General features: G+C 41.5%; 1 protein-coding gene and 1 long non-coding RNA gene across 12 annotated transcripts; one reads left to right on the top strand and one right to left on the bottom strand.

Moving 5' to 3' along the window:
- Positions 1-74,331: 74,331 nt before the first annotated feature.
- LOC129350225 (uncharacterized) lies at positions 74,332-77,043 on the bottom strand. The gene is made up of 2 exons (XR_008603575.1): positions 76,519-77,043; positions 74,332-74,872 (listed from the first exon to the last, which is right to left on the bottom strand). It is a non-coding gene; the product is annotated as an uncharacterized LOC129350225 (long non-coding RNA).
- Positions 77,044-77,246: 203 nt separating this feature from the next.
- On the top strand, positions 77,247-138,529 carry LOC111586506 (ephrin type-B receptor 3-like). 11 transcript variants are annotated; one of them, XM_035942006.2, is made up of 16 exons: positions 77,247-77,987; positions 107,779-107,843; positions 112,176-112,848; positions 116,178-116,333; positions 117,341-117,676; positions 120,285-120,409; positions 120,989-121,151; positions 121,689-121,797; positions 123,366-123,418; positions 123,641-123,859; positions 125,931-126,178; positions 126,713-126,928; positions 127,956-128,141; positions 128,430-128,629; positions 131,703-131,858; positions 134,059-138,529. In XM_035942006.2, the coding sequence occupies exons 1-16, from the start codon at positions 77,924-77,926 to the stop codon at positions 134,165-134,167; spliced, it is 3,078 nt and encodes a 1,025-aa protein (XP_035797899.2). In that variant the 5' UTR covers positions 77,247-77,923; the 3' UTR covers positions 134,168-138,529. The 11 variants fall into 11 exon arrangements, with proteins under 11 accessions (XP_035797899.2, XP_035797902.2, XP_035797900.2 ...); XM_035942009.2 differs by having other exon boundaries at positions 120,285-120,421; positions 123,653-123,775; XM_035942007.2 differs by having other exon boundaries at positions 120,285-120,421; positions 123,653-123,859.
- Positions 138,530-144,179: the final 5,650 nt, after the last annotated feature.

Genomic DNA, 144,179 nt, shown 5'->3' with positions numbered 1-144,179 from the left:
AGATTGCTGTTCACACACAGATGCCTTACATGTGTTTGTTGATTCAGTCTCCCCTTAAATCAAGCCTGTGCCTTCCAGGCTTGGGATGAAAAATTTATTAAATTGAAGTATTTAAATTCATCTGTATATATTAAAGTGTGCAAATAAGTGGAATTTGGTTATTCAGCAGTGCATACTTAACAAAATAAAGAATGTACTGCAGCGTTTAAAAGACTTTCCATTATTGTTCTGGCTAATGCACCGCTAACCTCCCCTGGATGTTAACGGATTCTTGTACTTCATACACAGTAAGATCTGCCAAGAGAACACTCTCAGAGGTGGTGACTTGGCAGTTGCAAATAGCAACCTGTGACACCAATCCAACACTAATAAATCAAAGCAAACAACATTAGAGCAGAGAGGGAGAAAATGTAGAATGCGAGACAATATTATAATGCCTAATATTTAACGTAACAGTGGAGTTAATTGGATGTGATACAGTGGATATAAATTAAAGTGTATTTGGGATGATCAGGAGTTATGATTATGTTCTTTTTCGTTCGTTTGCTCTCATCACTTTATCAAACTTGACATGGCTTCTGTAGCTGAGAACTGTTTACAAACCGATTTTCTGTGGCATTATTTTCCACCGTTAGAACACAAATAAACCCCTCGGTGTTTACCAATGTGCTGAATCATTGCTAAATCTGCATCCCAAGTCTGACTCATAATTTATTTCGTTGGTTAAGCCTTTGTCTCAGCTTCCTGTCCCTCATCTCTCAGCTAATACCAAAATTGCGACTGGAAAAATTGAAAGTATTCCCTCATTCTCTGTCTGACTCTCTTTCTGTCAGGGTCTATTTTAAATCACTGCAGCTTAGGTCTTTGTGAACAACATTAATGGTATGTTTACTTGTCATAAATTTTCTGCTGTGGTTTTACCTCCATGCAAGTCCAGATATTTTGCCTTCGTCTGCCACGAGACGCTGTATTTGTGAGGGAGTCTGCGGTAAAGTCTTCCATCAATCACCTGCTGTACATTCTCAGAAGTATCTCAGGATCTTTGAAATTGTTCAAGCACCCTTTGTCCTTCTTTTTTATTTTATTTTCTTTTGATTTTTCTCTTCACAACAGCCCTCTGCTGGAATTCTAAAAGCTCGGTTACTTACAGTGACTTCACGGATGGCACGCTTAAACACTGAAACCATTTGCCCCTCTCTCCTCTCAGATGCTTGATTGAGACTGTGTTTACAAAACAGGCACCTAGTAACAAGTGCATCGGCTCTCTTCTTGCCTCAAAACACAAACATCCTACACCGGCTTTCGCACTCTCTAAATCACACAGATGCACAACTCCATGGTCACATGCCAGTGCAGAGAAGAATGAGGAATAACACAGACTTCTTCAGTGTGTGTTATCTCTGCCTCACAGTCCTGCAGTTTCTCCTCTAATAATCTGGCTTATTCTCTGCAGAGAACACCTTTTGTTGAAACAAGTTGTGCTGGCAAAAAAAGGCACTGCAGCGGAGTTTACAAAGCACGCTGACATTTTTCTGTCAGCCTTGACATGGCTTACAGCTGCTGACAGTGCTTCATATGTTGCAGTTAGAGGAAACTCAATGGCGGCTTCCCCGTTTTTGTCATGCAGGTAGATTTACAAGAAATTTTCGCAAATGGACGCGTGTGTGGTGTTAGTGACAGCGTGCACACTGAGGCTGATAGAACAGAATGACCACTCCAGTGCAGACAGAGAGAGCATGGACAGAACTATCACTGTGATTAACTGTAATGATTGGGGGTGGAAATGGGTGTTTAGAGAGTTGTGGAGAGGATGAGGGCCACATCGGCCCAATCTGGAGGGGCGACGTGCCGCATGCGGGCCTCCGCCGGCTTGGGTAATAGTCCCCATGTGTAGTGCACTGGGCCCCATCCCATGGGGTGCTGTGCACACAGGAGGCCACTTGAAAGCCTATCTGGATGTAGCAGCAATCAGAGTCAGAACAAGCACACAGGGGAGTAATCTGTTCCAGCTTTTGGAGCGTGCCGGGGTTGGGGGAAACAGAGATGAGACTCTGTATGTGTGTGATTGGAGAGGTTGGGGGGGGGCTTATGGCTTCATTTGGACAAGGTCATGGTTAGTCAGATGGCAACAACATGTCTCCCCCTATGCAAAGCCGTGCACGTACACACCTCCAATTCCAGTACACATTTTAGACACAACCCGTCAGATTTGTAAGCAGCGCTGGCAGCCTGTGGCATAGCCGCATCATTAAAATCCCTTCAGCGACTGAGTTATAGGTGGTTTGTTGACTTCCAAGGACATGTCATGGGCGGTAGGTAATGCTTAAGATCCAATAAGGTTTTTGCGTCAACCAACAAATATGCAGAGACAGCTCTAACCATCCGAAGCAGTAGCCGACATGGTGGAAACCAATTTTAATCTTTTCCCTCACAGTATTTCACGGCAGACTATGGTTTTACAACTGCAACTAAACATTTCTAGTTTACTGCAACACATACGGTGCTGCACGCCTGAAATCGCTGTAACCTCCCTTCCAAACTGCCAACACTCTATTAACAATAAAAGCAAAGTATATAGTGAGTGCTCAGCGGTATATTTATAGTATCTTAAAAGCACTATGGTACACCTCAACCTGTCAGACAAGATTGGTGTTCGGAACCAGCAGGATACATCACGTCAGTGTCGTGCCGTCCCATCTTCAAGTGGTGGATGAAGAAGACATAGAAAAAAAAAAAGAGAGAGGGTATAATCAGTAGGCAGTGACCCAGAGGAGGTCACGCTGAGCCTTGGGGAGTTGACTAATGAAAAGTCCAATCAGCACAGCAGAGGACGATTAGAAGGAGCCCCAGGCTGCGATGGAGAGATGGAGGGAAGTGAGAACGAGAGCAAGACAGAGGAAGGGTAAAATGAATGAGAAGAGGATGAGCAGAGAAGAAGACCCAGTGACACACACACACACACACACAAATGCACACTTCTTCCCATGATACTGATAGAGTGGAACTGCTTGTGGTCAAGCTAAAGTAGCAAAACAGGGAGGTTAAGTGGAGCAACATGTGTTAGTACTTTGTCATAGCATCGGTTAATGATGGGGGGCAACATGGTAATAATTGGTGTTTATTTGTATTCCTGAATTTATTGCTCTTCTGTAGCTGATCCTATAATGAAAGGCTTATAAATTTAGTAGGCTACAACACACTGCCATTATTCAGCTCCAGGCCATTGCATCAAATTTGTTTGGTCTCAGGCAAAAGTATAAAGGAGGTAGTAATAAATTTAAAATTTAACAGATGATATATTTTTATAGACATGCCCCGCTAAAACATTTGGGCTTTATTATAACCTTTGGAAAAAAAAACAAAACAAAAACACTATGACACAGTGTGGGAAGTGCATTCATGGTTCCAACCATATTTTTAAACCATTTTCTTCTCACTCTTAATAATCCAGTGAATGTCAACAGAGCACACTTGTTCTTCCCTTTTGTTCTTTTCCAGTGGCATCCTATTCCACATTTACACCTTAGAGCTGCCCGGAACAAGTCCAGCCTACTGTTTGGCCACTGAGAAAGAGGCAAAGCCAGACGGATGAAACTGTGACCACAACAAAGAGCCACATTTGGCTTCGATTGCTGCAGTGTGTGCAAGCTGGTCAGTCCCACTTAACCATTTTTACACATTTTCATTCACTAATCGGCACATCATCACCTGCAACTAATCAGAAGTGTCAACAATTAGATCAGGGCTTTAAAATTAACTTTTCGGTTCACAGGTCAAAATGGCTACTACGTGTTAAAGTAAAGGCCACTTTGAATTTCTTCTAGATTGGTTGGTTTTCCTTTAATAAACCATAAATCACCACATCAATTTAGGTGTATTTGTTTTTAGAATGTAGTATACAATAACTTATATGAAAGAAAAAAGCTTAACTGTTCAAAATCAGTATCATAATGATACATTACGACTATATGGAATTCTTTTTGGAAGTTAAATGACACTCAATGGCTGTAGTTATTTGCATCTTCCACGTGTTTAATTTGGTCTGCATATTTGTAGATTTATTTTCAGTTTCGTCTAAGTTAAGTGCAGTGATGCACAAGCTTAACAGACACTTAACAGACTTTGTTTGCAGTAAAAAATGTTGGAATTTGCTTTAAGTTCAGTATTCAACAGTATTTCTACTCATGAGCTCCTTTTTCTTTCCATGAGACCAGGAAGCGCACTGTGCCAAACGTTGCTTTGGTCGGACCAGTTTCTCAGCGCAAACATGTCAATTTCAGTTTTCCAAAGAGTATATTTAATATCTTTACTCATTCCTGCTCTCCACCCTTAGTTTTCCTCTCCCAGTCAGGGGATTGAAATCACCACTCTTCCGGTCACAAACCTGCTTCCAAAAGCTTGAGGGTACTGCTGCCCCATAAATCTGTCCCAGATCCCCACAGCAGCTAGGAAACGTGTTAGGTAATGTTAAAGAAGAATACTCCTCCCTCCCTCAACAATTATTGTTGACATGTCCTCAAGCAAGGCACTTACGTCCAATTGCATCTGTGACGTTACTCTGTGGCCAGCTGAAGACGAGGGTTTCACTCCCGTCTATGAGCGCAGGTGTTTCCACAAGTGTTTGCTCCAGATTTCAGAGGTGGTGAACACTTCCTGACCTATACTGAAAGATAAATAAAACTCCAAAATCAGCAAACTTGCCTATCAGTCTATTTCCACCAAGAACTGTACATGTGCAAAAATAGGCAAAGCTTCAAAGAATGATTTCTGGCCGGAGAATAAAGTTTTTCAACTTGGCTTTGAGATACACAGATGATGACAATAAAAGTCTGCAGATGAGGAATGAACATTATCCTTAAAATTACACATGGCTGGTTATGATTGCCGCTATTGTTTTATGATTTCATTATCCAGACACTGTCACCCTGAAAAGAAAAACCTGCATTCATTCTGTAAGTGACACTATTCTGCACAAAGCGGGGGGTTGAGACATCCTTCATTTCAGTTCTGCTCGTTCTCCTTGAGTTGCTTGTATTTTTGCCATCCTGTCGCCTTCACCAAGTCATTGGGTTTCTAACGCAGTTTATGCTCAAGGCGAAAGCAACTCAACTGATGCTTCCTCTCACTCCGACTCAGTCCCTTTCCCAGCCTATCGTTCCATATGCTTTTCAGTCAGGACCCCGGTTGGTATTGATTAAAGCAGTGTCTTTTTGTCTCCCGCCAGCATTTTCTGCAGCTTGTTGTGAGCTGAGAGGAAACAGCAAAAGAGAGCGAAGAGTGAAAAGGTGGTGACTAAATCCAGAGGACGGAGGGAATCAGCTCTGGGTTAGTCTGCCATTCAGCCAGTCAGGGAAACATTCAACTTCCCTCCCAAGGCCAGATGCCTGGAATAGAGTCATTATATGGCACAATATGGTGCCTGCTTCCCTTGCAATCTTTTTCCACTACGCCCAGCTTGCTACTTCGACTGCCGCTCCCTCCTCCCTGCTGTGGCGTTTGGTTTGAAGAGGTCCTGGGAGGCGAGGCCAGTCTGCTTGCTGGGTGTAAATCAGGGGGAGCAGCCAATAGAACCACATCTGTAACAATACTGTTGGGTTAATGTGGAGTCATCTTGGAAGAGCAGAATTTGCATCTGGGAACATCTGGGCGGACATTTGGAACCACTGGCAGTTGGTCACACAGTCGTTTCTCACTGTTATTGTCTCATTTTCTGACCATCGGCTGTCGTTTTCTTTTTCTTTTCGTACCTTTCACCACATTTCTTCTTCCACAGCTTTGAAGCTACCCTCCACTCTGATCTCTCTGTATTTAAATATTTGTTTTTTCCTCTTTTTTCTGTTTGTCATTTTTCCTCCTGACTTCTTTCTCACCATCTGTTTCTCTCCCGTGCTTTTCACTTTTTTCCCCCTCCATTACAGCACATCTCTTTTTCTCACCACCCCCACTTTGGCAAATCTTGTTCGATGAATTTCAAAGACTTTCTTGGGGATTGTAAACAAGTGTGTCCAACACTGTGCAGACTCTAGTTAGTGCTGATGTTACAGCTGTAAAAAAAAAGTGCAGCCCGCTACCTTGTAAAAAAAAAAAAGTAGTCAACCATCTGAAATATAACGTACTGCTTATCACCACATGGCTTCATGTGAGGCTCCCCCAAATCCAAACACAATTAAGCACTAAATGTGATTCATGTAATGTTTATGTTACATGGACCTAAATGGAAATTGCAGTCATAAGTACTGCACAATTTAACAGTGAAATTAAATGCAATTCTTCGTGCAAAACTACTAAAAAGTTTACAGCTGTAGAGTGAATGCAAATGGAAATTACAATCTGTAAAAGAGGAAAACTGCACTGTCAGACTCAGGTCATCTCTGCTATTCCATGGATTAATTGAACATTTATACCCCCTAATGAAAGCAGATTCATCATAGGGCAAACCTGGTCAATATGCTTAACGTTGATTCTATCAGCGTTTCTAACATATTCATTGTTAGTCCCAGGGCCTGAGGCACTGCTGGTTAGACTGGAGAGAAGCTCAGACATATGTGTCCATGCACAGGAGGCCAGATGCTGGCTGTTTTTAATGTCGGTGCCATTAGCCAGCTCCCATGGCATTCTTTGGATGCTGTGCTGCCTGTTGCCTTAGGGTGAAAGTCATTACATTTAATATGGTGGGATAAGGAGCAAATACATGATTGAGAGGAATGAAATGTGTTGCTTCCATACAAATAACAATGCTGACATTAATGACGTTAGATCAAAATACACCAATAGCGGCAGTGACTCTGTTATTACTGTGTATTTTTACATATACCGCACCGAAATTTAACATCCCCACGTAATCATCTCAGTATGTTTTGACCCATTTTAAGAACAGTGATTATTCACCAAGAGCCAGAATGACATATAGGGAGAATCCTCTCTATTAAAAAGTGGAAAAATGGGGAAAACATGATTGCTTTGCCACAAATCACAAGCAGGAAGTGCCATGCATATTTGCCTTGGTTGGATGGATGGATAAGTCGGGGAAAAGAAGCAAAAGATATTCTGTCTTCTTCAGTAGAGCATAACCGGGTCACTGTAAGTTAAAAAAATACATATATATGGAAAATGCCTTTAAAATTTAGTGCAAAATCAGTCAGCATAAATAGCAGGAAGAGGAGCCAAGGCACCAAAAATAGTCATGTTAATATTATGATGGAAAGATTGTGTCTGTGCATGGGTTAGGGTTATGGTTAGTGCTGAAAAACATGCTGGGTACCGCAGCAACCAGGTCTTCGATGACAGACTTTGAATACCCATGGTACATTTGGCTTTTGAAAAATTGCCCGGGGCAGTGTTTGGAGTTTTTCTGCCCATATTTTTAGTCTAAACCAGACATACAGAGTGGACAGTGTTTAACCCAGTCTGCAGAAGCTTAAAGCCCTTAGTGAAAAGTAGCATTGTGTCACTGAATAACAAGCTCAGGTGGAAGCCGTAACATGAAAGGTTAAAGAAGCCAATGCAAAAGCTGTGAATTTCTTCGGAAAATCCTGCAAGTATAAACTAGTGTGAGGGAATGTGAAGTCGATGTTAGAAAAGCATTAACATAAAAAAACAAGTTTAAGTGAAGGGAGAAGAAAAGTTTGCCTAAAAAGAGGGGAAATTGGATATTTTCAAAATGTGTCACAACAGGCATGAAGGCGCCATGCATAAACAACTATGTAGTTCTTTTTTTTTCACATGGATTAAGAAATCATTTATTTCACACTTTTACCAGCAACAACACCCAGTTTTGTGCAACAAAAGTAAGTGCTGGTGTATCAAGTAACATCATTTTTGCATTAAAGGCAGTTCTTTTCATTTCGACAATTTTAGTTGTTAACAAAACAAGCAGTCAAACACCCAACAAAGAATATAAGCATGAAAAAATGAGAAGTCATGGCCTTGAAGAATTCTTCATCGTCTTTTCAATAGCTTTTGGATCGATATCAATAGCATGCCTATCTTTCAATGATGTGTTGCGCCGTTCTCTAGTAATTTATTCCCAAGCTATGTCGCCATGATCTAACTATGTGAGCGATGGGAATTCACTCATGCTACTCTTTAGCGTGGGCGGCTCCACAGCTAGCCTGGGGCTTTGAAGGTTTGCTGTTTATTAATTAGTGAAGTAGAAACTTCTCTGTTTGTGTGTGCCCCTGGCCTCTCTGCAGTGCTGATCTGATCTTGTGTGTGATGGTGAGGGGGATCACGAGTTCTCAAGAAGTGCTCTGAAGTGAAGGACCCACAAGTAAATTAGCTGTAGCTGTTGCCACATGGTTTGGCCTGTGTCAGCTGAGCTAATGGGGGCCAAGCAGTGCATATTCACGTCACCGTAGTCTGACATCTTGAATGCGAATTGCTTCGGTTTGCAGGCTCAGCACAAATGGAAAGCAGTGTTTTGATCGTATAAATAAACACATTAACATCAGAGAATTGAGAGATTTGTTCCCATCTAGAGGACGTAGGTAAATGCCAAGGAGACCTTAACACTGTCAATTTGATTTAATTGAGCTATTTGAGGCTCACTCATTAGCAGACGAGATCTTATTCCACAAGACTCAACTTTAATTAGTCAATTCAATTAAAAGCACTCATGATACACATTTAGCAGCTGCAAATGACACTCCTTCTAATGACAGTTGATAACAGGGGATCAGATTAATTGACTGTTTTCATGTGTGAATTTGAATAAATATGATTCTGCTCTGCATTAGTGGCAAATATTTCTGAGGACCATTCTTGTTAATAACTAGTGGCTTTACTGTTTTTGGCAACAGCTGCATTAGTCCGTATTTGGCATTTTCATTCTCAGCTCAGCCAGTATCCACTTAGAACATAAACGCAGGAATAGCTTTCACCTGTTTTCACCTAAGATCAAAAGAGCTGTTTCTAAAGTAGGTCAAAGTAAGCAGACTTCACACAGTGCAGCATCTCTACCGTCAGTGCTGTGGTGTGCATGCAGGGGTCAAAGGCCAATGGCAGCCCACTGTGCTTGAAATGTAACGAAGTGCATATCGAGCAGTGAAAAACCGCCACGTTTCTGACAGGAGCTATTACTTTCCAGAAGTATTTCTGAACGCTAACCTGCTGAGAACCACATCCTAAGAAAAGTACCAGCATCCAATAAATCCTCGGTGACCAAGCCAAGGAGGAATTTCCGACTTCTGCCACTGGGGAGTGAGAAAAAGAGAGGAAAGAAAGGAAGACGGAAAGCGAGAACCGTTACTGACCTGACATAACGAGAGCCAAGCAAAATGACGACGCTTCCCAAACGCCGAAACTATGTCAGTGATCGGATTACAGCTCAAATCCACTGACACAAATTCCCGGTTATTTGTAATGAAAATAACATCTTATATTAACACTATTCATTTCCATTTACATCTCAATGCAAACACCACAAGGCATCCTATTTTCATGGCTTACTTCAAGACCATGTTGTGTCGAGACCTTCCTCATTCAAAAACACATCCGAACTCAGGGGCTGCCCCGTAAAGTGATCCCATTAACAACAACCATAATTAAACATGTAAGGATACAGGCTGAATGAAAACCAGCCGCCCGTGTGACCCCTCTGCAACCTCCTGCAAACCTCAACATGGCATCATGCTTCATTCGCCCCAGAGGCAAGTCAGATAAACTTGCTTCTCACTCCACAGGATAACAGGATTGCTTGGATAGGTGTTTGTAGCGATAAGATGTGATCCGAGACAAAGTTGTTTGACAAAATAGAGGAAACTGGGAGGAAGTGGAGTTAGATCAGTGGGGAGGATGTAATCGACGGTAAAAATACCTCGCCCCCTACTGTCCGATCAAGTGCGAGCACTCGATGGTATGGATCTACAGTGGAGAATTATTTCCATTCTTTGTAAACTACACGTGTTGGTGTGTGTGTGATTGACTGGAGTGTGTGTGTGTGTCTGTGTATGCTCAAGGAAGGGTACATTATATCTGTAAATGGCAGCACAGTGCACTCTCAGTGGTGGGCTGTGTGTGTGTTTGAGTGTGGATCTCTGCACCCAGGCTAGTCAGAAAGTTTTTTGGTAGAGTGTTGTTTTGGAGGCAAACGCTGACCCCTAAGGTCATGACGACTGAGGACAAACACTGCAGAAGTGGGTAATGAATTCAGTGTGTGGAGACGTAATGATAGTGAGGACTGAGCCGAGGCTACTGTGTGTGTCTTGAGCTGAAGTCAGTCTATGTACTCCAGTAAGATATTGTGCGACTGGGATGAAATTTATAATGAAAATGCTGTTTTGATTGGTCAAGAAAGGTTGTATTTTAAAGGCATAGTATGTAATTTCTGCAGCTAGATGTCTCTAAATCAAAACTATATAAAAGGATGTAGTCTGATGATGATGTTAAGTATTGTACGGTTATGGTAGTTATTGTCTTCAAGATGATTTCTAATGCAAATCTGTCTGGTGTGATTCAGGCAGGAATCATGTTCAGAGATCAGATTAAAGTTTGATTCATTTTATTTGTAATCACAAATGTTCACATTCCGTCATTTCATTCCAGTGAAATAGCTGCATGTAATGTTAGGTAATGTAATTTTAACTACTAACTTACCATTTAAATGAGTTGATTACTACAGTCCTGGAGCAGACCGTGGTTCAAATACTAAGAGAATTAAGATCTATCACAAGTGAGCGACACAAATAACAGAATGAAAAGGACAAGGGGAGTGGATAGCTAGCGAGTTTACCGACCTCTACTACTTTTCTTTCCTTCTGCACTCTTAGTTTTTCACAGTATTTCAGCACAGCAAGGAATCAGCACTAGGCATTCATTTTCACTCGTCGTTTACCTAAGCTTTTCACCGTCTTTGTGGTTTGGTTTAGGAAAATATTTAGGTTTAGTTGATAATTTCACAACAATAAGTACATGTTACATCAATTTAACAACAAATTACTTGGTTAGGTTTAGAAAAATATTATGATTTAGGGTAAATGCGAGCCTTTGACAGCACGTTTAAACCTGCCTCTCCATTTTCTGGGTTACCATGACGATAACCAAGTCTTTGCCACCAAGTTTTTGATACACTGATGTACAGAACAGTGCAAAGTTAAAGCACCTTTAATATTTATGCTCTGATCCAACATACAATACCAGCAGCAAAGAGTCTGATCAGTCCCAAATTAATTTTGAGACAACAACTTCAAACATAGAGCCAGAATTATGAAGGCACAAGGTGCAGAGAACAAGGCACCCAGCAGCAGATGGCGTCCATCCTCAGAGCCCTGATCTCATCCCCCCCACCCAAAAAAAAAAAAATAAAAATTTGTTGATCAGAAAGTTTATTTTCCATTTACTGCATTTCGGATGAAGTTAATTAATAATATGTTTATGAAAGAATTCCCACAAAATTATTTTCAACATGGACTATTTTTGGAGAAATCTCGAGATGCTAATGGGTTTGTGACATCGACAGGCTGTTAGCAGGTATTACCAGTTGTACTCCGGTTACAGTTAAGAACGTCTTTATTGATTTCACAGCACAGATGGCTGCTCCTACCCCCTACACACATGGCAGTCTGTTTTCATGGCAAATCAAATTATATTGTATCTCTCAGGGCAGAAGCCACCCCAGCCACTACAGAAAATAAAATCCTGATGTCTCAGTTTCCATATGATGCATTAAAAGTACAACTCATAGCTGTAGAACTCTTGCTTAGCTCGAGTTTTGCAGTGTTCAGTGTGTACTGCGGGCTTTTACTTTTCTTAATCGGTCACAAGGTCAAGTTGTGTGTGTTTGTTTATGTTTGCCATATCATTCCATTCCAGTCAAAGTCCCCGGGCCGGCCTGAGAATGGTTAATGGTTTGAGTCCAGCTTTTGGGTGCTGCAGGACTCAGCTATTTTAATAGGTGTTACCGCAGGGAAGACAGGCCACTGGCTTTGGGGTTAGGTTTCCCTTGTGCCAACAGAAGTGGTTTGATTGTGTATACCTGAGCTATAATCAATGCCAAAAAATGTCGAAAGTAACATCAGGAATGTTGGCCATCAGCCAGTGACCTTGATGAAATTGCTGGAAATATCCACAGAAAGAATCCATGCAGTGTGCCTGGTCGACTGCACAGTTGTTTTTTTTTACACTTGAATTAAGAAAAAGAGCAAGAAGTCAGATGTGAATTTGTCTTTCTAGCCAAGTAGAGGGATTATTTCACCTGAACTGCAATATGTGCTCCTACGTATGATGAAGCTTTTTTTTTTTTTTTTTTTTTTTTTTTTTTTTTTTTTTGGCCATGCTGATGCAAAAAGTTTTGGTTGGCAATGTTGGTCTATCCTTTAGTTGTTTAGTACAAGACTATAATTCCAACTTTAAAAAGTTTAACAACTGAATGAATGAATAGAATCTTGTACAGATATACTTGATGCCCAGGAGATAAATTCTACAGATATTCGTGATCCAAGACTTTTCTTGTGGCACCACAGTGAATGTCACAATAGTGGTTTTGAATGGAAAAAGTCATCAAACTGTTCCTCAGAATTGTAGTATCTTTGGTGATCTCTCACTTCTGCCATCATCAGGTCAGAGTTTTAACTATTCAAAATGCCTTGATTCATGACCCGCAGATCTGCAATAAATAATAATAATATTATTATTAAAAACAACTTTATTTATATAGCATATGTTAAGAGAGCATACAAAATGCTTTAAAACAGAAAAAAGGAGGACATTCAGGAGGATTATTCAACAACAGAAGGCCGGCTGGTGCAAAGAAAAAGAAAAAGGAGCAGAGGCAAAAGTCGAGATATAGAGTTAAACATAGTAAAAGATTTACAAAATATATCTGTACAACAATACCAAATAAAATGATTAAAAGTGCCATATCTAATTGAGAAAAAAAGAACAAGTAGAAAAAAGAAAATAGGGGACAAAACCATTAAAAACAAGTGTTAAACAACAACAATAATAATAATAATAATAATAAATGTGGCAAAATGGCAGCATTTGTTGCAGATATGCAAACGGCCTCAGCTGTGCTCTGTTTTTATTTCTTTTTCTGAAATGTTTGCATCCTAAAATGCAAACAAAGATGGACAACATGGTGAATATTATATTTGATAAATATTACTAGCTTGTTTTCCCTTTCAGTGTGAATATGTTGGCATGCTGAAAGCACTGCTGTTTCTACGTGCAGCCAAACAGACATGGTTGAAGTCAGTAGTCATGTCAATATAAGCATAAAAAAATGCAAAAACGGCCTCAAATTGTCCTTATTTGCCTTTTAACATGGGAAACTTTTAGCTCCAAAACCTTTGAATATCTACACAGCATGAGACGGCATAATAAATCAGAAGATGACATTCTCTCATTCTGTTGTTTAAAAGAACCCTCATGATTAAAAAACAGCGTCTCTTAACTATGAAATTACCTTAAATGGGCGAATATCAGTCATTTTTATCATCTTTTCCAATTCCCACAATCACATTTCCATATATAAATAATAATGTATACAAATGTATAATTCAAAGCTCTGTTCTCTCATCAAGCAAGTGACAAGTTTTTTAATTTTTATTTTTAGGAACAATACCTTTGGGCTTACGCTGATAATGACAAGCAGCTTCCAAGAAGCACAATTGGGTATGCATGCCACATATATATTTCATTAGACACTAAATGAATATGTATGAGTGAAAGATCTGCAGGGTACTCTGTGCAAACACACACATTCATCAACATCACTCTGAATGAGGTAAGAAGGTGTTTAAAGAACTTTGTCTCGCAAGAATTTATTATTCAGGATCACAGACTTGCTGTGGTAGATGAAGCCATATAAAAGCAGTGGGGGTGTGTCGTTTGTGTGTGTGTGTGTGTGTACGGTGAAGCTGGAGGTGGATACACTATTTATAGCTGTAAGAACTCTGCTTGCCAAGTAAGACTTACCTCCTCTTGCTTTCCTAAATCCCATTTTTTTTTTCCATTCAGCTGACTCTATTCTGAACCTTTGCATATCTCATCCTTCTTTCTTCAAAAAAAGAGGAGTAGTGGGAGGGGAGTAGAGAACGTGGATATTTGTCAGTATGGGCGTGAATAAGAAACTGCATTAGCGAGAGAGTTTGTGTGTATGACGGTGGGTGTGAGAGGTGAAGCAGCAGCCATAGAGATGGGTAATACTGTGAATGAAGCTAAGCATCCCCTCCCTTTTTTAGATGGATATCGCATCGTAGTAATCCATCCTCCCCTGAGCCAGTCTCTTTGAGATCATCCTCCCTGCAAATATGGACAGAGCTCTAAACAGACAAAACCACCGGAATGTATTGTTTGAACTTTATTTCTAGGCGATTCTCCATGTTAAAATGCTATCTATAGGAAATGGAATGAACAGAAATCATGCCATGTGCTGAACATAAATGTCATATAGTAGATGGGTGCTTATTAGCAGGTGGATCTGCGATGTTTTAAAATTTAATTTGAGTGTTTGCTGGGTTTTTGTGGAGCATTTGGTCACTTTTTGGATCTTTTTATATCATTAAAAAATTTAATTAGGTTAGATGGAGCGTGAAAAAGATTGTATATATTAAAACAACCTACCTACGGTACAGATTTCGGCCCAGTGTGCATAAACTGATGTTTTACGCCCTGCAAAATTAATTTCACGCTCATGTGTGCGAGTCGTAATCTCATCCATTACAGTAAGATAAGTGTATGGCGGTAAAATTGTACTCTTTCTTCTGATTTGTGTTGTCTCCTGCTCTGTCCAATTTAATTTGACCTGTATTGCTCCCATGAGGATTCAGCTTGATTCCCCCACTCCAGGGACATGCATACAGATAATGGCCCAGGCCTTTGCAATATGTATCATCATTTGTGTCCATTTGCACACAACTTTACCACCAAACTGGCTCAGAAAGTGTTTTTCTTTTTGTTTTCTGAAACCCCGGACTAAAAAAGCCATTAGAAGGAAATTTGAGATTACAAAGCGGTGATGAGCAAGCTAACCTCGTTGACTAAGCTCAGCGGTGACGTTCCCTCTCAGAGTTTCTCTGAACTGCCAGACTTCCCATTACAGAGCCTTGCCTGATTTACAACGTGAAATATTTTAGTTTTTTTTTTTAAAAGCATCGTCAAGTGGTAATACAAATAAGATGAACTGGCAAAGATCACAGATGCCGGAAATGTTTGAATCGAGTCTGTCTGAGAATGAAGGAGAGAAACTAGGATGGAAAGGAGATATTTAGTTTCATTTTGTCAAGTATGTCCTCCAAACGGTCGCTACGCTCCTTCAGAAGTCCCGCCCCATACGTCACCTCCATCTCTGTCCCTAACAGTGTCAACGTGTTATGAGAAAATGCAGTCTCTGGAAAGTGTCACATCTACATGGGCGAGACAGAGCGTCTGCAGATGGCGGGGGGTGTGGGGAGCGTGAAGATCTGTAATTTAATCTGAAGCTCTGGAGAGGACTGTTAGGGTTCACTCCGCGGGACAGGACAGGGCTGACGATGAATTCTGATCTAATTCGAGGCAAGGAAAAAAAAAAGAAAGATAAAACACAAGGAAAGTGATGGTGCTGTCACCCCTCATTTGATTTTATGCGATCAGAGGGACTGATGTTAAGGATTTAGAAAGAAGTAATAATGAAGGACAGAGTTGTCCAGGTGTCTCTGTCTATCTCTCTTGGATTTTGTAGGTCAGTGCATTTCCCAGAGGTTTCCAAAGCCTCATCCTATTGCAAGTTTATGCACCAATTCAGCTGGATCCAGCAATAAAGCACAGAGATGATCCATATCCACAAAGATTACTCACACATGACAAGTAAGTGTTACACTCCCGTACTGATGTCATTAATCAGATTCAAAATAATTTGAAAAGCCCGACTTTTTTGTAAATTTTTTTAGTGTGTATCCATTATGATGCAGTAGGTATTACAGTTAATGTTCCTATAAATACCTCAATAATTTTAGATTTCTATTTTTTGTAAACATTTTTAAAAGTTTCACATTCTTAGGACTATTACATTTTACAAATGATAGGCTGACTTTCAGGCAAGTGAAAACTGAAAATTAAAAAGGCTAAGTTCTTTTTCATAGTCTTTAGTACTTAATTACAAGTGAATCAACAAATCCAATGAAAAGCTATGGACCTCATTTAGAAAGCTTTAAACAGATGCGTTGAGAAAAACAGAGGAGAGAGCAATAAAGCAGAAAAACGAGGCAATATTGTATAATTAGAATATTTGAGCAGTGCTGTTTATTCATAATCTCATGAGCTATATGACATATAATACACTACATATTGTAGAACTATACTGTACTAAAATACTACTGAAGGAAATTACAATCATTAAATAAGCTAAGAACTTTGTAAAAACATCATTTTTTATAATATGTATCTGTTTTATATGTGTGTAATATAATATATACAGTATATGCATGTACATAACATATAATAGATGTTAAAAAAACATACAGGGAATATCAATTCATTCAAAAAATTTAGATATTGATTCTAAAAAAAAAAGGTTAACTAAATAAATTGCCATTTGTTTTTTAATATGTGCAATTTTTAAAATTCAAGGTTCAATAAATGTCTAGCTTAAAGTAAAATACATTTCCTGATTATTTTAGTATTTAAATATTTAACTTTAGGTTTTGGGTTCACATCTGTTATGTTCAACCTGCAAGAATCAATATTAAGGTTTTTAATGTACCAATATATTACTCTGCATTCACAAAGCTGATTTCAAACAAATCCATAAATGAATGGCACTGAGATGTTCTAGAATAAATGTATCTGACCCCCATTTGTCAATGACGTAACTGCGCACAACATTGGAGAAAAGTGTCATCACACAAAGCTGACACAAAATGCTAACGTGGACAATGTTGGCTATTACAATGAGAAAGAAATAGTTTGGTTTACTCTCAGATATTTGTGCTTCAAACCAGGGAAGCGAGACTTTTGGGCCTTGATCTCATTATTCCCCAAACGATCTCAGCCATATGCCTCCAAGATGCTCTTATAAGCTGCTCTGTCTCTGTGGTTGTCACCAGTCAGACTGTATCTTCTGGAGTCACGGTCTTATAGGAAACAGGCGTTGTGCCAAATGCTGTAACCTCTGCTCAGGTGAGGCCCTCGTATTTCCTCTTTGAAATTGTACTTTGTGCTAATGAACAGAAAGGTTTAAGACTGCCTCTCTAAACCTCGGCTCGACTCCACTAAGGAGCAGCACAGAGGGGGATGCATTTTGCTCTCTAGCTCACAAATTAACCCTGTTTTCCAAAACGACGTTCTTTCTTCAGCAATGCAAGTCTGCTGTCAAGGTTGTGACAGATTAAAAAACAAAACCACTTAAGTGAAACACTAAGGCCTGTGAACGTGTAGCAATTTGAGGTGTGTCATTTTTAATTTTTTTTTCACTTTTTTTATCAGAGGATCCAGGATTGAATAGATGCCCCCAGTCCACCTGGGTGCTTTGGTGGATAACATCCTCACATAATCGTAACCCAAGGCTGTCAGATCTTAATTTTTTTTAAAGGAAGAATGGTTATGGTAGCAGATCACATAGTAATGTCTTCTGGCTGTGTGTGCATGGCAATTAAACCTGGTTCCACTTCAATGTACATGTGCAAAACACATTTTCCTGAACAACAAGAGCAGAGGATGAAAGGAAAAGTGAGAAAATGCAATCAGCTTTGCAGCGCATTCAGACTAGGACAAGAAAATTGAGGAAGATTGAATACTTTTTTTTTTTTTTTTTTTTAAGCTTTTCTTATCTTGTCAGTCCCCTTCTATATATCAAATGTGCTTTAATAGAATAAATGTATTGGCTAAAATAATAATTATAAGAAAATATATGACTAATGAGAACATACACAAAACCAAATCTGCTTAATCCAATAAAGAATAAGTATTAATTAACATTCAAAGAAAAATAGTAATAAATGTATGTTTCTTTGGGCATTTCTTCCTGTGAGGACTGAATGTTTGGGGGCGGAATTCAGTAGAAAAGATACAAATCGGCAGAATAATTTTGAGCTTTTTCTCTTATTTATCATCATAAGACTTTGACCCTTGGCCAGTTTTTCTCAGACAGTGTACAAAGATTTTTAGTGAGAGACTGAAAATAAGGAAATTGTCAAGGTTTTCATTAACTATCACCAGTACAGTCCCTTTGTGTCCATTCCGATGAATGCAGCTGCAGTACTTCTGTTAGCCTCAAATTAATTCCGTTTTGTACATAGTTTTATTTTACACTCTGTGACTTTGAACTCTGATTTCCTTTTTCACACTGTGGATAGTTAAAGTTTAGCACTGATTCATGGTGGCGATACTAAAACTCTCACCACAAATGAGTGCAGTTGAGACCGCTGCTCGCCGAAGTCCATTTCTCAGAGAAAAACTTTTGCTCTTCACTATAGTTCCAACAGCTGTGAAACGGTTAAGTGACTGTTTGAAGCGGACTGTATATTTTTCATGGACATGGTGTTCAGCCTATTTGACTTTAATTAGCATTACTTTGAATGTTACTGCTGAGGTTTTAGAGCTGAAAACAGGATCAGTGAAAGAGGAGCATGTTCACACACTGAATGGGGGAAAAAATATGTAGCTTTTGTAGATTTCAGGCAAAACTGATGATGTTTATTCCAATTAAAAATCTAAGATAACTAGGAAAAGTAATGAAAGAACTCTAGTGAGCTATATGATAGATTACAAGACCCTTTAAAGAACCCTTTTCATAAACCAACGTTTTTGAGAATCCATAATTTCCTTCCGATGTGGTTGTCTTGCTCTGTCAGCACCACAGTCATGCAGAAAGTCGCTTAGGTACAAGACCACAGAGACAGATATAAAATCACTGTATTGCAATGATGTAGTGTGAATTTCCTTCCTGAATTAGGGACATAAATCAAAAAGAGAAAACGGAGTTTTGGGTTTTTTACCCCAAAGTACAAGTGCTTAGAAGCAGAAACTTGACCGTAAAGAATGTGAAAAGGCTACTGTACACAAAAGCGAGGCCTGTGTGGTGAGAAAGGGATTTGTTAAATATACACCAAGAGCAGTATCACAACAAATCAAGCCGGTAGCCTTAGGATAAAAGGATATGTCAAAGGAAGCCTATAAAATCTACACCAACACACCAAATCAAGTCTCTCCCTGTCTGTGTTTTTGTGAGAGTCGACCAGCTGCAGTGAGTCAAGGAGTTTTGTTTGGCCCTTTGTGTGTGATGAGTAAGACATTCTGGAAAATTATCAGAGAAAGATTGTGAGGGATTAGACAAAGAGGGCAGAACAGGAAAAGTAGAGGTCTTCTATCATTTAATTTTATATACAGTACAGTGGATTTCACAATGTGTCCAAGTGTTTACATCCAAGTGTGGGCTGTGTAATGTATAAATAACCACAGCTACTCAGCTTCCTCAGCTTCTCCCCTCCTTTATCATCCACCTCTTTCCTTATTCCCCACCCTCTCGTCTGCTGCTCCTCCGTTGCTGCGGGGCCTTGCTAATGTGCTGGAAAACTGAAGGCACCCCTTAAAAGAGGGCCTTTTTCTGCGCACATTGGTCTTGTTGGAAGTGATTAAAAAGGGATTTGTGCTGGGAGGGTTGGGATTGTTATCACTACATTTGATTTATCACCTTGAGCTCGTGAGGTGGGGGCACTGTTGCTGCCGTAAGAAAACCGTAAAATCCAGGTGCACGCGGCGCCCACAGATCCTCTGCCAGAGTGGAAACGCATCCAGCGCTGGCACTCGTAGCCATCCCAACACAGACAAACACAAACACACATGCCGAGTACAATTGCAGATTTCATCCCTACAAATTACACTGTATATGTGGTGCAAATGTCTTTTCCAGAATTTAAAAACACTTTTGTATTCCGTGACGCACTTCATTTTTATGCCATGTTTTTATCTTTATTTTTGCTGCTTTCCTTTGTGCTAAGCAGTTATTTAAGTTGTAGATTTACGCAACACCTCCCAGACATGAGTTGTCAATCAAACAGCGAGGGCGGTACTGTTTTCTTTTTAAAAAAAATCTATTTGTGAATTTCTTTTGTTTCTGTGGCACAGTTCCATTTAGCGATCTCGCCACTCATGCTGACTATTCTGTGTTCTAAATTAATTTTTTGCCATTTTTTCTGCAGTGACACTCAAATAAACCAGTGACAACGACACTCCCACACGCACGCATGCCCTGATACCAAGAAAACATTTGTATTTGATGCTTGTTTTGCTGTGGAGCAAGTTTTTCTCTTTTTTAAATCCAACATCCTGCTCCTTCTCTATTGACTGTTGATGATTCATTTTGAGAATTCTTCTATATTTCCCTCAGATGTGCTCCAAAACCTGTAATTTAGCATCATACACAGCACAAGCAATGGCTTCTGCATCCCCTTAAGCACACACACAGCACTGTTAGTGAACAACCACTCGCAGATCCCTTCCGACGTTGATGAGGTTATTCACCTTATTTTTGAAAAAAACCTTTTTTCTTTTAAATGAGGACAGGATACATTACACTCACATTCGTGCAAATCTCCTAAAATGTAAAATCATATTTGTTGCAATCAAAGACTTTGCACATCAGCATAAAAATATCTTCCTGGAGAATCCGTTTCTTGCTCGTTCATCTGTAGCTAATGGCTCAGAGTTACTTAAGGCCATCTCCTGTCTCTCACTGCTGCAGCTATGAGAGGAAATAATGAGCATGCAGTTTTTGTCAGGAATATCTGATTTTTTTCTGAAAAGGAGTCAAAGATATGCAGAGAGAGGGGTGATATATCATGCTTTGCCTGCATAAGCCTCTTTTGATTAGGCTCCAACCATAACACAGCCTGCGGATGACGCAGACTTTACATATGGGTGCCTCAGTTGACTAAGTCAATTAATGGCTTTGTACGCATCTGATGATATTACCAGACCAGCGCGTTGAAGGGTTGTGGTCAGGGAGGCAATCAAAGTCTAGACCAAGAACAACATCCTTGTCCTTGTTAAGGCCAAAATATCTTGATAAACTTCTTGCTTGGAATCCGGTCTTCTGAGTCGAGAAATGTGGTTTTGACCCATGACGACAATGAATAACATAGAGAATGATGTTACAAATGCTTGCATGTTTTTACAAGCGCCTCACACTTACAAGTCTGCACTGTTTTATCTGCTTCTTTATACCATGTTCCAGATAACTACAAGTTTGTTTATTCAGCTGGATGTATGAAATTTTGACATCATTTTTTGACACTTTGAGAATCCTGTCTCTGTTCAAATGGCAGCACATCTGCTAGTGACTTCAAGAGGGTCTATCTTTGAAGTTGCACTTTAAAAAGACGTGGGGCTGTGGTAAAGAAGAGAATTTTAACCTCCATAAATGAGAGCATTATGGAAGGAGACAGGGTCAGCTGGAGAGATATGGCTACATTAGTGAGGCTCATGCTCCCCGAGTGGTACTGGTGAGGGTCAACCCAGAATATTAACGTACATTAGTCAGAACAAAGAGCTGCACCAACAGTGGCAATGAGGCGGGGGGTAGAGAAGGTCAAATGCTCCTTGGGGCCAGCTGGAAGCCGTAACAGTGGGTGTTTTAGATAAAAAGTGATATTGTGATGGTTTACATCAAGCAGAGTAAATCAAAAATGTGCATTTCACAGTGTCCTTGAAGAGAGATCTTTCTATTTTCCAGTCACCTTGAATGATTTTAGTTGTGATCTCAATCTCTGATCAGCTATTGGGATAATAACTGTGTGAGGATGACAAGTAATATGACAAGAAAACGCCCTGGCCCTGTGCTGGCCCAGCTGTTTGATGGGAGTAAAGTCAATTATTAAAATGGAATTGACTGTAAATGCAGCAGCCAAGAGTTATGTGGTGATGCTGACGTTATTTATTGAGGTGTTTGGGGTCATTTGCTGGCGTCTATCTAATCCGAAGGAGAAAGACTCCGTCCATATGGTTGTTTAATTCCACACACAGCCTATTACACGTTCAGGAAATTAAAACAAAGCTTATGGAGCCAAAGGCCGTCAGCTAATTCTTTGCGGAAAACAGCTCATTTTTCATGTCTGCCCCTTTCATGTTGGTTTAAGGCTTTCTGTGAGTGTAGTGATCTGGAACAACGTGTCTGTACTGTGTGTTTTTTTTTTTTTCTCTATGAAACTGTGTGTGTGTGCATTTGTTGAGAATTTGTAGACAAGCATCTGGGCCGGTCTGCATTCTGCAACCACATGATGACAGCACCCGATGAAGTCACAGTAAACAGCGAACCAGCCCTCATTATCACTCGTATGTGCTTTTAGATTTATTCCGCTCAGTCGCGAAACCCCCTGCTGTTCTCCAGTGTGTCTTTTTTATTCCTTGTCTCAGTGTGGACATTCAGTTAGAGTCTGCCAATGTTCCCTTAAAGTCCAGAGCTTCTGTAGACAAACTGTTTCTGACGGCTTCAAAAACAGGCCCAGATCTGCCTCCTAATCGTTAAAGTGAAATGTTTGAAGTTTGTGGAACCGCTGGCTTGATATTGTTTCAACAGTAGTCATAAAGTGCATGCAGCTTTGCACAATGGTTTTCACCAAACACCAACTGATAGTGATTCCTGCAGTTCTGTGTTGAAATTGAGAAATATTTCATAGTACTGACTGTAACTTAACTTACAACACTGAAATGCTTTACATTTACTTCAGTTGATTTCAAACTATTGAATACTTACTATTTCTATTGAAAGTTGAAGATTGGGAGCAAAACCTTTAAGTATAATTGAATTAGAGCTTAACACTGAAAACTGTGTTAATCAGCTTGATTTCAGACTCTGCAGATGGGGCATGATCAAATGGAATTGACAGTGGCATCAAAATATATTAGCAGATAATATAACATCCCCTTTAGAGCCACATTTTTAGGAATTCTAATTCGTAGCTGCCACTGTCAAATAAGTAAAAAAATGCATCGATGAAAACACAAATATAGAAATCCCTAATGGGAAACACCCAAGACCCTTTTAACTTTTGCACAGAATAGCATTGCCCTTGCTAGATCCTCATCGCATACTTTTAAAACAAATCTTTTCTTATTGCAATAATTGTGATCTGCAGAATTTTTCAGCTTTGGTAGATTCATGCAACTGGACAAGGTGGGTCAGTTTGCAGGTTATTATAGATTTTGACCCCTGAAGCTGCTGCTTAAACTCATATTCCTATCAACGATAGTCAATACTGCCTGGCCATTTTCCATTTTTTGTTGAAAAGCCGATGTCAGGTTGTTGTTGTGGTCTAATCTTACCATACACACACACACACACACACACACACACACACACACACACACACACACACACACACACACACACAGGACTACCCTTTTCTTCTTTTCCCTCTTCTTTTACTGCATGTGTAACACAGCCACAAACTCTTTTTATCACCACCACCAATGACTTTAGCTTTAGTCTCCATCCTTCTCATTAGCCAGCGCTGGGAAATAAGGATTCAGTAAAAATACAGAGCATCATTAAACACTGTAAACTGTACACTGAGAATGGCAAAAGGACCCTGTAAAAGGGCTGGAAGAGTGCCAGGGAACCTATTTAATTCCTCCAGCTGCAGGTGTGCTCTCCTGCAACAAATCACCCAAGCTACAGGTCTAATTTGTAAAAGACAACAATGTAAAATATATACAGAGCGTAAAATGTTTGTGGAACAAAGGCAGATGCTCCATACTGAGATATACGAGACTTGTTGGAAGAGGTCCATGACAGAGTAGTAATTCATCTCTCTTTCATGTGATCAACCTTTGACACGAGGCGAGTGTAAAACACAGATAAAGACATTAAGTTAAAGTAAATCAACTAATGAATGAAATACTGATTAAATGGAAACTAAAGTATAAAAGCCAACAAACAAGCTAAGATCACGATAGAAGGTAAATACTTAGACAGTGAGTTAATGTTAGTTCTGCCTAACGCTGAGCCATGAATGTTAAGCAGATTTCACACAAAAACATGAATAAAAGAGGAGACTCTCAGCTTGTGATTATAGGGTTTTATAGCGCTCTTCTTTTCTTTACTTTCCAAAAGCGGGAATCAGTTCAAAACTTTTCAAACATGCGGATGTGTCTGTGCAATAAAGATGGCATTAACCTACTTGTCATTTTTCGCAATCTTACATTTTAGTGAACCAGGATCCATTGAGGTGAACGAATGGACACGACAAGGAGAGCATGCTATTTTAAGTGGACATGCGTAAATAGCCTCTTTGTGTGCACTTTGGAGCCCAGACAGATCTGCTCACTCAGGAAACTTAACCAGAGTATTTAACTTGGAAGGTTGAGGTGAGACTGCCGGAGCGCTCGGAGAGCCGCCTCACCTCACCCAGTCTACCATAAATTCTCACCCTCTTTAGATTCTCACATGCTGTGAAGCCTTATCCATTTTCCACATTTCAGTGGAGATGAGATTCTTAGTATAGAACTGTTGCTTAATTGGAAAGCTCTGTGAATGTGATGTCAAAGTGCACCATGACACACTGGAGAGCAGAGCAGGGAGGACTGAAAATAGGGCTGTGGACTGCCACTACCATATAGTCTGCTCCTGAGAGCGTATGTTCAAGCCTGCCATTTGTCTAATTCACATTATTTTTATTTTCATTTAAGTGAGGGCACCGTAAAACTTGAGTCGCCTCTTACCCTTCAGAACTCTTTATTTCAGGCATATTACCTAAATCACTGGAGGTATGTTGGAAAAACAGGACACCCCATAAAACCCTGAAAATGGCCTCCTGTTTTAACATACTCGGGGGGAACTGAATCAGACTCTTTGTGAAAAGAGCACTTGTGTCGGATTGAAGGACAATGAAATGGGACAAGCAAAGTTCAGGGGCATTTTATTGTCCTTTTATTTTCGACTTGCTCGGGACCATTTTTGACTCAGGGGGTAGATACACAACGAACTGTGTCCTGAGACGAAACACAAGCAAGCTGTAGTTACCTATTATTTCAGAACATGACGCAGTGTTTCGCTGCGATACGGCTGCAGTTCTGAGGTTAAGACCCTGAAGGGACTGAGAAAAACAAGGGCGAGGGGTTTATAGAAGCATGGAAAATCTGTAACCCAACCTTCAATTTTGCTGATTGACAGGTGGGCCAACCTGTGGCCTTTTTATCTTGTTAAGAGTGATTAGAAGTAGCAGGGAGGAGAGGGCAAGGGAGAGAAGACAAAGGAAAATAAAAGTACATTAGGACAGCCAATATGACATCATGTAGGTTGAAGGACATTTCATTGGTAACGCAATCTTGTAAAGTGCTTTGCAAGTTTACCGCATAACTTCATTATTGCAGATAGGGGTTTGGAACATTTGCACAATGCATGTGTGATGCTGACTTCCTATAGCGTGAACTGTAGGTGCAGAGATCAGAAACTGTAATGGTTTAACATCAGCATTGTACTATGAGGTGTTGACAGCAATGTCTTTGTTTTCTTGAATCCTTGGATTACACATCGGGTGGATATCCTGTGTTACAATGTTGAAACAAAGCAATTATTGGATGTTTGGTTTATCTACACTCTCTTCTGACTTCTCTATTACCTGACACCATCTCAAATGTCTCAATGTAATAAACATCGCTCATCTCTTACTTTAAACACTTAAGACCACTGTGGCTTGGAAGGTCGAACTATCAGCCAGCTCCCATGAAGTTACATAAGGTTACTGGAGGTATTTGATCCATGGAAAAAGGGGTTAGGACATTGCTAAAAGAACATCTTCTACTAAATGGGATCACTCAGGGTTTTACTTGTATATAATATGGCAACAAAACAGTTTTTGAATAAGTTCTGGTAGGTAAAACGTAGAACGTTTATTGCTAATGTGATGAACTACATCTGCAGGCACTGTTCTGTGGGAATCTGTGCGAACATAATGGTATATATTATATATCCACTATATCCACAAACAAAAAAACAACAAATAAAACTGAAGCACAATTTGGCAGTTCAAAGAAGGCTGCTCTATTTTTTTAGCAAAAACATTCTACTGTTGAGTATATCGACAAAAGGGTATATAATGTAGGACTTATGGCCAAGATCAGAAGGTACACAAACAAAAACAGAAAGAAAAGCATAAAACTGGAGCACATAATAGTGAATAAAACCAAGGAAAACTGTGAAGAAATGGGACTGCTTCAGAATCAGCAATAATTACCAGACACGACTAAGTTCACAGACTACAAATCCACAAATATGGGCACTTAAATCATCTCTAATCAAGTTAATCATATAGCATGTTTAAAACAACCTAATTTGGCCAAAGTGCTGCACCAAAATATGTGCCAAAAGCCAAACAGGAAGTAGAGAAGCACACAAAATAAAATTGCACAAAATATCAAGAATAAAGCAAAAAGCAACTGGAAACATGAGGTTGTCCTTAAAAATGTCTATAGAGTACGAGGAACATTTGAAACATAGGAAGCACAATACGGTAGAAAGCTTTCACTTTCATATGTTTTGACGAATAAAACAGCGAGGAATACATTTCCAAAAACCTTACACAGAAAGACTGCAGCTCTTGGAGACGTGTGTGATTTTCAGATACAACCAGTAAATGTATATAAATCTGTGAACATCAACACTTTTCTCTTTAGGGGCCTATATAAGGTACATGATATACTATTAGTAGAGTTTCAAGAGGAAGTACAAAAGTACAAAATGCTGAACCTCTGCACTAAACTCTTGTGATCTGTGTGGGATTTCATTTGGTTAATCCCGTGCAGACAATCTTCCTCATGCATACATTTTTAAACTGACATCCCAAACCAAACCATTCCTTTGGTCATGCCAGGACTTTGTTCAACTACAAGAAGCAGCATCAGATCCACCCTCTGAGTCCCAGTGCATCAGGCGAGTGGGGACTCTCTTGTTTCATGCGGTAACTATAAAACATGCCCCAAGTACTTGCAACAGTTCTGCTCTAAGCCACAGCCACAGTATTCCCCCCGAAACGCTTAACAAGGGACAATTACAAACTTGTTGCAAATTATGGCTGGGTGCATTTGGGAGTTGTCAAATGACTCAAGTGGTTTTAAACACTTTCAAAGCTGAAGGGGTTTTGAAATATTGCTATTTGTCTAGGCAGCAGCAGCGAGAAATGCTAACTCAGGACTGGGAAGATCACTGTCAAAGAGTGTTATATGATTCAACAATAGAAACTCTGCCTAGCATGAAAATATTAATAAATAAATGATCTGTACTGTCTGGGAGCTGTGTGCTCTTTTAAGCTGAGCTTTGATGCAAATCATCAAGTGCACAAAGTCACAGGGGATAATCAAATCAGGCAACCTTTCACTCACTTATTGTATTTTTTGGCAGGCGTTTCATGTGCAGATAATGGATTTCGGCATGGAAAGCATAAGATCGATATTTTTTTATTGCCTGTTGAGATTTTTCTAACCACGTTAAAGAAGCCCTCGTTGTGTCACAACTTAACCCCTCACAGGGATGATGTGATTTGTTCGCTGTGCATACAGTCTGCTGGTCGTCAGCTTGTTCATTTGTTTAATGCACGCTGGGTGAAGAATTCAACATCGATAAATTGCTATTAGATGAAGATGGATTTGATTTTCCTCATCTGACTCCTTCGTGTTAAATCCCCTCCAAGGAATCCAAAGAAGCCTGAAAAATGATCAGTATGCATCTTATCCTTTCTATCTGACGTGTACACCTTTACACACACCTCTACTATGATAACCTGCCACCACACACATCTGTTAGTCTCCAGTAAATTTGAAAGAGATGCCCAGGCTGTGGGAGAGTGCAGAGCCAGCAAGCTGCACAGAGAGAAAGTCAAGAGTGTTTTTTTTTCTTACTTTTCTGCCATGCCACTTTTCTTTATTTTTTTTCCAGCTTGGCCAGTCCTGTTGTGGCCCGTGATGCAGGGTCCCAGGGGCCCGGCGGTGAAATAGTAATATGGACCATCTGACACCTGTCAAAACAGCCCTGTTAGTTGAGCGTCAAGCCCTGTCAGCTTGCACAGGAAAGTGCTACGCAGCCTCTCAATTTTCCCCCTCCTTCCCCCTAAGTCGCTCCCCTCTTTGTCGCTCTCTCTCCCCAACCCCGGCTCAGCCTCACTCTGCATCTTCCCCACTTTCGCTCTCGAGCTTCTTGTTAATTCCCTCCTCTCCTTCTCCCTGTCTATCTATATTTCTCATTTTCTCACATCTTCCTCACACTCTGACACTCCTCTTCGCCCGTTCATCTTTGTCTTTTCTATTCTCTGTCAGCATTTGAATCGCAGATCTGCATGCTTAACTCCTGCTTGTATCATCATCATCACACCGGATCATATGGATTCGAGTCACATCCGATCCCATTATGAACCAACGGAGTCGCAATTGTTTCTTTAACTCTATTTCTTTCACACGTTATCATAAGTTTCTCCATTTTTTCCCAACGCTGGCTCTGTCCAGCTTCTCTGGCAGAAGTCTCAAGAGAATGATGTAACATTTACTTGTTATGGCAACGTTTCCAAATTCAGATTTGATGCAAGTGGCATGTGAGTAATGCGATGAATAAATACAGCATTTGTTGTTCACACTAATACCTACAAAAAAAAGTGTTACATGCAAAGAAAACATCTAAGTTGAATTATGTTTGACTGTGAATTGAACCTCAAAGTCTTTTTCTTCTCTGCCTCACCCTTCCCTATTCCCTATTGTTCAGCGTTTTCCTGCTGTGCTTATCCCCTGTCTCCCTTCACATCACACAGGCTCTGCTCCTCTGCTGGTCCTCTCCTGATATGCCAACAGATCCAGAGATGTAGCAGTGGAAGTGGAGAGGGAACATAAGGCTCAGCGCCACTACTGGGAAACACGTCCTGTCACGGTCTGTGTCAATTCAGCTCAATTGAATTACTATCAGCCCTATCTGTTTACACTGGATTGCAATTGCTTTCCCAGTGTGGAGCAGGAACCAGGCGGGGAGGGGGGGATTTTATTTTGTGTGGTCTGCTCTTCTCATGCTCTAGTTTCATTTTTTCTTCATAAAAAATGCAAAAAAAAACAACAAAATGAGCTTTGAGGAAATTCACAATGCATCCTTATTAGCTTTTTTAAGCAAACGCCAACAATACAACTTTTTGGACAAACTGTGAATATATCAAATGTCAAGATGTGGATTCTTTGGATGGTAAAATGGAGATTTGGTTCATTCCTTTGGTCAACAAAGCTGATTTGCTGATACACTGTTGAACCGGAATATTGCTTTGTATCAGATTGTTTACAAGATAGCTTTTCAAAGCAAGTTTTCATTTATTTATTTATTTTTATCCAGGCCATTAAACAGACAAATGTGATGCCTTTTGGAAGATGATTGGTCCTCTTCTTCTTTTTTTGTCCCACAAAAGCCAAAGAGAAAAAAAGAAGGAAGATCATCCGAAGTATTACAGCAGATTACACTTGCTGAAAGGAAATAGTCAAGAAAGAAAGAAGAATTGAACCAGTTCTGTCTCCATTTTTTCATGTCTTATTAAAAACATACCCCTGGATAACATCTAATATCCTGCCTATTAAAAAGCTGTGCTGGAACAGTCACCAGAGAACCACCAATTGTTTCCAGTGTAAAGTCATTAGAACTCATAATGAGTCACAGGCAGATAATTCCACTGCTCTTTCCTTTTCAAATCGTCCGTCCTGGTCAACAGAAGACTGAGGAGTAAAACCATAAAATCATTGCAGTGATTCTGCTCCAGAATAACTTGAAAAAACCCTGATCTACCCTCCTGGATACGACGTTCAATAATGAGAATTGAATATCTAAACCATATCACCCTGGAAAAATGACAATAATATCGACATCTTCTTTGACCTAGCTCGACTTTGAGCGAAATCCTGCACTTGATTGGATTTCTCCCTGCCATTGATCATGGCTCACATGAGGCATGCTATGGAGGTTCTCTGCTTCTAATTCAAGCACTGCCCAAAGCAGAAGCAGCTGATGCTGATGTATTTATTTTGTCATGCCTTTACTTCTTTTGTACAGGCTCCACAGACAATCAGTGCAACAATACAGTGGTACTTGCCGGATCATAATGGTTGAGCGGCCAACACGTGCAGCCAATTTGTCCATAAAGTGATCTAATAAAGTGTTTGTTACAGAAAGGACAGTTGTACTCAATGTGGATCATTTTATAACAACAATGCATGTCCTCTTGAAGTCTCCTTACTCTCTCACTCATAATAAAATGACCTGAGGGTTGCAAATGAGCCAGAATGAGTTAGAGGAGAACTGCTGCCTGTTCACAAGCACCAGCAAAGGGGAGACAATCCGCATTAGATTGAATGTAATTGCCTTGGTTAGACACACCAAGAACCATATGAGAGGCTTCATTTCCCCTGCTTCCCTCTCTGCCTTTCTTCACACCAGTAATGCCACTCTGCTGTTCTCTGGAAAAACATTATGTACCATTCTATAGCCCAGTTACTTTTAAGTACCTGCATTTCTGTGTCAGGATAATGGACCTTGGCACTGAGATGTATCTGATCCAGCGGCTGGGTCGGCACAGAGATGCCTGATGAAGCGTGGGATGGGAACGAGTCCCAGCTATCTTGGCTGACGAAATTATAGCAGAGATAAAAATAAACAGTCCCCTGCACAAGTGTTAGGGAATAATAAGCATAACCCCAATCAAAGTTAATGATGTTGTATTAAATGCCATTTATTGAGAGCGAGGGAAACAACAGCTGTGACATCTTGCATCCAGAGGATAGATGGTAAACAAGATGTGGCGGTTGGTGGCATTTATAGGCTTGCATGCAGATTGTGGTGACTGTGGGTGTGACATTGAAAGGTCAATAAGAATCCAAGGATTACTGAGGACTGACTTCCCAATTGTTGTGGTGCGTTTTAAGTTTTTTTTTGTTTGTTTCCAGCCACGAGGCTGCAGGTTGACGTATCTGTTTCCTGTTGAACATCAATAGTCAAGGGCAATTGAATTAAGAGCATCATTCATATTCAGTCTGAACAGTTATGCCTGGTGAAGAATGAGCGAACCGCCCACGTAGCACCTTTCCCAGGGAATCTGTGAGCGTGGATATTTATTTATTTTCCCCACATGCTCTAATATGTGACCGGTTTCATGGAGAATACGCAGGAAAACTACAAATGAATCTATTCCAGAGCAAAGAATTCAAACCAGAGAGCTTTGTTTGTGTTATTACATTTTTCAGACAGAGTATGACTAAATGCCTCTTAGTCAAATGGCGCTAGTGCGCTCTGAATGCACACCAGTTGTGTGTCCTGATCTCTGTTTCTCTGTGCCTGCACATCTCCACAGCAGCTGGGGTGGCCTCTTGGCTAGGCCACCCTGGTTTTTGTGTGAGTCGGAGAGGCCTAATGGGGACAAGTGGAAGGCCCGAGGATAAGGAGGAGCAGCGGAGTTGATTTTGGCCCGAGTCGTAGATTTTTGAGAGGAACTGGACCATTCTGTTTCTCAGCTACACCTGGTCCAGGACACAGGAGATGAGGCCCCAGGCCAGTGTTATTGGCCCACATGCTATAAAACAAACAGGTGGCATTGGGTATTTTCTCACTTGTTGGACTGTCACTTGCCATTGGCCAGAAGTAAGCATTTATTAAGGTGACTCAGTCGCTCATAAACAGCTATTAGTAAGGGATTTTCTGCGGCTCATATTTGGCTCTGGGCTTAGCGAGCCGGGGGACCAAATGATGATGTGGCAGGACAACAACTTTCCACCTCTTACATCACCGTAGAGGCACTCTGAGATGACCCCTCTAGCAGGATGGTCCGGAATAACAAGGTCAAAAATAATATGACTTAGCACAGAACTAAACTCATCTCAAACTTGTGTCTTTGCCTCTGAGCCAGTCCCCATGATTGGGTCTTGAGGTGCTCTCCAAGGACAGCCATAAAATGCCCGAATAGGGAACAGCCCAACAATTTAATGTCAGCAGTTCACATCTTTTTCTCTTACTCCTCAACCTCAAAGGAAGAGAAAAATACTGTGAATTTTGCTTCAGCTACAGTCTTGAGTTCTCCTCCAACATCAGGTTGAATTGTTTCCAATCCTGAAACACTGTACCTCTCTCGCCATATCCCATTACCTGTCAGTTTCTATTTCGCTTTTTTGGACAAGGAGGCATATTATTTTCCACTTTAATGGTATGATCTCTCAACAGTGACTGTCAGCAGCTCGGAACATGGCTTTCACTTCTACAGTTTTGTCCTTGCTTCAGTGGACAGAACACTAACAGGCTCCATTGAAAAGATGTCAATAAAATAAGTACGAGAACTGGTTTTACAGCTGTATTCTGCACAAACGAGGTAAAAAAGAGAAAGTGGAGAGTTGTTATTGTGTATCTAGTTTTGTCTTGGTATCTGACCTCCCATTCTTGTTGACTCATAAAAACCAAAAAACTATTGGACTGTTATGTATTATTCAATGTCTTCTTCACAGTTGTTTTTGATGTGTTGCGGTTTTCAAGAGCCTAGTAGTGATAGTTTTACTGCCGTTAGATGTGGTTGTTCTATTCAGTTTAAATTAGTTACTGTATTTTTGCAATTTGTATAGTTTATACCTCAGACATCTTGTTTTATTATTTTTATTTACATTCAAATTCAAATCCACAAATAAAAGTAAATTGGTAAAGCCAGTCATAGTAAATATACCAACATTGTTTAGTGACGACTATTGAGTCGCATTCTAAAATTGTAAAATATAATTACATTTGTTGGAAATTATTATCGTTCCAACAAACAATCATGGTCATATTTTTACATCTAACTAACCTCATAAAGTTTTTAACAGATGCAGAATCAGAGAATGTCATGATTTCACCATAATAAAAATAAATACTCCTGTTTGATAGACTGAACAAAGAAAGCGATTTTGTTTGTCGTGCAAAACCACACGCATTTTAATCACCAACTGTTGCTGCATCTGTCTTCTATTTGTAATTACTGTTATGTTGTGCCCTGCTCATTGTCTAACCTTTATTTATTCCTGTGTCAAAACTTTAGCTCATATTCAACAGCAAATATTCACAGTGCTGGTGCAGCCTTGTTTTACTCTCCAGTGAGCAAAATCACCGGAGCAACTGGGGTTGACTGCTTTGCTCAGGATGTGGCATGATTTTGAGGGAGAGGAGAGATCTGGGTTCACATAGAGCCAGTCAATGAATTCAGATGAGTTACCTGTATACAAACCTCCCATCCAGAAACTATCCTCATCCTCACAGCATCTGGATAGCAGGGACAAGATATAATAAATCCCTGATCACTGTTAATTATTTCTTGATAAAAACCGGATCTTTTCATTACTCACTGTAAACATGACCCCAATTTAATGCACAATTTCTACTTTGTTTGTTTGGTTCAAAAACAGATGTGTCCTAATTATACATGCATTGCTCATTTGCAAAGCAAGTCGAGGTAATGATTAGCAAGATACAGTTGCTGTACCTTTGTAAGCGTCGCCGCACATCATTTCTGGTTCAGATGCGCTAGTGTACAGATGAGTGTTTCAATGGCGTGCACGTGTTTGCAGTAAGAGACAGGGCTTTGTCTGGATGTGGAATAAAGTTTGTTATGGGATTACTGACTCCAGAAAGAGTGCGCCTTCATTATAGTAGTCCAAGCAGAACACACCAGGGAAGGAGCAAGAGGATTTTGGTTCTAGAGACTTGCTTCAACTTTCAGTTGCCCAATCAACATTACTAATTAAGTGCCTGAAACCAGCTTCAGTGCTAGTGCTGCTTCGCTCTACCATGAGGCCCTCAGGCTCAGTGGGCATCAGGGGGCCACTGACGATCTGTGTGGGGCAATGGAGCATATTGACTATGTCACATAGTGGGTCACTGTTTCGGCCCAGCTGAGCTTTGCCTCTTTATTGGCCCCCAACATCAGGGTCTGCTGGTCACACAAATTAAGGGGCAATTAAGGCACTGAAACGGCAGAGAGATCAAAGCAGACTACTGGAGGAAAAGCCACTCTGGAGAGTTAAGCAGTTTTATAAAGCTGCAAAAGTCTGGTTTAATAGGAGCTGGACCAAAGAAAATACATCATATTGTTCCCCCACTACTTCCAAGTGAAACAAAAAGAAGATTGTTTTGAAAGGGGGTTAGATACTGTTTAACCACTCGAGCAATGTGGGTGTTACTCTACAACCTATGCACATACACAATATTTTTCTGTATTTGTGCAACGTATAGTTCAATTCAGCTGGGGAACATCTCAATCTTTCAACTTGTCAAAGATGAGAGATTAAAAAGAGAAAAAGGTTGGATGGAATCCAGTCTGAAGAGAATTTTGCCGCTCAGAGCCATCATTGAGATTCCTGTATGTCTGCTAATTTCCATCAGCATGACAGAGACAAAAAGGGAAAACAAACAACAGCTTTCATCATCTCTCACTTTTCTTTCCCTGCCTTGTGCATGGCAGTAACTCATGCCAATCTCAGGGCAGTCAAACAATTTCTTCAATGAAATGGGTTTCATGGATTAAAATGTAATTTGCTACAGTTAATGAAAATGCGTTCCGTATAAACACCAGAGTGCTTATTGAGTTGGGGTTTAGAAGGTGGGGGCTGACTTTAAACAATGACAACCAACAGGTCCTTTGTAGAGAGCCTGTCTGATGTTTGCAGATGGGCTCTGCTGCTCTTGGGAGAAATGCGATAGCGTTGGCTAATTTAATTTCGATATGTGTGTAACAGTATCTGCCTGAGTGCAAGTGGCCTTGTTTACTGTCGGTGCAAAGATGCATTTTGAAGACCCAGGCGTGTGTATGTGTGTTCGCATTCATACCCGTGTGATTCCTCACACACATTTGCATAGTCATGTGCTTCAGACACTTGGTAATATTTCATGTCTCTCTTCTATTTCTAATTGAGCATCCACCTGCCTTGTCCTCGTCTCTTGAAACACAGACACAAACCAAACACAGTTGGTCAGGGGCTGATTATACACCGGGTTTAGACTTGACTTTGAATCTAAAATCTGTAATTCCACTCCACAGTGAAAAGCAAAACATCTGTGTGCGGCACACTGAGGAGCACAGTAGTTTTCTAGACAGCCCCGCCGGTCTTGTTAGTCTTGTACATAACCACATTTCTCACTGTGCTATGCTAGTTAGAAATATACCAAAATCATCCTGTGACTTCTGTCTGTGACACCCAGAGAGCATATGCTGATATTTGAATATCTCACTCAGCAGATCCACCCTAGGAGAAAGTGTATCCCTTCAGAATGTCTGCATATGTAGGAATGTGCTCTGAGTGGGTACATTTGTCTGTCCATGAGCACATTTGTCTAAGTGGGTGTATATCCTCTTGTTGGAGGAGATGCTTTGGGTGAATGCATGTGTATTCACATACATTTGCATGCTTTACAGTGCTTCTCACAGACCCCAGTAGCACATAAGTGTTAATTTCTACATGTTATACAGTGTGTGTGTGTGTGTGCACTCATTAGGTTTGCACGGCTATGTGGGAGCAATGCACCAGGGTAAAGGGTTAGGTTATATCCACTGAGAGGCTATGTGAGTGCGACTCTTCATGTGTTGGGGGTTTGCTGGGAATGCTGTTGGCTCTCTGTCTGCAAATCTATCTGTCTGAGAGCATTTGTCTGTCTGAATATCCCCTTGCATGTGTGCTAACATGCGTTTATGTGTGTGTGGAGAAGCAACTTCTTGGCATGTCTCGTCTTCCTGGGGAGAGTTTCGCCTCCCTGCTGGGTGCAATGCACTCTGAAGTCCTCAGTATAATTTGATTTATGGAAAAATTGGTAGACAATTTTTTTTAAATAGTTCTTCCCTACTAAATCATCCATTAATATCCATTGATGTGTTACAATAATGAATATTAGAAACAGACAACATAATATCTATTGCGGCTTTAATCTTAATGGTAAAAAGTTGATTAGAGTGTTGCACTTTTCTGTCATATTTCAAAAAAAATCCCCAAAAATCCCAAGGAACAATATACCAGATTAATTTCAAATGCAATGGTAATGATAGAATGATGCTTTGATGCCAAAACACTCTTAACTGGTTATGGATGAGGAAATTGATTCCTGGTCAATCCTCCAACCTCCCGGTGATACTTTATTGATTGTATTTTGACCGCGACTCTGTGCCTTGAACATAAATTAATACCCGCTGACGTGCAAACCCTGCCCTGCATTAGGAGGAACTTGGCACAACCTGCATAATGACAGGTCACAGGTCCTCAGCAGCCATCCTGAGAATCCCACCACCAGACACCAACGTATTAAATATTCAAGTGGAAGAAGAGGGGGATGAAAGGTTTCTAAGTGTTACCACTCTGGTCTTCATATTGACTTATTGCTTGCCTAATGCTGAAACCTGTGCTTGGCGTTTGACAATGTTAGTGTGAAGAGAAAATCTGATAAGCTCGGCCTCTGAGCGAGAAACACAATCTCTTGTCTGCATTTGGCCCCTATTAAAATTTGAGCAGAGGAATCAATAAGGAAAACAGATGTCTGAATGAAGTTATAAACAGCAGTCTTGACTGTACACAGTCATGCCATCGTAACACCCAGACTTCTTTTTGATCCGCATCCAAAGTCTGGCTGTTATGGGTGGGGAGGAGTTGTGGTGGGAAAAGAGTCACCGCTGGTGCGAACTGTTGTGCTTGTACAGGGATGCTGACACAAACAGCGCTGTCTGGCCGTGGGGCTTAAAATAAAGCAGTTAATAAAGATATCTGAGGTTAGAGATCGCAGAGGTTGAGTAAGAAAAAAGGAGGTAAGGGACTGTGCGGTCCCCAGGGACGGGGGTGGTACTTGCTTTTGCACGGCAGGCTACCAAAGAGGTGCTTGTTACAGGAAGGCAAGGGCATCACAGAGTGCAAGCGGATCCACCCTAACATTACATCGGCATCACAGGTCTATCCATCTCATTGACAGGTCGGTGGCGTCAAGTGCCAGGGGGTGTGACACTGCTGACACTGGAGTGTGCCCTACACACACACACATTACTGGAGCCTCAAGATGCCCCCCCTCCATCTCACATCTGGAGGCGGCGCAATTTGATCTGTGTCCGCAGCTTGGGGGGTCATAGCAGGAAGGACGAGCAGGGGCCCTTTCACTTAAGCTGATCCCTTCCATGCAACCCTGTGGCACTTACATGTGAGGTCAAGATCGTAAAACCTCAGAATGTACAGTTGCTGGGGGTTGCAGGGGATCTGTGGGGCCCCTGATTGCATGCGTGGGGGGCTGAGGCCAGACCTATTTGTATCCATTGGTGTGTTGACATGTTTGGGTGTTTGTGTGCATGCTTTTACTGCTTGTATCACAGGTTGTCCTGTAATTTAGGGACAGGGCGAATGAGGAGGCGGCTTAGATTTTCTGCATTGTAAATGCAAACTTTATAGTTTCTGTGTAAACACACACACACACACACACACACATATATATATATATATATATATATATATGTGCAAAAACATTGTTTCACTGTGAGAATTTATGAACATGTTTATGTGTGTGGGTGGTGGTGGAGACAGGAGGTCTTAGGGCAGCTGAGACTTTGCTCAGCCTCAGCTGACCATGTCTCCCCCATTCATCCTTGTCATGCGTGTGTCGTTGCATGCATGTGTGTGACTGTTTGACTTTGGTCCGTAATGAAAATTCCACATGTGGCACATCAGACATGGTTAATGCTGGCTGTCCTCACTGCTCACCGCTCATCCTGATCCGACAGGCCACTCCCATTGCACATTCACAAATACAAAGACATCTACACAAAGCCCCTGGAGAAAAAAAGCGACAAATGTTTCTTTCTTGGGGGAGATATAGTGACAGGCTGAACTGTTTGAGGCAGCACTTTCGAATCACTCTGGGACAATGGCAACTTTTCATGACATTTTCTCTCTTTCAACCTTTAAAAGCCACCCAAAAAGTTCCCCAAACATATTATTTCAAGCTTTTTGCATGCCTACATATTACTTTTATAGACACTTGTGTGTTTGCAAGAAGCATCGTCAAAACACCTTCTCAGAAATGATTTCACCGACATCAAAATGTGTTTGTCAATATTCTGTCATTAATGGCTAATCAATGGGGTGCCAACGGGATCACTTCGCTGCAAGACGCCTTCCATCGAGTCGCTAATCGACCACAGCAAATAACCAACAAGTGCAACGACAAAAAAAAGTCTCGTTGCTTTGTGTTTTGGTATTCATGCCCCCTTACCTCACCTCCTTTTCCTTCGTATTGTGTTGGCAGCGGATGGTGACGATGGGATGGGATGGATCTTTAATAGATTTGTCTCGGGCAGCACAATGGGAGGAGGGATCGTTGTTAACATTATAACATATCGATCGCTTCGACTCCATTTCCCAAAGCCCTGTCACACAGGAGCCATTACTCACAGCAGTCAACCCCACTGCCACGTATTCACACACATCCCCTTCTCATGGCTAGCTGTGACAGTGCATGTCTACACAGTTTTATTATGTTCATTTCTGGTGACCTCTTTAACCTCACTCGCATCCCACTTCTCTTCAATTAAGTCTTAATTTTCCTTTATCTGCTTAAACAGGCAGCCTGCACAAGGGCATTATTTGTGCTTGACAAGATGTAAACTAAGCTCTAAACATGTGTGTTTGTTTATTTTTTTTTTTGCACTGCTGATTTATACTGTTTGCTTATGCCAAGGGACCAGCATATCATTGGGTTAAAGCCGAAGAATTAATTGGCAAATCTCTGTCATTAAACTGTGATCCAGCAGCACAAAACAACCATTCCGCCTTTCACAATAACATTGCAGTGATTAGTTTCAGTATGTGCGCATTGTTTGTCTACATGAACATATAGGCTGATGAATGTACAGATTCATATGTGCATAAAAGAGAGTCCTGGTCATTAAAATGCATCTAATTGCATTGCCCCTGCTAACTGTGGTCCCGAAAGAGCTGAATTTTGCCAGTAGACACAGGTTTTCTGAATCCAGCCTACAGTCCCACAGTGCCTCTCATATATGCCTGATTACATAAGTTAACCAGTTCATTCCTTCAGTGGCAGCTGGTAGTAACCATCCATTTATTATCTACTATTTCAGACTCAGAGTGGCTGAAATATTTTTTTTGCTGGATGGACTTTCTGTTATGTTAATTATACTCATAGTGTTTGGCTGTGTGGCTGTTTTTAATTATGCAGATTTTTTGCTATTAGTTTGTTTTTCTATGAGGTATGCCTCCATAATTGTCAGAGAAGTTAAACAAAAGGGAATTCAGTTATATTAAAGCCAAGTAGTTTTATATAATGTTTAAAATACAGCTTTTTAAAAAATTACTTTATATGCACACAGTGGCCAATTTATTAGCAGCAATTGTGACATCTAATGTGACAACGGCTACATTATTCAGAACTGTATCAGCATCACGTAAGACTCAGACAGATGTTATACTGGTGTGCTTGTTTAGCTCAGAGTGCCAAAGAAAAACTGAGTTAACAAGTTATAAAGCAACAAACAGCTATAAGAAAAAGAATGCCTCCAAAAGATGCTCCAACAAGGGCTTTTGGAAGGGGGATAAAAGATGCTTGCCTGGGCTTGCTGGGTCACAGATCTTACAAAAATTGGCTTCAACTATGTCAACTAAACTATAACTGCTGGAGAATTGTGCCAAAAGGGGTTGCTACTAGCAACAGAATGTCCAACCAATTCTGGTGGCACAATGCTCAAAGTTGATGTACAAAATGGGACACAAGTCTTTGAGGCGGCATGTATTGTAACAAACGTGTCTGTGTGAGTTAAAAATATAGCAAAAAAATAAAATAAAATAAAAATCTGGCCTGTGGGCTTAATGAGTTTGCTTCAGAAACACAGAAAGAACAAAGGACAGAGTGAGAGCGGGGAAATTACAGAAAACACTTGAGTTCCTCGTGAATCCTGAGATCAGTCAGAGGTCGAGCTGAACAAAAACACACACACACAAGCGTATTCCCATACATATGTTCAATGTGACAGTTTCTAATGGGTTTACAGCTAACATCTGTGCAGTTGTTGCAGTGGTTTTTTCATGTGAATAACTGCAGTCCAACAGTTTGTCAGTCAAATTAATGCAAATGGTATGACAAAGGCAGAAATCTGCTTTATTTTCTGCTTGAATACGCTTTTACCAATATGTCCCAGTTTTAAAAGAGAGATTGTGCTTGCTTTAAACACTGTACTGTTAGGGCTCATTTCACACTCTGTGCTATGTAGCGCTAGACAGTCCCTTCTCTCTTGTATCATTAATAAAAAGATTAATTAACGCGCATACCTTATTGACCATTGTTGATAGGTTAGCAAACCACCAACTGGAAACACCTCCTGAATTAATGTCAGGTAAAAATGCAATGAGTTTCCAATCAAAAAATTAAAATGATCAAAATATTGCATCCAGTCAACCCAGCAAACCCATCATGACCTCATCGCTCTCTGCAAAAAAAAAGATTTTTATGTTTGAATTCACCTTAACTATGAACAAAATTATCAAATAAATTGTACAGCATATTAAATGTTCCACTTGTTTATTAAACTTTCATCCTACAACCTTTAAAAAAGTGTCTTTTAGCTCTTTGGAAGGGAAGTTGTTGCATGTTGGCATCTTTCCACTGACACTAAAAGCAGTCGTCACACTACTCCTGAAAGAGAAACATGGATGCTTCAATACCAGGCAGCTACAGGGTCATCTCAAATCCGTCCTTCAAAAAATTATTAAGAAAGTGGCTTTTACTCAGATCAGTAATTTCTTGCTGACAAATGACATCCTTGACAGCTTTCAGTCAGGCTCCTCTCATAAAGATCTTAAATGACATTTTAATAATGAGTCAGTGAGTTCCTGGTGAAAATTACATCTCAGTGCAGCATTTGATACTGTGGATCATGAATTACATCTAGATAGACGCAAAATTGGTTTGGGTTATTGGGAACAGTCCTGTGGTGGGTCACATCACACTTAGAAGCCATAGGATATATAGCCAGTATTGAGGATTGTGAATCTGAGAGAACTACCATGCCATATGGGGTTCCACAAGGGCTGTTTCTTTGGTACCTGTATATGCTCCCCACGTATGGAAATTCTACAACACTGTTAGGTTGCTAATCACAGCTGTGCAGACACGGATGGTCGTATAGACTTGCCACGCTAGGTCTGTGTCTTTAGAAAGGAAACAAGCGGATACAATAAAACTTTCTTCAACTAAATTAAGATAAGAATGAAATGAGTTCTTGGTTTTTTTTGGTCATGAAGAAGGATGCCTGGCACTCAATACTTACCTTAAGTCTATGGGACTAAAAATAAACCCACGTCAAGAATCTTGTTGTAATCATTGATGAGGATCTAAATTTCAGTGAACACATCAACGGTGTAATCAAATTTATATTCTGATATCTTTAAAGCACAGCTGAAATGAGAAATTTTATGTCATGGTTTTGAAACAATGTGCATATAGATTTACTGGGAAATTACCCTCCATTTCTCTCTCTGAGGCCTAATATCTGCATATTTACTTAATTATTTTCAAACTGCCCAGGAAGATACTCATCGACATGAATGATCTTTGCTCTATAATGAATTCTGGTGAAACATTAGTGGCTTGGTATTTCATGAGAGAAGTTGATGGTTTTTGGAGCCAGCCTATCAACTCTTAGTGCTATTTTACATTAAGGTATTTCTGCATTGGCTTCAATTTCAAGCACTGTTTGTTGCCACTTGGTTTCTATCAGTATTTGTTGATTGACGCTGGTGGCACTGAAGAAAAGCTAGAGCTTCTTTCTTACTAATGCTCGATCAATTAGATTGCAAGCAGTGTCATTACCACCATTGCTACTACTTTGCACCATCATGTGACTGTGAAAGAATATAAACACAGTTACTAAAAATGTAAAATCCCAAACCCTGCTACCTAGTTTTATGGTGCAACAGTCAATGGGTAAAACCTTCACATAGCTGCTACCGAATCCACCTATAACAGGTACATCAACTGCTTAACAGAAAGGTATCAGCCTTTGTTCTGAGCAGAGTCTCACAGTCAAGAGAAGCTATAAGAATAGTAGAAAATGACAGAACTGTCTTTCTGGACTGCAGATGTCTCTCAGCTGTACAGGCTGTATAGGATCGAACTGACAGGCTTGAAACGTCCAAAGACAGTCAGCTTCAGAGGGACTGTCCAAGCCAATATCCCGGGCAATGGATCTTCCTGGATGTTAATGAGTTGCGATGGTTACCCAGCTACAGTCCTGACCTTGTTTAAAGGCCACGTTGTGAGTGTGTGTACATGGTTGCTTGAGATTCTGTGTGTGTTATGTAATGTAAAACAGAAAGATACTTTTTCACTACAGACACAAGAAAATTTACCCCTGCTTTTTTAAGCAACTGAAAACATACATGTTTTCAAATCTCAGCCAGCTGTCCGTTCCATTGTTCCTATCGCCTTCCAAAAAATCTAACCCTCCCAGCCACCAGCTCTGGATCCATCACAGTTGGTGAATCCAATTGCCTTGGCCTCCTCTGTCCATGCCCATTTGATGACCTGCTGAAGATTGATGAACAGAGGACTTCAGGGTCAGGGAAGATCCCTTCTTTATCCCACCACCATGACTATGAAAGCTTGTCTTTGATCTTAAGGTTGAAATCTGTCTCTTTTTTTGTCCCGATTCCTCTTGTTGAATGATGGTATGGAAAATCGAGAGAGAGGCCTGATACTTAAATATCAATTTTCTGCACGGTCACGCATCACCTACAGGTTATCTGTCTGCTGTGTTATTCTCTCGTGGTTTGATTTACTCCATGGACTGGCATATCACAGCCCCGCTGAAATTTCAGTTTCGAATTTCTCTTTGGGTTACTAAGGTGCATCTCCTTGTTTATCTAAACAAAATATATCAGTATTTACCTCCTAAGTCATATTTTTTCTTATAACCCTACTAAGCACCCTTTTTCTCAGCTTCATAACGAAATGCTCCATTGTAAATGGGCTGCTTTATAGTGTACTTGGAGTTTTGTAGACCAAGGTGAACAAAAGATGTGCATGAGTGAGGCTGAATGAGTGACTACACAGCAGGGTTTTAATAGTGACGGCAGGCTGGCCCACTGAACAAATCACTGAATGCACATTGAAAAAGGTTGGTGGAGCCCCCCACAGAGCACACACTGAGCTGAAAACCAATAAAATCATCTTATGAAGGAGTCCAAGCCCAGAGAAACAGCTGATTCAAACAAGCGTGACATTGGTATCTGTGTGCGCGTCCTGGCTGCCTGGATAAAAATAATAAAAAAGCCAAAAATATATAGTTTAATGTATGTTCAGTTGCTGATCGGCCTTACCTCAAGACTGGGCGAGAAAACCACCAAGTGAAGAAAGACGAGGACAAAAGCTACGCTAACGGACACACAAGCAAAATAGGTCTTGGAAGAGGAAACCGAGTTAACCACGCAACTTCAAGCTCCAGAAGAAAAAGCAAACAACAGCTATACAGGAAGACAGGAACGCCAAATGTGAGGTTTGCCTGGAGAGCTGCAAAGAATGAGCCCATGAGGAGTGCACAGACGAAAGGAAAATCTACACATCACAACTGTTAACTCGACAAACCTACAGCAGGCAAATGGGTCCCTGGAAAAAATCCCAATCAAATGGAAATAGCACTCATTTTGATCTATTTCAGTCAGTGAGAGGTTGTAGTTTTCCTTTGCACAAAATATAATTGGTCAGCTCACAAGAGCAGTTTTATTTTGGCATGAATTGTCGTTTATGCACTTTGAAATGTATAAATGCAGACAAGGAGTTGAGTTTTTTTTTCATGCAATAGCCTGGTAGGAAAAGTTTTTTGTCCATAAAACTTGCAAATATAAATCCACTGTGTGGATTTAGTTTATAGTGACACTCCAAGAGTCAGTGCTTGTGCCATTCACTTCTATTTTAAATCAGATTAAAGTACTTCCATCCACCAGATTAACATCTTTTATGTACTTGCCAAGAAAGGACACAAATGCACCAACTGGTAAATCTGGTAAATTGTAATATTCTTATGTTTTATACATTATTTGACCACATTCTTGGTAATAAGTCAACGTAAAATCCATTGCTTACCTGAAATACTGTCAATTTGCCATAAAAAATAATGCTGTTGTTTAGCTGAGTTGCCACCTATAGTTCATATGCACTTCAGTTGTACCATTGGGCAGCATCCACTTACAGTTAAATTTCTCTCAACTTGCTTCATTTTTTGAAAAACTTTAAATGTTTTATGATAGTAGGCACATGTGGGTAATTCCTCTAAAAATATTATAAATGTAGCTTAAAAATTTGCTGAACAAGAGTGATAAGAAGGAGAAGATGTTTCTAAATATAGAAACTCTTCCCTCCATATACTGAACAGTACCAAAAACTACTCTAACACACACACAAACTCAAAGTAAGTGAGTAAGCTGGATAGTTTTTTTATTTATAAATTAACTAATGTCTTGTACAAATTGAATATTACATTTTTGACCTTAAAAACAGTAGATTTCCTTTTTTTCAAATTCATCCCATTTTACCCAATCATAATGCTATTAATGTTATTTTTGTCAAACCTTTTCAGAATTTCATTCAAGACATACTATTTTTTTTTTTTTTTTTGCACCACATTGCAGTGAAATGGAAGTAACTGACTGTTTAGGAGACAGAGGAGGGAAAAAAATCCAATTCTAAGTATCGTATGCTTTGGAAAATTGTCCCAAATCAAGCAATTTATGTGAAAGTCTCAAAAATGGGCTGACAATCTAATTAAAACCGAACCTTAAACTTCAATTCACTCCCATCCTGGAAGCTACAACACAATGTGAATGTCTGCTCTGTCTGTGGTTGAACAATTTACTTCCCGCCTGCATTGTAATTCAACAGAGCATCTAATTTTCACCTGTTCCAAGGTGATTCATCACACTTCCCCGCATTCACTCATTTGATTACGCCAACAATATGCCCTGTCTGCTTTTTAGGTTTCTGGCAAGCAGTCAGAGGCTCAGGCTCACCGAGCAATTACAACATTCGCACATTAACTAATCTTCTCTTTCCTTTCCCTTGCTCACTTTGTCTCTGAATTATTTCCTCAACTCCTCTTATGCTCTCCCTCTCTGTGTCTCATTAAGGTCATCTAGTCCTTTCTTATTTCATCTCCCTTTCTTATCTCCTTTTGCTGCCATTTTTCTGTACTGCCACCCTGTTTCTCCTCCCCTTGTGTCCCCTTGTCATCCCACTTTCTGTCCACTTTTTCAAATTTTACAATCACCATCCCTGGTCTTCCAGAGGAGGCCATTGCTGTCCTTGAACTGGAGGGGGGTCAAGAAACTAATTTGTTCTCTGATTTAGAAGCTACCCGGCCCAGTCGGTGGCCCCGACCCTGGGCGAGCCATGGTGAATTTTAATCACAGGTGAAGTTGGAGTTGGGTAGAAGTGCCAGGGTTGTCCATAGCTGAAGGACAATCTGTGACAGTCCTCACTGCCTGCACTGCCAGTCCTGACTGCATTGTGAGAAAGAAGATTTGCAAATGTGTGTGTGTGTGTGTATTTGGTGAATTAGAATTGGGCCAACGTTTTGGTGGCACCAGCATACAGAGATTCACTGCATGATGCACGCAGTATGGTGCAAACTGACTCTCCTGACTGAGCGTCCATGACACACTACATGTGTTTGGAAATAAGAGTGACAGAGAAAGAGATGAGCAGATTTACAGATTATTAGGTGTGAGTGTGCGATCGCCCCCAGACAGAGGGATGAGAAAACAGCCTTGTGTTTGCAGAAACACACAGCTTCGTGGATATTAGCCAAGCAGGAGTTTGTGAATCACTGTGAGCTTAATAAAGCAGATACGAATATACATTTTTAAAAAAAATACTGCACATTAAAATTCCTTTTTTTTTTTACTCCAAAGAAGGTCGTGGTGAGGTGAAGGACTTTAGGAAATAAAAATGAGCTGTGTGAGTGCACAGAACTGGCAAGTGAATGACAGACAACAGGGAAGAAAAAAAATCATGTTGGTTGAATTTGAAATTTATTTTTCACATTGTGCATAAAAGAGTACCCATTTAACATTGCACTCCTATAACATTGTTGAGATCATGATGAACAGTTTTTAACAAAAGTATCAAAATCAATGCAGCAGTGCTAGAAATGTGGACTTTTTTACTCCAAGCATTCTATGCTGTCACCATCTCCTATATAGTAACATAACTGATAAAGAGCTGCTTTATGTATTCAGACATTGCAGCCTAAAGCAGGACGCATCGGTTGCCTCAGTGACAACACTTAAAGCAGTTAAAAGCCCTTTACTTCAGTATGTTATCCTCCATAATATTGCAATATACCAGCCTTCACAATGCAGGAAATAGAAAGTATTCCTGCAAGAACAGTGGCATGCTTGCTTGAAGTATATACTGTATTTCTGCAGCATAACTCCACAGAATGCTTTTATGTTTGAAAAAAAGAGGATTTTCTAATTAATCTGTGCATTTGTACAAAGCTAGTAATGAAAGAAAGACAATTAATTTTGCTTTGTGTGAACACTGCAGCTGCTGGGTTTTGACCTAGCTATTTCTCACTGTGGAGCCCCAAAAGCAGTGCATCAACCCAGGAAGATATAGAAACAGATCCGTTTTTTTTTCAAAGCCAGCAGAGGAGAAGACATGTCAAATCCTGGATTTCATTTCAGGGTGGAAGTGTGCTTTTTTGGATATTTCCTTGAAGTGACTGTTATTAGGGAGATTTGGATAGATTCCTTTTGGCGTAACCATACAAGCTCAGACATTCTGTGAGAAGAAATAAAGTGAACAGCGGCGTTGTCTTGCCAACCAAAGAGCATAAAATTCTGATGCATACGTGTATTAAATCCGACCAAATTGTGACCTTTAAAATAGAACCATGTATTTCTTAATTTGCTTGCTGTTATCGTAGCTTATCTTTAGTTGTATTTGATTATGGTTAAGTTAGTTGTGATTAAGGGCTTCAGACATTCGAGATGAAGTATTTCAACATCATGCTCTCCAAAATAAGCAATAATTTCCACGCTTCCCTCTTTCCTGTGTGACAGATTGCCGTTGATCCACTAAGTGATCCCTTATATTCTGCTCCCGAGGTCTCACAAACCTCTCCACTCTCTCTCCCTTTCTATCCATCCGGTGCTCTCTCCTTCCCCCAAACATTCAGCCTAGGAGTTGTGCTTGAGCGAAGCATTATAATAGCTCAAGGAAATGGCCCTTCTTGAGAAACTTTCAGGGAGCTGTCAAAGGGAGAAGATTAATGCCTGGCCAGGCTCTCCAGGGGACTGGGACCCCCCCCCCCCCCACTTCTCTCTTCCTTACCCATTTCTTTCACTCCCCCCTCTTCCTCCCCTCCTCATCATCCTCACTCAGCCAACAATGGCATGTCCCATGCAAACAAAAGATTTTGTAATGGAATCACTCGAAACGCCGTACACACATTCATTTAGTTGAGTCTCCGCTTACCGAGACATTACTGGTATTTTGCTGTTTTTTTCTCCTCAAGAGACAGCAAAGTGCTTTGAGGACAATGCAGCATTGATGTGCTCATTATCCCTCGGTAGATGACTTTATATCTCTCAGGTTGACATAGTGAAGAACGTAAACATTCAGCCGGCTGTCATTTTCAAGACACAAATACTTCACAACACTTGTTTGGAGGACAGGAATCTGTCTTGGAGGTATCTATGCTGATAGTTTCTGAAGGAAAAATCAATCTACTGCTCACTGTCAGTGTTATAAAGCAAGAGCACACAATAAGGTATCAGGCAGTGACATCCATCTATGCACACATTTGCCCATCACTGTGCCCGTCATCAAAACTTCTTCTAGTTGGTGAAGAGGAGGCCAGTTCCTTCTCGGACTGTCTTCCTCTTTGTCTTTCTGTCTTTTGTCTCTTTCTCCATCCATTCTTTACTCTGGCTGTCTTTAAGAATTTCTCCACATCCTACAATTGATGAGCTTGACACAGGGGTCTGCTCTCTCTCTATCTGCCTCCAGTCCTCCTATCTGCCTCTCGTCATCTTTACGCCTTTTGAAATTGATGCACTTGACATGGGGGTCTGGGTTGCTTGCAATGTGGCCCTTTTGCTGTGACCTTGACAGTGATCATGGAAAAATGAAGTGGACTTTCTGCTATACCTGCCTCAATTTCCACTTTTTTTTTTACCTGCCCCATTTGCTGAAATTTTTTTGCACTTTTCTCGTTGACTTTACGTTATTTAGATTAGACCGCCATCCTATTTGTTGGTATGTGCGACATTTAAAGAGAGTGTACATCTGAGCTTTCAAATTGTGTGATGTGAGATCAGTCCGCATTCTTCCCAAGTATGTGTTTGACGTGATATGAGCAACACACACATACACTTGAAGATTATAAAGTCAGGCCGGTCCTGCCGCACAGCAGCTGAGAAGATGGAAGGATGATCAATTACTCAAACATTCCTTTCTCTCTCTCTGGTCCCCCCTTCCACCCTCATCTCCCCTAGATTTCAGAAAAGCAGGGGAAGTCTCTGCGGGGTGCCCTCACACTCTGTAGTAGAATCAGCCGTCCTCCTCGGGGACTGCTTGTTTGAACTTTTAGAATCTGAATTTGTAACGATACAGAGCAAAGCCAAGAAAGATGCAGCCATAGCAGAGCAGCGCACATCAGACCGAGTCGAGGAGGGGCCAGATCAAACACACCCCTTAGGGAGTAATGATGAACCTCAGAGCGAAACCTCCAATCTCATCCACAAAGCATGACGGCATGTAAGACGCCTTTTGTCTCACAAACTCTCCAAGTTTGTGACCTCAGTCTATCATTTGCATCCAAGCAGCGTAAACAAGTATGTTATTTGTGCGGCATTCCCCGGGCCACCCACCCATCTCTTCCACTGACAGCACAGAGAGAGAATTAAACCCTTGGGGCAATCCTCAGCTTTTTTTTTTTTTTTTTTTGCTGCATACACTTTGAACAAAGAAAGCAGGCTGAAAACCCCTCCTAGCAAAAAATTTTATGAGCCAAGATATTTCATTTTTTTCTCCCCAATTCTAATTTGCTGCTGTACATTTATGTTGGCTTGGCTGCAGTGGCTGTGCGATAGAGATGACAAGGCTAATTACATAGCTCAGAAAATGTACACAGAGAAACGAAAACAGTCGTGTTTTTCTGAACGTTGGACTGAAGCAGACAGCCAGTGGCACTGACCCCAATATCACACCGTATTTATTCTTCTGACAGAAACCAGCACCTTGGTGCTGATTTTGTGCCACTAGGGCTCGTCTGCGCTGCTCTGCTATTTTTAAGTTTTGCCAAGCCAATCTAATGAACTGAAACAAACACTTCTTTACTTTTTAAAGAATATGCTGTCTTTATGATCAGACACAGGTGAAAGTAGGTCAGCTCAGCTCTAAAGAGAAAAACATCCATATGAAGTATTCTAAAGTCTTGGCCTGAACATAGTCTGCATGTAAGTGAACTTACCCTGAGAGGAAACTTCTATGAACACCCTTTAACATCAGGTCTATTATGGATTATCGGGAATAAGAGAGGATTTTCTATAAGTGCTCTATGAAATCCTTTTTTGCTGTACCTAGTAACTTTGGCAACATGTAACCATTTGTACAGAGCAGCACGTTGTGGTTGAGCATATCGGTTTTAATGTGTGTGTGTGTGGTGGTGGTGGTGGAAGATGTCTGTGGAAACTGAATAGCCCTCTAACACCTTAAAGCTTTGTAAGAAGGCCAAGAGAAGGTTACAGAGGGTTGGCTCATATTTCACTATTTTTATTTCGCTTTGATTCAATAAATGTCAGGTTCACTTCTTGAGACACTTCATGCTTTAGGTTTGTTTGGGTTCAGTCCTCAACGCTGTTCAAAAATTGACAGACCTCGAAAGCAGCTATACATTTATGTGAGTCTGAGTATGTGTTTAAAGATTTTAAAAAATGCTCTGCGTGTGCATAGACATGCATGTGTTAATATGAACTGCATGTTAACTGTGTGGTCCTTTATTACAGCCAAAGGTCACTACAAAACTACAAAAAATAGAGGAACATATACAGAAAATGATGGTACAACTGGGATGTGCATGATAAGGTCATGAACTCAAGACAGAAATCAAACAAAGACCTTCTCATATGTCAAAAATATCACCAGGATCCTCCTAGTTTTTTCATCATTCTTGCTTTAAAGCAAGGTGGTTGCTTTGAAGTTTAGAAATCTCTTTGAAATCTCTGCAATTCAAAAAAGAAAACACAAATTAGTGAAAAGCCGCGGATTATATGAAGCAGAACAAAAGAGATTTCTGTAATATAAGAATAATGAATTCTTTGTCAAGTCCTCGTCAAAACCGTAGAGTCAGTCAACACCAAGACCACACATGTACTAGACTGAAATTGAGATATTATGCAACTGTATCAGTCAAATACTTTGAATGAAAGCTCACTGACTACTGCATACACTGTTCTATGTGTTTAGGGACTCAGATGTGACCACACAATTCATATTCAAATGTATGAAACGCAAAACTTGTAACTGCATTTTCAATAAACTTAGGAATCAAACCTTGAAAAAAGTTAAAATTGTGCAAATGATCAGTCTCCAGACTTCCACAGAGACTGGTTCTGGGGTCTGTGTGCATCAGGAGTGATTAAATAGCTCCACCCAGCAGCTCCAAGTGTTAAAGGTGTGTAAAGTGTTATTAGCAGTAGCTCTGCCTGACCTCCCCAACACAGCTGTCCCCTTTAACCAATGAGGTCACGACGGGTCACAGCTTAGCGAACCATGTGACCAGGAGAGGTCAGGAGGGAGAGGTGAAAAGATCAAGTCCACTTCCAAAGGGGGCAGAGTTTGGGGGCACCAGCATGGTGAAATCATTTCAAAGGAGATGCCAGTAATAGTCAAGCTTCTGCATCCACGGCCACGGCTTTATGCTATGCTGCATCCTTTTACAATTAAAAAATAAATAAAGTGCCTCCTTCTCTTTGCCCAAAAGACTGTAGTCATGGTTCATTATGAATATGTTTAGGCCCGTGGATGTGTGAGTCCTGCTGAATAAAGCATAGGCTCGGAAATACAAGTCTCTTTTCTTCTGACTTCAAAGACAATTACTGGCACACGTACGCATAAAATCACACAAGGACTCTTGAAAGTGTGTCAATATGCATACATGAGTTTTCCCTTCCCTTCTCGTCTTTGATCAACGTCTCAATCTCCTGTTTTTGTATATCAGCGCTTTCCTTCCCCCACTTCACACACACACGCTCACACACACCTGCGTACATGCACACACATACACACAATCCCACATTCACCATCTCTCTCACCTTCTCTCTTCACTCACACAACGCGCCACATGGTTGGATTTCCTGATGTCTCCTATTAAATTAATAATTTCTTTCCTGCTCCTTTATCGAGCCTTCAGAGACACTCTGCAAACATTTAAAAGTATGGAATGAGCTGCTGAATTTGAAGTTTGCAGGTCTGATTAATTTTCACAAGATTAAAATATTATAATCTAATGCCACCTGCGCAGGACCCATGCCAACCAAGATTCAGTTTTTTGCCATTAAAACTCATAGAGGATCATTGTGTTTTCATGCTACCACATTTTATTGTATCCCCTGCAACAAAATCTCACTCCAAATATTTGTATTTCACATTTGTTCATTTTTTGAGGTGAGCAGGACTCGGTTCTCTCTGACAGTGCTTGCTGTGTGCCTGCCCTCAAAACTAACTTCTGTGCCCTTTTTCAGACCTCTGTGATCCTGACAAAAAGCCAATATCTGCCAAAGCAGGACTGCATGTCACTTTAATAACACAGGAATGAAGTGTATCCTCAACCTGAACTACCTTCCTTGCTCTCTTTCACCGCAGTAACTTAAGACTCTGTCGTCAGTGCTGGGTTTGACTGGACGCCGTCCAAGATGTTTGGACAGCAGCTGACGGATAAAGCAATGATGAATGTTAAATAACAGTGATGAGTCAGCGGTCAGGAGGGACATTTTTTTTATCTCCTGGGGATTTTATACAAGTCAAGGTTTGGAGAGAATTTGTTATCTAATAAACTGACTTGTAAGCTGCTAATTAATTAAAGCCATGAATGCTTTTCCCTCAGACTTTATTTTCATTATTTAGTGGAGACCATTAATTTTCAGGGGCTTTAAAATACACTAATTTCTGTAGAAACAATATTCCATTGCTTGTTTGGCTCACAAATTGTTGACATTGTGCAGCCCTTGGCTAACATGAATGTATGACAAAATTTACATCCCATGGATCCTGACAAGCTTGTGGATGAGTCAACAATGAATTGAAATCACCAAAATGTTGCAAGGAGTTAATGAAAAAAATGTATACATGCTTCTTTCTTTAAGGCACATTAAGATTCATCCTTTCCATGGAGACACAGTGTAACATCATTGCAGTCAGATAAGATGAACGTAGCCACTTGTTTCGCCAGCGGTGCAGTGCTGCTACTATCGCACAGATATCTCACTATCATTGCATCTCACACTTTCCAGCTTTGCAGATGATGGATTGATAATAACGAGGTTAGTGTATGAAAAATGCATTAGAGCTAAGCATAATGGAATCAGACACGTGTTATAACCGCCACCTTTCATTAGACACACACATACACGGTCACACATATTCTTCTCCTCACCTCCTGACTTCCAGCAGTGTCTGATGCTTTGCTTTATTCCCCCTGTCCACCCACTCAACACCCACTAAAGTCTTTGCCTCACTGATGGCAATCACTCGGTGTGACTTCTGGCAGATAAAGTAGCCTTCAGATCATCTCCACCTCCCCTCGCCCTCCTTCCTCATCCCTTCCTGCTGATTTCATCATTTCCCTTCCGTCCAGCTACTGGACGTTTAAGAGTCTGCTCACAAAGGCGGACCTTGTGCTTCATCCGTGTCAGGATTAAACTGTTAACCAGGGTGTGACAAGTTGGGGAGGCCGTGCCTTTGAAATGCAAAGTGAACATAAATGGGAGGTAATAACCATGATGGTTTTTTCTCTTCTCCATGTGAATGTTGGTTGGAATTTTGTCAAGGATTAAATTCATTGCTCGCTGTGTATCAGCTCAATTCTGGAGACTGTTTGTTCTTAGTCTCGATAGCCCTGAGGTCTGGTGTGACTTTGAAGTGTTTTTGTTCCCCCCAAAAATTGCTGCATTTCTTTAAGCTCCAAGAAATAATAAAATGGCCATAGTTGGAGAATGAAATTACTGGGCTGTTGCATTCCCATTCATCATATTAAAGGAATGTAGTCATCCAGAAAAAAAAGAATGAATAAAAGAACACAGGGGGATCCAGTGGAATAATCCTCTACCCCACTTAAGCTTGAGCCAATTTTTCTCTTTAATTACATGTGAACCGGGTCACTTTTGACAGTGAGGTTAAAGGAAAGATGGCTTCTTATGACAAAAGGCCTCATTTCTGGTCACTTGTAAAGATTTTGACCATTAGCAAAATGTGTGTGGCTCGTCTGGTGTTAAAGGAGATGTGTAGACACAAATTGTCAGGGGTTAGTGGTTTTACAATACCATCAGCTTGGTGCTTTGAACCAGACTGTCATAATAGAGAGTGGGTCCTAAAACCTGAGGTGACAGATGGGGCAGGAAGTTTGAACCACTTGGCCACCAGGACGTCCTGTATGACTCACTTTCAAAGGGACGGTGGCCAAGCAGTTTTAAGATGGCTGGTCTACCCAGCAACCTGATTGCAGGTGTCCATCAGATACTCATTACATTTAAAGCAGCTAAATTTCAAGGCATTAAGCTGTAAGCCATCAAAAGGCCCCATGCCGAAACAAGACCTGACTCTGAATAAAGCAATTATGAGGTGCACAGATATAAACATGAATAATGAATGACTGCATGCAGAATAAATGCATTTCCAATCCTGGCATGTTGGCTGAAAAGGTGCCGGTTTTATGTGTTGAAAATCAAAATTTATGTTAATTTTTATCCCTTAGTATACAGCACTGCAAGCAAAACGCTTTGCATTTCAATGACAAATCCACACTGAGCCTCCACTCAGACATTTAGATCCAAAGTTGGAATTTCAATTGGAGAATTTTCGTTTCAGGTTCCTTCATCTCCACCACCCTGTTGGCATTTTACTCTCCATCTGAATGACACCCAGTCTTACTGTCTGTCATCTTTTTAATGGGATAGATGTGCATTTTTACGGACTGGCACATAATAGGAGTGAAAGCTGTTTATTTCCAACATGGTATGGCGGTAAAAAGATTCCAGTGCTAGTGGAAAACCTTGATAGTGTGTTTTTGCTGAGATGCAGATCAACCCTCAGGACAAAAAAGCTGCTGCTGAGAGGGCATGAAGGAAATGAAGAGCTGAGCCAAAAGATGGTTACAATAAAAATATGTTTAGAGAGACGGATCAAACCTAGCGACAACATCTCTATTGTAATGTCTAACTTTAACTAATGCGTAAAGGAAATATGGAAAGATCTTGTCTTGCATGACATACTGCTTTTCCAAAAAGCCTCCATCAACATGTTGTGACAGGAGGCTCAGTAAAACACACAGCGTAATGAGCCAGATCCACTCTTCCAATAACAGGTCACTGCCAACTTCTTTTTCTTGACTCCTGAGAGCACTTGTTTTTTTCTATGTAATGAAATGAACCCCTCTTTCTAAGTCTTTGCCAGCAAGTTACTTTTTGCATTAACATCAGCGCATTTACAATGGAAATTGTAATTTAATCATGCAATGCATTATTTATTTGCATTTTTCTGGGGCAACATATTGTAGAGTCACTGGAAAGAGATGAGGAGAGAGAATGAGAGACAGAAAGATGGAGTGAGGCTAATAAGAACGAGTTCAGGAGGAATGGGATCTTGAAGAAATTGTTGATGTCTGCCGTAAGTTTTTTTGCCATGTGAACTGCTGTCCGTGTTTATTTCGTAGCCTCTGGGGACTCCACAAAGCAGTTTCGTCAAAGATAGATGACACTGTGATCCAGTTAGGCATAAATCACTTTCTCATCAGACCTCTCTCTGAACTGGAAAATCTCTCAACCAAATGGCATGCATTTAATTGTCTGAATGTTTGGTAGATGAGTTTATGCCAATTACTATCACTACTTATTTATGTGATTATGTAGAAGTCAGATCCCAGACCTTCAAAGTTAAAGCAGTAATATGACTTTACAGTGTCACATGTCATTTGATTTTTACTGATTCCCTGTTGGGCTGCACAGTGGCGTAGTGGTTAGCACTTTCGCCTTGCAGCAAGAAGGTCCCTGGTTCGCGTCCTGGCTTTCCCGGGATCTTTCTGCATGGAGTTTGCATGTTCTCCCTGTGCATGTGTGGGTTTTCTCCGGGTACTCCGGCTTCCTTCCACAGTCCAAAAATATGCTGAGGTTAATTGATTATTCTAAATTGCCCGTAGGTGTGAATGTGAGAGTGTTTGTTTGTCTATATATGTAGCCCTGCGACAGACTGGCGACCTGTCTAGGGTGTCCCCTGCCTTCACCTGAGTCAGCTGGGATAGGCTCCAGCCCCCCCCCCCCCCGCGACCCTAGTGAGGATTAAGCGGTGTATAGATAATGGATGGATGGATGGATGATTCCCTGTTGATGTTCTCTCAGTAACGCAAAAAGAGCTTGTTTGGCATAAGGCATTGACAAAATGTATGCTACTCCTACATCCTACTTTGATGTTCCATAGCAACCCTGACTCACAAAAAAATTATGCTCCACTGCATCTAAACTGCATTTTCATTTATGTTTTGAAAGAAACAGATTTTTCTCCTTGAAAGGTAGGAGTATAACGAAATAGGAAGCATCCCCACTTTCAGACAGCCACAAAGTTTGCATCTATGGTGAGCTGTTTTCATATTTAAAGCTGAGTTTGTCTGTATGGAGTCAAAATTATTGATATCAGCAACATCATTTGGACAAACTGTAATTACACTGTGACTAGTCAGAATTTTTTATCTGAGATCTCTGTAGTTCAGTTTTGAACCATCAAAACAATAGTTTCAGATATCTCAAACATCATTAGGACCAGTCTGAATTGTTGTCCATGACACCGCTTGTGCAAGGCTTTCCGTAAGATATTGGTCCAGCAAATCATTTGCAGCTGTTGTGGTGGATAAGATCATCAGAAAATGCCGAGAAATACTAAGAGGTCATCAGCAAAGTGTTTGTGGAAATGGAGAGCTTCGATCATTAGAGACTTGTGGTTGAAAATAACTGTAAGACTGCTCGGTATAGCGGTAAAACAGTTTTTTTGTGTATCGTTTAGTGTTGTAGTATGTTTGAAAAGTAAGCTGCCTCCAACTTGCTGCAGCTTGTGTTGTATACGTGATGTATTTTCTGTCAAAACTCAAATTTAAGATATCTGTAATTACATTTTGACCAGGCAGAAATCCCGCTTGAGATATCTACACCATTTTGACTAGTTAAAACCTAAGTAAAGACATCTAAAAAGGCGATGTAGATATTAATTGAGGCGACATCTTGAACTAGAATTACAACTAGTCAAACTTAAACTGCAGATATCTAAAACTGAAATCAATACTGGTCACAATTCAGTTGCAGATATTTGTAATGAGAAACACAATGCACATGAATGGTAAAAATGACTATGGATAGGAAAATGGCGTTGTCGATATATGAAATGGTCTAACTGAATTATGGAAATCTGCAATATATATTCAGTCTAGTGATTAATTGTTAATACAGCCAGCCTGTGTCTGTAGGTGGTGCCGTAACTCTGCTACAGGTCCTTCATTCATTATTATTAGTTGTTACTCAGAATTTTTATTAATTCAGGGACCTAAACTACATAGTTTGGTTGAGGAAAATATCATAGTTTTGGTTAAAAACACACTTTCTCACAACATGTTTTAAGCTTTTCCTTCATTTTCAATGTATACCAGGTAGTCCCACCCCATTTCATATGTGACTGGTTGGCAAATAACCAGCAAAGATATGTTGATTAGAATGTATGTGTGATATGTTGCAAGCAAATATAATCTGGGCAAAGATGCATTTCCCTCAAAATGTAATTGAGAATGCAATCTAGTTGTAGAGGAGTGTAAATTTCAGGAGACAGGGCTGTCTATAGAAGGTTGTCCAAGTTTCTGCAGTTCATTTGCAATTTCAGGAGAAAAATAGGGTATGACTGACATGTTCTATTCATCCATATAACATGCGGAAACACTGCTGTATATGAGATATATCACATTTGGCAAAGAGCAAAAATATCCTTATTCTGCGCTTGTCAGCAGCAAACCACAATGTAAAATATCTTTATATTCTCTGAGCCCTGTTCTTGCTGATTGGAGTTGTTCTCCAGGAGTTTAAGTTCAGCTATATTCAGACAATACATAGTTGACATTACTCCAGTGAGAACTTTCCTTGGGGCACAGAGGTAAGCTGTCCTTTCTAATCACAACTACTGCTCTGCAATAGCTCTGCTATCTCCTTTCTCATCCATTATCTATCCATTTGACTGGATCCTCATCCATCAAGAACCCCACAATTAAGCCTGTGGATTCAATTTGTCATTCACCCCCTTCATTTTACTGCCAGTGATGCAGAGGACAAAATATGTCTAATTCTGACAACAAGTGGGCAATTGTAACTAATTTGACACTGGCCACAGGCTACGATGAAACAGCCTCTGCTTTTTAAGTTGTCAGATTTGGCAGAGCAGATACTTCTCAGAGGGGGGAATTGGTGATTTTATCAAACAGGTGCTTCATAAAAGAGCTGATCTGGCCTTTAAACAAGAACCGACATGCTGTCTTAATAGAGTCTGAGCAGCTTGATAAGTATTGATTCATGCTAAAAGGTAGTTAGGATGCTCAGAGTTGCAGATTGGGTTTTTATATGCTTTTGGATGAACTGCATCTACTGCAACAAAAAGATTATAAAAATCACGGTTGATCAGTTATGGTTAATGTTAACTACTTCTGTATTTGTTTTTCCATCATTAAAACTGAATTTACGAACTAAATTTTAATTTCCGCATTATTAGCTGTAAATTATACAATCTAGGGGGATAAGGGTGATTAACATTCACAGATTTTGGATTTGAATATTTGATCCTCTTTGTGTGGAGCTGCGGTGTGGAAGCCTGGAAAATATCTCCTTCTCAGGTGAGGTGAAGCCACAAGATCCCATTTAACACGAGTTTGCATGACTGTTAATTACAAGTAGCAGATGTCAAACACTGTGCGTAAACAGCTTTTCCCACCTAATGAGGAACAAGCAGCACAGACCAGCCAGTGACAGCCATATAGTTTGATTATAGTTTCTACAATGTAAAGTCATCCTATTGTTTTTGATAGTCAGACTTCAGTTTCATATTTGATCATAGATACACATAGGCAAAATGCCATAACTAAGACAGAGGTGGGCATAAACTCGCCAGACAAAATGTCGGACATAGTTTTACCTTCACAGCCCTCTTTCCCTCATAAAATTACACCCAGGCATGTGCACAAGGCACGAATTCAATCAAGGAAACGAGCGTAGGTTGGAAAGGGGGGACTATACTCAGGCTACAAAAATTTAATTTGTTTTTCTCATTCCAGGGATGGGAGCCCAAGTCCCACTCTCGTCCTCACGCCTCCTCCCTGTGAGCACCTTTCAATTTGCCAGATCAGCACCACCATTGTACCGCTGGTGTGTTCCAGAGACACAGCAGCCCCCCTCCCCTCCCAAAACACCAGCGCCACCCCCACCACCCCACCACCCCTCACCCCTGTGCGACGACCACTCCCCGTCTCCCCAATCTTATTAAACTAATTAACTCTTTCCCCCCTTCACCAATTTCATTCCATCTCATTTAGATGCTTCTTCCATCCCTGACCCCATCTTTAATCACGTTTAAAGTGAACTTAATGCACCTCTACCGGAGCCCCCTCTGCTCTCGGGCATCATGTGAACGATGAACGACAGAGAAGAGCTCGCCATTAGGAATGTGTTCATTCAAACTGTCTCTCCTGAAAAGGGAAAGAAAAAATAAAAAAATGCTCGACACCAAAAATATTCTGTTTCCATGGCAATATGGACTTAGTCAAGCTTCAAGTAGCATACCATATGAGTGTTTTAGGTTAGACTTTTCCTCAAGCAAGGGAACCGGCAGAAGATACCACTGGCTGAACATATTTGGATACAAGATATTTTTGTTCCATTTTTCTTTCTTAACCTTTAACTTATAGCCCATGAGCTGACAATGTACTTTTTTTGCTTCTTTTTACAAAAATGCCCTGCTGTATTTGCTATGAATATGTGTAGAAATATGTTTTGGGTCCTAAAATAAGGTGCTGACCAGTAGAAAAAAAGCACAATCTGCTATTTCAAACCCTGACACAAGAATCTCACAGATGTTCAGGATAAGTCTGTGACTCATTCTAATGTAATTAACTTATATCTCTCTTGCATATTACAGTTTTTCTATCAATAGCAATTTTCTCTACATATACAAGCACCTGTGCAATATCACTATCTTGTACTCACAGAGGAATCTGTGCAATAACAATAGAACTTGTGTAATATCAGCATTTTTAATATCCATGTTTTCTACTCATGAAATATTCTGTGCAATATCAACAGCACTTAGGTGTATTTCTTGTTTATTTTTCTACCAGTGTCACTACATTCTTGCACTGTCAACTTGCTGTTGTAACACAATACATTTCCCTGCTGTGGGATCCATGAAGGCTCATTTTATTACAGTTGTTAATACTCCAAGTGGTATTAATGATGAACTATGATAAAGGCTTTATTTTATATCTGCATATCTGTCAAGAGTGAAACAATCCATTATTCACAATCAAATTTTCTTAGAATCTGTATGACAACATTCAGCTGTATGTAGTTTATAGAATAGCACATTTATCATGATCCCAGCTGCAGACAGTATAAAAAGTGGTTCCATGGTGGAAGCATCTCTGTGTATTTTATACAAACCAGATTATTTCTTCACTTCTGCATTTCCATTGGAAGCTTTGTGATATTTCCATCACAAACCCTCCCAACAGCCGACACCTTGAATTAGGCTTACTTTGACATTTGTATCAATCACACCACATACCGTGGATTGCTAGGTGAAATTTAAAATAAACATATGCAGTCCACCTTTAATCTTCTCTGTCATGGTGTTTACACCAACAGATAAACACACGGAGAAGAGAAAGCAACACTCCCCGTCCTCGGAGAACACATCTCGTTTCAGGAGAGGATGTGACCTTTCCCTCTCAGGAAGGAACACTTATGTGTGATGAGAGACGCTTTATGACAGTCGTAGTCAAGGAAATCCAGGTTACCCTCCTTTAGAATAACAATTGTGTAGTGTTTTTGTTTTTTTTGTTTTTAGTTACGGCATGTTTTACAGTGCTTTCTCAAACAAGTCATATGTGTTGGATGAAGATGCTGGCTAACTGAACATTTACAGTATAGTGGCAAACATTAGGTAGCACTCTTTTCTGAATTGGCTGTGGCAAAAATAGAAATCCCACTTCTAAATAATCTTCTTCCTAAATTATTAGCTGTAACGTCAGATCTTTTACCAGTCTGTTGTTGCAAGTGCAACTTTCTTTGCAGCCATCTGTTTTGGCAGCAGCATCAGTGACACTAAGAAACTGAATAAGCCGATAAAGAAGCCTCTCTCTGTGTTGGGGACTGCCTGGAGCCCCTGGAGTTGGTTGTTGAGAGACCAATGTAGCACAAACTGCTGAACATAATGGCCAACACTTCACATTCCCTGCATGACCTAATAATCAGACAGCAGAGTTTTCAACTCCGCTGTAGTAAGAGAAAGTCATTCCTGCCCACTGCAATAATGTTGTACATGACTCACCTCTGTGCAAAAGAGAAGACATATAGAAGAAGAAGATTATATAAAATATAATCTAATATTTTATATATATGTATATATATATTCTGAGAACTTTGCACATTCAACTTTAATTTGCACTCTGTGAACTCTGTCTTGTCTATTTTAAATCTAAAATTAATTTATTTATCTATTTTTGTCCAGATTTTATCAGAAGGGAAGGAGCACTCTCCATTTACTATGAATAATGTACTATTTGTACTGAGCAACATATTTGTTTAGCCGTTGAGAAGATGTCTTCTCAACGGCTTGCTGTACATGCAAATATTTGTGGCTTTTACTGGAACTTCAAAAACAACAACATTCTGTTAGGTGGAACCATTGAGCCACAACACAGTAAAAAAGCCTGAGATTAGTGTAACCCATATGAAAACGCAGTGTTGGGTTTACTTAGCATATTTTAATTTTTAGTTTCAGTAACTTTAATTTAAATATCGGATTTTATTAAGGGGCTGCACAGTGGTGTAGTGGTTAGCACTTTCGCCTTGCAGCTAGAAGGTCCCTGGTTCGCGTCCCGGCTTTCCCGGGATCTTTCTGCATGGAGTTTGCATGTTCTCCCTGTGCATGCGTGGGTTCTCTCCGGGTACTCCGGCTTCCTCCCACAGTCCAAAAATATGCTGAGGTTAATTGATTATTCTAAATTGCCCGTAGGTGTGAATGTGAGAGTGATTGTTTGTCTATATATGTAGCCCTGTGACAGACTGGCGACCTGTCTAGGGTGTCCCCTGCCTTCACCTGAGTCAGCTGGGATAGACTCCAGCCCCCCTTGGACTGGACTTTGATAGACTTTGATATCAGACAGCGTCAGGCTGTGAAAGGACACTTTATTTTGTTTTACTTTTTTTTTTTTATATTGGGATTTTAAAAGTGAATTTGTTCTACTTCATGTCAATTTTTGAAATAAATGTGTTTGTGTTTACCTTTTTACATTAACCATCCCTTGCTCCTTGAGTCGAACCAGAGTACAGTAGTCGAGTAAAGGTTGTTCTTACTGGGTTACATTAGCATGGCAGGTCAAATGTATCTGATATTTTAGCATCCGATAAGCCTTCAAACTGGTGGATTTTTCTTAGAGGAACTGTATTTTTGTTGTCTCAACAGTATCCTGAAGCAGCAAACCCCCACCAGTGCAGCCGCTTGTACTGTTTCAATGCAGAGCTGGTTGGGATCTAAATGCCTGCTGAATGCCTGCATGATGAGTAAGGCTTGGGTTATGTTTGATCAGAACTAGTTTGTTGTCCAACCACAAAGAATCAGACATGCAATTCTGAAGAAGCATTCCTACTGCAGCAATGGAACACAGCGCAGGTATCTCATTTTGCTTTGTCTCTTTAGATTACAGCCATCATTCTTGTGTTGTATTTGAACTTAAATGGATGCAACTGAATGGTTAACCATTTTGGATATCTCGTCCAAAAACAGCAGCGTTTGATATCATTAAACTCTACTCTGCTGAAAAAATAAATACTATGCTGGTAAATTTCCGGCACCTCTAAAAGCCCAAACACCTCAGCAAGGAGGAAGGCAAATCTGTGCGGTTCACACCTTCGTGAGAATAACTGTTTGTTGTTAAAGGGTGGAGGGTGCTGTAAATTACCCAACCTGAATTGGAAAGCAGTTGTGAGAGCTGTCCAAATGTTTTCCATGACATTCACACGTCAACCATCCTCAATGTAAGGTCATGCGATCTACTAATTATCAGTTTTCAGCACTAAACCAACAGAGCACTTTGAACACAATGCCACACCCTCACCACGCTTCTGTTACCCGCCAACAATTCTGTATTTTCAAGTCCGGATCCTGGCTTTTCTTTCCACAACCCTGAGGGCAGAACCCCCTTGAAGGATTAAAATAAGACAGGAAGAGATGGAGAGGGAAGCGACGAAGAGACGGAAGGATGAGCCCTGCTAATGGGTGGTGGGGCGGCAGCTGACAGAAGCCACATTTTCAATAGGGTGTGAAATTCCTGCTTAGATGGGACCTCCATCTGGTAAATAGCTGAAGGGACAGAGAAGGCAGGAAACGCGTCAGCCTGTCTGGCTGCACGGGCCCCATGAGCCTTCCCATCATACTCGCAGAGAGAGAAGGGTTTATCTGTGGTTGCCGATGCCCAACCAATCTCCCCGCTGACCTCTGTTGGCAACCAGCATGGAGGCTGCCATAAAAGCCAACAAAGCACTAGGTGAAGAGGCCCTGCTGGACTGGTGTGTGGCCTGAGCCGTTACAGAAATGGCTATCATAAAACAACACCGCCAGTTGGGACCAAAGGGCAACAAATGAAGAAAATGCATCACATAAATGAGCCCAACAGTGCATGGAGCACTCTTATTGCCTCAGCATATCACTGTAATCTCTAAGTTGATGTAATGTGAGGAAACACATCCTTTGATGAAAAAAGGAAGGGCATAATAGACTCAGCTGTCAACTGAAACGCACAGCTGTCACTGCAATATGGCTTCAAAGCAGCCCGAATATTTTACATATTGTCACAATAATACAAAGAAATGACAATATAAGCCATATTGTCACAAGACACACCAACCAGGCTGTAATCAATCTTATCTTTCTGAGCTTTGAAAAAGGTCTCTACTGAGCTCAAAAGACTTTGAAACTTTGGAATGACCTGGTTCCATCCTCCTGTCAGGGACCTCGACCTTTATAGGACAGGGGTGACCCCACTACTGCTTTCACCTCAAACTCAGTGACACATTTCTCCAATAACAGCCCATTAATTAGTTGAGCGCATTACACTATTCAGAGGTGGGACAGTTCTTTGCCTGGAGCTGGCCACCCTGTCTCAGGCGGATAGACACATGCAAATCTGTTTGTTTCATCAAGTGTGAATTCAATTTGCGAAGTTCCTTTTAATCTAGAACACCTTTGCCCCCAGCGTATAGGAGACCACAGAGCTCTCGTTTGGCGAAGTTTTGATGAAAAAGGAAGAAGCAAAAGGGCAAAAGGAGAAGGAGGAGAAGACAAAGAGAAGCGAGGAAAGGCGAAGGTGGGCCTCCGTTAGGGAGGGAGAGAGACTCAAGGTCCTAAAACCTTGGGGAATCTATATGAAATGCTGCCAGGATCCTTTTTCCCATCAGCACACATGGGAAGCATCTGAACACAGAACGGCAGATAATGCCCAAGACAAAATGGCAAACAATAACAGATAGCGCTGGATGGAGACAAGGGAGAAGAGGGGAAAAAAAGAGGCTGATGTTATCAGCATTTCTGTACCCGTATACGCTGTTTGTAGTCTGTTTTGTCAGGGTGTTTCTCATGCTTGTCTGTAGATTGTGTTCTGTTTCCCTTGTGGATGCAGCCAGTTGAGAAAACAGGGATTTGCTACAAAGGCAGAACATCACTTTTGTGGTGGAGTGGGTAAAAGAGGGTATCGCGGTCCCTTGCGAAAAGTTTCCTGAAAGCATGAGAGGAGAGATGTGCCTGATTTGCTCACCGAGACACACACAAATACATCCAGACACACTTACAAGAATGTACAGACACACAAACACGCACACACTCTTAAAAACACACTTTGATCTGCAGGCTCACACACTAAACACTTAAACACTTGTCCCAGAAAACAGACTTGTACGCACCACACACCCTCACACACCTAAATTTTCTACTCATTTTTCCGGTTGAGTAAAAACAAAGTGGTGTCAATTTATATGCATACACACATAAACAATACACAGGCCTCAGGATGTTACACATCTCTGTAACTTGTGATTCTGATGATTAAGTGCAGTGGAATGTGTTTTGGAGGCCAAAAAGAGACACCTCAGTACCTACCAACATGACCTCAGTCAGGCCTGAGTGCGTTCAGGCCAGGATGCATCACTATGCACCGATGACAGACAGCTGGTCCAACACTGTCTATATGGAGGCATGCAGTGACATGACGTCCTCTATTATCACATGAATGTGAATCAGCACCAAAAGCAACGGGCTACAAATCACATCAGCGAAAGCAACAAGACAGCATTTTCCATTTTAGGAAGAGGTTAGGAAGGATGAGTAAAAGGCCCCCCAGGCCAAATGTTGTCTGTGCGTCAATTTTCTTTTCTTTTTTCTGTGGCAGGCTGCAGTTTTGCCATAACAATGACTTTGTGAGGCTTTGTGGGCATCCAGAGGTTTTTTTGTTTTTTTTTTTTTTTTGTTTTTTTTGCAGTGCTTTGCCGGTTTATGGCCCGTCTCGTTTGCAGTCTTTTTTTCAGTTGGTTTTTGGCTAAAAGAAGAACAAAAACAATTATTCCAGACATGCTATTTATTTCATATTAAAATCTGGCTTGGCAAACATCACTACAAACAACTCAATGAGCAATTACACCACAGAGTCCCCTCAAATTACAAAGCTGCTGCTCACATTTCAGTTTACTTCCTTTCCTCATTTTTTTCCCATTTTGTCAGTATTAAAAAGAAGCAGAGGCAGTAGAAGGAGTATAACCCGGCTAGCAGTATTAGAACGGCACGGGTGTAGTATGGAGTTTCATTAAAATTAGCAAAGGAAGATTTAGCACAGCACAGTGATCTATGAAAAACAAACCAATGCCCAAATATGATCACATTTACCAAAAAAGGTTTAATTTCAATATGATGTTGGCAGATAAATGAATGGTAAATTACTTTAACTATTTTGACTACTACTTTTTATCAGTACGATCACTGTGTTGCACTGTGTTGTAGGCATTATTTCAAGCTTATCAGCTAATTAGTTGCTATTTGAATTGTCGCTGTTGTTTTGGCTACTATTGTTACAATCTGATGAGGATAAAAATATATTCAGTACAGTTTCTTGTAAACAATTTGCCTAGTTTTATTTTGTAAATTAGCTATGATTTTTTTGTTTTGTTTTGGGTTTTTTTTTTACAAGCCTTGGATTTATGTGGTCTTCCCCACATTACTTTTGTGAATGTTTGAATACCTTATCCTCCAGTGAGCCGTTATTTGCTTTGAAGCTCAGGCTGCATTCTTCATTTGAGATTCTTGTGAGAAAGATTAAATTGGATGAAAAATGTCTCTTAAGTCCTCTCAACAAAACCTTTTTTTTTTTTTTCTCAACGGAAAAAATAAAACTGTGTTGAATTTGGAGTTGTTAATATTTTTTGTTTTTACAAAGGATATTCTGTGTGACGACCCCGATTTTTTTTCTCAGATTAACAGTGTGAACGTTTGGGATCTGGCTTAGCTCTGTGTGGCTAACTGTTCTGATGACAAGTCCGTGCAGCCTGTGGGGACGAGGACAGACGGTCTTGACACACACCACACCGCTGCACTGGAGCACCTCAGAGGGTCGCAGTAATCCTACCGTATACCATTACACTGCATATAGACTAAACACAAGGCCAGGTGAGAGAATGACAGAGTGCTGTATGCATGTATGTGTGACTGACTGAGTTCACAGTGTGCATGTACCAAAGCATGCATTTGCAGGTTTTGTTAAAGCAGTCATGTCAGTGTGTGTATATGTGCGTGTGTGGGCCTGCTGGCCTGTCTCACACTGTGTCTCCACGAACACTATAAGTTTGTGGGGAACAACAGCACGAGTGTGTGCGAGCCTCCTTGTGTGTAGGTCTGCATAATGCAGAACAGCCTTGCCTCCCACCCCAACCTGAAAAAAAAAGTCACAGCCAGGAGGCCACTTTGAAATACCAGGTGCTCATTTGGCAAATCCAGGCAACTGGGGTGTTTACATTTCAGCGACTGAGAGGGGAAAAAGACCAGATGCCCCCTTGAGCTGCTCAGCAGCGTCCATACAGAGATCACTCACATCGCCATGGGTGACAGAAACGTGTGTGTGTGTGTGTGTGTTATGGGAAAGGTGGAGGGATCTAGAGAGCACTGTGCAAAGTCCTTAAACACCCTATGATGGCTTGCAGCAGGGAGACATGAAACAATGCAACAATGCTGAAAATTAGCCACTCTGGTGAAGTTTGTTTGTTTGAACAGCACCCATTCTCTAACCACACAAACCACACGCACACACACTTACACACTTCTCCAACACACCCTCTTGCTCCTCTCACTGTTTCTCTTTCCCTCTTATTACCCTATTCTCCTTCTCTCTGGCTTTTCAACAGCTCTATTGTCCTCTCCCATTGTTGACACACTGTTTGCAAACAGCTCAAGTACTTCCTTATCAGTTAAGAAAACAATGAGGCATAAAGAGAGAGTATGTAATGTGGGGGTTTGGTGAATTGCAAAGGCAGTTGATCTCTTTTGACACACACACACACACACACACACATACATCACATCCACACGCAAATATGTATGCACACATACATGCAGCTACAGAGTACTTTGCCCCAGCTGGCGCTGCAGACACTTTTATTGTTTCATTATGTCTACTATCAATTTACCGGCAGTAAATTCACTCTGTCTTGATAAAACATTGCCTGTCAATTTTCTTCACAGCACCTGTACATAACAAATCACTGAGGCACTCTTTCTTACTGATTGCTTCTTGGCAGAGCATTTTGTGTTGTCTGTTCATATCAATGACAGCCATAAGGCGGGTGAATGGCGGTTGGTCTGTGGTTAAGTGCTGGCAGTACGATTGTTTCTATGCGTATGTATATCTGTGTCATAAAGAACATTCATAGCTTTCCTCTGTCTGCACATGTATGTATGAAAACATATTTTTAGTTAACTTTGGTTATATTTTGACTTGCAGGACTGCACCAGCTTAAATAAGGCACCAAAGTTATTATGACATGATTCCCATTCCCACTGAATGAATAACTTTTTATAACCAGTAACCAAACACCGCTGTGATATCAGCGTTAAACATTTTCCAAGACTGTTTCAATGTTTTCTTAGCGAGTCATACTATCATATTGTGAAAAAAGTGTGTGCTTGTTTGGGGTAATGTCAACCTGTGTGTCATGTAAATGTCACTGGGGATTGGAAAGTGGTTGAACTTGGCCACCTCCTGTGTGTTGCTGTCTGTCAAATGCTTGCTGGGTACAGTCATGTGTTTGTAAGTGTGTGTGTGTGTGTGTGTGTGTGTGTGTTGCCGGCACAACTGCATGCATTCATCCCCACTGCCATGTGCATACTGTGCAGGCTTGTCTGCTCATTGGTGCGTGTTCTTGAGTTACATATCGGCTTCACCAAATTACCTTCTCTGCCAGGGATCTTACTTTTTTTTTTTCTTGGTCTGCCCATTGGTTGTCACAGCATGCATGAGTAGAAACACACAAAAACATTGCTCAAACATCACACACGCAACCAGCAGCAGTGTGGATTTAGCTTTTAGCTTAACATTCTCTCACAAAAGTGTGTAAATTACACAGATAAATAAAAATTCACGGTGACTTTAAGAGTCTCAAGAGATTTACCATTCAAAAATAAAATACGGTGGCGTTAGAAGTTTTAAAAAAAAAAAAATCAATCGGCAATAGAAACAACAGACATTTGTTGAAAGTCATCTCATGATTACTGGTCATAATGGAACCTTCTGCCGATACCAGACAAAATATACGCTAGATCATACGTGAAACAATTCATCTGTCTAAGCAGCATAAATTGTTGTGACTCATAGATGAGATATTATGAGTTACAGCCTAGCAGTGCTCGTTTCACTTGTTGCCCCAAATATTGATGATGTAACCATGTGTAAGTGCATGGACAAGTCAGAGCCCTGCGGCAAACAATAAAGTTACCCTGTTTTGTCTGCCTCAAGTTTAGCAGAGGCTGAGACAACTGTGAAACTGCAGGAGGATTATTTTCTTCATCTGTAGCTAGACTCTTAGTTGTTAGGATACTCATTCAAGCAATATTTACAGTCAGGCAGAAAGAAATCAGTAAAGGTAGTGAAGTCATGAGAACATGTGACTGAACATGCATTTGCACAGACATAAGATCTGGAATTTTAAATGCTGCAGTCGTTGGCAGCTGCACTTTTTTTGTATCTGTACATTAAAAGATTCGTATACCTTTCATACTCTGGAAGTTTCATGGCTGTGTCCGACTGTGAAACTTTATGAAACTGACAATTTGACACCAACAACACTGTGATTGGCCAGCTGTGGGAAAAATGTAACAGCTCCCATTTCTATCAGATGCAGCTCTGTGAATGTCCTTAGGGAGAGAAGTTCTCTTAAAATGTGTACCAATATGCCCACTTCTAAAACCTATTGTGTCTCTTCTTCTTTATGCAGACCAATTTTTCACTCCACCTTTGCATAAGCTGCTTTTTTTTCTTAAAAAAATAACATTTTTATTTCATTTTGTATAACCAAACTTTAAAAATCAGAGCTTCAGCAAAGTTAAGCTTCTGCTGAATATGTTAAATGCAGTTTTTCAATGCTGTGAAAGCACTCAAAAAAATCCCATACTTCTCCATTGTACTGGGAAACAAATGATGAAATCTAGACAAATAAATGTATCCTTTTGTGTGTGTGGTATTTAGGAAAACCTTTAATACTGGTAGCAACGTTACTGTTTAGGGTTTTTTTTCCCCCTTTTTTAAACTACAGTGTACAATAAAGAATTAGATGTCCATGCTTTTGGTTCTATGCGAGTATAATGACAGTTACTAACCTAAATCAGGGTAAACAATGCTTGTAATTTTGCTTGTTCTTAATGTTTATGGCACTCGGGGCAGGATTCTGTTGTGCTTTGTTCCTTAGCATGCTAACTAGTACTCAAGGAGTATCATCTGGTTCAGAGGAGGAAGCTAATAAGGACGCAGATACACAATGCCATGCCAACGCAATAAGGCCTTTGGTTACATTACGCATATGCTAAGGTAATAAGGACTTAGCACGCACACACATACACAGACCACACACCCACCCACACTGAGGTAATAAGGGCTTGGCTTACACACAAACACGCATACATACTTGAATTACTACAGTCCTGCACCATCTTGCCAGGTGCTCTCTCACCACATGGCCAACAGCCTGCAGATCAAGCAGTCTACGGACCGAGCGAGATGACCAGCTCACTCTCTGTACCACCATCACCTTTGCAACACAATCTACCCTTGATCAAATGTCTTTACTCTGCCCTCAGATCATCTAGCAGAGCCCTCTTGCCCATACAGGCAAAGTCATTAGAAATTACCCAGTATTAAGTATTAACCCAGGGATGTGGCTGATGCTTACTACGGGGTGCCCAGGTTTAGCAGTGGTGGTGGTTAAGGCGCTCTGCTTTCCATTATGCATCTTTTTGGTTATGGCATGTCATATACAAGTGGTGTGATCATGCAGAGAGAGAGTGCAACCGGATGGGAGCCATGTTTAATGGTAGCGAGGGCTAAACTGAAACCATGTGCTTTTGTGGTTAGAAGCTATGTCATGACTAACTACCTCTGGGAGAGTCAACATAGAGCCGGACACCGAGGGAGAAGAAAATCCCTTTTCACTTGACTGACAGTAACTAGACAGGGACGATTTATTGTGATTTGATGCTCATAAAAAGTTGACACCGAAACTGTTGACCTCTGCTTCAGTCAGTGGCCTAAAGTAAGTCTTCTGAGTGCATCAGTGATTATACTATCACTGATTTTGATGTGCTTTGAAATAGCCGAAAATTCCTCCCGGGCCCTATTTAAGAAGTTATTTTCCAGACTTCTTCTTTTTTTTTTTTTAGGAATGTTGATCGGGACTTTCGATATCCAACAGTACAAAGCATCTGCCACTGTTTGCCACTGTTGTCGACCCTTAAGGTCACAGACTGCTCGTAAGATTGCATTTTGCAGCTGGACATGCTGAAACGTCAAGGGTCAATGGAGGGATTCTGGGTATGAAGGAAGAATGGAGCCCACAAGGGAGACACAGTGTTGACATTGTGTTTGGACACTTTGAACAATGTTATCTCAGACAGTGTGGGGCTATGGGCCAATCAATCATTCTGTTATTGGGCCAGCTTCGGTGATTATTCATCCTGGACCTTTGATATTAGCCGATGTCAAATGGATCCCTCATGAGCCTTCTTACTTGCTCACTGTCTGGACTTTGTCCTTGGGAATTTGTCACGGCTGTATTTCTTCAAAACATTTGGTTATTAAAGTAAATTGAGTGTTCTTTCTCGGTCCAACATGAAAGTAATCCACAGCTTCGATGGAAGGGTCCGGAATATTTATGAATCTAAAGCAATTGTGTTGGCACAAGTTCCGCACAAGATATTTCAAGCTCAGCCATGGATGTAAGAAGACAGCATATAAATCTGGAACGTACAGGCAGGCATAGCTCAGCAGCAGAGAGGGAGCAGGTCGCACTATTGGGAAGAATACGCATTTACAAAGTCAATGATAGTAGCGACCTGCACCACACGCTATTTTCCCATTCTGTTAATGGGAAAAGCTGTGAAGCATGCCGGAGTGATTTTGCTGGACTGTGTACCTGCCTTGACCTCCCTCCACCTTCGCTGCCACTGAGGCCAGATGAAATACTGTAATACAGAGAAGAGCGGAATGATGGCAAAAGAGAAATAGAGAAAAACACCTTTGAGAAATAAAAGGTTGAGTGAGGGCTGTGTGGGCGGAGATATGTTTATATTTATTTGAGATATTAAGCCTTCGTTGAGACTCCAATGCATCAGTTTTGACTAAATGTTTCAAAAAATAGATTTAAATTTCACATTGTGATATTTTTGTTAAAATTTCATTTGTATAACTGTAAAATATAAGCAAAGGTACATGTAGTACTCTTCAGCATCCAGCAGCTTCTCAAAGCCTTTTCCGAAATGTACACGAACTCACACATACAATAACAATGGACCCAAATGTCTTAACTCCATTAAACATACTTCAAATTGCATGAAAATATTAGCCATTGTTGGGTTTAACTCAAATGAAGTTAAGCTATTTCGTTTAAGGTTGAACCTTGCTTGAGAACAGGAAAGGGCTTTTGCTCGGCTGAATATCTCCGTTCACAGCATGTGAAGACAGGAACTGAGCCTCATATACCAAAACTGCGAGCAAAAGCAATCACTTATCCACAACCTCATCCTCAAAACCTGAATTTCTCACCAAGTATCGCCGCCTGTCAGGCTGCGTGTTCTCTACGTAATCCCATCACAGCGCTGAGAGGTTACGTCTCTCACTTTTTGTCCGCACAGCGTATAATTTGCATGCTCGGGTTGTTTGTCAGCCGTGCATGCGTGTGCCTGCATGACACCACGATACTCATACGTGCACTCGACTGCGCCTGTCTGGGACTGTCTGCCTGCCTAAATGCCTTCCTGTCGGTCCGTCTGTCGGCACACAGACAGCAGGGTCAGGGTGATGGGAGTTTGAGTCATAAATCTGCAGTCAGCTGAGACAGTGAAGTATATCCTTTCTCAGTAAGGTAGAGAAAGTGCTGAAAGGTGATAGATACTCACGAGGAACAGACAGTAGTGGGTTGTGGCAGAAGTTGGGGTGCTTGGTGATGGTAAGCAAAGAGGTGGCAAGGAGGTGGTGATTTACAGCAGCGGGACTGGGGCTGGAGGCGACATGGAGGAAGTGTTTGTGCACAGGAGGGTGGATGATGGTGGTCTTGAGGGGGTTCAGCTGGGACTGCATTTGTGATCCTGTGTTAAGTGCTTGGTCAGTGGTGAGGGCCCCGAGGATTAGACCCCCACCCTTAAAACTCTCGTAAGCAGCCCTCCCCCTCTTTCCCTCCCACAACTCCTCTCTTCCTGGATTCCAGCTTTGAGCTTTTGTGAGATTCTCCAGAGCCACCCACCACCAGCTTCTCCTCCACCAGTACAACCAGTACACTTAGCCTGTTCCCTCACACACACATCAAAAGACGCTCTAACACAACCAGCGGCTCGCCGTTCCCCTTAATATTGCCGGAGTAAAGTGATCCTCTCACACTCACATCACATTAGTGCTGCTATTAGACCAGACCCAGACATGAGAGCTACAGTGTGTGTGTGTGTGAGTGTGTGTGTGTGTGTCTGCAAGAGTTTTCCTACATGCTAGAGGGGGTGACTGTGTGTGTGTTTGTGTTTGCGTCCAGCCATGTGATTTTGTGAAGGAGGAAGCAACAGAGAAGTTCAGTATGAGTCAGGACAAGGCCTTTCGTCTCCGCTCGTGTGTGTCTACGTGCCGCATATTCAGAGAGAAAGTAGAGACACTGATATCCTGGCACGACATGAGTGGGAGGAAGGATGGATGAGGTTAGCGAGGGTTTGGCGAGGGCTCAGTAGGTGTAAGCTTGAGAAATTTCCATATGGCAGTAAAATGTCTGCCACTTTACTTATTGAGTTTCTAATGTGTGCCATGTGCTATTGGGACGCTCTCAGGAGCACTTAGTGGATCTTTTCCCTGTGTCCGTGTACAGTGTGTGTTTATGTGTATTTGTTTTAGGTCGCATTTGGAACAAATTGTGGGCTTCAAACCAGATCAGACACGGCTTTGGAGCAAAATTGATGTCCACAATTTGGTCGCTTTCAGAAACAGGGAAAATATCCCCTTATCCTCATTCGGGTTAGATTATAGGGTGAAGGTAAGAGCAATGTTTAACATGGGGGATGTTTGGTTACGGGTTACAGCAATGGTAAGTGTCCAGGTAAAAACAAAAATAAAAAGTCACTGCAACATCTTTAAAAATAAGCTATCTTTATGTACTGCTGGGTGATTTCAGCACCATCTTGAGCCATTATAGTCACTGTATAACAACAGGGTTGTATATACAGTTATGCTGCTACCATTCATCTGTGGGTAAACTCTCAATCATCAAACCAGACCCACATGATACTGGCTATAAAATCTAGAAAAATAAATCTCCTCCATAAGTTTTGTAAAAACTCAAGTAAAGCTGTAGTGCAGGACCTAGATTTATTAATGTGGATGTTCCAGTCACTGGGGAATGTGCTTCTCCCCCAGTGTGTTGGTTTATACCAAGCCCGTATTTAGGGTTTGACACATTTATTTTTTACATTGGCAAACAGCTGGGGTGAAGGAATTCCATTACCTTACCCTTGGCAATCTTTTGTTCGTCATAAACCAAACATTTCGCTCTGTGATCTTCAGGAAGAAATAGGTGTAACACATGCCTAACAAATCAGGATTTTAAGGTTATCATTACGTTGGTCGTCATTTTCTTTAAAGAGCGGTCGGAGGCACATAAGTCACAAAGGTGGCCGTCGGGAACTTACTGTGCTTCTGGTTGCCCTTTAATAGCGACCAGGCAGGAGAGCCTCAGTGGTTTTGGCAACAAATGAGAAAGTCGACTTTGAAGCTGCCACAGATCCTCTTACCCACGTCGCTTCACTTATAAAATGATTTTCCTTTCAAATGGACTATGTCGTTGCGAGGTATACAGGAATTCTTATGGGGAGCTGACAAATTTAGTGTCAGTGAGACCTAACCCCAAAACATGAGGGAACCTTTAATGTTTTTTTTTCTTTCTCTCTCTGCTTCTGCTCTCTTAGTATCACAGTAACACAGACGAAAACACTAAAATTATTCTTCTTAGAAATTATGACAAAAACTTAGAAAGCATAATTTTGAGAATGTTAATCGGCTTTTTAAAAGTGAGACTGAATGTTGGTGTAAAGTCAACTTTAATTTTCTCAGTATATAGTAAGAAGTTGTTTCATGTCTTGTGGATATAACATTTTTAGGATTTCCAAATACTCTTAGTCCACATGCTGAGCTGCTATGTCACCAAACAACAGCAACAATAATCAAAGATACAGAACAGACCAACAACTGTTTGAAGAAAATATTGCACATTCAATGTTTGTAGCACCAACAGAAATGATGGGTTTCCTTATATTTCTTTTCATTCGCTTTATTCTGTTCATTTTGGTCTCTTTGCTGATCTGTACTCACAATAAAAACAGTGTGGATCAATAATTTGCTTCTCAAAAATATTTCTTTTATCATCTTTGCAGTCAGTCTAAAAAAAACACGTTATAGAAACACAAAAGTAGCTTTAGACATGAAGGTACACAAAGTAAGCATCTCTTTGCTAAGTTAGCTTTAAAAAAAAAAGTTGAGAAACTTTTAAAGATTTTCCAGTCACATCCAACCTCTTCTTTATGCTTGATCGCTGGTATCAGCCAGAAAGTTGGTCGAAATTCCTAAAGAAACAAACAAAAAAATGTCATTAATTTTCAAAAAAGTAATAAAAGAGATTTAGAGCAGTTTTACAAAATGTTGGAATATTTCATGAGAGGGAATCCTAAAGCTCTAAAGAAACACCAGCTAAAGTACAAAGTCTGTTTATTTGGCACAGTTGCTTTACAATATTATGTAAATAAAATCTGCATGTTGTTTGGGTTTCGAAAACTCGCTTTCAATAAAAATGATCAGCTGTTGTATCTTTTTTGCTAAATAAAATAAAAACACTGGCACGATATCTAATGGCAACTATGTTTCCAGTTCTTTAACATATAAACTTGCTTGGAAGTTAAAAAGCTGAAATACTTCAATTTAGAAATTACCCAGATGGCAAAAGCTTTTCTCATTAAACTATTTATTGCCTGCAAACCTTGTGACAGTTACAACACTGACACATTACACGGAGACACACAACGGACCACATGGCTACATCTGCCTGCCTGCAGCCCTAAGGATAAAACTTACAATCACTTTTCAACTTTACACTAACAGAAGAGCCATTTACCTTTTTCCACATAAGACGCTTTAAACATTTCTCTATATACAGGCAGGACAGAGGACAAATCACACTGTATTAACATAAGCACTAATATTTACATTTTGAATAAAGCTAACACATGTGAACCTCATTAATTGTAATTATAACTTCATTTGAGGAGTGTTAAACTCTAAACTTCTTAATAATCTAGTTGACATCTGCCATTATCAGTGTAAATGCTCCGGGTTCAGCTTCACATCACTGGCTCTTGTGTATTTTCCTAACTTTATTAAATGTATAACATGAATATTTTTCATTTTAAAAGTAACAAACTGGACATTTATTACTGCGCGTCAATAGTTGTGAAATATCTGTTTTTGTTTTGCCAGCAGTGTTGTAATTACCCCCTAGATCTCAGGGTTTTTTGTTTGAGTGACCAAATGGCTGTTTGCGTTCATTGAAAGCCCTTTAATGAGCCCTAAAACTGACAAACGGTGCAAAGCAAAATAGTTTTTTCTCTAAATAAAAGTAACTTATATTGACGGGTGCCGCTGGGGAGAGAAATGCACACTTTTATGTATTATTATTTTTTTTTGGCCAAACTTTGTTTACTGCTGTTTTGAGAATACGCCGAAGCACTTAATGATACGATAAATCTACAGTAAAGGCAGAGAGATCGAGGCTGTAAAAGTCTGGTCGTGACTGATGCCTCCTTCTTCAGCTTATCCAAGGAAGAGGAAAAGTAAATTTTAGGACTGTAGTTATGGAGGAGGGGGGAAAAGGAAAAACAGCGCTGGATCTTTTGCGATTGAGCGAAATGTGTGAATTTTAGAACCTAAACAGCGACTTAAATAAATGTGAAGCGCAGTGATCCTCTCAAGAATAAGGGCGTCGCTTCTAGGAAACTTTCTCCGCTTTTGTAAATACTTTTACAAAAAAAAAGATAAATAAATCCGATGCCAGTCTCTCGTAAATCGAAATTAGTGTTTATTCTTTTACGCATTTCACAATCAGTCCTTTCTAATTAATCCCTTTTGAAACTTTTTTTAAAATTGATCCATACAATCTTTTTAAACGAAGTCCAAAATAAAAGCGCATTTGATGTCATGATGTCACCTTCATACTCACAGAAAACATGAAAATGGACGAGACGCGTATTATTTTGGATAGAAAAAATGTCCAGAGTGTCGATCGGAGCTTCTTTTTGGATGGCCGAGAGCTGTGAAGTGAAGAGAAGTTTGTTTTAATGAAAGCAAAAAACTTGACTAGAAAAAAAGTTCCTTTCTCCTTTGGATGGAAACGGGAGCGATCCGCAGGGGGGCGCTGTGCGTCCGTGCCATTACATGGACTGTGAGGGAAAACAGACACGCTGCAGAGAAAATAGGTAATAATAATAATAATAATAATAATATTAATAATAATAATAATAAAGATCAACTTCACAATTCTGCTATTAAATAAAAAAAACAAAGCGTTGCAAACATACAAGTGGAGCTAAATGAATAAAAAAGATAATCCTGTTAGTCTCACAAATATATCCTAATGTGTGGAAAAGAGGAGGAGAGGATCCTGTGCTGAGTTGTGAGGAGATACAAAGACAAAGAAATGCTCCAAAAACGCAACAAATGCGCCCCGGTTTCAGACACGCAAAGATTTGATTTTGACAATAAATGTGAGACTAAATGATTGTCAAGGTAGACATTTTTTCAGTGCAGCTGCTTCAGCCGTAACCCCTCCTCCTCCTCTGGTGCCCCCTCGGTGTCTCTCTCTCTCTCTCTCTCTCTCTCTCTCTCTCTCTCTCTCTCTCTCTCTCTCTCTCTCTCTCTCCCCCCTCTCCCCTTATTCCTCACCAGCCCTGTGCTTCATTCCAGCGCACAAGCCGAGCGAAGCAGACGGTTTACGCAGCAGCCAAAGCCGATAAATTCGCTCAGGGAATAAATATCTATAAACCGCGGCTGTTTCTTTATAGGAATACCACTTGAGTCGTGGACGCACACGAGCGCGCACATGTCTGCATGGGACTGTACGGCAGGATTGTGACACCAGTGCGGCTGCCTCTGCTCTGATCACACAGAAACTCTTTGGAAGGCTGCTATTTCCTTTTTTATTATCATTACTGAGCATCAACTGAATCCTGATGGAAATACCCTCCGGATGGTGACCACTACGGACTGGACTACCTGCGTACAGTTTATTCGCTCCATGCGAATGGAAGGGACTGGGAGACTTGCGCCCGTTGCCTTGGCTCTGGTTTAATAAGGCACTCTGGAGATCACTGAGAAGGGAGAAGGGCTGCTGTGTTCACATACTTTCTACTGAGGGTGTTTTTTTTTTATATTCCCCTCCGAACTCTCACCTTTCTGCGTGCTGTCGGTGAATGGGGGGAACTCTGGTCCTGGAGGCTTGACACAGCTGGGACTGGGACTGGGACGGGACGGGGTCCGTGGATCGCCCAGGATTCTATTCACTCCTCTCTCTCACTCTCTCTCTCTCTCTCCCGTGGGTCTATTTACATGTCCGACCTGACCACTTTATGACAATGGATTACTTTCTGCTTTTATGCAGCCTCTTGCTGCCTGTGGTGTCCGCCGTTGAAGGTAAGAAATGTCATCTTCACATGGTGTTGTGTTGCGTATTTTCTCGCCACCATGCCTCTGACAGGCTGGGCGCCACAGCCCGGAGGCTCCCGTACACACACGAATTCCACATTTTCTGTCAACCTTACCAATTAAAAGTGAACGTTTCATTTCCAAAGTGGCCATCTGCCTTGTTTTTTTTCGGCACCTTTTAATGGTATTATTGGCTTTAGGCAGCGCGTCACTGTGGCCGGTGCTGGATTCAATACACGATTGTTATGCGCCAAGGCTCAAAGCTCAACCATTTCAATGATAGTTGTGTATTCTTCTTTTTTTGTAGCGTCAGGTAGTGCCTGCTGCTGGTGCTTTCTTTGTCACTTTAAGGAAATTGGCTCCACACTGTAGCTCTTCGGGGAGTCTCGGCTCTCTCTCTCTCTGCCCTCCCTCACCCTCCGACACTTTCCCCCCCAGGTCGGCTGCGTGTATTTTAGGGTTGTTTGAGTGTGTGGCCTTTTGACATCTGCTTTAAGCGTACTTCTTAAAAAAAAACAAAACATTCTGATAGTCAGTTTATTCGAAGAGCTGGATTATACATGAATAAATTCATCCAAACCTGCATTTAAACCAAAACAGTAAAGAAAATATATCATTATATCTCTTTTCCTTAAAGTTTTAGATTTAAGCTTTTTTTTCATGAATTGATATTGATTGCGTATTCACAACTCTATTTTTTAACAGTTGCTTCCATTGACAGAGTGTCTGTTATTGCTGAGTGTAGATGTTTGCAGTGCGTAAAATCAATGACAAATTCAGTCTGTCGTCTTTTTTTCTCTCTTCTTCTCTCAGCGAGGCGCTGTCTCACTTCTCTGTTGTTGCTTCTCTTACAGTTTGGAATGTGTCACTCTGCTGTGTTTGTGAAATCAGAATAAGGGATAGTGGAAATAAGGTTGAAAGAGGGCCTAAAGCTTGAACTATGAATGCTGGAGCCTCATGCAGGCGAAGCTCCCGGTTGGCTCGTGATGCCAGTAGGAAAGTAGGACAGTGGGCCAGTGGCTCGGGAAACGCTTTTCTTTCTCAGCTTATTTCCCGACCTGTCCGCCCATTGTCTTTTTTTCTAGTATCAGAAATGAAATACATTTTTGTCCAAAAAAAAAAAAAAAAAAAAGATCAAGCCACTTTCCTCTCTATGTTCTACTTATCCATGGTTTGAAATAAAACCGCAGCTGTGTACAGTGAGTAGACTCAGCTCAGGATGAAGGTTTTTATTTATTTAACTAAAAGTTCGTGTTACTTATTAAATACCAGCAAAACTGATAATTTAAAATAGAGTGTGTATTAAAGCCTAAAAAAACTTACTTTTATGTATCGTAACATTAATTTTAAAAAGAAAAAAAAATCCAATCCGGGTCAGTTTGCTGACAAAAGCAATCATCATTCTCACTAAATTACTTTCCTCACTTGTATTTTCTCTGCCAGGCATAAAGCACTAAATGTGGAAATACAGCAAAATTTATCTGATAAGGTTTGCTCTTTTGTTAGTGGCACAAGATAACAGGCGACCGAAGCGGCTGCAGTACAGGTCTTTTATTAGAACCATCAAACTCTAATTCGAACCTCTCCTGAAACCAAACTGCACTTCTTTATTTTCCCGGAGACCCCCCGGATCCCCCTCGGTGACCCCAGCATGTCACCGGACCCCAACTGACTTAAAACACATGGCTTGAATGTATGAGTGGATTCTTGTTGTGCAGAAGTTTGGGAGCTCATAAGGTACACACAGAGAGAGAGAGAGAAAATGGAACGAGAGACAGAAGGGAGAGAAAATTTGGCTGTTTTCTTGACAATAGTAGCGAGTTTGCTGCGCACAGGGCTTGAAGTTCCCTACATAAGTGATGCCATAAATTGTACCCGGCTGACCTGGGTGGGGGGGTTTACCTAAGCTTTTAATACAGCCCGGTGATTTATGGCTGGCTGCTGGGACTTCTTTCTGGGATATCTGGCTTTATGGCGAGTTAGGAGAAAAAATAAGCGGCCTGGCTGCCGGAGGACGGTTCCCCGGGCCCTCCGTGCGTCTCTCCGGGTCTCGGGGTCACACGCCGAGAAGAGGCTCCTAATGAATTCGGGTTTCCTTGTCAATTTTCCCCTCCCTCTTTTCTTTTTTCCCCACTTTTTGTCTTTTTTGTTCACGCGCGATCCTTGAATTTAGACCTGCTAGTTAAACCCAAGGTCTTCAATCTTATAAATGTAGTTTACTTGAAATTATGTAATTATGGGCCAATTACAGCCAGGGTTTCTGAGGTTCCCGGTGTCAGTGCTAAACAATAATCTGAATCCTCATTTACCTCATTTAGCTGATTGGGTGCTTTTACTTGGCAACAGATGAGACCAATAAAAGAACGACAGTGGTTTTACGCACGGTTTGGTTTTCCTGCTCTGTTTTGCGTAAAAAATAATTAAATACGAAAGCACTTTATTTTATTTATTTATTTAATTAAATCATTTTTTTAAATGACTTTGCATATTTAGATGTGTTTAATATGTTATTTACATCGGATTCCACTTTAAGTCATTTAAATTTTTTATGACTAGATAATGAATATGCTTTTTTCTCAGTGCGCAAAGCTGAATGTGGCGCTGCTGCTTAGGTCAGGATATTCCTCGGTGGGTCTAAGAAAGGCCTTGGCTGCTGAACTTTCAGAGCACTGTGGAGACAAATTGCCTCGATGACAGTCCTCTGTAGCACACAGACGGTTTGCTTACCCTTCAGTGTAAATTACTTGTGATCCAGGGAGGAAGAACGAAAAAAAGGGAGGTATGAGCCAGGGCAGTTTAAGGATATTCAGGACAGGCCAGGGAGCAGTTCGATGTTTCCTTCTTGTATATTTAAAGCTGTCTAGTGTTTACATGATGCGTAAAGTAGACGTCTAACTGTTTTATGTATAGGATATCAGCCTGTAAGCACTGACATGGATGAGTCCAGTTTAGGGTCCACTACTGTTTAAAAAATGTCATCTCCATTGTGGTTGCACTTTCAAACCCAAATATTTCCTTTCTTGTTGAACAATTTCCCGTTTAAACTGAGACAAATGGACTTTATAGTCGCAGCTCAGGGTTCCCCACTCAGCCTCGATGTTTTTTTTAACAATATTTTTTTCTATTTATGGCTGTGTATTTCGTAGACTGATTACGCACAAGCAGGACCTTTGTAGCGCACATGTTTATGTTTTTATGTGGGTGAGATCACACCTCCACGGGAGCTTTCCTGTGCCTGTTTTCAATTGGCACATTTCTCATCAAACTCACTCTCATGATTTATTCTCGCCTTTCCTCTTTCTTTAGCGAGGGAGGTCCCGTCCTTGTCGTCATCGTCATTTTATTATTAATTTTTTTTTTTCTAAGTTGGAGATCATTAGACAAACAACACCTCAGGAAAAAAATAAAAAGTAAGAATAGAGACAGGCCTACAAAGAAAAAGCGTTTGTTCACTTTTGGGATACAGGGCCCAGAGGGAATATCCCGCCATATGGGAAAATACATGCATTTAGCTCTATTTCTACAAATGTAAAATCGGTGTAAATTAAACTTTAAGACGACTCGGGTTAATATTGAGTAAATAATGTATTTTTTCCACCCACGTTCACGCACCAAAAGTCGTCCTGTAGCGTTCACGTTGTTCCTTGTCCACTTCCATGGAAAAAAAAATAATTATACAAAATCAATATTTAACCTATTTATAGCTTTGGAACGACCCAGTCCAACCAAAAAGCAACTAACCTTTGTCCTAAAATGAGTAAATGAGAGTAGTGTCCTGCCCCTCGTCTCCATACAGCAGCTTCATTTCAGAGCGCAGCGTCAGTCTGTGTGGCCTGAGCCGGACTCGGTCAAGCTGCTCTGTCAAACTTTACTTTAGCAGCTCGTCTACATGACACTCAAAAGCAAATTGCTTAACAGATATATTTAGGGTTCCATTGACATGACAATAGGTCGTATTAGTTGCTCTGAGGTGGCCGAGTGGAAATGCGCTTAAGAGGCGTGGAGGTGAATTTGCAAAACAAGAGCAAAGTCATTCTGTCAATTCAACTAATGGATCATTATAACACAATATCTATCTATCTATCTATCTATCTATCTATCTATCTATCTATCTATCTATCTATCTATCTATCTATCTATCTATCTATCTATCTATCTATCTATCTATCTGGACAACACAGAAATTGCTGGAAATCTCAATTAGTGCGGTCTGATTGATCGAACAAATCAGCGCAGCTCAGCCTTTTCAAAGCGCTGAATCAGGTGTGATCGTGGAGACGGCCAAGCTGTCCTCCTGCTAGAAGCAATTACCAATTCATAAGGATATTTATCGGCGCGTCCTGAATCAATTGGCCTGTTGAAGGACGACTTTGCAATCATGTGCAATATAAGCTCGAATGCACACTGTGCGCAAAAGGTTTCTAGCAAACACACCAAAAACAGCTATAAAAGAAAAAAAAACAAGGAAAAAAACCCAAAACAACAACTATTATTATTATTATTATTATTATTATTATGGTGATGATGACATACAAAAGAGGGTCTTATTTTTTATTATTTTATACTACTAATGGTACTAATGTAAATTATCATTAATATATCTTAACAAATATAGTAATAATAATAATAATAATAATAATAATAATAACGCTTCAGTATGTAAACAAACTTTATTTTCAATTTTTAAAATATAGAGTTGCTCAAATTTTAAAAATTAATATGTATGTTCAATAAATGTTTAAATATATTAACTATTGTTTATATATTATGAAGTAATGATAACAATTACTATTGTTGTTTTTGTTGGTCAACTCATTTTTGCATCTCTCAATATGCTTTAAATTCAAAGGGTTGTTTGTCGCCGGTCATGTTTATTGGCAGAGAGGTGGAAATTCTACACAATGACATATATTTTGGCACCGAGATGCAGTCTGATATCAGCGTGCACAGATCTGCGTTTGGTTCAAAGAATAAATGAAGGAAATTATAAAGACATGAGAGGCAGCAACTGTGCCAGCCCATCACCCCCTTTGCCAGCATCCTGGTATATTGACCTCAACAGGGATCCCAGCCAGGCGCTTGGTCATATGCTAGGCCGCAGCCATTTTGAACAGATGTACTCTGACTTAGGTTCACATTGGCGTAAGGCGCTCAGGAAGAAGGAGGGGGGGAATGGATGACGACATGTTGGGGTGGGGATGGTATGGGTGGAGGGGGGGCAGTGATCTGGTGGTGGTGGTGGTTGGGATATGGGGCAGATTTTGGATCAGAGGCCCAGAGAGCAGCAGAGCTGACAGACTTTACAGATGCGACGGGCCTGCGGGAGCACTCATGCACGCCGACTGATGGTTCATGGCTCAAATGGCGACATGGAAAGATTCACCGAGCTGGAATTTCACATGTAGACAAGCAGCAGCCACGTCGGGCCTGCTGGGGGCCTTCATACGCCAGGAAGTGGACCAAACAGGATGGGCAGTGAAAATGGGTCGACAGGGATGAGAAAAGGGGTGTTGTCAAAGCAGCTTTCTTCTCTAATGTGGAGTCCTTATTGAGGATGAACCTAAATGTGACTCAGGGAATGTCATCACCTTAGTATCACTGTGTTTGTGCAGGGCTTAAGATAAATGCAGTGAGTTGCTTGGATTTGGAGGAAAAACATCAGGTAGTGCAAAACAATACTGCTGTGAGAAACAGAGTAATTATTACAGTAATGCAACGTTTTTGTCGATTGTGACTTAAACCTATCAAATTCCCATTAGCAGCCATATTGATATATACAGTATGTGTCATTGTCTATGACTATATCTATAACAACTACAAGCAGCTACTGCTAACAGTTTAAGCCAGCCTTTTTTTGTGACACTTTAAGTGACTTTTAGTGCCATTAGTCTAGTTTACTATGATTATTGTGATTAGAGTCACAGACATGTCACTAATATATTTCTAATGTAAATAAAACTGGAGCAAAACATACACTGTATTTTACCGCACTTAAACTCTGACAGATTTAATCACAATAATATAGTCATGTATACTTTACTCACAGTATTGCTGTAATGGCTTTCAAGCATTTCATTTACGTTCAGTTAAACAAGCCATTCTAAATAGTATAAACTGACATCAGCTTTTATGAGAGAGGCTTCCAAAAAGCATATTTTACGGGCCACCAAATCTGTGTATACAGCGTAGAGTTTTTCGTGTGTTTTGTATACGGCATGTGTGCACGCAGTCTGTCCTGGCATCCAACAGAGGGGCCTTGTGGGATGGCAGGTCTTTGACACCCACTGTCGAGAGCAAGCAGGGGAGGGTGAATGTGTCTGGGCCTGCCCACCGCACAGACACACTGCTGCTGTCGGTAGTTAGCCGAGCAGAACAAGAGAGGAAGAGAGAGCGAGGCGCACAGACACAGGGAGTGAAAGAGAGTGAGGAAGAGGTTTTGCACTCGCAGGGGAGACCAAGATGAGTGGTACAATCTGCGTGGTAGGAGTGTGTATATATGGGTGTGTTTGGGAGTGTTTGTGTGTGCATTGCTGGGGGTACAGGGTGTAATGTGATGTCTCCATAGGGTTTTTCTTTTATTTATAAAAAGGAAAGCTAATCTGAAATTCAGACTGCAATAATCCTTTTTGATTGCCACTGCAGATGCTCCATTTCCATTTTGGACAGAGAAACAAAATCCGTCCAGATTTATTGTTCTTGATTGTACTTCCTGCACAGGGTTACAGACAACAGATTTAATTGACAGTCTTTTGCATGTATATTTTTTCTGTCTTTATCGTAGATCTCTTTGTTTTGGTGAAGCAAAGCATAGGAAGATTTTATAGCCTGTGTTCATGCAAAGGTTTATATGTGGATGTTTGATGGGTATTTTTCGTGACTGAACTCACTCCCCCTCCAGGTCCTTACTGAACTATATTAATGGCTTTCAAAATACTGATGAAATGTTTGACATAATATTAATGGCCATAAGAGTTGGCGTTTTATAGGCCCTGTCTGCACCGGATGTCCATAAAGTGCAGCTGAAATTACCATGTGTCAAAATGTCCAGATTAGAAGTGAGTTAGTGCCTGCTGTGCCGTCCACCCACACTCTACCCATGTCCCGTCACCCCTATCCAGAGGTCATGGTGGGGTGGAGGGGGTGGGGTGGGGGGGTGTCTTTGGATGATTTCGAGGCGGGGCTCGCTCCCCAAGGCGAGTCTTGTTCCTTCTCAACAATAGTTGTCCTAACACAATCAAGCTCCAGGGGTTATCCTATTCCTCCAGCGCATTAAAATACATTGAAAGAGGATGTGTATATTTAGAAAGACCGACTGTGCAACGCTCCATGGCTCATTGACACACATAACATAAACAGATCAGGTCAAAAGCACAGCCAGAGCCCGGATCAGTGGTATACGGTTGACTTCTTTTTTTTTTTTTTTTTTGTCATTATGGCTAGCCAACAGATGAGGCAACCATGTTTCCTGAAAAATGCATTCCTATACAATTAAACTGCACTTTCAGCTGTATTTGAAGGGAAATGGATCACAAATAGATTTTTAATCAACAAGTCTTTGCCACTGATTTTATTGCTTTACTGTCATCCCCTTTCAGCCAACCAATCCCATGTTAGATTCAGGCAGGACTCATCACCCTGGAGACCCAACATATGGAGGAACATGTAGTGAAAGATTCATACAGTATTTTAACTTAACCCAGCCATTCCTAAAGTTGACCAAAGCTGTGTGTTCCACACAGGCTCCAAAACCCACTCTATTGGGTGAAAGTCCTGTTGCAGAATGTTTCTTTCAAAACTTAAGGAGTGTAGTTGTGTAGTAATTTTCTGATACAGAGTTGGGCAAGGACAGTTATACTATTTGGATGCAGGACCTACATTGGTGTTTAATGATTACTACAGTAAAAGCTTTCATGGACACCTGACAGCCATTATGCTTCATGTCCTTTGTAACTTGGAAAACGGTTGAAGGAAACGATGAGGTCTGAAGGGTAGAACTTTGAAGAGGTAGGCTTGTCCTTGCAGCAGTCTGATCCACCTCAGGGCCTTCTCTTACCATTTCTTTACGAGCTACAGATTCTTGTAACAATTTTTTTGCCAAAGGAGCAGAAAGAGATCTTTGATATTTGTCTTTAAAAATGGCCAGTTACATCTGTGTGGAGAGTGGACACAGCTGTAAAACAGTGTTCCTTGAGGCGGGAAGAAAAGGCCACATTACCTGGCTTCAGCCTTTGCTGGTCTTGTTAAATATAAGAAGAAAAGTTAGATGCAGGAAATGGGGAAGGAGATTTCTTTGTTGAGTTTAACCATAGCTGGGTGGCTAATGGTAAGATATTTTGAGGCAGACGGCCTAGCTCCAGGCCTTGTTCCTTTCAGAGCAGGGAAACAGCTTTTGCTAATTTTCAAGCAGCCATCCTGAGTAAGCCTATGTGTGATGATAGGCACTGCTTCAAAGGAAAAGTTGAAGTCATGACTGATGTGATGGGCTCATGTGTCCACTGTAATGAACCATAATGTATGTGTGAGAACAAGAGTGTTTGAATGGTGTATATTTTACTTGGTAAGGAGTCTGTGTGCGAATGTTCACACTGCATACAGTGTTGCGGCAGGCTGCTTTTACACCTTACTCTGTCCCACTTCTCATCCTTGGTGTCAAAAACACTCACCACCTGCACTTCATCTACACTTCAAAAGGCCCGCAGGCAAGAGGAGGGCTCCCCACTTCTATTAAATATTTCTCCCCTTCTCTTGTCTTCTCAAGAACAGCGGCAGGTTTAACCAGACCTCTGCTCTCTTATCAACAGCTCACCAAATTCACTCTGAGCATCTTAAACACACTCTTCTGCACAGCGTGCTCAGGGTGAATCCAATGCATTTCAGCGGCAGCAGGACCAATCATATCTGACCTTTTGTCAAGATATTTACATAATTTCACACTGCAGCCTTCCTCAGATGCTGTCAGCTGCTGAGAGCATTTATTGAACCTCAGCTCACGCTGAAATAGAGTCTGTTACACGGCAACTTTAATGTTGAGGTGAGCACAATATTTAGAGGACAATGAAAGGAAGATCAAAAAGCCTAAATGGCTGTTATTAAGGGCAATCATTTCATGAGGGCAATCTAGCAAATGTGGAGGTGCTGCTTTTGGTGTGTTGTTACTCAGACGGGCCTAACACCTGTCCATTTGGTGGAAGTGTAGATGGCAGAGAGCTATAAAGTGGTTTTTGACACCAGCAGACAGAGGAGGAGAAGGGAGGCCACCCTGTGGATTTGTCACCAGCTTTAGACTGTTTACAGACCTGTTGTTACACTTCTACGAGAAAGCTTGTACTATGAGCTTTCAAATACATTTCTGTCAGACTTGGTGGTGGTTAGTTATGATTTTAAAAGGGATTTGACCAAAAGTGCTGTGAAACACTAATTGCAATGAGCCAGATGAAAGCACTGGACAATAGGCTGACCCCCTCCCTCTGTGCCAAGTCAGGGCATAAACAGCTTCCTTTTTCCCTCTCACACCCTATGGAAATCCCTTCTGACCTCTCAACTCACACACACACACACACACACACACACACACACACACACACACACACACACACACGCATCCACTTAACACACATGAACGGTGACAGTTGCTTAATCACACAGCCATGCACACATTACATCCAATACACATGCATGCAAGCCCTACCCCCCTCCCCACGAAATCTTCACCCTTGCGCCCGCTTCCTCGGGTCAGGGCTCCCATCCACATCCACTCTCTCCTCTGCTAATGAATCAATCAGCTGGTTCCATTCATTTCATTTCTGTCAGACCCAATCGATCAGCCTTCCTCCCTGTCCTCATGGAGCAGCAGGGGAGCTCAGAGATCGAGAAGAGAAGAAGGGAGCTTGAAACATCCAGACATTTCAAAGACTCCTCATGTCTTATCCACATTGGTTCCGCAGAAATATGGCATTTTGATGGTGTGTATCAGCGTGTATGTATGTGTGTGAAATAGAGAGGAGGGATTAAAAAAGATCAAACATGCATAATGTCTCCTCCTAAAGTTTTTACATGGTATATGACCTTCTTTTTACCTTTTGAAGACTCGTATGTTTGCACTGTGGATTGCAACAGCACCGAACGGCAGTAGCAGATAGCAGGTAGCGGATATCAGTTCTAGGGGTGCCCCTTCTTTGCTATGATGCATAAACTACCCCACTCTTGAGCCTCGAACTTGGCTGGGTGAGCGATGTGTATGGTGAGTCCAACTCCCGCCATGGTTCACTCCCCCACCTACTGAGTCAAAGTCAGAAAGGTTATCATTTATTAAAAAACCCTCAAAGTTAGAGCTCTGTGTGTGTGTGTGTGTGTGTGTGTGTGTGTGTGTGTGTGTGTGTGTGTGTACATGTGTGTGTGTGTACATGTGTGTATGAGGCCATGCTGGGTGAGAAAGAGAGGGAGGCAATAAGAGAGGGTTCTGAGGGTTCTCATTTTCAAATACCACTTGGTTCGGTGTATTGGCCTGCCAGTTCATTTCAGAAGGTGTTGAGCGAAGCAACTATACAGGCCAGAGGTTGTGGGGAGCCAAGGTCAGTTGATTTGAGTATAAGGTTGAAAAGATGGAGAGGGACAGGTAGTCAGCGGAAGTGCAGAAGGAAGGAGCGTGGAGAGCTGAGCAACAGAACAGCAGTAGGTTCTGAGATTGTGAGATCCGTCTGAGCAGCGAAACTGTAATCTCCTGACTTGGAATACTGCCACCAGTCCATCGTCCAAGTCTTTACTTTCACACCATGCAGCTTCCTCCCAGATCCTGGAATGCACCTAAGAATGGAGATCCACAGCTTTCCATCAGTGCCTTTTACTAACTTTTACCCTCAGTCTCTGCTTCTTGCACACATACACTTGCATTGGTCCCACATGAAAGGTCCAGGCTTTGATGTAGTCTGGAAGGAATCTGCCAGTGACTTTTTAATGAATCTGACAAGCAAGCCCGTGCCAATCAATGGAAACATTGTGTGACAATTTCAAGATGCAATCTCCGATAATGTCAGAATGTAGGAGTCAATGGCAGATGGAACAAAAATAATTAGAGCTGAACAAAAGGCAAAGGGAGCAAGTCACAACACAAATCTCATGAGGAGTACTTACAAACTCACCAAGAGCTGAGTATTGTAGTTTTATTACCTGACCATGCTGAAATATCCAAGAAATTCACATCTTTTTAATCCTGGTTGTAAATGACAAGAAAGCATGGTGTCACTTTCTAGCATCTGTTCTTGACAGAGTGCTAATGTTTTCCTTGATTCCAAATGGTCATTGATTTATATGGACCAATAAACATTATTTACATTTGGCTAGAGGAAGTTTTTGGTTGTATAATTACTGTGGCAGTTTGGCATGAGGTAATCAGGTGCCAAAATCTTCCAAGACTCCTTGAGTGTGTGGCATCAATTAGGCAGATCAGCATCTTTGGCATCCAGAAAATGCCAGGATGAAAAATCTTAATGTTTAAAGTTTTACACCTGGTACTTGCCCCCACATCTTCTCTTAAACTACTATATTAGCTGTTTGTTCTTTCATGCCATCCTTTCTGCCCATGGTTCTGTCCCCTTACCCCTCTTCAGTTCCCTCTTCTGTGACTGAAGCTTATCACAGTTACAGAAGGTCCTAATTGCAGTATTATTTTCCTGTGCCTGTCATTTCATGCCCTTGTGATATCAAAATCCCAACAGTGACAGTAAGCAGCTGGGAGACAGATGCTATTTACTGCTCGGAGATCCATTGTTGTTGTCTACTACTTGATAAGGTCTGGATTGTCAAGATGATTTCCTCTATTGTGTGTGGGGAGAGGAAGGTTTCCAGTTAAGAGGTATAGCAAATGCACATCGTTCCTGCTCACTCTACTGATTGAAATTGTTTCCTGTATCTCACAAAGGCCAAATGGTATTTTGCTTGCAGAGAACGGAAACAAACAAAAAAACGAGGTCAAAGGACTAACACTTACATGAAAGATCTGACATGGGCTTTTCTTTCAACATGTCATTGCTGCCCTCGGCTTTTTCACAAAACATGCTTCTTGCCTGTCAGTCGGACAATATGAAAGATTACCGCAGAATCAAAGGCTATGAAACAGAAAAGCAAGAGTGCCTCAGCGGGCTGTAACTTAATATGCTGCTTTAGGTGGCAGAGGGTGTCTAAGTGTGAGCTGCAGTAGGTATCTCGGTTTTAAATACCTAGACAAACAGCTTAGAGTGTGAAAACAATCGACAGGGACATGAAAGTGTGAGCGAGAACACACACAGGAGTCAGATAACCCCTGGCCAGATGGGGATGGTCAAGTGAGCACAGGAGAAGGGTTGTGGGGGGGTTGCGATGTTTATGCCTCGAGTGTCAGAAAAGGGATACAAAAGCATTACCCCCTGTGCCACTTCTGGCCTCTGCAAATCCCCAGGCGTGCAGGAACTAAAAGGGTGGTGATGATTAGAGATTCAATTTGGCTTGCTATCAATCAATGCTACCAAATAGACAGGATTGCTGCCGATTGCCCATCCTTGCAACCAGATTGGGTTTGTGCCACTTGGGATTCACGCCCTTTTTTCACGCTTTGTTAATTAAGCGACCAAGCTGCCCCTGCACTTACTTATTTATGAATCTTGGCTTCGACCGGTACTGGAAACCACTTGGTCTCCCCTAATTAGTCTCTCACTAATGGCCCTGCTTCCAGACAATTCTAGACCAGCAAAACCCCATTTTGTGTATGCACACACTAAACCATAACACCCATATGACCTTGACGTTACACAACCCACGTTGTCTGGTGTTGTGTTTCTGTGGTACTGAATAAAGTGCCCCACATGGGATAATGAGGCAACACTTAAGAAAATCAATTTCCATCTCCATCTGTCTAAGTGATTCCTCACCTGTTCATTAACCCAAGAATAGAGAAGGCTGGATGTGTTGAGCCTTGACAGTCGTGAGATATGGAAGAAAACCTGAAGAAGCAGAACTAGAGGCTCCGTGTTGGTGAAATATTAACACTTTCCCAGAGCAGCGTGGGCTTTTCACATTTAATACAGCCATGATTTATTGATATGTGTATTGTCTATTAAGCAGTGGCTTGTTGCAAAAACGGAAAAACAACAGATGCAAACTGTTGACTTCACAACAGCTTTTTGATCTAAGTATGCCAGCAGCATGACATCATCCCTATAATTCCTGAGCTTATAATTACTGTAAATATCGAGTCCTGCAAACACCATGCCCAAACAGGGTTTTTCCCCTTCCTTTTAATATGAAGTCACTGTTCAGGGGCCAGTAAGGCCATTCGCTGCGGCCCTATGTGGTGTGGTTAGAATCCCATAAACACTGGTCCCAAGTCAGATTTACTGGCCAGCAGCCCTAGGGATTCATTTGTATTCTTCCCACTTTGACTGGTTCAGGGTCAGAACTGATGACTAATCAGGTCAGTGCGGATACACACCCTGCGGTTGGAACATTACCAACTCCACCTTGCTCACTCGGACCACCAAGTGTTCCGGCTTGTATATCTGTGCCGAGGGTAGATGGAACACATACGATCTGACTGGAAAAATACTGATATTTTTGGTGCATCTCATTTCCCATGTCTCGGGTTGTGGAGAAAAACAAACTTGCACCTCGTTCTTGTTTATTCCCTTCAGATTTTATCGCCACAGGCCACAACAGAACTGAACCCAGCTGAACACATGTGCTAATGGGTGAGCTTAGGCATCAACACTGGGATTGTTATTTTTTAACTAGCTGAGCTTGCCACAGGCTGTGTTATAAGTATCACAATAAGGCAGGTGGGTAGGTAGGGGAAACTTTCGAGTTAGTTATGAAAAAGTTAACCATTGCTTGTCTCGGACACTCCTGGTGCAAAACAAGATTCCTGTAGTTTGTATGCATATTGATGCAGCTGCATTTGTATATGTATCTGCATTAGCACCGAGAGAAGTAATAACAAGAACAAAAAAATGTCTCTCCTGATTGTAGCTTCTTTCAGAGTATCTGAATCACTGAACACTGTTGTCCAGCAGCCTCTCAGTTTCAAACAATCCAGATAATATTTCAGAATTGAGTAGACTGCCACAACAGCAATAGTTAATACATCAACATACTATTGATTGTCCATATAGCCTGACCTTTCTAACCAGTGACTCATGCAAACGTGTGAACAAAACCTCTGCCCTTTTGATCTACGTATATAGAAATACAATTTTAGCTCAACCTCAATTTTCTCCCAAACCACTACACCCTAGTTCTCTTGGATATTTTGCACACAAGGAAATGCGAATGCACACACATACAGGCATGGCCACTGGTATTATCCAGTGACAGTGTGGTACCTCTGTAATACTTCTGTGGGTTGAAATTCCTAGATGACCTTCTGTGTCCCTTCACAAGCACACACTCAAATACAGATGCACCCATGTTGGATGCAAATTCATGTTTTAGATACAGGAAAATGTACGTGCTTGATTGTGTATTTGTGTATGTGTGTGTGTATGTGTGCGCATGTGCATAAACATGCATTGTGTGTCAGCACATTAATCAATGGGTGCCTGGCAGCCTTGTGGCTAGAGCTACTGTGAGTGTGTGCATGTAGGTAGTGGTGGTGTGGGGTAATTGGTGACACCCCGCTCCCTCCAAACTGCCAGCTTTAGTTACACATCAATGAAGGGTGAATAATACATTAGCTAGGGTAGCCCATATCCCTTCTACATATCCCAAGAGAAAGAGAGGGATGGAGAGGTAGACAGATGACAGGATGAAAAATATCTACACTATATATCTTCAATAGAGGAAAAAAAAAGGCCAGAAACGGCATTTAACCCTACACTCTGTGTTGCCTCCCTAATCTCATTTATCATCCCTATCATTCAACCCAGCCGCCTCACTTCAGCCCTGTCTCCTAAATCATTTATGTCCATATACAACTAAACTGCATTCTCAGTTACATTTTGAATGAAACATGTTTTTTCCTGGTAAGGTGTGACATAGTAGGAAACTTGTCCACTTTCATAGTGTCCACATTAGGAGGTTTGATGGGCAGTATTGGTAGAAATCCAACACACTACTTTCATTCAGGAGACTGGGGTTCATGTCCCGTGTGGGGTCGTTATTTTTAGTCTCATTTTCACTCACTGTTTAATTTATTTTAGCTCACTGTTTTGTTAGGTTTAGGCACCAAACAGCTTGGTTAGATTTAGGAAAATAAAATTTTTGGGGGGGTTAAAATACACCTTATTCTCTTTTCCCTCTTCTATTTTCTGGATCACCAGGGTCACAAATCCTGCCCTGTCTGAATATATGATTAGTTGGCTAAAATGAAGCGAGAGTTGAAAAGCAAATCAAGAACTGGCGAAATTATGATGATTAGAAATGTATTTATGGGATGTCACAAACAAATGTAGTCTGGAAGAAAATATGCTTTCCTCAAAATGTAATTGAAAATCTTTCAGGGACATAATATTTGGAAGACGGCTGCCAACATCAACCTACCTCACAGCACCTTTACACTGCTTTGACAACATGAATATGGACAAAGGGCAGAAACTCCACCTATTGTACTGTTTTGGGATTAGTGGTTTTGGTGGAGTTTGAAGGTACTTGCATGTGGAACAGTGACGCAAGTGATTTTGTTATCATGCTGTGATTATTTAAGGATTCATCTTATCATAGACTGTTGACAGGATGACTATTTGTGTTTCTAGACAAAAACAGAAATCTTATTTTGTCTATTCCTATGCTGACCTGTGCTGTATGTGAGTGTGTGTCTCAAGCGTCTGCATCTGGGACTTGTGTCCTTGCCAGTGTGCCTGTTTCTGCACGTGTACATTTGTGTGTCAGTGAATGTGTGTGTTTGTGCTACTAACTGGTGTATGATTTATTCCTTCTTTCTCTGGTGTTGCTGTCTGGGGCCCCCTGTGTGTCATGCCAATGCACAGAGGTCTTTATGTAATTGAAGCGGGCCTCTGAAAGCCCCCTGCCATATGGACCCCAGCAGCCTTGGATGTCTGTCTGTCCATCCGTCAACTTCTTTTAATTGCCCAGAGCCAAGATTCTGTGCTGCGACTGTCTATTGAATGGTTTCTATATAGGTTAAATACATTAATATCTAATAAGGTTTGGGACCTCAGAAATCCCTGACCATGGGATTGACCATTAAATGCTGGGCTGGGCTGAGAACAGGTAGTGTGGATGCTGAAGGCTCTAGTTTGGCTGTAACTTTGCCTATACTGTCAGTCAACTCTATTTTATTTATATCCTCCTTTTTCAAACATTGTCCTCCCTCCATACTTTTTTCATGATGTTAGCTCCCTGTGTACTGTAAAATATAGTTTGGGGGCTAAAGGTGATTATACTAATGCCTTCAAATAAACATGGTGCAAACTTAATTGAGTACCTTTAAAAAAAAAAAAAGCCAGAAACTGTCAGAATTCTGTACCTGACTGTCGACTTCTTGCAGTTCAGGAACTGGAGCCTATTTTAAAGTACTGCCACACTTACAGGAAACCACTCTGCAGGAACATTAGCTAAATGGCTGAAATGTGATTGTAATGTACATGTAAGGTTGAGTAGATATTAGCATTGACAGTGCCATGTTTTAAGATTTTTATGGATGCTCTCCCTCCCTCTCCCTCTCTGTGCCTTTCTGCTGGCCGGTTCATTACTGGTGCTTTTAGCTGCTAAAGAGGCGAAGTCCATTTGCGCAGAGGAGGTCTAACAAGTCAAGTTATTACAGCAGCGAAGTGTGAGATTAATTAACTCAGTGGCGATTAAGAATATGGGTCCAACAAGAATCTCGTGGCAGCGAGTGGAGAGAGACAGAGATGGTGTGAGAGAGAGAGAGAGCGTCTCCACTCTGAAACAGATCAACATGATTAATCTCACCGAGCCATTTGTGGGAATTTGCTGTCGAAAAACAAAATAGCCATAAATAATTATGGTCTCTCCCCTGCACGTTTTACTCTAAGTTAATGATGCCAAATAACAAATAAACACATTTATCTGTCACTACCTACTTCAGATATAGAATAAAGCCCGTTCTCCAAAATAAGTATATAAAAGCCATTTCAGTAATCAGTTTGCAGCTGTTTGTCATCATAGACCATTAAGCTTTGTTGAGATTGCAAAGAATTAGTGAAGAGAGACAGAAATTAGACAGTATTCAGCCATTTCATGCCACAGAGCAATACTGCCATCAAGGTTGTGCACGGCTCGAAACTAGAACTACTTCATTCCGAATTTCCAGCGGTCACTTTGTTAGAGCTATTAAACCCACACCTTGGATGAGGAAAATATAGAGATGGGAGCGGTAGACATATGGGAGAGCGACTGTCATAGAAGTTGAAACAAAAGAAAGACAGAGAAGAAAGGAAGGAAGGATTTGTGAGAGGAAGAGAAAGGACAAAACCACGCAGCTGACCTGGCCAGTTTACCTTGCCCTGTGTTTTATATAAACAGCATCTGGTATGTGAATGAATCTGGGTCATTGTCCCTGTGTGTATGTTGCATGATATATTCCGGTTTTGTTTTTTCTTTACATAAGGCACCACTCCCCAACTTGTAGGTGAGGGTACAAAGAGAGAGAAAGAGATTGCTTTGATGGCATCTTTGTGTGTGTGAATTTGTGACGCTGCTACAGAAAGGGTGTGTGTGTGTCTGGGAGTCTGTCAGTCGCAGAGGCCTGCGGCGTCCTGACCTGGCAGGTTGCATTCCTGACTTTAACTGCCCTAACCTCCCTTTTGTTCTTGGCATCTTTGACCTGAATGGGTAATGGCTGGGCAAGCAGGTAGACTGTAACAAACCCTCTGTCTGCTTAACAAGCTGATGTGGGGGACAGCTGGGGTTTGCACTTCACCTGGTTCTCCTCATCCCTCCTTTTGAAAAGAGAGGATAAAGGAGTAGGGTTGTGAGGCGGGGTAGAATATAATTACTCATTCACTAAAATTCCCCATCTGCCATTTTTTCCCTGTCTTTTTTCTTCTTCTTCACAGGTAAATGAGGGCATACCTGGGAAATTAACATGACTGGCGGTGATAATTGACTTGATAATTACCCTGAAACATCTTCATAAATCATCTGTGGTTGCTCGATGAGCCAAAAGATGACTTGTAGTGTGTCTAGCTGGAATCTGTGCTAATAGGGCAGTCCCGAGCTCCTATTTTGGTTCTGTTATTTTGTTTATCCTGTCTGTCCGAGTTTCCGAGGAGAAGCAGAAAAGAAACAAGCAAACCTCAAAGACTTTTGGTTTCTACCACCACAGTATTTTTTAAACTGTTTTAAAGTAATTGGAAGCCACTGGCATGTAGAAAATGTGGACCGCATTGGGGCTTTGCCCCTCACTGCAGACGCACAGGCAGCTGTTCCGGGTGTAACAGGAAGTATCCATCTTTAATTAGGTTCAGCACAATCATTACATGCTGCACATGGAAGTGCATTGAAAGGTGATCTGATATGTTGGCAGATGACTGTATTAGTCGAGACTGTATTAAGAGAAACAATGGTGGAGGGACAGAGAGGGAGAAGTCAGAGAGAATCGGGGAGAGAGAGGCCATGTGTTTGTGAGAGCGACTCAGTGGCTGTTGAAACAGAATGGCAAAGCTGGGTGCTAAGCCCTTTTCTTGTGGTGCTCAGCCATTCAAAAAGCCACGGCTTTTATTCAATGCCTGGTTCCAGCTCTTTCTAGGCTGCACCCGCAGTGAACAAACAGGATTTGTGTGTGTGTCTATGTGTGTGTGAATGTGTACAAGTCTTAATAACATGTCTTATTTTCTGTTTGTATGTATTATACATAATGTGTATGTATTAGCATTATGTAAGTGTACAGTATGAGTCTGTGTTCCCCTGTGTTTGAGTTCTCTTTGTTGAGTCAGCCATTGCTGACACGCAAAATTGTCTGAAACCTGCTATTAGTGCTGTGAGGTAACTGCTCACACACAGTTTGACTGTGCAGGCAGCATAATGGCTCATCTCCTGATGAACAAAAGTCTGTGTATGTATGTGTGTGCGTTTGTGCATGTTTATGCTTCTAACGCCCCCTGAGACACTGCAATAATCAGCAGCTTCCACCCATACAACCAAGTACTCATTCATTCACACAGGTGAGTGTATGCGTGCACATGCAAACACTATTCTGTGCACCAATGAAATGTTTTCATTGATATTCAAAAACAGGTCCCCAAGGACAAGTTGCTGCTATCACAGTTTCATATATTTGGCCTGGGAATCTGTACTGCTATCTTCCACACAGTCTGCTGCCAGAGCTATCGAGCTGTTATGAATGGATGCCTTGGTTGGCAAAGGGGCAGTGGAGCAGAGGAAGGCCATCGAGGTGAGGAGAGGAAAGGAGAGGAGAGGAAAGGAGAGAGGAGAGGAGAGGAGAAGAGAGGAGAGTAGAAAAACAGAGAATAGGACAGCAGTGAGGTAGACAATGGCTCCCTGGGCTGCAGTAAGGCAATAAGCAAAAACAGTTCCCATCAGGCTGCATGTTAAACACAGACACTTCAGGCTGACACACAAACATACAGAGGACAGTGTAGACGTCTACATGCGCACACACACAACTACACTTATTCTCTGGAGGCCTCAGCATGTCAGCATGCCAAAAACACAGTGGCAATGGAAGAAGTGCAGGGGCTGTGGGGAATACAAGAGAGCATGTACCAGCTTTCCATCTTCTCCTCTCCCTTCTTTTCTCTCCTCTGTGTTCTCTCCTCCCTCTTGCTCCCCCTTTTGTTACCTTACTGGCCCCTCTTGCCTTTCATTCCCAACTTTTTCTCTGCTTTGCTCCCATTTCTTTCTTTGTCTCTGCCTTGAATGTATCTTCTGTTGCATTCTCTTGCTGCCTCTTCCCTCTCTCATTTTCCTTGACTCCTCTTCTCCCTTCCTATCTTCCTGATTTTGCTGAATTCTATGGAGACCTACAAGCAAAGCTAGTATAAATGAACCAAATTACTTTTTTTTAATCACAAGCAGCCCCACCCAAAGCTGGGAATCATTTTCTCTCTCTTTTCTCTCTCCACACGCCTCTCACTTGCTTATCTCTGCAAATAAACTCATATTCACTTGTTATTTCCTTTGTGCTTTGGCTGTATTAGGCTGGGAAGTAATGCAATGACAATGCGGGAGACTGTACACAATCTATTATTGTTTTCACATGGTTAATGTCTCATTTATTGCCTGTTGTATATGACGTTGATGTTCCAAAAATTTCTATTTTATCGCAGACAGTTTGACTTGGAGTTTTTATCCAAGCGAATTACAATCACTGAGCAACTACAGGTCTCTGAAAGCACAAGGCACTTCCCCAGGAATTCTCTGGTCTTACAAAAGGGACACAAGATATCTGTAGGAATGTGACTGATTGATTAAGGTAAAGAATAAGGATTGATTGAGGGCTGACAAAGCCCCATTGGCAGCCTTGGTATGCTAAATGTGACTTGGATTTGGTTAGTATGGAGTCCTGACACTCACCTGTCACAGTGTTAGCCTGCACCACTAAAGCCCAAAATCCCTCAGAGAGACAGAGGCGCCAGGTGAATGTCTCCTCACACACATAGACAGACAACGTGTGAACATGAATGTCTACCTCTCTTCTCTCGCACCTGCATGCCTCCCTTTGATTCAATTTAATTAGAATTTTCTGAAGATTCTAGCATTTAATTTAAATGAGACTGTTGTGTCAGAACAAGGCTTTCAAGACTAATTAAATCATAATCTATCTTCCCCTCTTCTGGTCTGACCTTTGAGGCACTTCATATTTATTGGCTTCTGCGCTAACTCACATGATTCTTATCAATGTTGTGAGCCACGGATTGCCATTTGTTCATTAGCCTTATCCAGTGAGGAGATATTGAAGCGGTCCACATGTTTGGCCAGGCAAAGCAGCAAATCAAAGAATATCAGCGCTGCTTTATCTCATCAAGTAAAAGACCCCCCTTTTATGTTCCTCTCTTTGTAGATGAACATATAACAAGGCAATTGGTGAATATCAGTAACAAGCTTTAAATAAATGCCAAAGTACATGGACATTTATCTGTTTTTCAGATTGTTTCTGTCACATTGAATGAGCGGCTGCTAGACTCGAGTTGCATTAAAATTAGTAACAGTTCAGGGAATTCACGCAGCCTAATTTTTTTTTCCCAAAGATGAAATGCAAGACAGTCTGTTAAATAATTTGTGAAATAGTTTCCTTTGTTGTATAGCTTTTGTCTTATATAGCATACTGCTCTGTCTGCAGATCAGCACAGTGTGCTCTTTTTCCCTGCTTTCTGCTTGCGGTGCCCTTGAGCAAGGCTTTGAACCCCTGCACACAAAGGAATGCTTTGGGGAAAAATCGGCCCTGAACAAAAGTATATTTCACAGTATATGGTATAAATAGGTGCGTTTGAAAGATAATGGTGGAGCTGATCCTAGGAGGTGTGCTGCCTGCTTGTTATTTTGGTGTCTGTCAAAGAAGTCTTTTTATAGAAGTTTAAAATGTGCACTTGCATGTGCTCATGTGTGTGAGTGTGTGACGTACTAGTCTTTAATCTGTGTGGCAAAAAACTAATAAATCCATCAGAGCTCGCTGTGGCTGCAGCTGCACTATATTTTGCTTTAAATAAGAATTGTATTCCAGATATCGCTGCCCCCCCCCAGGGAGCGTGAGGCGAAGCGAAGTGAAATCAAGACCTGTGGTGACACGCGCACACTCCATCGAACACAACCGCATACACACAAGCGGACAAATTGCTCTGTCGAGCTTCCGTTCGCATTCTGACTAATACTAACATAAACACAACCACAAATACCCACAAAATTTGACAAGTAGATCCGCATTTCCATATGTAGATCCTCAAGGTAAAAGCGAACCTGCTACTCACCTTCTTGTTTGCATTTTTCAGTCGCAGTTGGCTGAGTCATTCGCCAGGAAATCGGATGATGGCATCTAGGCATCTCACGCAGAGGCACATACTGCTCAAGTCATCCCGTGCTCGGATTCAGCAAATTCATGACTAGAGTGTTATGTTTAAACTGTGTTTACTGTCAGCATTTGATGTTTTATTTCATGGGGAGTCAAAAAAAAAACAAAAACACTCAAACTAAATTATAAAATGTTGTAAAAGGGTGAAGTGTGATGAATTTCCAGGAAGGGTTGTAAATGAAAAATTACTTCATTTATGGCAAAGTTTGAGGCAATAGTTTCCATGTTGGGTGATGTAAACATCCCATGTTGCTACAGAAATTTGGTCTCGCGCCCATTTCCTGCTGGTGGTTAAACACAAGCAGACCTGATGCCCATAACATAATCACTGGTAAATGAGGAACATACTTAAAGTGGTGAATATGACACCAAACCTTAAAAATCACAGCTACAATGAGATAACACTTATTATATTAGTCAAAGCTGATTTGTTTTATGACATTTTCCAACTCATCAAACACACACAAAGGGAAATGATGGCTTGCGATGATAATCTGTTCATTTAGTGGAAGAACTATGTTTTCATTTCAGGTGAGCTCAGCACACAATATGTGGCCCCATGTTTGGCTGTCTGTGATCTCAACGTTGTAAATCTGCAGGGTCTGGGATGACTCCTCCACAGGAATATTTCAGTACAGAATGAAAGCAGTAAACTTTATGTCACACAGGAAGGCATGACTGTAAAAAAAAACAAAGCAAAGCAAAACAAAGGTGGTTAGGTCTTCTCAGGCAAAGGTTTAGGGACTGTGCTATTAAGTCATGACAGTCAGCAGTCTTGTGGGAGCTGTACACACACGTGAGGATGACTACATTCAGGCAGAGAAAATATGGATGTTTAACAAAAGCTTTTATGTTCCCTTCTGAGAGCAAAATGTTAAATCAATCTCTCACAGTATGGAAAATGAAATGGGAACAATAGGACCTACAGCTAAGATGAAAACACCAAGTTAGTGTAAGGTGATGATTGGCTGTGCTGCTACATCGGTATTTTCATCTTCAAGTGAACAATGACAAGTGTTCGCTCAGACTGAAGTACAGTAACAAAGCGAAGATAGCGCTCCTGATGAAACACAGTCACATATACTATCAACGACTCCCATCGAACCTTCCCTGAATTGGATTTTGAAGGCAATCTAAAGTGCTTGTGTCAGCCAGTAAAACAAGTGCTAATGGCTTACCCCCAACTGCGAATGTGCTTGTCTGAGTGTGTACGTGTTATGTTGTCAGCGCTATTGATGAAGGGGCTGTGACTTATTCAGTAAGCACCCAAACACTGGGCAATTCAATGAAGCTCTGAGACAATGCAGACAGCTGTGAATGCTGGATCTCAGGCTTGGTTGGGTTATTAACCGGGAAGTTGAGCCAAAAGAAGGGAGAGAATGTGCACATTCACACACGTAAAGCACCGTGTGGGAAACTGAAGTCAGACAAGTCAGTTAGAAAATGTTTAGGTTAAGTGATCCCAAGAGATACGAGGGACAAAAGAAGCAGAAAGTCCAGTTTTGACCACATACATTTATCTATGACTCAAACAGCCACATGCGTGATCACTCATTGTCATCATAGCTAAATGGTGGCTTCTGAAGACCGAGCAAACACATACATGCGTGCACTTCTTCGAGCACACATATGCTGACACACATGTATTCGCACACATAGAGGCACACCTGGTTTTGTAGACAGCTGCCCTTAGGGCTACCTGTTCGTCAGATCCTCTGTGCTTTGTAATTAGGAGCGTAGAAGGGGATGGGGAGGGGGCAAAAAGAGAGAGAGAGATGATAGAAAGACAGAATGAGTGAGGGAGAAACAGAGAGAGGAGAATGAGGGGGGTAAAGACAAAGGAGCCTATTCCTTTGGCAGTACAGGAACTAGACTAGACTTCATGAGCCCTTGAAAGAGGCAATACCTGGTTGCAAGAAACACACATACTCACACACATATATGTAATTTCAAAAAGCAGCTGCACTAGCTCACAATGTCGTCCTTGCTGCGATCAAAGCTCTTTCTTTTTCCATTTCAACTGCTTTACTTGGCTCTGCTTGGTTCCTCAAACCACTGATGGGAAAAAAAAAAAACCCTGGTTGTTTATTTATCACAAAGTTGCAGCGTGATCGGTTAAGAGCTGCTTGTCAGAAATCGCCTCTGGAGATACGACGGACTAAGCAGACAGACCAAAAAAAAAAAAAAAAAAGTCACACTGTCCAAAATCTGAAAAATATTCAGCTCCAAGGTATGTTTGGACAGGAGGGGGGAATGATTGAGGGAAGGATCCCATTGAGAAAAGTTTGATATCATCTGACTTGAGAGGTAATACAAGAGTGGGAAGAATCTGGAGAAAAAGTATGAATTAATAAACAGGAGGAAAAAGGGAGACAGAAAGGTAGAAAGAGAGCTTATTTGCAAGGCATCTGCGGTGTCACCCTGTTAGAACACACACACACACACACACACACACACACACACACACACACACACACACACACACACACAATCACAGGACAAACCTCTTGTGTGACAGCCATTGTGGGATGACTGACAGTGAGTGGTAGCCGGATGAAGTGTGTGTGTGTGTGTGTGTGTGTGTGTGTGTGTGTGTGTGTGTGTGTGTGTGTGTGTGTGTGTGTGTGTGCATGTGTGTGTGTGCTGATGGGGAGGGGTTGTCATGGGAGGCGAGTCCGTTCAGGAATTCCACAGAGGAATCAACTCCTTGGCTTGTCCATGTCGCAGCAACCAATTACTGTGACTGTGACTGTGTGTGTGTGTGTGAGTTTGTGTGTGTGTGTGTGTGTGTGTGTGTGTGTGTGTGGGGTGCAGGAGGGAGGGGGTGCAAAAGGGGAGGTCTCGCCATAAAATGGAGGGGACTTCTCGTAATCATCGCCCTCTGGCCCCGCACAAAGGCAAAAAGACTGCGTGGACAATTTGAATTTGAATAGCATCTCTCCTCCTGCTCTCTTTTTCTTCTGTGTCTCTCTTTCTCCTGCTCCTGCCTCCGCTTCACTTTGGATGACAAAAGTGGAGCCAACAAAGATAGCTCACAAAGCAATCAGGCTAATAGCACTAATAAGTTGAGCGTGGGGTCCTCGCTCTCAGTGTTGACACATTTCACTGTTTCTGTGTCTAAACAGGGACTCAAGTGTTTGGCAACCAGACGGCATAGTATTTTAATGGAGTGGCTACCCCATGCCAGGTTGCCATGTGCTTGGTCTGTTTGACTGCAGAAGCACACAACAAAAGCATCTCGGAGAAGAGGTGGGGAGAAGATAATTAACTAGTGGAGAAGCCTGAAGGGAAGAGTTTTTGGGAAGGAGTCATTAGGGGGGTTTGAAGTTTCTTTTTTTCTTTTTTTTTTTTGAGCTGGCCACAAAATCCTGCTTTCATCATGTTTCATTAATACAGCAGTTAATGCTAAATGCCTGAGGAGAAGCCATTCTGTTTTGCAATTAAAGCAGAAAGTGTGTCTAACAGGACACACGGAGGAAAAGAATTTGGTTAACTTTGCAAACATTACTCTGCTTGTACTCGCGTCTCCAAGGTTGTCGGGACCTACAGTATCTTTAAATGTGTCATCTGACGGAATTGTGGTAAAAGTAGTCGCGGCAAGATCCAAGCAAAATCCCTCACCTGTCTGCTCCTTGCGACCTGGGGACTTAGCCCTGTGAAACACATTCCTTTCTCTCAATAATAGCCTTTCTTCCCCTTTTTCCTCTTTGGGTCCTTCTCTTTTTTCTTTCTTTTAAGAAGTCTGCCTGTTTGAACAAAGAAATATTTTAAGAGGCTTGTAACTGGCTGCTGTGTGTGTGTGTGTGTGTGTGTGCGTGTGTGTGTGTGTGTGTGTGTGTGTGTGTGTGTGTGTGTGTGTGTGTGTGTGTGTGTGTGTGTGTGTGTGTGTGTGTGTGTGTGTGTGTGTGTGTGCGTGTGTGTGTGTGTGTGTGTGGATGCGGCCATAGGGACGAATGCTTCAGTGCCCTCCCCTGTTATTAGGCCTGCCCTGTCATTACGGGATTAGAGTGCAGGGGTTGGCTTTGCATGCGTGTGTGTATGCATGCATGCATGTGTGTGTGTATGTGCGTGCAAGCATTTATTTGTCTGTGTATGATCTCTCCAAGCCTGTTTGTATTTCTGCAATTTTTCTCACACAATCAGGGCATGCAGAGAAAACAAATGTCACTGCCATTTTCCCCCACGGTTGTTACGATAATCCCAGGTGCATTTGACCTCCGTCATAAATAACACTTTACTAAAAGCAATCCTCAGGTGACTCAAACGGTGACTCGCTCATTGAATAGTCTCCGTAAGCAGTAGGAGGTTGAAAAACAGTCCCCGTGTCACATCCATCACCACGCAGTGTGAAAACATAAGCATGGAGGGAGAGAAATCGGCAAGAAGAGGAAGGAAGGAAGAAAAAGGAATAGATACTTCTAGTGGAGAAAAAAAGACAGACATTAGTGAAAGTGTGCAATAAACAGAGGATAGATGAAAGTGAGGGAAACTATGGGGAATTAGATCTATTTCACAAGGATGATGAGAACGAGATTGAAAATGAATGAGAAAAAGAAAGAATGCGAGAAAGATGGATTAAACTGCCTCGTGGATTTCTGTGTCCTGATCTAGAGATACCACCCACATCTACATGTTTCACTCTTGCCCTGTTTGTGCTTTACGGCAGTGAAAGTAAATTTGCATGTTCATTTTCCTGATTTGCTCGAGCCTCCAACCTTTCCTTTTGTACTTTCACATGTCCAGGATGGAGAGTTAAGTGAAACATTTACAGTCTAAAAGGCAAAGCGCTCTCTGTGAACAGGGGAGGGTCTTGTCGTCACACGGCGACTGTTTCTCCCCCAACTTGTCCGTCTAGTTTTCTTTCCACCTATTTTTATTTTCTTTCTTTTACCCAGGCCCATTAGGCAAGCTGCCAGCATGGTCTTAGAAGCTTTCAGAGGTTGTGTGCTTTTAAAAAAAATACCTTTCGCTCTTTAATCTGTCTTTCTCTGCCTCCCTCGCGTCCTTTATCATCTATATAGCATGTGTCTGTCGGTTCGACAACGCAAATGGCTGCTTTGTGCGTGGGCATACAGCACTTTATTTTCTGGTTTGTTTTGTCTTGTGTTTGTGTCTTCTATGCCTGTACATGCGCTGCAGAATACTGAATATTGCAGTGCGCTTGTGTCACCTGATGTGTTATTTAGACAAACGCACACAAACATAGTGTATAGAGACAAATGAGCACAGCATATATATACACACATACACACACACACACACACACACACACACATACACTGACACACATGAGCACACACACTGACAGAGAGGGAGCGGCCGGGTTAGGTCGGGGTCATCCAGTCCTTTTTGCTCTGGCCCATTGACTCAGGATTGGTGCTCCACTTTGGGCACAATACAGGGCTTTGCACCAAAAACACACACACACACACACACACACACACACACACACACACACACACACACACACACACACACACACATAATTGCCCTTGGACACACAGCTATGCACACACAGAAACACAGCTTTAGTAAGGTTAAACAATGCGGATGCATGGAGAAAGGAGGGGTTACTGTTGCACACACTCTCCCGAATGATCCACCGTCCAAACCACTGACTCAGACAGCACAGGTGTGTGCACGTTGCTTTGCATGTACCCATTTCTGCTACACGCTTCTCGTTCTTTCCACCTCATCTCTGCCTCCGCCTCCTGTTCTCTCCCAGTCTGTCATTGTGTTTCACCGCGTTGCGATTTTCAGCAAGGTCAGCTCTAATGACAAACCAGGCGCACCGTACACAAAGCCCAGTTGTAGTAATAAAGACCAGTCAGCAGGGGTATATCATTTCCACTACACCAGCTTACCTACCTGGGTAACCGTCTGTAACAAGTCCCAAATCACACACTGTCACAGTCTGAGTCAGGGGAAGTCCTGCAGCTAATATGCACTGACACAGTTTCTGAGATGAAAACACTAGTAGGCCCTTGTTTGCTCAAGTGACAAATGTGGCTGCATCTGCTTACAAAGAAAGCTCTTGGCAGAAGCAGGCCGCATTTGCGATTTGTTTTAAAACATTTGCGCTATCAGCATGCAGAGAATATTGGAGAGTGGCTGGTAAGAGAGAGACTGGATTGTTTATGACAAAAACCGTGACTCTGATTTGACCCTGTGCTGCTGCAAATACAACATGTTCATGACAGCTCCCAGAGCCATCCCAGACAGACAGATCTCAGTGCGTGAACAGTCTCTCAGAGAAGCTTTCAAACTGTTTTTCTTCAGGGGAACAAGCCAAAGTTGCATCTAAAATCTGATTGTATGTGGGTTTGTTTTTGTTGTTTTTTTTTTTGCATGGGACAACATCTTGCTTTGTCTGGAACTATCTTGGATGTAATATTTTTTCATCTACACATGCCAGAGACGCTGTCAGTCAAAGTGCGTAGGGGTGAAATTCAGTGGGAATTCCCAGCTGAAGTAGCACGCTGTTTGTTCAGAGTTAGACATAATTCACAAGAGTAGGAGTGTGTTTGTGTTTGTAGCAGTGACAACAGCAGGTATGTGGAGAAGAGGTGGTAACATTCTTGGATTACATTTTGTACCCAAGTCCCATTTCTTTGGCAAAAGAAAGTCTACAAAGGTGTGAGGGAGAGACAGAGAAAAACTAAAAGATAGTCATAAACCAGTCAAGTGGGCAGGGAGACTTCTTCAGGGTAATCCTTTGCCACCGAGGCAGGAAAAAATGGAACATCTTGCACTTCCCTCGATGACCGGGGACAGTGCAATCTCACTCCCTGGCTGCACTGTTTCATCATCTTTTACTATCTTGTAGAACAGCACAGCGGTTGAGATAATAACGGTGGCTGCATATTGCGCCTTGAGCGCCAGGTAGTAAAAGACTTGACATTTATAGTCTTCCTTCCCCGCGCTCACAAAGCTGGCATCTTTGCCAGTGGAAACAAGAGGGTGGAAAGTGGAGAAGAGAAAAGGGATTTGCAGAAGAGATCCCTGTCCACCATTTTGTGATTGTGTCTTTCGTGTGTGCATTCCTCTGAGATAGGTGTAGCGGTGAGCGAAACTTAAAGTGTGTTCAAGTATTGACACAAAGTGAATCCAATTGAAGTGTTCTGACCTGTGTTTCCCCTCAAGAGCTCCTATTTTGTGTCAGCTAACTTTATTACCCCTCTCTCCATTCAAGCCTTCTGTCGGGTTGTATATCTCATGCAGTTTTACAACATGTTGATCACTGTATATGTGTGTGTGTGTGCTATCGTGTGTGTGTGTGTGTGTGTGTGGGAAGCGGAACCGTTTTTCAGTGAGGCTTTTGCTGTTGTTTTCTTTTCCTTGTTTAAAGCCTAATTGTGACTAATTAACCAAATGAGAAGCCACAATAAAATGTGAGACAATATCTCACCGATCACCCACCTGGATCTCCGTCTCACTCGCCAACTGTCTTTTCTGTCACACACACACACACACACACACACACACACACACACACACACACACACACACACACACACACACACACACACACACACACACACACACACACACACACACACACACACTGGCACGTACAGTACTTCTTTGTCTAATTGAATCGAATATCACTCTAAGCCTGTTCTCTCTGTTCAGTTATTCACCCAGTTATCTGAGAACAGCTTTGGTCAAAGCCTCTTATCTGCCCCTCGGATCATTTTACACAAATTTTATGACGTTGTAAAACTATTGAAAGTTCTATTGATCTCGTCTGTCACCCTTGTTCCTCTTTGTCTGACCTGGTTGTTTTCTTTCTGCTTCCATTTACAGAGACGTTGATGGACACTAAGTGGGCCACGACAGAATTAGCTTGGACTGCACACCCTGAGACCGGGGTGAGTACACCGGGCATCGTGTGTGTGTGCACTTGTGTGTGTGTTTATGATAAGCAAGACTGTTTTATGAATGGAGATTCAAATGGTGGGAAAAAAAAAGAAAGAACAGTCTGCCTTTTTGTAATTTGAAAGTCATACACAGTCATTCAGCAAATCACTCGGCAGGAAATGTTTTAACATTTATCAGGATGCGCTTTTTAGCAAGCAGAAAAAGATCCACTGCAATCCAATTTCACTGACCCACCCAGTTACACATGGTTCCTTCCCCTCCCCTGCCTCATTGCACTTCAAGCATGTGAAAAGTGTCAGTTTCCGCATGTAGTAACCTTTTAAACACTGAAATATTTCTCGCTGTTGACCCATTGCACGTCCGGGCACCCAAATCTACCTCACACAAAGTGCCAGTGACAGCCTCATCTAGCTTTCCCATGTGGTTTCCACAATGGACTAAAGAGGAGCAAAAGGAGTCTTGACCCCTCCTCAGCTATACTTCAAAGACTGCGAGCACTCCTCCCCTTGCCTTTGTGTGGTCCCAGCCTGACTTGGTCCTTGTGTTTTGAAATGTGGGCCCCCATTTTTTTATATTTTTGTTTGTACCCCAGCGCACTTGCAGGGAGATTCCTCCCCAGAAGTCACCCACCCTCTTTATTCTAGCTTCTTTTACCTTCCACTAAACACTAATGAAGCCAGACACACTAGCCACCTCAGCTGTAAACAATCACTAAGACACACCCCCTCACAGGCTGTTATGCCGTCTCTCTGCTTCCCACTTTCCTCCTCCCATCCGTCCATCTTCCTCACCACCCCTCCTCTGCCTCCTTCCCTCTTGTTAAGCCACAATGCAACAGCGATGCTCCAACCAGTTCCAAGCAGACATGGAGTACGACTCAAAGATGCCTCCCTGTTTCTTTTCTTACCAGACCTGCAACAGATGCTCCTTTTCAAGGGATGAGCATACAGTGGCGAGCCTTTTTGTACTCCAGATTTCCCACATTACCCACCAAAAGAGACAAATTTCTCCTCGTGCTTTTTTGTTTTCCAGAAGAATGTGCCACAAACAGCGCTTGCCCTCCCTGAGTTATCGTTCCACCTTTTGAGTTTTCCTTCCCTTTATTTTTCCTGCACACACACACATACACAGACACACACACATTAAAAAAAAAATCAATCGTCCCTGTTGTCTTGTTTCGGTCTTTAAACGCACTCTATTCGGTACGTGTTTATTTGTATGCTTTTGCAGTCTTGCAAAGGGAACGATGCAGCCTGTTTTTGTTATGGGTGACAAGTGTTTAAGGGGAAGCGATACAGTGGCTGAGAGGACAAACAAAGCAGCGTACTGAGCAAGTTTGAAGGGGAGGGGGAGAGCAGTGAGACTGAGATTAAGTAAAATCCAGAGACGTATCCATACGGCGAGAGGGAGACAGTGTATATGGAAAAAAAAATCAATTTCTCAAAAAAATCTCATACAAAAAAAAACCAGACTACACACATTCTCCCCAGGACGCTGTCCAGCCAAGTCTGAGTCACAGCATCTCTATCTTGTTTCACAGCGTTGCACATCAAATACAGATAAAGCTACAGACATAATACTACAAAGATGATGCATACTTAAGTATTGATAATTATAAGGGAGTGTCTTCACATGCCACAGGCGCTTGCGTACAGTATCTTTTCATATCATTTCACCTCTCTGTCTCCACTGTACATTTCTCTGTCTGCGTTTATCTGTGTAGCCTGTAGCATTGGAGTATGATGCATGTCTAGGTATGTGCATGTTGACACATATCTGAAGGTGCACTTGCCATTATTCACTGTCTCCCTGTATTGTGTGCATATTTGTACATAAACCATATCATTTATACTCCAAACCAGATGGGAGCTGAAAGGGGAATTCCACTCTGTAGCAGGGCTCTTCTCAGACCTAGTATCAAACTCACAGGGCTTTCCATAACCACACAATATACCAAGTTAGTTAGATAATAACTATTGTTAGTGTATTACTCCACAGACCCCCAGCATGATAAAACAGGTTATAAACAGGCTACAACGTCCTTAAAATTTGCCTTGGTGAGTTTATTTATACTAACCACAAACAAAAAAATAAAAGCACACTAATTGGTAGCACTGAGCTTGTTGGGATGTAGCGTTTCAGTTAATTCCTAAAGCTAATAATAATAGTTTGTCTAAGTTCCCATCAAGGTTGCTGAGAGCTAATGTTCACTCTTAATTCATGTAATATTGAAGAATGAAAAGCATTGTTAAAAGTGTCTTACCGAACTTCCCCATTCAAGAGTCCTAATTTTGCCAAAATATTGCAAAACATTGCAAAATGTTTTCCCAGCAAGTTTTGAACCTTGAAGGAGGGTGATAATACATCACAGAAGCATTGTTCATTGTCATCTGAAAGGGAATTGTAGAGATCTGATTGGAAAGGGCACAACGAAAACACAGTGGATCGGCAATCTTCATTTAACGATTCGTCTTGTTGGTAATCGATGCCAAGAAACTTGACCCTTTTTCGCACAACCTACTTAATTCATTCAGGCTTCATAAGCAGGCGCTCAGAGTGTTTGCCCACTGGTGCATGTCTCGTGGGGTGACCTCTCTCTAAATGCACGCATACGCAAACAGACACACACCTACACATTCAAGCAAACACGCAGAGCAAGTACAAGTTTGGGCAGACAGGCTCACACAATCCCATTTAAACAAACACACACGCAACTTCATACACACCCCCACAAACACTTGGCTGCATCGCTCTTTTGCAGAGAGTGATTTATTACACTGAACTAAATACCCATTGACACTTCATGCTTTTCGCCATCCCATTGACCTGGCTGGTGATTATCGATTCCCTCTGGTCGCTTCCTCCCTCGTCTTGCCATCATTTTAATGCCACAGCCGAACTACACCCGTTCTCCATCTCTCTCCCTCATGGCCTCCAGGGTCTTGGATGAATAGCCCTGTCTCCACCACATCCATATCACAGCCTTAATTAAGATGCTCAGAGCTCAGATGGAAACAACAGTCTCCAAAGCACAAATTGGTGCCTGTTTATCAGAGTTTTCAGAAAGTCAAATGATCTGGAGCAAACTTTGGTCCCAAGAGTGCAGCCAGAGACATACAATTTTGTCATGAATACGTCTTGGCATTTTAGACAAAATTGTTTCAGTCTTTTGAAAAGAGTAGAGGGACCATCCTGGAAGCAAAAGGCCACAAGTACAATGTCATGGATTTGGGTAGCAAGTCCAACAGCTATGTCAAGTATATGATGAGTGAACAGTGTACAATTTACAAAAACTTTGACCCAAGTCTGCACCTCGACTTTCATTCCTTTGTCTAGTTATTTTTTTTCTCCCCAGTGTCCTTTAAAAGCTTTAATGCATTGCCATGCCTTATGCAAAACACTTTGAATTTTGAATTGTATGTGAATGGTGGTATGCAAATTAAATCGCCAGGTCTTGACTTTGGTAAAAAAATACATGCACTCAAATATTTGTCTGATAGAAAAGGAAAGGGGAGCAGATCCCTCAGTACTCACACCCACACACCCACACAGACACACACAGATATATTATACACACAGGGATCGCTGTTTGAAGTGAAACAATTTAATCGTGGTATCCTCATTCGAGATTGAAAAATACATTAGATTACAGTGTCTCACAGCAAAGCTTTTGCAGTCTAGTTTTCTTGCACTCATTTAATGAAGCTGGTAATCAAAGTTTAGAAAATTTAATCCCATTTTATCCTGAGTAATTCACCCCCTGGGTACTGTAGTAGCATTGAAAGATGTAGAGGAGTGTAAAAACAGAAAAGCATGAAGGTTAACTGGTGCCTCTTCCCTGCCTTTATTAGAGGACGTTGCAGTCATTGCTCTATAATTGAAGCGTAATTGGTTGTGAAGCAATGTGGCTGCTACTTCCAAACAGATATGAGGTAAACATGCTGTGGTGGCTCTGTGGTGAGGAGGTGACAGGTTGCTGTAATTGTGATGAATCTGCAGTCCTTGTCCCTGGCTTTTCGCTACACTAATCAGAGCTGAAAGGCGCATCATGGCTAAAGCAAGGGAATGGAGGTGGAAAAAAGCCTGCTTTCCTGTTACTTCTCTCTCCAGGTCCTAACCTCTGTCCTGTTAGTTTCATTTCTTTCCTTATGATGCACTGTGGCGTAATGCAGCTTGTCAAGGTTCAATGCAAGGTTTACAGATTGTACAACGTGCAGATCAAACTCAGACAATGACTCAGTATCTGTCAAGTTATCTGTGAAATATATCAACAAATATTAAGCGTCTAATTTGTTCATGTTCCTCATCTTCTCTCTTTTCAGTGGGAAGAGGTGAGCGGCTATGATGACGCCATGAACCCCATCCGGACATACCAAGTCTGCAACGTACGAGAACTTAACCAGAATAACTGGCTACGCAGTGACTTCATCCCAAGAAAAGATGTACTGCGTGTATATGTGGAGATGAAATTCACAGTGCGTGACTGCAACAGCATTCCCAACATACCAGGTTCCTGCAAAGAGACCTTCAACCTCTTCTACTATGAGTCGGACTCAGACTCGGCCACAGCCACCAGTCCTTTCTGGATGGAGAACCCTTACGTGAAGGTGGACACCATTGCCCCAGACGAGAGCTTCTCCATGCTTGAATCTGGACGGGTGAACACAAAAGTCCGAAGTTTTGGGCCGCTGTCGAAAGCTGGGTTCTACTTGGCCTTCCAGGACCTTGGTGCTTGCATGTCACTCATCTCAGTGAGAGTGTTTTACAAGAAGTGCTCCACCACAATCGCCAATTTTGCCGTTTTCCCAGAAACAGCAACTGGAGCCGAGGCAACATCCTTGGTCATTGCACCGGGAACTTGTGTCCCCAACGCTGTGGAGGTGTCTGTACCACTGAAGCTTTATTGCAATGGAGATGGGGAATGGATGGTTCCTGTGGGAGCCTGTACCTGCTCGGCTGGTTTTGAACCGGCCATGAAGGAAACACAATGTCAAGGTGAGTGTTTTCACAACAGATATTTTAGGTCAGTCCAGGATTGCATTACTTATTGTTTGCAGTGGTGGATTAAGAGGTTAGACATTCTTCAGCAGGACACAGAAGGTTCAAGTCCTCTCTACAGAGCAGTATTATTTTATACCTTATGCCTTAGTCCAACCTTCCAGATACGCAATCATGGGGCTGGGGGGATTTCCTTATGGCGATCAATAATGTATCACATTATAACTCCTGAGAAACTTACATTTGCATTTCAGGCACATAGTATTTGATGCTTGTATGCAGGGTGAATTACAATGAGTGTGCAGTAAAGGGTCAAAGTCTTGTTGAAGGACATTTCATCTGGACACATGACTGCTGTGGACACAAACCGATTGCTGGAGAGACTGAGTCTGGATTGTTTTGGCTCCAGGTTACAGTGTCTATCACTGGATTGTCCAGCTGCCACATTAATATGAGTCACTTATTTGCCTTGTTTTTTTTGACACATTAATCCAACGATTACAAGGCAGAATAAAAGACGTGTGGCACTGTCAGCAGGTGGCTGTTGGCTCCTCTGACCTTAGCTTTGCCTTGCAGCTGGTTGCTAAATAAATGGAAATGCTGTCTATTTATGAAAGCTGAGGTGGCTGATGGTTTCAGGTCTGATGGAAAACATGACGGGTTCACAGAGGTTACGAGAAAGGTGAATTTAAACAGCAAGGTCTCGACTGGAATGGAGTGCAGGTGACAGCAGGAGAAGAACGAAGGATAAATGGAAAAATGTGTGTGTGTGTTGGGGGGTATGAGGGCGTAAAATTAGGCTTAGGGTGTCTAGGTCAAATGGAGACAGCAGAATGAGGGAGAGACAGGAGCCGGCAGGGTTATTGATCAGCGGGGTTGATTGCGAGGTGTTTGTGCATGCTCACTTCGTGTGTGGTTTGTGCGTCGTCTTTGCTCGCTTGGTTTGAGAAGGGCTCATTCTTCTTCTTAGAGAGGAGAGAGATGAGGCTGAGAAGACCTTTTCTTCAATATCCATAGTGTGATCAGGTAGAGAGTGGGAGGATGCTTTACAGTAGCAGCTTCTGACACACCCTGGATATTGAATATGTGCTCGCCTTTAGATTGAGAGTATGTGTGTGAGAGAGAAAGGGAGAGCATAGTAAATCTAAAGCATGGTGTGTGTGGTTAAAAACTCATTTGTTTGTTCCTGGCAGCTCAAGGTTAAAGTCCTGGCGACTGGGCCCTGATAAAATGTTCTCTAATCACTGGAAACCACAAGGGATAAATCTTCTTCTCTTCTTCTTTTCTCACATCACCTCTCCTCAAGTTCAGTCTACTTCTCCTTCCTCTCCCACTATTTTAGTCCATTTCTCATCATCTTTTCACTGTGAATCCTTCTTTCTCTGCTTTTTCTGTCCTTGTTCCAACACGCAGTATTTCCTCCAGTCCTCCCTTTCTCTCTACTAGTCTTTACTTCTCCAATTCCTTCCTAATCTGAAGGCCGTTGCTCTCATTAATAAGCCGCCAGAGTTACAGTAAGGATGTGAGCATTAATATTAATCGATGAGCCTCTTTTTTTTTTGCCTTCGCACTCATTTGCTGCACATTTTTCACCCCCAATATTCTTTACTTTTTTCATGCCTCACACTTTCCTATTTCAGCATACATTCTAATCAGTTCCTTAAGCTCTATGTTCTGCATGAGAGGATAAGACACAGGGGAGTGAGGAAGAGAGGGAGGGGGGTGAGCTCCTACAGGATTAGCATTTTCTATGCCTCCACCTCTTCCACCTCGCCCTCCCCTTTTTTTCCTCTACCCCCTTGTCTCTTTTTCCTCCTCTTTCTTTAATGGTTCCTCTAAGGGAAAAATGGATGAAAGGAGGAGGATGACCCCTTTACTCACTGGAATTGATTGATCAGCACTTTCAACCCTTTCCTGAAAAAAAAGTAGCCTCATTTAATGGAAACACTCCCTCAACATCTTTGGTTAGGCTAATGTTCAAAAACCAATATTCACATCCCCTCTGAGTTGAAAAATTTCTTGGAGTTTACTTTGTGTTGTGTGAACTTAAATGAACTTGCTTGGGTCACGATCCCCAAAGAAGAAGAAGCTGTTCTAGCACCTGGTAAAACCCGAGGTCACTGCTTATCTGTTTATCAAGCAGTGCTTCCTGTTAGCCAGTGGTGTGGATGACTCAGATTAATGATCTAAGAACAAATACACTCAGTGCTAATGTACACGGTGCAGCCAACTGGTGGTTTTGTGCTAATATTGAACTTTCACAAACTGGAAAACAGCAGGAGCAGTAAGTGATCTGCTGCAAATTTCACCTCCAACCTTGTTGTCAACAGGGAGCATAAATCCAACACAGAAGCTATACAGTGACAATTATCATTCAGAGGGACAAACACTGCAGTGTGTCCTTGGCATTGATGATCTGGCACACTAGTGGGTCAGCTAATCAACTGGCCCTTATAAACTCTGCTTTACCTGCTCCTGTCTTTTTTATTAAGCACCACAGCAAACTCATTCATCTTTTAACGAGACAGTTTGCAGAAGATATGGAGCCTGCCAAAGTGTTCTGGATCACAATGCTGCTGTCACTGTTTCCCTGCACGTCTGCTTCTTATCACCCGAGTTATAAACTTACAAACAGCGGCTATAAATGGAGATAGGGCATTTTCAAAGGGCACCGACGTTTTCATCTGATTAACTTGGCTACTAGAACCAGTTTAGCTAAACACTAAATTTTGTGCATGACAGTGATTTAAAATGCAAAAAGATGCAGACATAGTCTTTTATGGAGAAAAGCCTCTTGACACAGTACACTGAAGTTTCAAGGATTTGCTGTGTCTGCACAGACATTTATCTTTGCACAGTTGTTCACAGACCCATGTTTATATATTGGCATGTGTACCTCTCCGATTCCCTGCATGTTTGTTTACATGAATTTCACAAAAGACTGAGTTCAGCTGAAATTGCTTTGACTACATGTATGTAATTCGGGTTTGACAGCCTTGTTGTGTGAGCAAACAGACACATGCTGCTCAGAAAGCCCCATCTTCTTCTGCAAACGTTTACTGGAAATGCACTCATCATCAGTATATACACATGCATACACATTTAAACACACAAAAATACATGCAGAACCATTTTTAAAAATGTTGCGACCATTTTTATCACCAAACACCAGAATTAGAGCACAGCCCATTTGTGATACATAGCAGAAATTGTTATACAGAATCCCGTTGCTCGTTGACTACTTTTCAAAACGCTGAGTTCAATGTCGCCATTCAAAATGGTTATTCACAGTTGTCTTTCCCCATCTTTCTCTCTCTTGCCATCAGCTTGCAGCCCTGGCACCTTCAAGTCCAAACAAGGGGACGGCTTCTGCCTGCCGTGCCCAGCCAACAGCCGTGCCAGCTCTGGAGCAGCCAGTGTTTGTTCCTGTCGAAACGGCTATTACCGCTCAGACACAGACATACCTGACTCCCCCTGCACAAGTAAGTTAACATCTCTTTCTACTGACTATATAGCATCAGCGTGTATTAAAGTCATAATGTGAAATGCTGTTAATGAAAACCTTCTTTTTTTCTCCAGTCAAAATCAGAACAGGGTTCATACATCATGTTCAAACAGTAATCAGATGTGTTGCTAGCCATAAAACGAAATTCTCAATTGTGTAGTGAATGTTCTTCAAACTTCCTTGTTTGAATTTTATCAGCCAGTGGCTGATAAAAGCTGTCAGGACAACGTTCCCACCGTGCCACACGGACAACAAACAAGTCTGCTTGCTTTCCCAACGTTATTCAAAACTTTATCATGCAGCTCCTCCTCCTCCCGCCTGCTTGTAAAGTCTGCATGTTCTTGATGCCTCCGCCCCTCGACAGGCAGAAAGTAGAGCAATTTTTCTAGTAGCGCTGCCTTCGTTAAGAAAAAACATACACACATCGGAGCAAATTCATTCAATAGTGAAGAGAGAAGGAGATGCTTTTTTTCTGTTGCTGGGGTGGGGGGCTGATTCTCCCACAGCACAGTGAGAGATAAGGCTCCGGTAATTGGATAAGAATTGCTAGGGCTCTGCCAATAGTTTGTCTTGCTCGTTGCCCTCAGCACTTTACACACACACACAGACACACTGTGGAAATAAGCATGCAATTCAAATTTGAACTCCTGTCCTCCTTTTTCTAAAGAACTGCTGGAACAGTCTCTTATTATGTGGAAGGAAAAAAACGATCTAGTTAATGCATGAGAAATGTACTAATACCACAGCACAAGGAAAATTCTTGAGCCATGAATTGTGTTGATAGTAGCTAAGGAGTAATGAATGTATGTGCGAATAATGATATGTAAACTGTGTTTTCCAATATGAATCTGTGTCTATTGTCAGGATGTCTCTGTACTGTCACCAAGGCAAATTTATTTACACCTATTGTCCAAGGAGATTGAATTCATTCTCATTCCAAACCTATTTTCCTCATCTCATCCATGCTTTACCTCCCTTTTGCAGCTGTTCCGTCTGCCCCACGCAGTGTCATCTCCAGTGTGAACGAAACCTCACTCGTGCTGGAGTGGAGCGAACCACGTGACCTGGGCGGCCGAGATGACGTCTTCTACAACGTTATCTGTAAGAAGTGTCTTCCAGAACGGGGAATGTGCTCGCGGTGTGATGACAACGTAGATATCTCACCACGCCACCTGGGCTTGACCCAGCGCCGCGTGGCAGTCCGTAACCTCCAAGCCCACACGCAGTACAGCTTCGAGATCCAGGCTGTCAATGGTGTCTCCAACAAGAGCCCCTATACACCTCAGTTTTCAGCAGTGAACATCACCACAAATCAGGCTGGTAAGTACAGCTGCAGCCTCGTGGCTACCTGTCAAAGTTCAATATTGAACTTGTGGGCAAAGTCAGCGTTCAAAGGCTGGAAAGAGATACAAAGGAATGTCAGAGAATGTATTCTGCACTTAAGAAGTAGAGATCAATTTTTTGTATACATGTAGGAGTATATTACATATTTTCCTTTGAACAGGGATTGAGAAGGAAGGCATTCTTCTGAATGAGCTTAGAAATGGACCTTTTTTCACACGCCCACAGCATGCTCTGTACTAACACCGCTGTAAATAGCAATAGCGAGGCAATGTGTATTCAAAGTGTTGAACCCTCAGTATTCAAGCTGTCCACTGGTTCCAACCCACCACTCCTCCGGCTCACAGCAACAACAGTATCTAGGCCAATGTGGCAATCACTGCTGAGATGAAATAATTTCACGTATAGACGTTTGAAACACAAAAACAGAACAAGTGAGGGGAGCAGTGATAAGCTATGATATGTTTTAGTTATTTAAGATGTTAAAATAATAATCAGGATTCACGATTTTTGGATTCTAAGACATTTTTCTGGGAAATAAGCATATCGCTTTGCAATTACTTTGGAAATTTGGTGATTTTTGCAGGTTCAGTGTACCTTAAATGACCTCAATAAAGCTAAGCTTACGCTACACTTTTGTCCTTGTGAGTTGCTCTCTTCATTGAGGATCTCACAGGGTTCTTAAGCTGCGCCTTCGATGTGTTTAGCCGCTATGTTAAATTTGCACTTTCGGCAGACTTAGACAACACCAAGGATTATCCTTCGCTCCTCCCTCATCACCCCTCTCTTCTCTCCGTGGCCTTGTCCTCCTCACCTCTAACCTTGTGTTCCTGCTCCTAAAGATGCTTTAGGAATGCCTTCTCTTTGTGGATGCAGGACCCCAAGGCCCCACAAGGCCCTATGTGAGGGTGTCATTGTTTTATGAGGGGTCTAGCACTTGGCTGACAGGGATCCCTGTCCACCCTTGGGTGCTTGGGGTCAGTCGGGTGCAGAGAGAGCGATGAAGGGAAAGGACAGGGAAAGAGAGCATCAACTGTGATCAGATTATCTATTTGTGTAGTCCCAAGACCATCCCTGCATGCGCATTCACCTTTTAAGAAGCAAAATAAATAGTGGGGTGGTGATAAGCCCCAGGGGCCACCTCCATGGATACTGCAACGTCTTCTCCCGGAGGAGGGCCCCTAATCCCCTGGCTAGAGTAACCAGGGGATCTGCCAAGGAAGTATTGTCTTCTGGGGAGAAAGAGACGTGGAGAGATGGAATGGATGGGGCTGGCAGGGGAGGGAGATGCTCAGGGGAGGGGAGCAGAGGATTGGGCAGCAAAGAAAGAGAGAGAAACAGAAGGTTGTCTGGTCACAAACACAAGCAGCAGGGGGAGAAAGGAAATGCAAGGAGGAGGATCAAAGAACTTAAAACTCCGGATATAAGAGCTTTTAACAAAACCAGGGTGAGCAGGGGTGTAGAAGACAGAGACACTGAAACAGGTTTTATGTTTTATCTGAACTGCATGTTGGATGTAGTCCAGACACACACAAATGCACATATACATACACACACCTTTTCAGTGCTGTATGGTGGGTGTCAACCATTGTCTGTAATTTTTCTGACAACTGGCAATTTGAAATTCGCCCCTACTTTAAGTTGTGATCAGTCAGTTGTGCAGAGATCAGAGAGGAGCAAGACACTTTTCTCCTCTTCCTAGCTCATTCTGAGACGCCATGACCTGGAGCTGGGTCAGAGAGGAGATGGAGGTCTTTGTTGGTGAAAAAGAAGATGAAAAGAAAAAAGCTGGAGAGGACTGTTAAAGGGAAAAGGGAAATTCAAGAAGGTGATTGCGTGAGTCCAGGAAAAAGCGAGGAACTTTACTTTTGAAGGGCAGGTACCACTGGTGACAGATAGACCGTGGATGTTATGAAACAAAAAGCAGTAGACTGAGAAGAGGGATTGAGTCAGAGGTACAGAACAAGCCTGAACTTAGAAAAGTGGAAAAGAGAGACAGCGAGGCAGACAGCAGTTGGCCGTTAATAGGCACATGTGAACAAAGCATGGAAAGCTAAAGTGGGTGGAGTGCCAGTGTGTTTTTTACACACTGTGATTTGGTGTCCACAGAGCAATGCATGTATATTTGTGCACATATTATAGAAAGCGTGCTAACTGTATAGTGCATGAACATTTTCCTGTGTGTACAGTACATGTATGCACACCACATAATGCATATGATTTTGGTTCAGCAAGGAAAGTCTACATCAGTGTATGTTTGAGCCTCAGCTCGCCTGCAGTTGATGACTGACAGAGGAAACTGTGTGTACCAGAGACTTGTCCATCAGTTTTGCTGTTTGATTCTCTTGTCACAGGAGAATTAGACATCCCCTCTCCGTCCCCTAGGACTCTAGGAGGGAGAATTTGAGCATTAGTGGAGAATGGCTCTGCATACTAACTATTGGCCAAAGCTTCTCACAAAGCTCACAGGCTAAGACTTTGTATTTGGGCTTCTGTGGACACACAAAGGGCACAGAACTTCAAAAGACATAACACAGAAAACGATAAATAAAGCGGATTTTCTTTTTATTTGTTTTGCCCTGTGCAGCTCCATCTGCAGTGCCCACAGTTCACCTGATGGCGGCCACAGCGAGCACCATGAGCCTGTCCTGGCTGCCTCCAGAGAAACCCAACGGCATCATTCTGGATTATGAGATTAAGTACCATGAGAAGGTAAGCGGCAATGTAAGTGAACGCCTCTAATTCAATCCAATTTCATTGACTAGCATGGGTCTCTGTTTCATCTGTGTTTCTGTAAATGTACAAAACAATGCCTCTGCTGATAAACACATGGTTACTGTGAGGCAAGTCATTTCCATTCCTGTGTGATCATCCTCCCCTACTTATTCCCCCTTTTTTCCCATCCCTCTATCCACACAATCCTTTCCCATATTTTTATTACGCTCTGCCCTTTTCTGAACCCCTCTTGCTCTTCTTCTTACCCTCCCCATCCTCTCTCATTTGTGCATTAGAAAGTTTCTGTATTTTCTAGAGGCCCAGAGTTGTGACTGGATCCGGCTTGGGGGAAGAAGAAAGGCACTCAGTGTATATTTGATCTGTTTGTTGTGTTCTCCTGTCAGATTAACATACCGTCTACAGTCTGTCTCTAAATTTTTCTCTCCTGCTCTTGTCTCAGTATGTTTTTTCACCCGCCTAGGTTGGTAGCAGAAAAGTTGAGGATCAGAGAAGGGATTATGACGAGTGGAATAGCAACAAATGTGGTATTTTCCTCACTTTCTTTTCTGTGTGCAGGATCAGGGTGAGGCCATTGCCCATACCATGACTGCCCAACGGAGCAACGCCCGCATCGAAGGTCTCAAGGCTGGTACTCCTTATGTGGTCCAGGTCCGAGCCAGAACGGTGGCTGGTTACGGCCGATACAGCAGCCCGGCCGACTTTAGCACCAACCTGCAAAGTAAGTTATACCCATATCTACTTCATTACCCAGGGATATATTGGGATATTTGTGGCTTAGCACCAGTGCCTGTGTAATAGTGCTATGGATAAGCTTATGAACATAATGGAGGCTCAAAAGCTTACAGAGCTAGAAGCCAGTATACCTATTTTTTTATGCAAAGGAACTGAAATTCTTAAAGATAAAGTGAACTGTGATTTAATGAAAATCTACCTTTACCGGCATCAGCCTCACTCTTTCACTACACTGTACTCATTGCTGAGCAGACAATGTAAAAGAATTCTGCAGCCTTTATTTATTATTTCCAAGTTGCTCCACATTTTCTTAATACAGCCTAAGGAACCCAAGGGCATGATTTTACTTATGTAAGCATACTGCATGACTCTGAAGGAGCTATAATAGGCACAAATGTCTGTAGTAAAACTTATGGTACACACAGTGATGTGGTCTTTGGCTATACATTGGATTGCAGCGAATGTGAGTGTATGTTTGTAACAAGCTCTCTTTGTGACCACTTTTTCTCTTTTACCCCAAAAGCTGACCCTCCGAAGTCATTGCAGGAGCAGCTGCCCCTCATTGTTGGATCAGCCACCGCCACACTGGTCTTCATCATTGCTGTTGTGGTCATTGCAATCGTCTGCCTCAGGTCAGAAATACAACTCCTAAAAGAGCAAATGAGCAGCATGAATAAATATAGGATAACAGTGGGGCAAAACACTTCTACATAATATGGTAAAACAGCAAGGCCTTACAGAATTACAGAAGCATTTGTGCAAAATGGTTTTCCTTCAACTTAAAAAAAAAAACAAAAAACTGAGATAGCTTCAAATGTCAGCTTTGTTTGCATGTCCTCCAAACCACCCCAGAACAGTCTCAGCTGATTGCTGCGCCACCTGTGAGGCCACTGAATGCCAGATTAGCCTTCTGAATCTGTAAATAGTAAACAGATTTGGCCAAAATGCTACTTTTCTCACTGGACACAGCATGGTGGAGCAGCTGTTGGGCCTGATAGGCCTGCCCTCATGGCCCAGCACTCCAAATCAACTGTGCGGTTGCCCGACCACAAAGAACCCAGATGCGCCCCTGTCTGCTGAGCCCAGTTGACTGGGAAGATGCGAGCGGCTGCTCATACCTTTCAGAAAGTCTGACACTGCATCTGCTGGGTCTAACCACACTCGTTTATCCTTATACCACTCATTTGTCAAGCAGCAAATGCAGTGCGTGTGTTTATATATGTGTGAAAGGTTGGCACCCACTGCTGACTGGCGCCCACTGGGTTCCCTCCACAATCCAGTTCAGGCAGCGGCTGACAAGCGTGGGCATCGGTCACGCTAGACTGAATAATAATCTCCCTGGATCCCCCTCCTCTTCTCCCTCCTGCCTCTTCGCTCTCTTCTATTTTCACACCGCTACATTGTGTCTCTCTCAGGGTCTTGGCTTAGCCGCTGCTCTGACTGCCACAGAAGAAGAAGAAAAAGGAGAAAATAGTAATAATACAAAACACAGAGCTTCAGCATATACCAGAGCAAAAATTAGAATTTAAAATAAGATGCAAATCACCATCGGGTATTTTTGCCCCGGTTACTGGTTAGACAACAAAGGAAGCGCATTAACATGTAATTTCAACAACCCAGCCCCCTATCTGTGCCCCTCATCCCACCCCCACTACAGTGCAGGAGGGACATACGCAGGAAGGATAGGATATAAAGAATGAGAGACGTGGGTAAAACAGAAAAAAAAATGTGGATAAATGAATAGAAAGGAATGACAGGATGACAGCAAGAGAGCAAGATTTGGATTGAATTGAAATGAACAGTATGATGTCTGTAGGGCGAGAAAGGCAAGACAGCTGAGCTTGCCGTTTGAGCCTTTGTCTCGGCTGCTCGTTTTGGGGGTACCGAGAGTGAATGGCTTTCACTTGCTGCCTCAGACAATGGTATGATATCCTTTTGTTTAGACTCTCGTTACAGTCCCCAAGTATGAATCTTTTTACCACTTGGCATTGATACAATCTTTATCAGTGTATCCCTTGCTGCCAGCTCAAAAGAGACTAAACATCTTCACCAAGCCACATCGTGGTGCGACTGGATTGCATGCTACACCAGGCATTATTAGGGATCTGTTTTCTCCTTGCGCCTTTGTTCCTTTCCAGTATTTGTGCCTTGCTGTGTGGAGCCCACGTGACTCAGTTTGTGTTTTCATCTTTCCCAACAGAAAGCAGAGAAATGGTTCAGAGTCAGAGTACACAGAGAAACTGCAGCAGTACAGTAAGTCTCTTTGCTAAGATCCCTATTCTTTTTGCTTTACTCTACGTTCAAACAGCTGTATTCCCAGCGTTATCTTTAGATGTACCACAAAATAATTATGACGGATATTACATTGCTCAACACCATATTGATAAAAATTAAGTTTTCACTACATTGCATAGTTTTATCTATTGTTCAAAGTTTGGTTGGCAGCATAGATTCACTTTCCTGTTCTTGCCACTGAATCCCCAATAGTAACGCCGGGAATGAAGGTCTACATTGACCCCTTCACCTATGAGGATCCCAACGAGGCAGTGCGCGAGTTTGCCAAGGAGATTGACGTGTCCTGCGTGAAGATCGAGGAGGTCATTGGCGCAGGTAACCCACCAAAGCTCCTGAGCTACAGGGGGAAGACTGCTAGTCACCTCCAGGCCATTCCGTTAGAGGACTTCACACCAAGCGGTACTTTCACTCAATTCATCGCTAGCCCTCTTCTTGCTCCCTCCCCTACCACACTCGTCACCTCTTAGGAATCCTTTTCCAGTCTTAGAGATGTCCCCAGCACTCCCCTGTGTGTAAAACATTGTTAGATGTGTCCCCTTTAAGTTAGTGTTATTCACAGTCCTAGCACCCTCACCATGCCATGTGCATTCAGAGTAGTTGTATTAGCTTTTTTTGTATAGAGGATTATCATTTCACCCATGTCCTAAAAAAGTCGAGCCCAATCCTGGAACTTGAGCAATGCAGTTTATGGAAATTGATTTAGTTTAAGTATGACACAGCAGTCATTTCTAACTGATTAAAAATCTTCTTGAATCTAATGGAAGCAGATTTCGGACAATACAACACTATAGCCCCATACAGATAGGATTTATTTCTCTAGGGGAGATTTTAATCCTGTCTGAGCCAATGTGTGTGTGAGAGTTTACTCTTATCTCCCCCAGTACTAATTACAGCCCTGATGCTTTTTGGCACACTTGTTGACCTTCCATTTCTTAACTTATTGTACAGATAAACACTCTTGAGTGTTTGCACATGGGCTTCCCAAATTCCAAGCATTGAATTTCAGCTGTCACCCCTCTTTGACTTCTGTAGAGTTTAGTAAAATAATTTTACTTGTACATTACTGACATACTGTTATTATTAAAAGCCCATGTAGAGACGCTACAGGCTTGTCAGACGGATAATGGCTATCTTATGTTAAACTGTTTAATGTGGAATGTGTTCAGTTACACAAAGCAATTTCCAAGAGACACGGCTCTAATATGTATCTGCTGCATCCCTCTATAATATTTAATCCATCTGGAAGGGGCACAAGATATTTAATTGTTTGTAGTCCAGGATTGGCTGTCTCTGTCCCTGCCCACTTTTTAGTATCTTGAGAACCTCTTAATTAAAAAAAAAAGAGGCCTTCTACTTGATCACTATATTTGACCCTTGTCTTTGGCACACCTCATCCACTATGTGGTTGTATTTCCTGTTTTTTTTTTTTCTTTTTTTTCAAGAACCCATACCTACTATGATGTTGTAGACAGTGAAATATTTTATGTATTTGATATATTTGAAAGTAATATCTTTGCTTAAAAGCTGCAGGACTGTGTCCATGTGAGATTGACATTTTGTAGCATATGTATCTGACCCAAAATGGAGGACGTTGTGATGGCAGAGATGGGAATCCCCTACTACTGCTTCTGCTACTACCATTACTACTGCTACTACTACTACTACGACAGCTCTTCTACTGCTGAGGCTACTACTTGAAACCCGTCGCTTCCCAGCATTCGCCTTTAAAGTGACGAACCCTCAACCCCTGTCTTCCCTGTCCCCTTCCTCTGCTCTACCCCTTCCTCCATCCATCCATCCATCCATGCCTCCATCCCTTGCCCTCTCCCCCATGACTTCTCCTCCACCTTTGCACCATGTTGACATGTATCACTCTCATCGCCTACTTGTTTTTGCATTCTCGCACACGCTTGGTGTAGACTCTAAACGTAAAGCGTCCACAACCCCCAAAACCCCCAAGCTTCTATCTCCACCCATCTCCTCCTCCTGCGCCCGCTTCCCCAACCCCTCTGAAGCTTAGCACTGCCCCCCTTATCCTCCCCGCCTCTCCTACATTCCCCTCAGCTTCACTCATCCTGTCATCTCGCTTTTCCCATTTTTTTGTTTTATTTTAACATGTTTTATTCTGTTCGACACCTCTCAACATCCCACCATCATGCCTCTCACTCACCGTGTTGTGTCTGTTAATCCGTGACTTAACAGTACAAAGTCACTGTATGCACCCCTTCCATCACCATCCTTTGAGACTGGCCTAGAGTCCTGGCTTCTCTTGCAGTTCCCCCTGTCCCACCCCTCCTGCTACCCTTCCCTGGTTCCTTGGTTCTAACCAGTTAACTGTCCCCTCTCCCCTCTTCTCCCCCACTCTCCTCCACTCTTCCATCATGCCTCTCTTCCCTCCCTTTTTCTCTCGCTGTCCTTCCATCTCTCCTCTTTTGCTGTTTTTCTGGCTGTCTGACCTGGGCTCTCGCAGGAGAGTTTGGGGAGGTGTGCCGTGGCCGCCTGAAGCTGCCTGGCCGTCGGGAGATCATTGTAGCCATCAAGACTCTCAAGGTGGGCTACACTGACCGCCAGAGGCGAGACTTCTTGTCCGAAGCTTCCATCATGGGCCAGTTCGACCACCCCAACATCATCCGTCTGGAAGGTGTGGTCACCAAGAGTCGACCTGTGATGATTGTGACTGAGTTCATGGAGAATGGGGCATTGGACTCCTTTCTAAGGGTGAGCAAAAACAGACACAAACAAATAAAAATAGCTCCAATGTTAGCTACACTTTAAAAAAATAGATTTGTGATTGTATCATTAGCACATCTAGTGGACAAATAAGCCCATCCAAATCTGCTTGATCTGCTTTTCTAGTTATGTCACTTTCTTTGAAGCCTTAACAGGTCTTTTTAAACACAGCTGCAGAGCCCACAATGGAAATCTGACAACTACTGCATTCAGGCAGTTAGTGACATTTAGAAAGAGCTCAGTCTCCAATGAATCTCTGCCTCAAAGTCACATCATACATTGTCTCCCAGAGAAAAGGAAGTGATACAAGACGATATAGAGAAGAGAGAATAGAAGATGGGCAGGTAGAATAGAGAAAGACAGAGTGTGAAAGAGGACACATACTAAGAAAGTAAGACACTGAACATAGAAAACAAGGTAGGACCAAAAATGTAAATAAGGGATAAACATGCATTCCTTTGAACATGCAACCTTGATCAACATTCAGATTTATCCTTGTCACTCTCTCTTTTCCTTTGCCAGCTCAATGACGGGCAGTTCACGGTGATCCAGCTGGTTGGCATGCTGCGTGGTATCGCAGCAGGCATGAAGTACCTGTCAGACATGAACTACGTGCACAGAGACCTGGCTGCCCGTAATATCTTGGTTAACAGTAATCTGGTGTGTAAGGTGTCTGACTTTGGCCTGTCCCGTTTCCTGGAGGATGACCCTACAGATCCTACCTACACCAGCTCACTGGTGAGTCAGCATGAACGTTATGTGTGCATGTGTTTTTCTGTTCGTGTGTTCGTGTTTGAAGTCTACATTTAAAGGTGCCACCTGCGACTTTTTAACATCAATACATCATGGCTGATTTAATTTTAGCTACTTTCACAAATGAATTCTGAAGTCTATTCCCACATGGCATGACAAATCTGGGTAGACAGAGTTTTTTTTCTTGTCACTTTGGCACAGGCAAGTGGAAAATAGGACCAGCTGAAACAATAGAATAACAAAAATATTGGTGCAGTTGAATTTATTGCAGAATATATGAAATTTTAGAGTCACAATAATACCTCCAAAGGGTCGAATTATGGTTATTGTGGTGGCTATGTACATTTTTTACACTTAATCTGGATATGCTGCTGTGTTTTAAAGCTCTAGCAGATATCCAGAAATTTTACTGCTGTCACTGAGTTTGACTATTATTGTGAACACTATATAAAGATAGGCAGCCTCCTCCAATATTAGTTTGTGTGCTTTTTAGTTAGATTTCTTTTTAAACAGGAAAAGGGCACTCTTCTTCCTTTGCAACCCAGCTGGGATTTAGGGTGAACGAAAAGTCACTTCCAGTTTGGCAATGCAAAAGAAAATAAGACCTGCAGCAATATCGGGGGAGTGAAAAATGACAAGTTTCTTGGTGACAAGAAGCTGTGGTGTTAATTTGCAAATTCTTTACTTTGAGAGGCACTGCTAGTTTGAGATACCAATCATCGCCTGCAGTTCAGTTTGTCTTGTCATTATATAAAAGGATTCTAAAATGATGATGATATATTGATGTTGAAAAATACAGCAAGCAGCACATTAAATACTCTTGAGATTTCACTTGTTTGTACATATCATTTTCCTATAATTCTTGCGACTAACCTCGTGTGTGTTTGTGGTGTTTGTGTTCTGCGGCATGCACCCATGTGTTGTGCATCAGCGCTTCCCTTAGACTGTTTTTCTCACCCTCTCTCTCCCTCTTGTATGTGTGTGACTCTGTGTTTGTGCTCCATCCCTCCAGTATTTCATGCTCACCTACTCATTCCCATATCCACAGGGAGGAAAGATCCCCATTCGCTGGACGGCTCCTGAGGCCATCGCCTATAGGAAGTTCACCTCGGCCAGTGACGTGTGGAGCTATGGCATTGTCATGTGGGAAGTAATGTCATATGGCGAGCGACCGTACTGGGACATGAGCAATCAAGATGTAAGAGGATATGATTATTTTTTCTTCCATGCATGGTCTAAAGTCATTCTCTTTCTCTTTACATACCCACCCACACCTACCATTCACTCTGGCTCATATTTCTATGCATAACTTAAGGCTCTTTCCTCCTTTACCTCTGACTTTTCCATCATTTCCCCTCACAGCTCTTCTGCCCTCCCTCACTTGCCCTTTTCATCGACCCATCTCTTTCCCCGTGTTGTCCGTCCTCCCTCTACACCACACTCGCCGATTAAATGTGTTTGTGATTTCTCTGTTGTCCTTCCTCAGGTGATAAACGCTGTGGAGCAGGACTATCGACTGCCCCCACCCATGGACTGCCCCACGGCCCTACACCAACTCATGTTGGACTGCTGGGTGAAAGAGAGGAACCTGCGACCCAAATTCACCCAGATTGTGGCCACGCTGGATAAGCTTATTCGCAATGCTGCCAGCCTCAAAGTGGTCACCAACAGCACACAGTCCACTGGGTAAGTCCTCCTCATAGTATATAAAAAGTATGTAGTTCACATCGAGTTCAGAATCAGTGTGAAAGCCCTGTCAAGCAAAACTTTAAAGCAAATATGTGTTTGTTCTGTGGATCTGGTTATAAAAATAGACTTTAACTGTGATGTTGGTTCTCATAGTTTCCCTGAGGTTTCTTGTTGAGTGCTGTTTTATATGTATAGATCAATAATGTCTAATTATGTCCATTATTAGTATTAGTGTGGATTGCTTTCTTTGTAGTTTTCTTAAGTTATGTGATGGAGGAGATTTGCAAGATGCTTGTAATAGACTCTAGTAACATGTAATTAGTTTATTGAATGAAATCACTTCACTTATTAGTAAATGTGAGCGCTGGCAAAGTCCATTCACCTGAGCGAGACACAATGCAAATATCCCTTATCAAAGTTGATACAGTGCATGTGAGTCACTCTGACTCAGCTGTAACAACCCTTTAATGCTTATAAATCACAGATTTCTTCCCATACAACTCTTAAGTTCGCACAAATGCAGACTGAGCCATTATGCAAATCCAAATTACCATCACTCAATACAACCCTTAAAGCGGCCCCTCCACCTACCGGGAATTCAATCAATGATGTCACATCTACATTTAGCTGAACTATCTTTCTTTGCAACCTGTTTCTTGGAGAGAATTTGGAGGATGGAAGGTGGTGGAGCTGGAGCGCCGAGGGGGGAGGTGACCTACCTATCTGTCCCTGCATCAGGGTCTTTCTGTCTAGAGGGAGGGCCACAGACAATCCTGGGTTGGGCTCATGGGGGAAACCAGGGTCTCGGTTGGCCACCGGAGTGACGTTCTTAGAAGATTAGGCTTGCGGTTAATTAGCTCGATTAAGGCGATGCAAAAAAGAGATAGGAGCGCCATTTAATTAGCCACTAACGAGATTTTAAACGGGCCAGCGGAGAGGTGGCCTCCTGCCGACAAACCTAACAAGGGAAGAGTGAGGGATGATACAGTCATCCTGGTCGGCATGGAAGGGTGGCTGGAGGTTAGCTAACACTGTCTGACATAAAAATCCTTTGTTGATGTTATTATATATACTTAACTGCACGTGTGTTTAACTTTCTACTGTTAAGCTTCTTCTGTAAATACAGAGATTCGCACCTCAGACATTAACCACATCCAATCTCCAAATGTCTTAAAATCTTAAGTCTTTAAGGGACACTGTGACAGCCCTCATCGTTCATCGCCATCATGGCTTGGCCTATAGCAGTCTCACTAGCTAGCCCACAGTATTATCCAGCTTTCCTGGTGTGTTTCAGCGCATTCCTCACATGTGGCCAGCAATATTCTTGACCCAACTTTTGCGACGCAAGACCAACAATAGTCCATTAAGAGAAGCCAGAGTCTGGTGTTAACGACAGCCCGAGGCCTCAGGCTCCGAAGCACAGGCCTTATTAAAAATCACTCCATCTACACCACTCAATGGAGCCTCTGTATCACTGTTATTAACTCCCCCTCCATGCCTTTTCTCTTTCCTCCTTCTTTCTCTCTCCATTCCTCTTTTAATTGTTAATGAATCTAATGCCATCAAAAAGGATGACAGGGTTCAACAGAGCAGAGAGGAGAGGAGACAGTGCTGCTCTTTCTCTTTCCCTGCTCCCTCATCTGTTTCTTCTCCTTCACCTCCCTGCACCTCCCCATCATCCTCCTCTCCACCTCAGCCTCCATTCTTGTTCATCCGCTCTACTTCACTTTGAGTTGTTGTGCCACTTTTATTAAAACTCCCAAGGTGGCCCTCTCTATCTACAGCATTGATCAGCAAAGGAGGTTAGCTTATTTTTTAGAAAGGCCGTTTTGGGCTGCCAACAGGTGTGCAGGAACGTGCAAAATACACTAAAAGCAATTTTTAGTTAAGCAGTTTAAGGAAATGTCACACAGCGAAATGCATTCATACACACACAAAAAAAATGCAGTCAAACACACATGTAGGTTTTGTGAGTCATTTTTTCCAGAGTCCACAGCATCATGAGTCAGTCCTAATGTGCAACCACACACACATGTGAACAACATCTGTGTTTACATTCCACAGATGCTTATCCCTTTTTATGAAGCATTTTCCGAAAATGTCTTTCCACGTCTGTGGGACTCTGCTGCATGCATCCTTTTGTCAAACCAATGTTGCATGGAGATCCAAAAACATAATATGCTTAAACATTCAAAAACACCCTATTCAACATACTGTAAATGCAAAAATGATGTGCTAAAGTGCATATGGCTTATAGCCTGCTGGTTACGTTCTTGTTCGTACAGACGACCCAAATTTGATTTGAACTGACCAGCAAAACCGCACGGAATCCAATCTTCCCAGATCAGATTTAAACCACATTTGTAGGTGGTTTAAAAGTGCAACTCAGTACAACCACACAGATTGAATTTCAAGTTTTTTTCTGTCGCGTCAGTCCCAGTGCAACACACTGACATGTTCTTGCAACATGAAGAATAGGACCCAACAAACAAGCGGAAAGCTATTCAAAAGGCTCTGTGAGAGTTTTTGGTGGAAACATGGCACATTCTGCATTTTTACATACTCATGCTGCCAGATCAGTGCATTCAGCTATTCATAGTACAATGTTCACTTTGTTATTGTCAAACTTGTTGCTGTAATGGTATAAAATAATAACAAAAATCTGATTTGGTGATTCTCTGTCCATTACATTGTGGGTATAGAGCTCTAATATCCGCTCTATGAATACACACCACCTTGCCTCACCAGCTGCAGCGCTAACATCCACCACCCAAGCCTCCAGCCAGTCTCTCCACAGTCATTAAAGTACCCCAGACCCCCACCCACCCTGCACATCCCCCACCCCTCCCACCCCTTGCACACAACTCCTTACATGTGGAGGAGAGGAGACGAGGGGGAGAGGAGAGGAGAGGGGGAGAAAAAGAGGAGGAGACGCAGAGAAATGGAGAGGTGGCGCTCGGCAGGGGTGCATTTGGGGGTGAGGCTGGCCGGTAGAGGCAGCAGAGTGACGACCTTAACCCTCTCTCTCTGTCTCTCTTTCTCTCTCGTCCCTCCCCCTCTCCTGATGTAGGGTATCCCAGCCCTTGCTTGACCGCTGTGTGCCAGACTATACCACTTTCACCACTGTGGGGGACTGGCTGGATGCCATCAAGATGAGCCGCTACCGTGACAACTTCGTCAACGCCGGATTTGCTTCCTTTGACCTGGTGGCCCAGATGACAGCAGAGTGAGTGGAGCTAATCAGGCCTAACAAGTGATTGACTGGGCTGAGTTTGAGAGTCAAATTAGTGCTATACAGATTGACCTTGAGGGAATAAAAATAGCTTCGTGGCTAAATTAAACATGATAAGATGTGGGAAAGTGGGCTCTGATAGACTCATATGTCAAATGAATAACAAAAGCAAAGCATTCAAAATAAAGCACATTTTGCCATAGTAGCACATTAAGCAGACATTCCAGTGCAAATGCAGTTATTTTGCTATAAAAACAAATCATCCCTTGAAGATATACAGTATGAGGTTTTTCAAATTGCATTTTCCAGTGTTTATAACACTAATTTTAATGAGAAAAATGTGAGATTTATGGGGAAAATAAATATCCAAGAAGGATGAGGGAGAGATCATCCAGGGCAAAGAAATCAAGAAACAACATAACATCTTCTATGCTTTTATTGTGGCTTGGGATATAATTGACCAATCAATATAGGTTCACTGCAGAATGGATAAGATTATGTAATCAGAAGCGAAAAAATCTGATCAACAATACACAATTTCACAGTATAACGCAATTGTCTCTGCAAGATCTTGTAGCTGCTTCCTACACTACGATCCCCGCTTGATGACTCACCTTATAGACAGGAAATGATACAATGGAAGTCATGGAAATTGTTGGCCAGTGATGATCAAATAAATGAATTAGGATTATTATGATAAATAAATCATTCTCATTAGCTACATAATAGGCAATGGAGGTGGGGGTAATTTGTTTCAATTTGGCTAGGCTGACAGGTGTGGTGTACTGTGGCTCTGTGTTGCCCCTAATGGCCAGTAATTCCTCTAATGGTGGCCATTTATTATCATTTCATCCTCCGTTGCTGTGCTGATGGGGATAGCGAAATGCGAAAAAAAAACAAAAATACACCATTTATGTGTGTGAAGTTGCAGTGATACACCCTGATTTGGCTCTAGAGAGGGCAGATGTGCAGTGTGTGTGTGTGTGTGTGTGTGTGTGTGTGCGTGTATGCACGCACACGCACATACTTGGTGCATATGTGTGTGTTTGTTCACTTAGGTACACACCTTTGTTCTCAAATGGACAGAGACACAATGTCAACTAGACAAGAGTGTATGGTGTCTGCGTGTAATATTAGATTATCCACTGTTTGTGTGTGTGTGAGAGTGAAAGCAGAGGACGCAGACAGTGGCACAGCCCCAGCAGTCAGCTAATCGCTGCCCCAGACGACGTCCTCGGCTATCGACTGGGGAAATCAAACAAGCGAGCGGAAAAGAGAGGTTCTCGTGATATTACTGTGCAGTGTTAAACCAACATGGCCACAATGATTAGATTATGCAGTCTGATTAATGGCGAACAAAGTCGGTGTGCTCTCCCAGGCCTTTTTAAGAGTGTAGTAATGTCAACTGTATGTCAACAATTAAATATTGATGTGAGTTCTTGGCTCAAACACTAATTTACACTTTCCAGCCTGTGGTGTAGTTTACACACACGCTCACATAAATGTGTGTATATAATATTATGTATAAATATTATGTATACATATGTGTGTGTGTGTGTGTGTGTGTGTGTGTGTGTGTGTGTGTGTGTGTGTGTGTGTGTGTGTGTGTGTGTGTGTGTGTATATATATATGAAGAATGCTGTGCAACAGTGGGCAGCTCAAAGCTGATTTGCTGACACACAGACCCATTCTAAGTATGAATGACAGGCTACTAACTGAGTAATCTGTCTAATATTATACAAAAAATAAATAAATAAATAAATGAAAAATCTTTGCTTCCCTGTTTTTCCAGTAAAGTGACAGGCTGGTGTAGACTCTGTGAAATCTGCCAGCTGCCACACACAGTAGCGAAGTTTGCTCTTTAATCATTAACTATCATTATGGCCTTTTGACTCCCGTCCTCTCGCCCACCTGCTGGGTAACAGAAGTACGCTACATTAAGGACTAACACTCACGATAGCTGGATGAGTGTCCCCATTTTGTTAACATACTCTCAGGAAGACATTTCATGGGCGATTGCCAAGGTGATGCCTGTCCCTTGTTCCTGCCCGGTAGCAAGTGCATTCACTTGCGGCGAAAAGTGAAATTTGCACTCCAGCTTCAAACGTGGTGTTTGTCTACTTTTGTTTTTTTTTTTCTTTTATCACTGGGCCACCTGTTCTTATTTTTTTTCCTTTTTTTTCTCGTTCCACAGGGACTTGCTGCGAATAGGGGTAACGTTGGCTGGCCATCAGAAGAAGATTCTTGGTAGCATTCAGGACATGAGACTACAGATGAACCAAACGCTTCCTGTCCAGGTGTGAGCGGCAGGAGACACAGACCGATGCAGTCAAAGGACAGCTAGACAGGAAAAGAGGGGGAGAAACTGTGCCAGAGAGGGCCACTGGAAAACCCTAGCTGCCTGATCCATCTCTGCCAATTAGACACTACGAAACTGGCTTGCAGTGCCTCTGAATATATTTTTTTTCTTTATTTCATTACCACTTACATTTCCTGTTCCTGCTTTTTTTTTTTTTTTTGTTATTCGTCATTGTTTCTTTTTCCATCCAAGCAGAAATTGTGTGTTTTTGAAAGAGGAAAAACAGTTAACCCCCTTATATCCCATGAGTGCCTCACCAGCTCTGGAGTGGGTTGATGTTTGCATGCATGTGTGTTTTTAGCGAGGTTGGAGTTAGTCATGTAACTGAAAAGTCGAGCTCTGATTCTCACACAAGAGCCCCCTCCCCTTGACGCCTCGACCCAGCTCTGCTGGCTGTAATACATAGTGAAGTGAATAAGTTTTCACAACACAAAGAAAAAAAAAACCAACAAAAAAAACGGTAAAAAACAGATGTGTTTCAGACCACAGGAGATAGAGGACAATTCTTCCCCTGATAGAAGTTGTTTTATTGTGCACGTGTGTTGTTCTCCATCTTCATATTGAAGGTGCGTTATGTAAAAGGGCACTTGCTGGAGAAAGGGTGAGGTGGTGGAAGAGGAGATAAGATGGGCTGCGATCAAAGGTCAAGAGGATGAAATAGTCAAGAAGGTCAAAGTCGGGCAGCCGCATTTTTTGGACACTTGTGTTGTGGCTGCTGGATCCTCACTAGGTCACCAGACGACCTCTTCGCTCCGACCTGCGGTGACTCAGGATAGTTCCACAGTTCGGGAACACCTGCTCATCAGCTGTGTTTTTACACATAAAAATGTTCTTATTTTTGTTTGTCCACACTACATTTTTTTTTGTTTTTGTTTTTTTTTGCTTTCTTACACACTTTTTGTGGGAGATTTGTGGTTTCAAAATGGCCGGTCAAACTGAAGTACCCCCCCCTCCTTCCCCTACTGGACACTTGACGTGATTACGGGGGAGACAAGGACTGTGGCAACAACATAGACAGACCCCTTGGCCTTTTGTGTGCATTTTTTTGTATGCGTGTATGCGTGCGCGTATGTGTGATGAAGCGTGCCTGGATGTGCGGGTGTGTCAAGTTGCACACAGGTATACTGTACAATACAGCTTCCGCTATTTGCCACCATGGAGAATTAACGCATGAACTGAACTGTGATAAGGAGCAAATATATCTGAAACAATTATTCTATATTCTGTGGACAACTGTTAAACATTCTTTTTTATTGAATCCAAAAAATGGACTTTGGACATACACACACACTCACACACATGCACACACACACATACACATATATATAGATATACATATATATGTATGCCTATATATATGTATCATGCAGAAACTGAGAGTAACCATGATGAACACTTTAATTTCAACTTAATATTATCTGGATTTAGAAATAATCAAAATCCTTGTTTTAATTTTTTGACATCCTGCCCTGTGTATTTATTTGTACCTCGCCCACCAACCCACACCCCCCACCACCACCGCCACCAACACCAACACAGATGGACTTTAGGTTGTTTGGGACAGTGGACTTGGAACAATCAGAAGGAAGAGAAACTCCAAGAGGATTTCACCTATTGAATTGATGATTATTAAACTAAAAGAAATTGCATATAAATTGGATATTGTATTTTTGTTGTTGTTCTAAACAGCCTGTACATGTTTTGTAACAAAAAATAAGATAAATAACAAAACAAAAAAAAAATGGTGTTTTGACAAAATGGGAGTGTCGTTGTGAAATGTTTGATTCAGAGTGAAATTATCAGAGAAGGCCGATGGGAGAGAAGAGGGAAAGTTGAAAGTAGAATGGAAGAGATGAACACCACCCATGGTTAGAACGTCGGTAATAACATGCCACCCTTTTTTGCTTGCACGCATTGTTGTCTGAGTTTGCATAGGGGTGGTAAAATTTGTGTGCGCCACCTGAGCTGCAACTTCCCCGATCCATTCTCATTCCCAACATAAAGAGCATTTGTGAAGCATTGAGCTGTTACTAATCGTCTTCCAGGCACATTATTTCCAACTCCTGCAGACAACTCAAACGTAGTTCAACCCACATTATGTAGGACTGTGAAGAGGTTATTAGGGAGACGGTTCAGAGATAATGTCGTGTCAAACTAGTCGGCCCACCTGCCAAGCATTTCGGTTGTTCGGAGGTGGAGCTCCATCACACAACCTGCAGTTTGCCATCCCTGAAAAAGGAATCCTTATATTAGTTTTGGATGCCCGACGACATCAGCCGATGAAAATGACCCATTTTGGGTAATTAGGGTACGTTTTTTTAAAGGTTGATTAATGTCCATTTTCAAATAAATAAACTGAAAGATTGAAAGCTGTCCGAGGAGAAGCCCACTGGTCTGCTAGGTCGATTAATACGAGCATGCAGCAAGCGCAGACATAAGGCAGGCTGACCTATCATTATCTCTCTTCATTTCCTGTCTGGCCTGCAATCATCCTGTCTCTGCTCGGGCTGCTGCATGATTAGTACAGTGCAGGATCAACAGCCTTGGCATGCAGACAGTCAAAATCGGCAGCCAGCCCTCATCTTAACCGATCGCAGCTGCATCACAGAGACCGTGCTATTTGAGCACGTGTTTGAAGGTAGTAGGATTAAGGAACTGCGGCTGCATCTCTGGTGTGATTTTCTTGACAGTCTCCATATTGTTTGGGTTGGAGCTTATCAATGCAATATGTGAATATTATTTCAGTGCGCAATGAAAACGTGAAGTTAGTGGCCATGCAATGCTTCTCGCTAGTTTGTCAGCCTCTCTTAAGTTCCTTCAAAAGATGAGGATATTATGCAAAACAACAGTGTGTTTCCTATTTTACATTGTTTCTTCTTATTCCACATACAGATGTTTTCATTACTGCTAGTACACTCTATGAAGGGCTTACTAACCTCTAACAGTTGTAGTACACAACCAAGTCGTGGTTTAACAGTCGCGTACAATACATTAAATGAGTCTCGATTTCTTTTTTTCTGTCATTTTCCTCAAAGTGATCAGCTCATAGCTATTATATGACAGCTCCGAATCAGAAGTATTGGCAACAACATTTCAGTCTGTGCAAATAATTTGATTCCCTCCAAAGCAAAACTGCATTTTGATTGGAAAAAGTGTCCACATTTGGAAATGACAGAGGAGCAGAATTAATGCAATCAGGATCTCACTTTTGCCTAAAGTTTCTTGAGAATACGCTACATTACTGCCTCGTCCTCCTCTCGGCTCAATCATTCAATCAGCTAAGCCCCTCTGTTGCAAACTTGCATGTGGCACCAAACAAGACACAGTTGATGAGCATAAAAATAGAGAAAAAAACAGAGGGGGAAGAAAGGGGCTAAACACAATCAGATGGCAGACATGCCCACTCATGAGAAATGGCAGTTTGGAGCTTGCATCAGCTACTGATGAGGTGCACATGGTGTTCTGGGGTCTGGAGTTGTGTTCACCAAAGTCAACTCGCCATGAGTGATGAGCTCAACTGGCAGCGTTGCACATATTTAAAAGATTAAACCGCCACCACTTCAACTGCAAACAATTAATCTTTAAGTGGATTTTTCACACATTCATGAGAGTGTTTCATATTTAACATTCACAGAGGGGGAAAGGGACTTGCTCTCCTGTGGTTTTTGTTCATCCATCTGACTGCATGTTGCTGAAATTAAGATGGATTGCGTGTATGTGAGCGTGTGTGTTTGTGTGGGAGCGTTTCAAATACAAGGTTTGCCATTATATACAGAAACAGTTTGATCAGCAGTGTTTAGGCTTTGCCAGTTGTTGTTATATATTTGTGTGCCAATAGGATTCAGGCTATCCTAACATTCCTTACACCTTTCTTTCCCCATTTTACATCCTCTGCTGATCATCACGGATACAACCCATCCTCTCCAAAAAGCACCCTCAGTTCCGACTCTCTAGCTTTTCTTTTACTTCTGTTTGTCTGTTTGAATAAATATATACAGTACTGTCTCTTCTTCTGTCTTCTAACAAGTTCAGCACACATTTTTTTCGGTCACTGCAAAAACCCTCTTCATTAAATGTAAGTGACATGTTTTCCTGAGAGTACTGTACATGTTTAGTGAAATTTGGGGGTGGGGTGGGGGGATGATATGGGGAGATTCTTTTTGAGTTTTTTTTTTGGGGGAAAAGCATTGAGATGTATTTAATGGTGCAGACATACACAACAAATTACTAAAAAAAAATGATGATGCATTCTTGTAGAAATATTTTTAAAAGACCCTTTTGCAATTAAATTATTTAAGAAATGTGACCTGATCTCCTGGCTGAGTCTTTGTGTCGTGTGTTGAATGGATAATTCGTCTCTGAGGACTACCACGCCAACTCATGATCACATACATTTCATCCAGTCAAGTAATTGCCCATGACAAGCACATTCAATTTCTTTTATGGCCATCTTTTACTCCAGTGCCTTTAGAGTAATATTAATGTTTATAGAAATATATTTATTTTGTTTGGCATCTTCATAGCTACAGGCAACAAATGAGCAGATATTGATCCTTGGGAGAAGTTACGGAGAGTTCATCCATTCCTAATGTCCCTTAAGTGCAATTATTTAATTTGCAACTATAAAAACACCACTTGTAGGGAGTAGCAAATATAGCTGTGAAAGAACTGAAGTGAATTACACACCTGTCTAGATCAAAAAATGTAGCTACATATTTCCAAATCACACAGAAGTTACCATCATTGCTTGATTGATTCACTCTGAGCTTATCAAATTAGCAAGATACACAACATGATTAAACAAGTTTTCAGTGATTACTATATTTGGGAATCCTGATTCATCCATAGTACCGAATTTGGCACAATGGGATATAGTGGCCTTTACATCCTTAATAGCACGACGTACTTTACTGTTGCATTAGAAATCTGCCAGATATCCCTCAGTTTCCCTGTGGCTCCAGGACATGATGTTTTTTCTAAAACTGAAATGGCAATGTTTCGTATCCCACTTTTCCGAACTAAACATGTTACCCAACTAAATATGTCGGCTTGTGCCTTTCTTACCTTTTATGGTACTACTATTCCTTCTCCTGTTGAAATACTCCCTGTATTAATGTTGTGAGCTGGGGGGGGGGCTTTTGTTAGGAGTACTTGTTGATGCACTATCAGATCATACATATATGTTTTGTATGCGTGTTTAATCAGTGTTTTTCTTTTCTTTTCAAGTATTATGCGAACTGCTTTGTGCTCTCTGCAATTGATCTCAATAAAAATATTTTGGGAAAAAAAAAGTTTTCAGTGTACACAGCAAAGCAACAGTATGTCAATAGCTTGCAACACTAAAGCTCCTCATATTGTCTTTCAAGCCCACTAATTAATATGAGCTCAACTCATGTCTGCAGGCACTGAGCCAACAGTCTTGTTTTCCAGTAGAAAGGAAAAGATGCTCAGATCATAGATTCTACCTCATGTGCCCCTTTGCCTTGTCCCCTGGCTCCCCTCTTCTCCCTTTCCCTGTCCAATTAAATACAGAGTCTTGGATCGGTCTTTCTCAGTGTCTGGGTAGGGCAGATATTTTCCAAATTCTCCCCCGTAGATGCACTCTGAGAAGTTTCAAGAGATTATTAGGGTTCTTCTTGTGTTGCAGCAGGCAGAATAAATTTTTAGGACTTTTACAGCTTCTTGTACTCAACTGTTGTTGTCGGACGATGGGCTCTGAGGACACTTGATCCGGCAATATCTCGTGGACACATAACTTTTGTGTATCTCATCATTTGTTCACAGGATCATCTTCTATTTTGCTATTGTGGGACCGCTTTGGCAGACAGACCTTGGAAACATCCTGTAAAGAAATAAAATGAACTGCTGTATTCCTCCTGACACAAATGGGAGCCCACAGGTTGTGAGTTTATTTTGACTTGCCCAGATAACTCCCTCAGTGCTCGATACATAGTATAATCTGTCAGCGTGACATAAATATGGACACATGCCAAGATGAACTAGAGCACTGCATACCTTCCAAGGGCTATTGACAGAGTGTCACATTACTCCAAGCTGCATAATATTGATTGTCTGCAGGCTGGTTTCATCAAAATATGTCATATAATGTAAGAGAGAATTATTAAGACGCCAATAAAGATTAATTTCTTATCCCTGCTCGGTCAGTGAGGCAGCATTAGCATAAATATTGCTGTGCATTAACATGTCTTAGCCACATGTCGGTCAGGAGGAGATCAATGAAAAACATGATCATACGGCAGCGGGGGGAAAAAAGAAAAGAAATCCGGTTCCTTACAACCTCCTTACCCGCTCCTTCCCCTCATTTTCAAATCCAGACTCCCTTTATTCTCTCGTAGTCCCTACAGACTAAACCTCAGTCTCCCCCCATCTTATTAAACCCCACTAACACCCGCACACCCGTTCCTCTGTCTACTTTTTCATCCTCTCCCGTCTCTTCTGCCATAATCCCTCTCTTTCACTTCAGCTTGGCACAGCTAATTGGTCACGTCTGTACTGTGACATGGGGACCTGACATAATTGCTGGACAAATAGCGAGGCGTTTAGCTTCAGACCTGTCTCAACGAAGCTGTACACAGACACCAGCCGACTGGAAAGCCTAATTACCACTCCGGCCCCATTGCTTGCTAATTGGCGAATACTTCCAACAATGAAATATGTGTGCATGAGCTTGTCTGCACCTCTGATTCCCTGTAGAGCCCTGCACCATCCAATGAAATACAATAACATAATAATAAAAATGAAAAATCTACTAAACTAGATAAAATAAACTGCTTGTGTGATATGAGGGTCCGTGTACGGATCTGGTAATTGGAATTTCCGTTCTGAAACGGGTATTGAAAAACAAAAAACGAGAGGTTATGTGAATTTCGTTTTAAAATACAAAAATTAAAATTGAAATACAAGGCGTTTTTCCTTTTCATGATCAAAAAGGGATACACGATTTTTTAAAAAATTGCTTTGATTTTCGTTTTATGTTTAGAATAACAAGAAAGTAAAATCAGTAAGAGACAGAAACGAAAAAAGGTCCGTTTTTTCATTTTCTGAGACCGGAAGTGGTCATCAGCAAGTGTTGAGCCAAACAGAGTATGGTGCATAGACTGCATATACAGTTTTTTTCGTGAGTTTTCATGGTCAAAATGAGAGCTCAGGTGGCCGATCTTGAAATAAATCAATATTGATTTCTTTATAGAGGGTTAAAGTTTTGCGAAGCCAGGGGGCGGGGCTACTTGATTGACAGTCTTGTCTGGAATAATTGACAGGTCATATGGAGGAGGCAGCAGAGACTCTGCTCTCCTCGTTTGGATTAATTCTGATATAATAACTGTTGGTTTATTTATCGGTGGAGCAGCAGAACATTTTCCACAGACAGTTTTCCTGCCCCTTGGCTAGTTTTAACCAGTTTTCTAACTTCAGCTGATTCTACCAGCAGACACTGAAAGGACTCTTAATAGTTCGGTAAGTAAATGTTTATTTTCGTATCGTTGCCGCTGTTAATGCACTTTATATGCAGCTTTAGTGTCAGATATAATGTGTGCCATGCACTCCAGATGTTGGTGGAGTTTGTTTCAGTGTGTGTTGACCAGAGAAGAAAGTTAGCATAGTAAATATTAGCTTTAATGTTAGCGATGCTAACCGAGCTAGCTGCTCAGTCGTAGCCTGATTAAAGCTAATGTAGCATCAAGCTAATGTGTTGAGTTTCATGTAAAAAGCTGAAGTGTGTTGTGTTCCTATAATGTGGTTCATTAAGTTCATGAAACTGTAGTTGGTTGACATTAATGTAACGTTCAGGAAACTTAAATGTGATTAAAACAGTAACGTTATTGTTCTAGTTGTCAGTAATCAGCTTTAATTTGACACCAAAACAGACTCTGATAATTTTAAATGACATCACTTTCATTAATTTGTTGAAAATTGTCTCATTTGTTGTTGTGATGTTGCTGCTGATTCATTAAAAGCAGATGATCTGTGTTGAAGATACATTTAGTTCTAGTATCAGAAGTACAAGAAGGAAATTGGAAGTTTAGTTCTGCTACATCAAAGATTTCAGGATTAAAATAACTAAATGAGTCTTTATGCCTCAAACTTTATTTTTACAATAAAGAAATAATGAAATAATCACAGACATAGTATAGTAAGGCGTTTTTTTTTGCGCCAAAATCCATGATTTTTTTTTTCAAAGAAAACCTTACCATAGTGTTTTTCACGCCCTCCTTTACAATATTTCATCATATGGCACGTTTTTACAACATGTTTGAAAAATCACTTTTTTTTCGACATAGTATAGTAAGGTGTTTTTTTTTGCGCAAAAATTCATTATGTTTTTTTTCAAAGAAAACCTTTCTGGAGTGTTTTTCACGCCCTCCTTTACATTATTTCATCATATGGCACGTTTTTACAACATGTTTGAAAAATCTCTTTTTTTTTCGACATAGTATAGTAAGGCGTTTTTTTTTGTGCCAAAATTCATGATGATTTTTTTTTCAAAGAAAACCTTTCTGGAGTGTTTTTCACACCCTCCTTTACATTATTTCATCATATGGCACGTTTTTACAACATATTTGAAAAATCGCTTTTTTTTATGACATAGAAAAGTAAGGCGTTTTTTTTGTGCCAAAATTCATGATGCTTTTTTTTCCAAAGAAAACCTTACCATAGTGTTTTTCACCCCCTCCTTTACACTATTTCATCATATGGCACGGTTTTACAACATATTTGAAAAATCGCTTTTTTTTTATGACATAGTACAGTAAGGCGTTTTTTTTTTGCGCCAAAATTCATGATATTTCTTTTTCAAAGAAAACCTTTCTGGAGTGTTTTTCACGCCCTCCTTTACATTATTTCATCATATGACACTTTTTTACAACAAGTTTGAAAAATCGCATTTTTTTTCGACATAGTATAGTAAGGTGTTTTTTTGCGCCAAAATTCATGATGTTTTTTTTTTTCAAAGAAAACCTTTCTGGAGTGTTTTTCACGCCCTCCTTTACATTATTTCATCATATGGCACGTTTTTACAACATGTTTGAAAAATCGCATTTTTTTTCGACATAGTATAGTAAGGCGTTTTTTTTGCGCCAAAATTCATGATGATTTTTTTTCAAAGAAAACCTTTCTGGAGTGTTTTTCACGCCCTCCTTTACATTATTTCATCATATGGCACGTTTTTACAACATGTTTGAAAAATTGCGTTTTTTTTCGACATAGTATAGTAAGGCGTTTTTTTTGCGCCAAAATTCATGATGATTTTTTTTTTCAAAGAAAACTTTTCTGGAGTGTTTTTCACGCCCTCCTTTACATTATTTCATCATATGGCACGTTTTTACAACATGTTTGAAAAATTGCTTTTTTTTTCGACATAGTATAGTAAGGCGTTTTTTTTGCGCCAAAATTCATGATGATTTTTTTTTTTCAAAGAAAACCTTTCTGGAGTGTTTTTCACGCCCTCCTTTACATTATTTCATCATATGGCACGTTTTTACAACATGTTTGAAAAATCAAATTTTTTTTCGACATAGTATAGTAAGGCGTTTTTTTTGCGCCAAAATTCATGATGATTTTTTTTTCAAAGAAAACCTTTCTGGAGTGTTTTTCACACCCTCCTTTACATTATTTCATCATATGGCACGTTTTTACAACATGTTTGAAAAATCGCATTTTTTTTCGACATAGTATAGTAAGGCGTTTTTTTTGCGCCAAAATTCATGATGATTTTTTTTTTTAAAGAAAACCTTTCTGGAGTGTTTTTCACGCCCTCCTTTACATTATTTCATCATATGGCACGTTTTTACAACATGTTTGAAAAAATCGCGTTTTTTTTCGACATAGTATAGTAAGGCGTTTTTTTTGCGCCAAAATTCATGATGATTTTTTTTTTTCAAAGAAAACTTTTCTGGAGTGTTTTTCACGCCCTCCTTTACATTATTTCATCATATGGC

Source organism: Amphiprion ocellaris, chromosome 2 (assembly GCF_022539595.1).
Source record: "Amphiprion ocellaris isolate individual 3 ecotype Okinawa chromosome 2, ASM2253959v1, whole genome shotgun sequence".
In the NCBI taxonomy this organism is placed as follows: Eukaryota; Metazoa; Chordata; class Actinopteri; family Pomacentridae; genus Amphiprion; species Amphiprion ocellaris.
Note: the sequence above shows the minus strand (reverse complement) of the source record. Positions and strands in the feature narration are given on the sequence as shown.

Excerpts from the sequence above, each read along its gene's own strand:
- LOC111586506 (XM_035942005.2), top strand. The coding sequence starts at position 77,924 with ATGACAATGGATTACTTTCTGCTTTTATGCAGCCTCTTGCTGCCTGTG. Across the intron at positions 126,179-126,712 it reads CATTGGACTCCTTTCTAAGG|CTCAATGACGGGCAGTTCAC; the intron begins GTGAGCAAAAAC and ends TTCCTTTGCCAG. Across the intron at positions 126,929-127,955 it reads CTACCTACACCAGCTCACTG|TATTTCATGCTCACCTACTC; the intron begins GTGAGTCAGCAT and ends CCATCCCTCCAG.